The sequence below is a fragment of the Amblyomma maculatum genome, chromosome 1 (assembly GCF_055883805.1).
Source record: "Amblyomma maculatum isolate TAMU_Amacu chromosome 1, ASM5588380v1, whole genome shotgun sequence".
Taxonomy (NCBI): domain Eukaryota; kingdom Metazoa; phylum Arthropoda; class Arachnida; order Ixodida; family Ixodidae; genus Amblyomma; species Amblyomma maculatum.
This window is the reverse complement of record NC_139344.1, coordinates 425,772,421-425,880,014: the sequence shown is the minus strand read 5'-3', so window position 1 is coordinate 425,880,014 and position 107,594 is coordinate 425,772,421. Positions and strand designations below refer to the sequence as shown.

The 107,594-nt window shown below is 45.6% G+C and overlaps 2 protein-coding genes across 2 annotated transcripts; one reads left to right on the top strand and one right to left on the bottom strand.

Moving 5' to 3' along the window:
* Positions 1-5,761: 5,761 nt before the first annotated feature.
* LOC146209291 (uncharacterized) lies at positions 5,762-23,603 on the bottom strand. Its single transcript, XM_084599068.1, has 5 exons — positions 23,331-23,603; positions 15,348-15,559; positions 14,212-14,406; positions 8,938-9,088; positions 5,762-6,087 (listed from the first exon to the last, which is right to left on the bottom strand). The coding sequence occupies exons 1-5, from the start codon at positions 23,427-23,429 to the stop codon at positions 6,007-6,009; spliced, it is 738 nt and encodes a 245-aa protein (XP_084455194.1). The 5' UTR covers positions 23,430-23,603; the 3' UTR covers positions 5,762-6,006.
* Positions 23,604-24,120: 517 nt separating this feature from the next.
* On the top strand, positions 24,121-82,515 carry LOC146209290 (uncharacterized). Its single transcript, XM_084599056.1, has 12 exons — positions 24,121-24,589; positions 35,426-35,620; positions 38,835-39,088; positions 40,939-41,083; positions 46,100-46,229; positions 46,913-47,078; positions 47,672-47,820; positions 50,650-50,872; positions 55,457-55,718; positions 70,307-70,495; positions 72,723-72,846; positions 76,744-82,515. The coding sequence occupies exons 1-12, from the start codon at positions 24,297-24,299 to the stop codon at positions 76,996-76,998; spliced, it is 2,385 nt and encodes a 794-aa protein (XP_084455182.1). The 5' UTR covers positions 24,121-24,296; the 3' UTR covers positions 76,999-82,515.
* The last annotated feature ends 25,079 nt before the right edge of the window (positions 82,516-107,594 follow it).

The following is a 107,594-nucleotide window of genomic DNA, read 5'->3' as shown; positions in this document are numbered from 1 at the left end:
TGCTGATTCGCCATGCCTGATGCTCCGCTGCAAGTTCCTCCTGAGCGACTATATCCACCTGAATAAACACACCCCTACATGAGTTATTTCTCTGACTCACTCTGCGTGCTTCCATTTGGTGATGGAACTATGCAAAGAGTATGGGCATAATTTTACTGCTATGGGCTTAATTTATGATTATGCTGTCTGCGATTAATGATTTATTTATGGAAACTCAAAACAATATAAAAGTGAAACCGAAATTTTGCAGAACGCTCTTTAGTGCATCTTCAAGAATGCCATAGTGCCCTAGCACGAGGAGTGCAAACATCAACCCATTCATTAGATTTGAAAGATGACTTTCATTCATACTTACTCAGAAAAGGTGCCTGATCATAACGCTAGGGAAAAACTGTTTTTTTAGCGAGGTTATCAAAGCGCATATTGTGGCTTTTCATTCATTCTGTTTGCAGTAAAGTTGAGATGAACCGCTACAGGAGTCTGTTAGTCGAAGGCCTAATCGGTGAAAGTTTAAAATAAGCTCAAGTGGTAGCTCTCTATTGTTTGCTTTGCCACCGCTCCACTAACTTCTGAATGACATGACAGTACTACTAATGAAAAGATGCATAGTCCATATATCCGAGAACAGTCAACCAAGTTCAGCTGTATCTTTACCCAACTGATAAAATCTTGGTGGCCTCAACAGCCAACTCAAGCAACTATAATCTGGTTTGAATTACCACTCCCAACAGTTGCTTCTGTCTGAAATGATAAGCAAACGAGCAAGCTCATGTAAAAAAAAAAAGGAGACAGGTTAGTTGGTTCAAACCAATCAAGTTTAAAATGCCATTTACCAAGTTTAGCATATGTACTAGAAACATGATGCAAGAAGAATGTGTAAGTGCAGAGCATGTGATTTTCATTCCTAGGGTGTCGGCAAGTAATGTACCCATGCATTCTACACCTAATGCAGATACTGCTAAAACTCATGTAATGAAACCCAATTTTACATAGTTTCCGGTTTTAACAAATTTTCATTCCCGGCAGGTACCCGTAAGTTGAATGTTCCCCTTAATCAACCCTTGAACTTGAACTGAGCTTGATCTAAGAAGGTTTTTCTTGTAATGAACAAAAAAAGCGATTTTTTTCTAATTTTTCTCACATGTATCTAGCACTTTCTGTGCAGTATACCTCGGACACAAAAGACCAGATTACCCACGTTGTCTTTTCAATGTGGCTGAAAGAATTCAACGATATGTGCTGCCAGAAAAGGACTGTGTGCTTTCTGCTGGACAACTGCATGATGCATGACATTTCCTCCAATGCAACCTCCACCATGCAGCCCCAGTGGACAGTGTTCGGTGTGCTACAAGTGCAGTGTGACAGGCATGCGGCTCCTCAACTTGGAGCTGGAACAGGAGACAAAGACGGGCATTTTTGTCGGTTCTGCATCCAATTTCTGGGAACAACGATGAGGTGACAGCAGGCTTGAAGTTTTTTTGTGTTCAGGTCGATGCAGGTGAGGGCACAACAGAGGTCAAGATGATGAAGGCATCATCAAGCTTGTTTCCGGTGCACCAAGCAGTCTAAACAAATAAATGATGTAGAAGATTTCGAAGCACCTGTAACCCACTGTAATACAGGTGATGGATGGCATCAATCTCCTCGGGCTCATGACGAAACCAAGGACGCATTGAAACTGATGGATGCCGTCAATCTCTTGGCGGCCATGAAGGAACTGAGGACACAATGAAAGCACTTACGAGAAGTCCTTATACCCACTGGCGGTGAATTGTGAACAGGTGAAGAGTACGTGCTTTTTCATCACAAAATAAACCCACAGTTCTCTCCAGAACACTCAGATTGGTTCTTTTTCATGCAAATGCAATTCTGGCCCTTCTCATGGACTTTTCATAGATGCAAGCAAGTGCCAGTGGCAAATGTGCACCGCAGTAGCCTTTGATTGTCTCCGTGCTACAATGTCAGATTTGAAGGAGCAAAAAAAATCTCAATTTAACGAACTTCCTGGTTTGGCTCATCGCATCTTCAGTTTAACTATGCATCACAAATACGTCATCATTTCTCCCCTGCAGAAAGGTTGGTAAGTGAACGTCAAAGAGTTTTTGCCTCGGGGACTTCAGTTCAATTCAGGCGTTCAGTCGTGTCCGACTCTTCATGACCCTATGGACCATGTCACGCCACGCTTTCCGGTCTCTCACTATCTTCCTAACATCACATAACTTCATCTGCAGTGCCTCGAGGATGCCATCTAACCATCGCGTTCGCTGCCTACCCCTTCTCCGGCAACCCTCAACCTTTCCCAACATCAAATCTTTCTCCAGCGACTCCTCTCTTCTCATCAGATGACCAAAGTAGCTGAGCTTTAACTTTAAAATTTGACCCTCCAATGAGCAGTCAGTGTTTATGGTCGACAATATCGACTGATTTGATCTTCTGGCCGTCCAAGGAACTCTCAAGAGTCTCCGCCAGCACCACAATTCAAATGCGTCAATTCTTCGGCGGTCAGCCTTCTTCACAGTCCAACTCTCGCATCCATACATCACAACTGGAAAGACCATAGCACGAGTTATACGGATCTTGGTTGGCAGACTAATGTCTCTGCTCTTTACTAGGCGGTCAAGGCTAACCATTGCTCTCTTTCCCAGAAGCAGGCGTCTCCTAATTTCATGGCTGCAGTCTCCTTCCGAGGTAATCTTCGAGCCCAAGAAGAGAAAATCTGTCACAGCTTCCACTTCTTGTCCCTTGATGCTCCAGGACTTGATAGGGCAAGACGCCATGATCTTTGTCTTTTTAATGTTCAGTTTAAGCCCAAACTTGTCATTCTCTTCTTGTACGCGCATCAGAAGTCTCTTTAGTTCCACTTCACTTTCTGCCATTAAGTGGTATCATCCGCATATCTAAGGTTGTTGATACGTTTTCCAGCAATCTTCACTCCAGCTGAAGACTCGTCCAGACCGGCCTTCCTCATGATGCACTCTGCATATAGGTTAAATAGACAGGGCGACAATATGCAGCCTTGCCTCACTCCTTTCTGAATCGGAAACCAAACAGTAAGACCATGCCCAGTTCTGACTGTGGCCTCTTGCCCTTCATACAGGTTCCTGGGGAGACAGATGAGGTGAATTGGAACTCCCATCTCTTGGAGATGGGAGTTCCAATTCCAATCTAAGTCCAATCTCGGGGACTTAGATGTTTAAATTCAGTCAGAACATTGCAGGGATCTTTGTTGCTTACGAGAAAATTTTTGTACACAGTTTCAAGTATAGAAACTTTCAAGTGATCATATTGCAGACCCTTCACTGGGTCTGCAGTATGATCAAATAAATAAACAAATAAAAACAAAACAGCTTCCAGCCTCGCATATGCAGCTTAAACTTCAATTTTGGTATGGTAGGAAATCAGCCTGAACTGCCCAGCCATCCAAAGAAGAACATGTGGCAAGGATGAGCTGTTGAACTTGCAGAACCATCAGTAAAGTTCCACTTTCTTCTCACAGTAAACTGGCGAAAAAATGCATGGCTCTTCAAGTGCAGTGTCATCGAGCACTACTGTTCACAACTTGAGCAAAGTGGCCTTCCTGCTTTTCAAAATAACAAAAACGGCATAGTTGATGTTTTATGGAAAAAAAACTACATTTGCCCCTAGACCAGAAAGTATACCATCAATGCATAAAATGGCATAGCCTTCACATCACAGCACGCTCCATGTTGAACTCGTATGATGGCTCAGCTCGGCATGTGAGCTGCATCATTAAGCAGATGCTGCAGTAGTATGCAAATGAGCTCAAACATTTCTGTGAACACTAAACAGAGATATTCAGAGAACCTGTGAGAAGTGAATTCTTAATGTACCTTTTATTAGCTGCTGCTTCTCATCTAGTCAGCTTCCATTCCAGAATTATGAAGCAAGAAACGGGCTGTTGTGGTTTGCACACCTCAAATATTCATTACTACTCTGTTTCATACAACAGGTGCAACGCAGCGAAAGCTATGCAAGTAGTCCACAAGTAAGAAAAAGGGCGTATCAGTACGCGTTAGTTTTGTGGCTGAGTGGTTTCTGCAGAAACGGGCTCTATTCCGAGCATACACGTCTGCAATAACTTGCTTCGCGTGCCTGGACAACTTTGCATTACGGATCTTATAGAAAAAATCAGCTCCGAAGAGGCAGTCAAGGTCACTGCGTTGGACGGCATTTTCTCAAAAAATGATGTGCAGTGCAGAGGGCACAGCTGGCAGGGTTGTGGGGCAGCGAAAACGCGACACGAACGAAAATGACAGATAAAAATACAAATTCATCGAATCTGATCCTTTCTCTGCAAAAAAGGTGCTTTTTATGAAGTTGATGGCAAATGTAAGATGTATTAAGCTTGCAGACAAAGCAACTATTATTTCCTCTCGTCAAGAGCAGGCACTATTTTTCATCGTGGATGCGGAGAGCACTAACAAGAACTCTAGCTTTGGCAGCGTTGCACGCGATGTATGAAATGGAGTATAGTATGCTATATACTCTGTTATCCAGAATACATGCTCTCAGTGGAATTTAAAAGGCCTTACTTATTATCACAGGCAATTGTTTAGAAACTACTGCTGCTTGGACTTTACTATCTTGCTTGGATTCCATACTGATTGCACTTGGCCATAAATTTTGCTGTGGTATTCAAGAGGTTGAAGAAAAACTATTGGCCGACGGCTGTGGTCAGACCTGAAATAGCACTGCACACAACTTTCACAGATGTGTCTGCTCAGTGGGCGCAAGATGTCTCTCCCTGTAAGCCTAATCAAACTGCTTTCTGTTTTGAACGCCAAAAGGTAGCATCTTTTCCATGCTGTGTATTTGACAAAATGTAGCAGCAAATAAGACTCCTGGGTGTGAGTTTTGAGTGCAATCTATGCCACATGACTATTCGTTATCTCGCACAATTATGATTTGGAATAAGTTGACCTGAAGCAATAATGTGAGGAGAGTTTAACGCTGTATTCAGGATCGCATTAGCATGTCCCCATGTGAAAATCCTGCAAACCAGAAACAGAACCTCATTGCTTACTGTACTTGAATGCCACACTTCCTTGCAATTTCAATGAAGTTGTGCAGAAATGCAGTTAAGTCATAGCAACATGCTAGTTAGCTTTGTGTTATCATGTGCGTTGGCCATTTGTCAGTGTGCAAGGATTCGCGAGCAGGGGGGTCTCAGAACCACCAACAGCCCCCGTAACTTTAAGCCCTGCTCCTCTTCCACTTTCAACCTTTTCCCTTTCCCTTTTCTTTTGCTGACCTCCTCCCTCACTTTCCAGCCGCATCTCCCTCCTCCGCCTTTCATTCTTGCCCTTTTGTGGTGTGCATTCCTTCCTGCACTGTCGCCTTAACCTTCCGCTTTCACAGTAGTCACCCTTTGGCTTCTTCTCACAGTACCAACCTCACACTGAGCAATCTTTAACCTTTGTAATGACCTCTCACTTCCACGGTAGCAATCCTCTGGGACCTTCCCATGACAGCCCCATTCTGGTTGCTTATGCCACATAGTACAAGCCGTTAACCCACCTGCTGCTTCATCCTCTTCTCCACTCTTTAAATGGAAGGCAGGGATTTTCGTCCTTCCATTCTGCTCCCCGCTAACTGTGGTTGGTGACACGATATGCCAACGACTATGCCGATGACAAGGATGTAATGTACACTCCAGGGACCCTAAGAGCTGTACACTGAAAGGAACGGGAGCTTACCACAGGGAGTATGCAGTCTAACGGGAGTGAGTGACACTCGCAGCTTCTGGATGCGCAGTAATTTTTATTAGCAGCCCGCGCTAACCTTTGCTCTCGAGTGATGTATTCCTGGTGAGGCATTATTACGCCTGCACGACGGGTGACCGCTGGCGACCTCGTGCAAGGCAACGATGAGGCGAACAACGAGTATGAAAGCAGCGCTCCTCGTCCAATCACGTTTGTTGACGGTGTTACTGCGATGTGTAGCCATGGCTCGTGGCAACTTGCCTGGCCTTTTCTTGGTGGGTTGTCAGGGCCATGTTATCGGGACACGGTGCTTTTTCCTCGGGGGCCCATCACCTTCGCCATGGCTCCGATTTGTGGTGCTTGTCTGTGGCAACGAGAATGAAGAAAAAAGGCAATCAGGCGACCAGCCTCCAGAGCCTCCCTGTGTCCGATCAACTCTCTTTGGCAATCAATTCATCCAGGCTGTTAAAACTAGATACAACATACCATGTGACCAGCACATACTAAATAAAACACATAATAAATTAAATACTTTATGGCAGCGAGCAGGATTCAAACTACGCTGGCTGCTTGTTAAAAGAAAATAAACGCATTCTCATACGCTTGAGTAGCCTCATAAAAGCCATGCTACAATCATGACCTACTGCCCCAGACGTCATCATCATGATTATCAGCCGGACTATACCAACTGCAGAGCGAAGGCCTCTCCCATTTTCCTCCAATTAGTAACCCGGTGCTGTGCTAGCTGTATCCGAATCTGACTGATTACTCTTAGACACCATCGGTTATCCTCTCATCGAACTACATGTCCTACCTATGTCCATTTCTTCTTAATTTCGACTAAAACGTCAGTAACTTCAGTTATTTCTCTGACCCACTCTGTATGCTTCCTAGCTCAACGTTGCACTTACCATTTTCCGTTCTATAGTCCTCTGCGTTGTCCTCAAATTAAGTAGAACCCTTTTTGTTAACCTCCATGTTTCAGCCCCATAGGTCAGTAGTATCAGTAGGATGCAACTGTTATGCCCTTTCCTCTTGAGTGATACTGGTAAGCTGCTAGTCATAATGTCTGAGTATCTTCCAAATGCGCTCCATCCCAATCTCATTCTCCTAGTTATTTCCCTTTCGTGGTCCGGATCTACGGTCACTACCTGTCGTAAGTAGACACATCCGCCTATCACTTCCAAAGCTTCGCTACCTATTTGAAATTGCTGTTCCTTTCCCAGGCTGTTCAGCATTACCTTAGACTTCTGCATTTTAATTTTTAGGCCTACCTTTCTGCTTCTCCTGTCTAGGTCATTTATCATTAGTTGTTGTTGTTCCCCTGAGTTACTTAACAAGGCAACGTCATCAGCAAATTGCAAATCACTGAGATATTCTCCAGCGACTCTGATACCTAACTGCTCCCATTCCATGCCTTCGAATGCGCTCTCTAAGCAAGCTGTAAAAAGTGTCTCTTTGCCTAACACCTTTCTTAACTGGAATTTCATCACTTTCTTTATGCAGAACTGTGGTTGCTGTGCAGCCATTAACTATAGGTTTCAGTACTTTCACATATGGCTCACCTACACCCTGATCATTGCAATTCCTGCATGACCGCCGAGGTTTCAACAGAGTCCAATGCTTTCTCGTAATCAATGAATGCTATGTATAGGGGCTGGTTATATTCCAAGCGCTTTTCTATCACCTAGTTTATAGTGTGGATATGATCGATGGTAGAACCCTTTCCGAAATCCTGCTTGATCCTTTGATTGATTAAAGTCTAAGGTTGTTCTTATCATATTACCGATTACCCTGGTAAATACCTTGTACATAACTGATAGTAAGCTGATTGATCTGTAAATTTTCAAGTCTTTAGCGCCCTCTTTCTTATGAATTAAGACAATGTTAGCGTTCTATGATTCCGGTACCTCCGATGTCATCAGGCATTGCATATACAGGATGACCAGTTTTTCTAGCACGATATCCCCTCCGTCCTTCAACAAATCAGTAGTTACCTGATCCTCCCTAGCTGTTTTCCTCCTTTTCATAGCTTCTCTAAGGCTTTCCTAATTCCTAAAGTCGTCCTTTGTTACTGGCGGCATGCCTGATTGCTCTTCATTACAGCTAATTTCAATCTTGTCCTAACTACAATGGCTACGACTGTAGAGGTCCATATAGAACTCCTCGGCTACTTTGATTATTTTGTCCATGTTAGTAATGACAATGCCTGCCTTGTCCCTCAGTGCGTACATCGATTTTTGCCTATGCCTAATTTCTTCTTTACCGCTTTCAGGCTACAACGGTTCTTTAGAGCATGCTCAATTTTCCCCATGATATACTTCCTTATGTCAGCCACCTTGCGCCTATTGATTAGGCTTGATATCTCTGCCGATTCTATCCGGTCTGTAGGATTGGAGGCTTTCATACTTTAGCATTCCGTAATTAAATCTTTCATCTCCTTAGGCAGTTTACCGGTATCCTCCCTAGCAATTCTACCGCCTACTTCTACCACGCACTTAGTAATGATATCTCTGAAATTATTGTTCATTGCTTCTAGGCTAAGGTCGGCTTCCCCAGTTAGCACTGAGTATCTATTCTACAGCGAGTGCCTGAATTCTCCTACCTTTCCCCTTACCGGTAATTCGTTGATGGACTTCTTCCTCACTAATCTGTTCCACTCCCTCTTCAAATCCAGATTAATTCGAGACCATGCCATCCTGTGGTCACTACATTGCAGCTTTCTGATTACATCTACATCCTGCATAACGCCGGGGTAAGAACACAGTATGAAATCAATTTCATTCTTAGTCTCCCTGATAGGGCTTTTCTATGTCCACTTTTTTTTTTTTTTTTTGGTTCTTCCGTTTATTGAAAAGGTATTCATGATTCGTAAGCTACATTGTTTGCAAATTCAACTAGTAACTCCCCCCCTGCTTTTTCTTAATTCAATGCCATAGCTGCCCGTTGCGTGGTCTCCAGCTTACTTTCTACCTACCTTGGCATTGAAGTCGTGAATCAGTGCAGTATATAATGCGTTTTTACTTTCCCCATTGCTGATTCTACATCTTCATAAAAGCTTTCTACTCTCCTCACCTCACTAAGTCCTATGATATCCCATTTCATACCCTCTAAACTAGCCTCACTAGCTACGGTTTTAGAATTAATTATGGCCGATTGTTTTTTTCCATGACCCACAATGAGAGATTTGTTTTGCAGTCTGTAGGATGCTCACCTTGTCTGTTTTGGACTTTGGCTCGTCGTCCCAGGAACCCCAATTGTCACTATCATCTGCAGAAGTGCTGGCATTGTTATCCTGCCTGGAGGAAGATGTACTGGGTTGTGCCTGCCTACGGTCTTTCGTTGCTGCAGCTGGCATGCTGTGGCTGGGACACAAAATGCACAAGTGAGGGGCAGGCAGATAAAATGATAAACCTTGCACACCGAAGTCAATACAAAGGATACCCAAGATGCCACAGGAAATGCGTTGCTGCTCCTAGCGTCACAATGCATTGATTTATATCAGAGGAAATCAATCATTCTGCCACGAATTGACCCCCATAAGCCAATGCACTGTCACCAGCCACTGCACTGTCACCTCCACGTTCTCATCATGCAGTCGCTGCAAGAGCTGAAATAATGACAGTTAAGCAAAGTTTGGGACCATCTTCAGTTCGCAGCATTGCAATCCATTACTCCACCAGACAAACTTCCCGGCGAACAATAAGGCTACCCTAGTGCTTTTTACGATGCCCCGAAATCAACCTAGAGATTGTTCATGAGCAAGTCCAGCATATCAAGCATGTGCTCATGATAGCCTTAAGAAAACAATAATACTGCCCTGCGCTAGAAAAAGCAAACAAAGGGAAAAATGCACAGCGTGGCTAAAGCGATATCTTCTCATTCCACAGGCTATGAATTCACAAGTTTGGTTTGGTTTGTGGAGTTTAATGTCCCAAAGCGACTCAAGCTATAACAGATTCCGCAGTGGAGGGCTCCAGAAATTTCGACCCTCTGAGATTCTTGATGTGCACTGACATCGCACAGCACATGGGTGCCTTGCTATTTGCCTGCATCGAAAAGTGACCGCTGTGGTCTGGATTCAATCCCACATTCTTGGGCACAGTAGTCGAGTGCCCTAACCACTACACCACCTCAGCGGGGCGGTCACAAGTTTGGCGAATCATTATACATGATTGTATGCTACGAGAAGAGTCATAGTGCAAAACATAAAATTGCCACCACGTGTAGCATCTCTAATATCTAATTTGTCCCACCTTTACTGAATGTAAGCCGACTCCCCCCCCCTCTTTCCACACACACTCGCACTGGATTTTTAAATTTAAGAATTGTGGCACTGCACGAATCATCCTAGGATAAGCATAGAAAGGGAGGTAGGGCAGAAGGCAAACATACTGCTTTTATTTGGAGCTCCAATACAAACTTGCACCTCACACTAAACTGTCACACCTTTAAACAAGAAAGGAGTTGCAAAAATGAGCAGAGACTGAAGCCCATTGAAACCTGTAACTTCATGTAACCTGTTTTGTAACTTTTTGATGCAGCACGGCACACGCAGGTGGAACCCGGTTCTGCGGCTAGAAACATTTTTTTAACCTGTAGATTGTGCTGGGACCACACAAATATTGAATGACACCTAGCTGACTTGCTTTCAACTGAACCCTGCCTCAAACTCAGCAGCCAAACCTAGTACAAGATGATGTCAACAGGTACAAAATGGCTCTACAACAAAGATATGCGATACACAATTTGAAGTCTGCAAAAACAGTCGTAAGATAATGAAAGGACAGAAAGAAGTATGGTTCCATTCTACACGACAAGGTGTGACTAAGGCCTATTATGCAGCAGGTCTGAGACTCACTGCAAAATTCAAAGTCACAAATTGTGAGGTTTACTGTTCGAAGGACATCCGTGGGCTACTGGGATGCCATAGTGGAGGACTCCAGATAAGTTTAGACCCCCTGAGGTTCTTCAGTGTGCACTGACATAGCACAGCACACAAGTGCATTCTGCTTTCAATGCGACTACAAGACCCTGGCTCAATGTTGCCACTTTTGCATCCATAGAGCATGGTTCTACTGCACAACACCGTACAAGACTGTGCACTGATATTGTTTTTGTTTTTCCCACGTTGTGCTGCACAAAGAGGACACTGGCACGGTGGTTGCCATGACCACCACAGACAGTGAGAACCTCGTAGGTTGTGTAGCCAGCCGAGGGCACATGTGCGATAAACACAGCGACAGCTTATTAAGAAAATGCTTGGCCCCGTGCAATCGATGGTCATGAGTGGAAACAAGGGGGCGTGGGGCGGGTTATAAAAACACTGGATAAACAGCGCAAGAGGGCTTTTTCCTTTTCGACGGACTGGAGATACGTCGTGCAAGTGCGATGTGAGTGTGTGCTCGGGCAAGTGTGCCCTTCCTATGCCTTTCTGACTGCTGCCTGCATAGCTAGGCTTGCTTTTGCTCTTTATGCAAGCTGTAAGTGCTCGAATCTTTTTTACGTTGCGAAATAAACACCACATTTTCTTGTATGCGTGAGTTACATCACTTCATGGGCAGGCCTGTGGTTCCCGGACCCACATTTCCCTTAAGGCCTGGCCTTCAACCTTTTGATGTTAAGGGGGAAAGTGGGACTAAAATTCCAATTTTCATCAAAAAACGCGTTTTTAAATTTTTGTTTTGGATCATGCATGTATATATTTAATCTGTGCAACATAAAAAATTTTAATTAATCTTTTTTGCTAGATGAGGTGCACTCTGTTGATTTCAAAACGCAGCCACATAGCGGGTAAGAAATGAAACAAGGAGTGTATCCCCAAGCTAAAATGCTTGTCTTTCATGCTTTCTAACCAAAGACCTGCCGCCGAGAGTACAGCAGACAAATAAAAAGGCAAACAGAAAGAAAAGGCAAATTACAGGTCGTGGCAGCAGCGGATGGGCTGGTAATCTGAAATAGGAGCTTGGACTGACTAAAACACAGTATATAAACTTCGAACGCTGTTTCCACACCACTGGGAACGCGGCTAACCAAAATGTTTGACAAGCTGGTGATAAAATGTGGAGCCAGACGAAAAGGCACACCCAGCAACCAACCAAGGAAAGAATTTCACGAGCGCATACGAGAGCACTGGATAGGTGTAATGCTAAAAAAAAGGACGCAACTCGAGGCAATCACCACCAAGCAGAGTAGTGTTGAAAAGGACGGCCTAACATAAGCACCAAGCCACTTTCATTTATTAATTTAGGCCTTAAATTTGAGTAGCATGATCTGAAATTTTCTCAGTTTTGACTTTTTGTAAGAGCACCACCATTAGGAAAATTACCATTTCCTAACTCTTTCACCAAAGGCTGCTTTCAAGGTGGCTTCTAGACAAAGGTTTCGTTGGGAAGAAGATAAGGTACTTTCTGTCTTCCAAACTGTTACCTAAGAAGAAATATGAGACACATACTGAAAACAGAAAAGACGTGGTCTGACTTTTACAAAATTGTCATAAAGAGCCCTCAATTGGCCTTATGCTGCATAATGATCTACCTAGAAGTTAAGTAAGCAGAAACAGTTAGCGTGCCTTCATGAATTTGGAAGTGACAGTTTTCCTAAGCTATTTAAAGGAGCCAACAACCAAAAGGCAAACGTTAGGGCTTTTTTTTTTATGATTTGTTGTTGGTATTGACAAGAATTAGCCTTATGATGATTTTAGAGAGAAAGAATATTAAATTCAAAGTGGAAGGAAAAACAACGCACCAATGGTGGGAGTTTTCCTAAGCTGACACACTTAAGTGCTTATTATGATAGCTATAAATTTTTCTATTTGTGCTAAAGTGATGAAACTTAGAATATATTCTAATAGGAGGAAGACAAGCCATACAAGCCATACATTAAACCTTTATCGAAATTGATGCAACAGTTCAAAAGCTGACCTTTTAGCCCCACATCCCCCTTAAAACCTTTTGATATAAAAAACAACCCACCGCTGTGGTGCACTGGTCAGGGCACTCAAATTCTGCGCCCAAGGATGCGGGGTCAAATCCCGGCCATGCGTCCGCTTTTCAATGAAGACAAAAAGCAAGGTGCCTGTATAGTTTGCGATGACAGAGCCCATTGAAGAACCCCAGGTGTTTGAAATTTTTGGAGCACTCCACTACGGTGTCTCTCATAGCCCGAGTTGATTTGGCAAGTTAAACCCCATAAACCAAATCAAACCTTTTGCTCCAGGGTAACAGCCAGTATTTCCTCACCCTACGGCAGCTTGGTCAGGGGACTGTCAGCAACAGCTTTTTCTAGCATTGAAGCACAAACTACAGAGCTGTAATAATACCTCTTTTCGTACGCAGCAGAACACAGTCCCCACATTAGTTTTCTCCTAAGACATGGCATATTGTCCACATTAATAGGTTAAGTCAAATTTCTAAATTGTTTGACAGCTTTCAACATTGAAGCTCCGAGGAAAAAAACAGGTTTCTTGGATGCGAAAGTCTTTTTAGGCACGTCGAGGTACAACACACAGCCTTGTATAGAGCGCTGAAGCGTAGCTGAGATGTTCAAATAAAGCGGCAGTGGAAAAGTAAGTACTGAATTCCAACGACGATGCCTGCACTTAAGCGTAGCAAAACATGAGCTATAGCCATACAGGCAGAAATGCCTTGCTTAAAAAAGGAAGCAGCTGCAACAGGAATTTGCTTCATTTGCTTCGAACTACACTGCCTGAGCACTCTAGAAAGTGTGATTAATTCTATACACTGAATGTCTGCCCAGGCTGAGTGCGTTGCTTGAAGATGCACCGATTTACTGTAAGAATGAAACCTCGGCCAACTAATTCAGGCACATTGCCACTCATATTGGGTGCAATGATATTGTTACGGATTCCTTTTCTGCCAGGAGCAAATTTGTTTTCCTTTTTTTGTTTAATCTGCAGCATACCTTAACAGCAGTGTCAGTAAACGTAGCTAACATTTCGCCTCCTTCATGAAAGCAACGTGACACCTGTGATGTTCACAAAGTCTTAAAATCTACAGAAGACATGACATGGGGCACAGACAGTGTGAGGAATATAAATTTTGCCACAGATCCACAATAGATCAATAAGCATCTGTTACTCTGGTCTGTTAGGCTTTGGCTTGAGAAAAAAAAAAGAAAAAGCCAAAACTATTAGAATTACAGAAATGTTAAGAAATCCTATTTAGAGCAGTTGGCTTAATGACGATAAAAAAAAATATGCTTAGATGTTTTGAAGCGAAGAGCTGCACAAGCAGAATGTACTTTTAGGACAATATGTATTTCTTCGCTTGACGCATTTTCATGGACACTTTTCCATTCTGCTGCACTCCATGAAACTTGTGACAATTTTGCGCAACTTTGCTGGCTTTTAAGGCATGCTATCCATTTTATGCTTCACATCAGCGGCATTTACACTTACTTCGCACTGCTTTCTTTTTTTTTTTCCCTAATACTTTAATTTCCTTGCACCACACATATTTTGCCGTACTTGGAACGATGTGCTGCATCAGCCGATGATGTGCGCTCGTTTTTGGTGGTGCTCTCCTTCCGTCCATTCTCGCCACTTGCTTGGGGACGTTCCTGCAACCGCCTCCCTGTCTCTGCTGAAGCAGATTTTCCGTCTGGACTCTTGTTGGGAGGAGGTTCTCGCGCTCGGCTTGTGCTCGGTTCGCTGCAAGGCCCCCTGTACAAGTCAAAAGCTTCACAAGGTCATCACACGGAGATACACGCCAGCATATCTGCTTAATGGCACTCATGCTGTGAAGTGCAATGTTATCACCGCTACTTTAAGAAATTTTCCTGCTTCAAATGCTGGCTCATTAGTGGTGAAACTGCACAGAGAGTGTGTATAGTACTACACTAGCTTTCATCTCGTTGTAAGTTTTGACTACTATGCTTTCCCATTTCAGTCACGCATGATGCAGCACCATAATCATCTTCATCTCTGCCGACAACACATGGTGTCTCTCTTCATCGGAAGCCCAGCATTTCTAGCTTTTGGCACCTCAATCTTGGCATAGACAATTATGGGCTTGAATCATGTGTGACCGAACCAGGTAAGTATTGTTGTCAAACTTAAAACAAAACAAAAGTTACCGCATTATACAAACTTGATGTACTGCTTCAGTGTACACAAGCTGATGGTTGAGGAAGGAAAGATTTAAGTCGCTAAGATGCAAATGCACATCACGGTACTGCCTATAAAGAAATTGCCCTTCAACCAAGACACTGCAAATATTAGTTCAAGCTGGCTGGTGAACCCTGCGTCTCTCCAATGTTACCGGTGAGTGTGGCAGGCAAGTTACAGCAATTGCAGAACTCGACCATAACATGGCGTAACTTGGAGTATTGTCTAGTGGGTGTTGTTGCATTGCTAGGCTGGGGGATTCCGTCAGCTGTGGGGGAGGACTAAAGATAACCTAAGTCTGCTTTGCACGTGTGTGTAAATGATGTGATACCTACCAGTTTAGGATATACTACTACAGCTAGGGCCATAAAAACCGGGTTTCCCTGCTGATAATGCGCTTCGTGCACCAACCAGTAACACTGATTGGTAGTTCCACAAGTCTCAGTTCTAGAGAACAAGCAATACAAGCAAATCAGGGCATAACGATAACCACTGACCGTTGCTGTTTGGCAGATGGTGTATCTGTGGAAGCATCTGTGGAGGCCTTCCGCTTGCGGCGACTGTCAGCACGCTCCCTTAGGGCCGCCAGGGCGCGCCCTGTTCGGGTGTCCCGGTACTCGCGTTGGGGCAAGGGCAGCACTGTCTTCTCATACAGCTGCACGAGGGCCGCCTTGTCCAGTTCCTCAAGTCGCGGGTGCTTCACATACCGCTGCACAAATCAGCAACAAGACCACACAAATTTTTGCAGTTGCAGGCACTGCAGAATGTGCTCACTTTCGCCAAGTATGAGTGACAAAAAATGACTACAAATAAAAGAGACAATGTAATTAGATAAACAGCCTAGAGAGTAGCCCAGTTAAAGGAATCTCACCGAGCCTCTCACACAGCAAAAAAAAAAAAAAAAAAAAAAAAAAAAAAAAAAAAAAAAAAAACAGAAAAAAAAAGAAAAGCTGGGACAGTATATCTTACTAGGTATTAAATACAATCCATAAGCCATACTGCACACAAAATGTCAGCTCTCTTAAGGTTGCAAATTACTGAAAAATCATTATTGAGCAAAAGTGTATCGTGGGCATGTGTTTTCAAGGACCCTGGATGAACAAGGGCAAATGAAAGCCTACTACTGTTCATTAATGTTATTGCTTCCTACATCACGGTTACAAATGACGCCCCCTGCAGCTTATGTTTTGATGTGTATCAAAATCAAAAAGTCAGGAAAGGAATTCTGTAACAATATTTATGCGGGGCCTGCCGCCATAGACAACATTCACCAATGCAGCCTCTTAATAAATGTTTTTCATGGTGCATTAGCTGTAAAGGCTATCATGCGCCAAACCGTAGGGCAAAATGTCTGTGTGTCAGCAGCTAAAGGAAATAGTGGTTTATGAAAACTATTTCCTTTTAAATCCAGCAGTCAAACTGCACAATCAGAATGGTTTTATTTATTTTGATGTTCTCCACAAGGGCCCTCACAAAGCGGGCATTACACACACATGAACATTATGAGAAAGAAAAAAAAATCTTCCAGGTGAAGAGAAGGTTTTATATGGGGCTGTAGAAATTATAGGTATTTTGGCAACATATGCAAAAAAAAAAAAACAACTCAATTGTGGTTGAGTCATATTTCATGATGGAGACATTAAAAAGACAAACTGCACATCCTGCAGGCCCCAAAGGCAGCTCTACTCATGCAGCCAAACCCAGACTGGTCATAAAAAATTGCATGAGGCTTTTGCGAATGTGTATTTACTCACATCACTTCAATGTATTCATGTATTTCTGCATTGTCGAGAATGCACAAGAACACATACGCAATCGTTTTATGCAGCATTACTGAACCGTCCATTGTTACAAAAAGGCACCTGCAAAGGAATCCAAGCGTTCTCAGCATGAGTAGCTTGACTGTGGCTTTATTTTTTGTTTGTTTCAAGACTCATTTGCAAGAACCAAGCATAACTTCTTCAGAAACAATAAGAAACTGAACGGATCAAGTGATCAAAATGCACGGTCTAAAAGGTACGCTGCAAAAGTGCTAGCTCAATGTTCTATGTACTACTATGTTACGTTCAGTATATACTACAATGTTTACTTCAACAATCCATGCAGCCTCAAAAATACGAACAAGAATGTTCGTCAAAAAAGAAACTAAATTTTGCTATTTCAACACCCTGTCCCAAGTTGTAAAAAAAATAAAAATAATAAGGGAGAGTTTATATCCCAGACGTAGTCCTGCCCACTGAAAGTACAGATGACTAAACTTGCCATATCTGGTTTTCGAAAAATGGTTTCAAGATTGAGGTTAATTCAGGCCAAGAGTTTTTGCGGGGAATATAAACAAGAACTGTACGAAAGCTTCAGAGACTAACCATAGAAAATGAGTCAAGGTACCGCTTACGAGTGAATACCAAGTACGCAGCATAATTTTAGAACAAATAAGGCTGGACAAAGATTGTAGAGAAGGCCATTTGAAAAATACTACTAATAATAATAATCCAGAACGACATGATTTGAAAAACCTATGCTTTTTGTCATATCCTACAATTGCATATTATTTCTTGAGATTATGCTCAGCACGAATGCGGTAATCACAAATAGCATCTACCAAATCCGTCCCCATAAATTCTGCCAAGTTTATTCTCATGCTTATTCTCGGCAATCATGCAGGCTTTGCTGGGATCAAAGCCAATGTTTATGCTAACTCATCACAGTTGGAAGAAAATGCTCGTAATCAAAGCCACTACCTGTCAGAGAGGTGAAAGATGTTGAGTTTGCTTAACTCTAGTAGCCAGTGTAGTGTGTACTACTGGTCCAAAGGATTCCTATGTGCACTGTGAAATGAACCCTAAGCCTACCTCCCCCACTGGCACAGATAAACAGCACCAAGAAAGAAAGCCTAGCTGTTGAGGATTGCCCAGCCGGGTGGTGCAGTGGTAAGACGTCTGACTACTGTGCCGGAGTACCCGGGTTCGAATCCGACCGCGGCAGCTGCGTTTTGATGGAGGCGAAACGAAGAGGCATCCGTGTGCTGTGCGATGTCAGCACACGTTAAAGATCCCCAGGTGGTCGAAATTACTCCGTAGCCCTCCACTACGGCTCCTCTCTCTCTCTTTCCACTTTCACTGGCCAGTGTAGTGTGTACTACTGGTCCAAAGGATTTCGATGTGCACTATGAAATGAACCCCAAGCCTGCCTCCCCCACTGGCACAGGTAAACAGCACCAAAAAAGAAAACCTAGCTGTTGAGGAGGATTGCCCCACCGGGTGGTGCAGTGGTAAGATGCCCGACTACTGTGCCGGAGTACCCGGGTACGAATCCGACCGCGGTAGCTGCGTTTCGATGGAGGCGAAACGAAGAGGCATCCGTGTGCTGTGCGATGTCAGCGCATGTTAAAGATCCCCAGGTAGTCGAAATTACTCCGTAGCCCTCCACTACGGCTCCTCTCTCTCTTCCACTTTCACTCCCACCTTCCTCCCTTCCCTTACAGCACAGTTTAGGTGTCCACAGAAACAAGTGTGATAGATACTGCGTCTTTCCCTTCAATCAATCAATCAATCAATCAAAGTGATCTTTATTTGTAGGAAACGAAATACATAAAGAATATTTGGACCGATAGCCGCGGGGCTAGTAGACGGCTTCCTGTGAACCAATTAATATATGGATGTTGAGGAGAAAAGAAAGACTGGGGAAAAGCAAAGTGTGCATAAGTGAAGGTAATTACATACAAAAGCGTCAGCTAATGCACACCATAAAGGCTGCTCTGCCCAGCCTGAACAGAACAGCTTAGTGGTCACTGAAAGTAGCATAGTCGAATGTAGACTGGTTCCTGCCTTTATTAAACAGTGGTGCAGGGAACATTTCTGTCTACCAAATGCACACACACACCTGTGCACCTGTGTAGGGGAGTTATTTTTTGTATATCAGTTTGCACTTTGACTTAGTAGGTGATTTCTTTAATTTACTCTGTTACTTCTTTTTTCTTTTGCACCAATGAGATTTAACCGACAGGCTCATTTGGTGTGCACGTATCGCATTGCCTGTCCATATGTTCGACACCACAGACCAAGTCTGAAACCACCACGCAGGAACTACGCTTCCTGAGCCTTCACTGATGATGCATCATAAGTCCCATGTGAAGGGAAACTGCTACCATGCTCATTTACATGGTAGGAGGTACAACACTCGCAACACCAGAAAAAGCTAATTTGTTCCCCCATCATTGCACGAGTCGTTAGGTGAGTTAGTTCTGGCATGCCACAGCTATATTACAAGTGATCAAAATAAGAGCACAAGAAACACAACACAGCACCGAATGACAACTCAAGTTTTTTCCTAGCAGAGCAGCTGGTACAGGTGCGGACATAAGTAAGCGGAGCATGTTTTTTTGTTCAAATTAAAATCACGCCTTCTACACTGGAGATAAGACAACAATATTTGTCCTAGTGAAAAGGCACTGGCGTCTAGTACCGGATCACACATACCACAATTGCTAGTTTCAGTTATGCAATGCGTGAAAAATAATAGAAGGAAGAGGCGTGCTTCGTTTACTTTTGTCTGCAGGGGTATATATACCACACTAGTGACCAGCAAAATATGAATTACATGTACTATGTGTATATAAGTACATACCTATCATGATACGCATCAGAGAACTTTGGCCCGTGAAATCATGCTACTTCAAGGAATTTTCACTCTGACGGCAACAACAACAAAATTGTGCACTCACATGGTCATCATGCAGCCTGTTATTCCCAAAGATGCTGTTATCTGCTATGTTAACATGTCTGAACTCCAATCTATCACAACATGCTCTCCAGGCTTGTGTTTGCTGTCAGCCTTGGGAGGTCGAAGGTTCGAGCCAAAGGGGGGAGGGAAGATCCTATATTCAGCAGGCATTTTCTAAACGTTACAGTACTTGCAAAAGAAAAAGGGGACAAGGAGACATGGTTCTTCATGATCGAGGGAGGTGGGGCCTTCAATCCCCCACTCACATTCTTTGTAATTTTCTGCATAATCAACATTACCTAAAAAGGAACAAAAAAATAGGTGGGTGCTGAAGTTGTATTTTTGCCACCTGAGAAACTGCTAGTCTCTGCAAAATGTGCCATGCCAAAAACTCAGGAAAGTTACTGTGCCTGTTCTCTTGTCTGTTGGAAAGGCTTTATATTATGCAAAAAGATAGCACAGGACAGTGAGGAACATGGCAGGATAACCAGGCTCCAGGATAACCGTAGTTGTAACAAAAAAAATAAAAAATAAAGGTAGATGTTTTTGGAAGGGCATGACTGCACATGTTTAAGGGACGATGCAGGGCTAGAGGGCCAATTTTTGAACTTTTGCACCAATTTCGATAACGTTTCCAGGGATTGCTTATCTTCCTCCCCTTAGAACATATTCTAAGTTTCATCACCTTAGCACAAATAGAAAAAAAGTTGAAGATATAATAATGAGTAATTAAATGTGCCAGCTTTAGAAAACTATAATTTCGAAAATCATGAAGATGTACTAATCATTTGCGCTTAGATATCTTCTAGGGGGTTAATCGAGCGGGATAAGGCCAACTGTGGATTGTTTGTGACATTTGTGGAAAACTGTGCACACTTCAAAAGAGAACTTCACTGCTGCTTCTGTCATTATATGCCATATATCTGATAGTTTATTTTCCTTATAAAATAATTAGAAATCCAAAAAGTACTTTATCTTGTGCCAAACAAAATTTTAGTCCAGAAACCGCCTTGAAAGCAGCCTTTGACAGAAGAGTTTGGAAATGGTAGTTGTTGAGATCTGGCAAAAATGCAAGCTGAGAAAAGCGCGTTGAAAGGTTTCGGAACATGCTATTGAAATTTAGGGCCTAAATTAATCAATCAAAGTGGTCCGGTGCATAAAATGACCTGTCCTTTTCAACACGACACTGCTCTGTGGCAACTGCTTCGAGTTGTCCCTTTTCTTTTCCAGCTTTACAGTTGTCCAGCACCCTTTTCTGCGCTTGTGAAATGCTTCTTTGGTTGCTTGTTGGGTGTGCCCCTTCATCTAGGCTCCATATTCATGCTATCTCGACTACTGTTCCCAAGGATGCGGAATCGAATCCCGGCCTCGGCGGCCGCTTTTCGATGGAGGCGAAAGGCAAGGTGCCCGTGTGCTGTGCGACGTCAGTGCACATTAAATAAAGAACCCCAGGTGGTCGAAATTTTCGGAGTCCTCCACTACAATGTCTCTCATAGCCTGAGTCGCTTTAGGACGTTAAACACCACAAACCAAACACAACTATTCTATCTCCAGCTTGTCGAGCACTTAGGTTAGTCAGGCTCCCAGTGGTGCGAAAACAGCGTTTGAAGGTTATGTGTGCATTTTAGTCAATCCAAGCTTCTATTTCAGTTTACCAGCCAATCCGCTGTTGTCATGACCCAAAATTTGCCTTTTCCTGTTTTTCTTTTTAGCTGTCTGCTGTACTCCCAATAGCTGGTCCTTTTTGGCCAAAGGACATGAAAAATATGTATTCTAACTTGGGGATACACTTTGCGTTCAGTTTCTAGCCCGCTATGCGGCTGCATCCTGAAATCAGCGCTCATAAGTGCATTGGTGGTGAATGCACCCCCATCTCGCAAAAAAAAATTAATTTTCATCTTTCTACTAGACGGATGAGAACCAAACTTAATGACAAGTTTCTTTATACATGTACAATCCAAAACAACAAAAATTAAAAACAGGTTTTTTTGGTGAAAATTGTGATTTTAGCCCCGCATCCCCTCTTAAGTCCAGTGGTACTAGGGCATACTGCAGATGAGACAAGTGGTTCTAGCATGTTGATCCCCAGTGTGGATGCACATCGGCTGCCCTGGGCAATAAAAGTTTAGCTGCCAGTCAGCACTGTGTAAATCTTCTTCGCCATGATCCCTGTCTCTTACACTGTAGATAAAGGATGTTATTCTTTGCACATAGGAAGAGTCGAGAGTTCTGCCTGTGATGCCGTCACAGAGGTCAAAAACTACATTGTTTACCAAACCGCCAAGAACTGCTCGAAGCGTTAGACTCCCTACACCTCACAATGCAGGTACTTCTCGGCTACCAGCCAATCTCTGTGCCATCCCCAACATTATTTGTGCCCACTGTCCAATTCATGGATTCATAAGGTGGCCAGCCAGCACAAATGTCTTTCATCATGTGTTGTGGTTATCTTCACATGCTTGTACACACTTCTACCCTTTCTTCATTATTTTTTTTCTGCCCCTGTTGCACTCTCATCAGTGCCGGATAGCAAACCAAAGACCAATCTGGACAACCGTTCTGAACATCTATTTCGTTTTTGCGCCTATCCTTCCCCTTTTTGAGCCCATGCACCAAATACTATGTGGAATTTAGGCATGCACTCACTTTGTTACCTTAAGAACAGGGGCATGTGTGTTGCTCATTTCATAAGCATGCAAAATGGACAAACATGAATTGACAGGCAAAGTAGTGCAGGATTTGTGTACAAAGAAGACATGATGGGCACAGACTATCACCTGTCTTTAACAACAATGCACAAAATAAGAAAAAGAAACTATTCGCCTATCACCTCTTTCGTAAGCACTCATTTACATTTTTTTTTATATGGCCATTTTCCTTTTTTCGGCCTTTGTTTAAGTCATTAAGCACCTGTACGAAGAATACCAGTGATACGTCGCAACTACGCAAACATACAAAGACCTCTCAAATGCACTTGAAAGGACTTCTACGGAACAACTGGCTTCGAGGAATGGTGCGCCTCGCTGCAGCTTAGCTTTATTTATTTATTTATTTATTTGTTTGTTTGTTTATTTATTATCAATACCTCAAATGCCCCAGGAATGGGATATTCTTTACTACCTACGTTTATTTCCAGCAGGCGCATGCATTGACTTCAAAACGCAAACTGTGCAGTTAGATTTCCCAGTCTTTAGCTCGTACCACACTGCTCGAATGCTTAGAGAAGGTAGCCAAGTTCGTACGAGTGTTGCTGTTACTGCGTGGTCGGCCCATCGGCTTCCACCGTTCTAGGGATCGGAGATACGTAGCCTTTCATTTGCGTGAACCTCGGCGCTACGAAGTACAATGGAATCACAAAGTGTCTGCAGGTGCTTCCCAGCCATTATTTGCGGAAAAATTAACCTTGGACCTACACAGCGGTACGAAGGGTTCAAGGGGTATGTGATCAAGCTCCAGTGATCGGGAGGCCAACTCAGTTCGCAGCGGCGGACACACGTGCGATGAACAGGCGGCCAGTGGTTAGCTACGATCAGAGTTTTGAATGGCACAGCACAGAAGGATACTCTGATCGGGCCGGATGAAAAAACGACCACCATATCCTCGACAAATAAAACGGCAGGCCGCGATCACACACGTAGCGGTACTACACAATTCGTCCCGCGCAACGCCGGACACATCAGTTGGTAACTGCATGCGGCAGGTAGTAAAGAGTAAATTTTAACGGAATTGGGTTCATTAATAAGAATCAGAACTTTCACCTCTTTGAGTATCTTGACGATGGTTGAAGCCGACATGAGGTCAGGATTTAGTAAGGTAACATCTTCGGCCGCAGCCGACGACGCGCTGCCGGCCGCCATCGCGGATCGTGTGCCGCCGTTGCCAGGTGGAAATCGTTTGGCCTGTGGCTTGTAGCGGGAAAAATAGAACGTTTGAAAGACTTTTTTCTAAATTTTATATTGCTTGTGGGCCTGTACTACTTCTGAGCTTCCTTGCATGCAACACCAAAAACATTTGTTTAAACCAGAAAGTTTAAAAGTGCATGCAGTATGCGAGGCCTCGTTTCGAACATTTCATTTCGCTTCGTTATATGAGTGGTTTCGCTGTACAGATGTTTCGGTTTCTTTTTGAACGAGCCAGAAAATTGCTGTAGCTGTAGCAGATCATTCTTTCTTTCTTTTTTTTTTTTTTGAGCAAAAGATCAAAGAGCATATAAGAGCCTATTGCTTTTATGCTGTAGCGCAGGCAGGGAAAACGAATATCAGGTTGACGTGTTTCACGGATAGCGATCAACGTCGATCGCTATCGTTGAAGCGGGATGCTCGGTCGGTAAATTCGCGTCACATAAATTAGATACGCGGAGTATTCGCGCTGAAATCGTGCCTTCGAGTGCTTTATGGCCACGAACATCGAGAAGGCGGCTGACCAACCACTCGGGTGCAATACAAGGACATGCATCGAAATAATTCCGTATGCCTGTTTACATCGGGATGAGCTGTCTACCTGACCTCACCTGGCCGCGGCCGCGCCCTCTACCTTTGCAAGAGGGAGAGCGTAGAAAGGCACGCACATAACGGGAAGAGAAGGAGAGGAGCGAGGAACTTGCTTACGAACCCTCCTCCAATGCTCTCAGCCAACATGTCCGCGCCCAGACCCATGGCTACGTACGCGAGCGCTTCGTGATCGCCTGGGAAGGCAAAGCACGACGTCCCGCGGATATCAAAGCCATGGCTTTCGTCTGTGCCGCGGTCGTGAATTTTGTGTTGGCCTGCCTGTGTGTCTGCGTGCTCGCTCAGTTCAACTGGCACGTGCGGGACAACTTCGACGACATCCGGACGCGCATCGACAAAGTGACGGGTGAGAACTGCAGGGTGGTCGACGTAAACGAGCTCTTCCTGCCCAACGAAACCGTCACTCATGTGCCAAACATCCAGAGGCTCAACATCGATCCGGTCTTTCCGAACCGGACCAATTTGCTGCATATCCACAACATGGCTATTTCGCGGGCATTTTTCTTCAGGTAAGCGACGCTCGTCGAAGCTATGCAGCGCGTCACCGCTGGCGACGCCCTGTTTCGCAGGCACGCTCAACGGAAAAGCGGCATATCGACTCTCCGCATTCCGCGTAAACGTTCGCGCGCGCTTGCAGTTGCTGTGCGCTGACACATTGAAAATAGCTGCGGCTCGATTCTTGTCTTTCTTGAAAAATAATACATACAGCCTGGGTTATATGACGCGAGCGCTTTAAGCATTGTCGAATAGCAGCTTCCAAGCTGGTATATTTGCACAGTTTCGATCATGTATAATCTCACGTGGATACGCGAAACCCGTGCGATCCACGAAACCTGTGCAAGGTGGAGCACGTGCTTTCAGACGGTTTCAAACGCCGCTGTCGTCGCGTGCGAAGCCCCACAAAGCAGCATCGGTGCGTCGGGCGCGGGTAGCACAGATTTTGAAAAACCTGCGCTGCCGGCGCAAGCGACAACGGCGCAGTGGTGCCTCCTTCAAATCCGTTCCACTTTCTGCGGCCTCGCCGAAGCGATCATGCATGTCTTGCTACAATGTATGTTGCAAAGTCTTCTCTGTCTTGCAAAGATGTGTTGCATTACAGCTTGCGGCACTTCGGTTTGTTTTACTTGTGATAGCAGAGTTTTCGCTTGCTGTCCTAACTTTCGCGCTGTGGGTCGCTGCGCGGTGGGACAAGTGAGGCACTGTTGTAGTTGTGAGCGCATCAGTTGCAGCAATCAAAACTTTACTCGCTGTCGGGCTCTCTCGCATGCGAAAGCTCATCACCGATCGGTGTATTAGCGGTTCATCAATGGCACCTTGCCACCCTTTGCGCCTCTGAGGCATGATTTTCTGGCTGCCCTGTGAAGGTGAACCTGCTGTGTACTTTCAGTAATTACTAACATGAGAAGTTAGAGAAACAGCATGAGCTCTGATGACTGCTCAGCACAATCAAAAAAGAGACAAACTTAGGGAACTGGATCGACTGAAATTAACACAGCAGTCAGCTGTAAATTTTCACATGCCATCTTGTCCATTTTAGCTTTTTCTTACTGTCCACTAAGTGAGCACTGGATACATAATGCTGTTTGGTTCTTTACTGGTTGCTACACTTCTCGATAAGTTTGGGTTGATGCAGATCAGTAAGTATAGCAATGTTCAAAATTATTATTATTTTGTTTTATAGCATATAACCAGTAATGTGCAGAATTCATGCACTTGCAGTGTTTCATGCGAGGCAGCATGTCATCCTGATGTGGCATCAAAATTGATGTGGAAAGCTTGCTTTCAGGGTACATCAATCTCATATAGTCCTCGTAGACTGAAAAATAAAGCCCAGTTACTTAGTCGTTTGACAGTGTGGTCATAAAAGCTGCTACTTCTCGGGAAAAAAAAAGAAAGAAAATAAATAAACCTTGTGTTTGCCCTGTTGCATTGCTGATGTTGAACACTCCATCAGAGTAAACAAGGTGTCTGTTTCGTCACTAAAAAAGTGAACAAAAGATTGCTTTTCAGTAACGAACGAACCAGCTTGTGTCAGCCCTCTTCTTGTAGGGTGCTTTGTTGAAAGCCTGAAAGAATCTGTACCGGTACAATGAGTAGTGCATGCACCACCTGTAAGCATACCGAGTATAACTTAGATATTTTCTCAAACTCTAGCTGTCTATATCTCTTGTGAAAACATACGCACTGCCATTGTATACAGCCACCACTTCTTTGGCCTTTAAAACAGTGCAGGAATGTTCCTATCTAACAGCTCAGATCATTCAAGACATTTTTGATGTGCTGTGAAGGAAAAACAGCTGCTGGAATATCTGCACTGATTCCTAGTTAAAATGTAGATGCATTTATGGGCTTGTTACAAATGAGGATTGATAAGCAATACATAAAAGGGTTGAGCAAGCCGTGTCTCATCAAGAATTTGGAATTTGGGTCACCAATTCATGGCTAGTGCGGTACCTTAGGTGTTACAAGGGAGCATGTGAAGGTTCTCAATAAAGGTCTCACTCACATTCTAGCTCGAGTTTCTTCTTTTTATTGGCTTTGTGCATCATCTTGTGTTACTTAGTAGTGCATCATACGTCTCGCTATTTGATCTCATTCATCCAGAGAAAGGGAAAGCTGTAGCCATCACAGCTGCTAACAGAATTGCACTGTACATCTCTTCTCTCTCTTAACTATGGTGAGAAGAACATTTTCGTTTGCAGCTTGTTTGTCAGCTTACAGTTTTTCATGGTATTCAGCAGCCCACTTGTCATGGAAGCATTAAGTCAGAAAAGCTATTCCAGGTAATGTGAACTGTAGCCATTCTATATGGTTTCCTGTCCTTCGTTATGTAATGACCAATAGGCTATCAGAATTGATGATGGAGAGAAGTAAAATATTCATATGCACTGTCTGTTTTCTTTTCATCACTGTATTTTGTAGAAGCCTATTTGTATCATAATTTAAGCTGTCGATTTTTGCATTTGTACAGCTTGAAAATGTTTGTTTGTATATGCAGTCAATATTTATCGCTGTGATTAGCTTCAATATGAAGGAATTGACATTCACACACATTTAATGGAAGCATCAGACGCTTCCTCAAACAGGAGTTGAAAATCTGTTTTCATTGGAGCATTTGTAGTTTCAATAAATGGTTTTCTTTAGTTTTCATTAGGCCTTGTATATTTTCTCTTCTCACTAGCCACTATATTTTCCTTCTCTTCGCAGGTCAGGGAATTTTGAGTGAATATTCAAGGAAAACATGAATAATTCGGGGAATCTGCAGATAGTAGCTTGCTAGACACTGTATTTCATGTTATAGCAGTGGTCATCGACCAGTGGCCTTCATGAGTGTCTGAACTAAATTTCAGTTGATGAATGTTGTTCATCTAAATTATTTTAATTTTAAAGACTAGCTTGCCCAATGATAGGGCTATGCAACATCATCCGTAATCCAATGTACTGCTGCAGGGTTTCTGCGATTCGCTGCATTGAATTCACTGCTTTGGATCACCAGTACAACAAAAGAGTTTTTAAACCGTTTTACATTGTTGTGGCTCCCTTTCCTTCATTGGTATTTGTTGCATGCTGTACCAGATCACTAAATAGGATAAGATCCACTTCTTTAAGAAAGTGCATTAGTTGGGGATTTTATAACAGTCTTCCTTCCTAAATAGATGTGGCACCCTCTGGTGCACCACAAGATGGTGTCATACATTCATTTCCCTAGTAATTCACCCCATATAAGCCAAACCAGTGGAAACCTTGTACTCATTGTATGTGTACAAGCTTTGAGCTGTGAGTAGGAGGCAGTCTTGAGGAGCAATCGCCACACTTCCTGTGTTATAGCCGTAGTGTCTTTTCAGCCATATTTTTCTTGTATCCTTGTTGAAGCGCAGATCACCTTTCTCAACAGACTGCCGTAGCTGCGCATTTGTGAAAGCATGATGCTGATATGACTTACAGTGACAAATCGCTATCACTTTTCTTGGCCACAAGCTTGTTGTGCTCATGTATAGTATGGTCCATGTTAAAGGGAACAAGCCATGGTGTGGCCACTGCATTTCACAAAACGCTGCCATGAGAGGTAGTGAGAATCAGTTCCACAACTTCTATGTGCCACAGCTGGATGCACTTTGTGTGCATTTGCCTGGTGCTACTTGGTCTTGCCAGCTCACGCGGCAGCACTGTAAAGTGCAGCGGCCATACGACAGCGTGTTTCGTTTAACTGTAAAACATACTGTACATCTTCTCATCTCATTAAAGTGGACTCAGCAATGCTAACCTTATGGGCAATCAGCGACATACAGTTTTTTCTTTTTCTTTTTTTGTGATCACATCCTGCATGCAGCGAGCAAAGCAGTTGCGTTGACTTATCTAATTTTTCATTATCAGGCTAGCATTGTTTGAGGTAGCTGCGAAAGTTTTTTTGAAGCCGATGAGACATTTTCGATATATGTGTGGAACTAGTCACCTGACCTGGGTCAAGATAGAACTAGGACTCAAGAACTAGGTTTATGCAGTGGTTGAGCCTGTATTTCCACATTTGTTCTGTGCATTTCTCTATATCACCTGCAGAGTATAACCAATGCCTATATGTAGTCTTCATAGATCATGAGGAAGCATTTGATTCAGCCGAAACTTCGGCAGTCATGTGAGCATTGCAGAACCAAATTGCAGAAGAGCCATGTGTAAAAATAATGGAAGATATTTGTGCTAGCTGCACAGCTCTCATAGGTCTGGGTTGCACCATCTCTCCAGTGCTGCTCGCCACTGTTTACAAGAAATATTTATTCTAGTGGAAATCAAGAAGAAGAAATGGGCATGGGCAGGACATGTAGTGCGAAGAGAGAATAACCGATGGTTGCTTAGGGTAACAAACTGGATTTCGAGGGAAGGAAAGCGTAGCTGGGGCAGCAGAAAGTTAGGTGTGTGGATGAGGTTAAGAAATTCGCAGGGGTCAAGTGGATGCAGCTAGCACAGGACCGGGCTAATTGGGGAAACATGGGAGAGGCCTTCGCCCTGCGGTGGTATAGTCAGACTGATGATGATGATGAGGTTAAGAGTTAAAGAATATCCCAATAATCTACCATTTGAGGATAACATTAGCTTGCAAAGTAACTCAGGGAATAATTATAAACGATAATCTCTGGCCTAGACAGGGAAAGCAGAATGGTAGGTTTGAAAATGAATGCTGAAAACTGAGGTAACGTTCACCGGTCTCGGAAGGGGACAGTAATTTTTGATAGGTTGTAGGGCAGTGGAGGTAATAGGTGCCCATGCCCATTTCTTCTTGATTTCCACTAGCATGTCAGTAACTTGAGTTATTTCTCTGACCCACTCTGCACGTTTCCTATCTCCTAACGTTACACCTACCGTTTTTCGTTCCATAGCCCTCTTCATTCTCTTCAACTTAAGTAGAACCCTCTTTGTTAGCCTTCACGTTTCAGCTCCATAGATGAGTACGGGTAAAATGCAACTGTTGTATACTTTCCTCTTGAGCGATACCAGTAAGCTGCTAGTCATAATCTGCAAATGCTTGCCAAATGCGCTCCATCCCAATCTTATTCTCCTTGTCATTTCCCTTACATGGTCCGGATCTGCGATTACTACCTGTCCTAAGTAGTCATATTCGCCTACTACTTCCAGTGCTCCGCTACCTAATGTAAACTGCTGTTCCTTCCCTAGGCTATTGAACATTACCTTAGTCTTCTGCATATTGCTTTTCAAGCTTGCCTTTCTACTTTTCCTGTCTAGATCATCAATCATTCTTTGCAGTTCATATTCTGAGTTACTTAATAAGGCAATGTCATCAGCAAATCGCAGATTATGGAGGTATTCTCATCTACCCTTATCCCTAACTGCACCCACTCCAAGTCTCTGAATACTTCCTCTAAGCAAGCTGTGAATAGTACTAGGGAGATTGTGTCTCCATGCCTAATGCTTTTCTTTATAGTAATTTTGTTACTTTCTTTATGCAGAATTATGGTTGCTGTGCAGCCACTATATATATCTTCCAGCACTTTCATGTACGGGTCTACACCCTGATTTTGCAATGCCTGCAGGACCGCCAGGGTTTCTACTGAGTCAAATGCTTTTTCATAATCGATGAATGCTATGTATAAGGGCTGGCTATATTCCGAGCATTTTTCTGTCACCTGGTTGATGGTATGAATATGGTAAGGATAAGAGAGATCAAAGAAAAAAGAAATAATTGTGGAAAAAAAGGAAACACTTGTTAGTTGTTTTCTCCTGATGGGTTGAAATTGGCAAAAAAAAATAAATAAATAAATGGACATGGCCTGCAGGGTCCATGAATGTGGTACTGAGCAATTATTTCAGAGGAGATTTCAATTGTGATGGGCGGCTAAAAATATAAAAAAAGTGCACTTATTTTAGTATTGTGGGTCAGTTCTAAAATAACCTGGCGTTGAGCCATTATATGGTGCTTCTCCGTCAGTTGGTAAAAAAGGGATTATAAGACATAGGTTTCACAATTCTGTTCTACATGGCAATGTGGCTACACGTGCAGTACAGTACAAAAGGTTTCCTAAATAGCTGCTGTTCCCTCACATATCTGTATCGGAAAAATTCTCTCCCCAAAGACAGCATACAAATTACTCCCTTTGTGACCTTTACATTAGAACGTATAACAGAAGTGCACATATGTACACAGATGAAAGTTACACGGTGTCTAACCGTGTGTACAGGTGCACAGGTGCACAGGGGTAGTCGATGCCTGTGGTTGTCTTCAATAACAGCGCTAGTAGAAAGAAGGGGCGGGATAGAGCACAAGAGAATAGCAACGTAAAAGAAGGGAACCAGGGTCAGCTCAGCCTGCACTGCCATAATTGTGACAATAAATGTGAACATCAGCATCGGGATAAGCCATGTGTGCCAACTTTTAATCAATGCACAATTGAAAGTAAACATAAGGATCAGGGAGTTAGAGAAATAATCGAGGCACTGAAGATTGCGCGTGCGGCAGATAAGTGTGTGAGCATGTGTGAGGTTCTTTTCTTTAAATCTTCTGGCCACCTTGTTCTGTGGCTTATTCAGAGACAGCAATCTAAATAGATGACCAGACCGACCAATTTAACGACGAATAATTTTATGTACACACATGGATGAGAAGAGAGTAGGACGAGTAAATAGGACGAAGACTAAACGCAAAATTGTCTACAGTCACCAGTTCGTTGGGTAGGCAGGAACGTGAAGTCGGTGTAGATGCTCGCTCCGGTTGTTCAAGGTTTATATGGTCGCTCACATAGGGCCTCGGCAGGTCTAGTGGAAGGCTAGGCCACCAAATGGGGCCCAGTGGAAGCACGAGGTCTCGGGCTGTCATACCACAGCCAATGAGTCCGGTCTCCCCGATGTGCATAGGCTCAGCACGGCGCCGAACGCTCGTGCCTGTGACGAACTGCCTTTAAAGCAGCGGCGAGGAGCTGAAGCTGTGGTGCTCCCGGGCCCGATCGCCTGGGACAGCAGGAGGAACAGGACAGGACACGGCTGGCAGGCCCCAGGTCTGGGTTCCCGGGTCAGGCCTGGCAGAAGACGCACCGCTCCGAGCTCCTTGGACAGCCGATCGGCTCCGCTGCTCCCCTGTTCTCCCCTGCTCGTGCCTCGCGCTCCTCGAGCCAACCTCCACGTTTTCCTCTTCTTTCTCCAAGCGTGGTTTTCCTTCTTCGTCTTTTATCAAGTTCTCCCCACTCACACACGTTCTTCACAGCGTGCCATCAATCTTTTTGACCCAGGAGGAACTCAGATTTTTAGTTGGTTGAAATTGGGCTCCAGGTGCTATGCTGTACTATGCCCCTTCATGGATCACTGCCTTGTCGTTGCGGAGGGGCTTGCGAAACTCGGTGAAGTCGTGAGCACTGCTGTGTAGGGCCACCCAAGATAGACAGGTCACGACAGAAAGTTCTGACAAAATGTGATTCACTGGAGAAGGTAATGGCAACCCACTCCAGTATTTCCTGCCAAGAAAACCCTATGGCCAGTCACAATAGCATTAATGATATGGCGCCGGAAGATGAGCCCCCCAGGTTAGAAGGCGTCCACATGTTACTGGGGATGAACGAAGGGCGATTCCTAGTAGCTCCAGGACGAATGAAGCGGCTGGGCTAAAGCCAAAAAGACGCTCAGTTGTGGATGTGTTGGGAAGCGACCGGAAAGTCCGATGTTGCAAGGAGATATATCACATGGCAACATGGAATGTAAGATCTATGACGCAAGGTAAACTGGATGTCGTCAAGCGAGAAATGGACAGATTGAACATTGATATCTTGGGTATCAGCGAGCTCAAGTGGATCGGAATGGGAGAATTTAATTCCGGCGACCATTATGTCTTTTATTGTGGGCACGAATCCAGGAGAAGGAATGGGGTCGCTTTAATAGTAAAAAGAAGAATGGGCAAAGCAGTGCTAGGGTACAACCCCAAAAACGACCGAATGATTTCACTTCGGATCCAAGGTCACCCTTTCAACATAACAGTTGTCCAAGTCTATGCACCAACCACTACTGCTGAAGAAGCTGACGTTGAGAGATTTTATGCTGACCTGCAATGCCTTTTAGACTGCACTCCATCATCAGACGTCCTTTTTCTCATAGGAGACTGGAGTGCTAAGGTGGGGAGTGAAGAAATATCCGGAATTACAGGCAAGTTCGGTCTTGGTGAGCCAAATGAAGCTGGGCAGAGGCTAGTAGAATTTTGTCAAGAAAACAACCTGACCATAGCGAATACTCTTTTTCAACAGCACAAGAGGCGCCTGTACACATGGACTTCACTGGACGCTCTGTACAGAAATCAGATTGATTATATTCTTTGCCGGCAGAGATGGAGATGTGCTATGCAAGCAGTAAAAACAAGGCCTGGGGCCAATTGTGGGACCGATCATCAGATTCTTGCCAAATTTAAGCTTCGATTAAGGAAAACACAGAAAACTAGAAGGCCTTTCAGATATGATCTGGATCAAATTCCATCAGAATATGCTGTGGAAGTGAGAAATCGATTTCAAAAATGAGATCTACAAGACAGAGAGCCTGAAGAGATGTGGACTGATGTTCGTGATATAATACAAGAATTTGCTACTAAGGTAGTTCCAAAGCAAAAGAAATGCAACAAAGCAAACTGGTTATCTGAAGAGACTTTGTAAATAGCTGAGGAAAGGAGGATGGCAAAAGTTATGGGGAAAGAGAAAGATACAAGGTTCTCAATGCGGATTTTCAGAAAATAGCAAGAAGAGATAAGAATGCCTTCCCGAACATACAGTGCCAAGCAGTTGAGGACAACAGCCAATTGAGGAACACAAGAGCTCTGTATACAACAATCAAAAATATCAAAGGAAGCTTCTGCGCTAAGCTGGGCGTGATAAAGGACAAACGAGGCAGGGACCTCATTGAAGCCTCAGAGATAAAGAAGAGGTGGCAGGAATACACAGAAGAACTGTGCAAGAAGGACCCGGATGTGCAAACCCAACATAAGACTGTTGTGATTACTGATCTCGAGCCGGGCATCCTGAACTAGCTTTGCTAAGAACAAAGATAGCGGAATTGATGGCATTCCAGCTTAGTTGCTTCGAAACCTCAACCATGATGATGCTGTTAACGTTCTGTATACATTATGTCAGCAAATTTGGACAACCTTGCAGTGGCCACAGGTTTGTTTGGAGGAGGTCAGTTTACATCCCCATTCCAAGGAAAGGCAGTGCCAAAGATTGTTCCAACTACCACACGATCGCGCTTATTTCGCATGCTAGCAAGGTGATGTTGAAAATCCTCCAAGGTAGGCTGCAGCAGTATGTGAATCGGGAGCTTCCGGACGTGCAAGCTGGGTTTCGCAAGGGCAGAGGAACTAGAGACCAGATTGCCAGCCTTCGCTGGATCATGGAAAATGCATGACAGTTCCAGAAACCCATCTACTCCTGCTTTATTGATTATGCGAAAGCGTTTGACTGCGTAGATTACAAGTTCTCCAAGAGATGGGAGTTCCTATTCACCTCATCTGTCTCCTCAGGAACCTGTATGAAGGGCAAGAGGCCACAGTCAGAACTGGGCATGGTCTTACTGATTGGTTTCCGATTGAGAAAGGAGTGAGACAAGGCTGCGTACTGTCGCCCTGCCTATTTAACCTATATGCTGAGCGCATCATGAGGATGGCCGGTCTGGACGATGCTTCAGCTGGAGTGAAGATTGCTGGGAAACGTATCAACAACCTTAGATATGCGGATGATACCACTTTAATGGCAGAAAGTGAAGTGGAACTCAAGAGACTTCTGATGCGCGTACAAGAAGAGAGTGAGAAGTTTGGGCTTAAACTGAACATTAAGAAGACAAAGATCATGGCGTCTTGCCCTATCAAGTCCTGGAGCATCAAGGGACAAGAAGTGGAGGCTGTGATAGATTTTCTGTTCTTGGGCTCCAAGATTGCCCCGGAAGGAGACTGCAGCCATGAAATTAGGAGACGCCTGCTTCTGGGAAAGAGAGCCATGGCTAGCCTTGACCGCCTAGTAAAGAGCAGAGACATTACACTGCCAACAAAGATCCATATAACTCGTGCTATGGTCTTTCCAGTTGTGATGCATGGATGTGAGAGTTGGACTGTGAAGAAGGCTGACCGCCGAAGAATTGACGCGTTTGAATTGTGGTGCTCGCAGAGACTCTTGAGAGTTCCTAGGACGGCCAGAAGATCAAATCAGTCAATTTTGTGGACCATAAACCCTGACTGCTCATTGGAGGGTCAAATTCTAAAGTTAAAGCTCGGCTACTTTGGTCATCTGATGAGAAGAGAGGAGTCGCTGGAGAAAGATTTGGTGTTGGGAAAGGTTGAGGGTCACCGGAGAAGGGGTAGGCAGCGAACGCGATGGTGAGATCCTCGAGGCGCTGCAGATGAAGTTATGTGATGTTAGGAAGATAGTGAGAGACCGGAAAGCGTGGCATGATATGGTCCATAGGGTCACGAAGAGTCGGACACGACTGAACGACTGAACTGAACTGCTATGCCGTGGTGTCATGAGTGTCGTTTCCCTTTGCCAATTCCCCTTTTCTATGATTTCACTCTTGCTGGTGTATATATGCATGGCACGTTTGGTGAAATAAATAGTTGGAAGTCAATGCTCTATTTTCTTGTGCTCTCTCCCGTCTATTCTTTCTACCTGTGCTGTTATTGAAGTCATGATTAACCAACTAGCCCAACAAGCATCAATCTGTAGTTATGTCACCTTCCTTTGCTTTTGTCAATATGCACAGGCACTGTTTGCAAGTGCTCTTGTGCAAATTGTGTATGGTTAAAGAAATAAAAGTGTAAAACTGCGAGCATTAGCTCACCGCAGTTTCATGACTTTAGCCTTGCTTTCCTGCTGGTGCAGTTACATCCTGCAGAGAGCAGCTGACAATGATGAGCCTGGTTTCATGTACTACTTCATGTCGGTGATCTCGGATGTGGCAGCCAACCGTCTCATCAACAGCAGCGCCATCTACTACGCTCCCAACATGTCCTTCACACCCTCGTACAAGGGCTTCTTCAACAAGACTATGCCGCTTTTTGCACCCAGAGCTTACAGGTCAGTTTTCAGTTAGAATGGACTGCACATTGATCCTTGCTATTAGCCACACTGTCCAATTGGGTGCCTATGTTTGTTTACTGTCCAAGTAAAGGGGTATTAGTATTAGCCCTGATTTGAGCAGAGTGATAAGGAAAAGGCATTTTGCAAAATTACTGCGGAGTGTTAGTTGTTCTGTTGGTTTCCGTGGGATATTTGAATGCGTTTATTTTATTTATGTAAAATGTCTATTTCGATTAAATAACACAAAATTTTCTCCTTCCCCCAGGCAGTTCACTCACTCTAATCCTTTTTTTTTTTAATATATATATATATAAATAATGTATGGCCATTGGCATACTATCACAAATATAGTGCTGAACATTTGTGCCTGCTTGTGATTACTGTAGCACCTTGTGCCATGTCTGGGACCATAATTTGAACATCATGCGAGATTTTTCTTTTAGTTTTGCAGCAGCAGCAGCAGTTGTTGGTTGCTGTGATTACCATATTTTTAATAGCAGAGGGCCTAATGAAAGCAGCTGGTGCCACCTAATGAGTGTTGTGCATACATGGGAAAAAGCATGACAAGCTGAGTTGGAGGGGTATATTGCTTCAGTTATTATTATTATTGAGGTAATTATAGAGCTGGTATGGAAAGGGGTGCTGGGGGGGAAAGGTAGTGTATGGGTAGGCACCATATCAGGGAGAGCTGCCGTGCATTTCGGCCACAGTTCTCAAAGTGGCCAAATTCTTGCTTGCTATAGTAGCTGTTTGCTTAGGTACTCTGGTTTCCCATCTTGAATCCTGTGACCTCACCTTTTTGTTTTTGACCTTTTTGTCAGCTGTCATTGAAACTTCCTGTTGGGTGAGTTGGTAGTTCATCTTGATGTAGGGCTCTTAAGCGCAAACAAAGACAAGTACAACAGAGGCAATACACGCGCATAGTGCCTGTATGTGTCACCTCTCTTCTCCTTGCCTTTCCTGCATCAAGTTGTCAGCCATGACTCTTGTTTGCTTAGTGTCCATATTCCACAGTAAAACATCATTTAAACATTATCCGAGGAAATTTGTGATCCAAGCTGCCTCATTTAAAGAAAATGTTAGTGTTGAATGAGGTATAGAGGCATTTATTGACACTTTGTTTTCATAAAAATGTCACAAGATTTTTTGGCATGAGTTATATATACATCTCCCATGTTCTGTGATACTTCGCCCTGTTGCATCTAGTCACTGCTGGAAAGCAGCCACGGAGGGTGAGTGTCGCTGCTTTCCAGGTCTTTATTGTAGTATGCCCCGAGGTTCATCCCACTTCTATTTAATCACACGTGTAGTTGCTCTAAAAGTCTTATAAAACCATAATTTGTCAAAATTTTGAGCGCAGTGAGGAAATTATGTTATCTGGGTACATATTTACCGAGAGAAAGACAGTGCAACCCTATTAACTATTTGAGAAGTTTTTGCTACCTGTGATTTTGAGCACATTAACTGGGAAACTGTGTTAACCGGGAGCATATCAACAACATTCTACTGCATTTATGCAAATATGATGTCTGTTGTCATGGCATAAGAGAAAATTATTGGTGACTTAGTTGCTTGCGGTTCATTGATTATTGTTTAGTAACATTTCGGCTGCCATCGTTTGTATATGTTCCTTGCAACTGCATTTTGTCATGTTTTGTCTGCAGGTTTTTTTCTGTGCTTTGTGCTCTTGTTGGGTAGTGAACCATGACGTATGCTTTCTACAATGTGCTCCATTGTCAGTACGTAATGAACAAAGTAAACTGCATGTCGAGGTTGTATTAAAACACTTAGCTTTTAATGGTTAGAATATGCAATCATTCAGTTAGGACAGAAAAAAGAAACTGTAGTTGAAAACTTTAAAAAGCTTTTATCTTTTGTATGGAACTACTGCGTTTTGCAGTTATATGCATCCCATACAATGCTTCTTGCTACTAAACCATTCAATCTTTAAAACTCGAATCTTACACAAGAATGGCATTTGCTCATCAGTTGTTTTCAAGAACCCAACTTCTTTCAGAACAACTTCTGCAGAAGGTGTTCTTTAAATTATTTGAGGTACTTATCTGATTTGATCAGAAGTTGAATATTTGAATTGTCTGCAACGATGGCGAAGCAATGCAAGTCATTGTGCCAAAAGAGGCACCAGATGGGCATCTCGTTTTGTTTGCAGCAACAGTGCCATAGAGTTTCAGCAAAAGAAGCTAGACAAGAGAAGTTGTTTTGGGGAAGCTTTACCAACTGCTTTATAAATAATGTTGCACCACTTAGCAGCTTACTGAGGAGTTCGAGTTGAAGGAAGAAGTAGAGGGAGACGTGCGCAGACCGATCTTGTCTCTGAGGTCCTTGTAACCAGCTTTCATTCGTCAAGCCTTCATTTGTATTAAAACCATTTCATTCGCTACATTTGGTGGAGGGGCGGGGTTTTAGCCAAAACTTACTTTGGCTAAAGCTGCACTAAATGTAAGAAATTGTGTTTGCATATCGCAATGTTTTTGAGCTTGCAATGCAACGAGATTGGGCCACAGGTGCCATTAGTAAGACAGTGACTTGCTTTTCTTCAGCATCGCCGCAGGCGATGTCAGTATTCAAATTATCCTTAAAAACTTAGGCAGTTACCTCAAACAAGTGTGATATAAAGCAATACTGCTGTCTAAATGTCATTTCTGCGCGAAATTTCAGTTCAAAGGATTTGACGGTTTACTAGCTGCTGTGGCTCAAGGGCTAAGACGTTTGGTTATTGACTGAAACACCGAATCAATAGCTTTCCTAACCACACTGACCAAACTAACCTAACCTACCCATGGTAGCCGCATTTTGATAGAGACGAATTGCAAGAGGTATCAATCTGCTATGCAATGTCAGTGCTCGTTAAAGGTGTCCAGATAGTAGAAATTATTCCATGGCCCTCTGCTGAGACACCTCTTTCTCTTTTTCTTCTTTCACTCAATCAACTTTCTCTCTTCTCTCACAGTGTGGTTCAGGCCTCCATGGAGACGTGAGGCAGATACTTTCCTTCCTCAAAAACAGTTTTCCAATTTTAATTTGGTGGTTTAGCTGGAAGCAGCATTCTATTGGGGTGTGTATAATTTTGCAACCTGCAGTACTACCAACTCTGAGCCAATAGGCTGACTTCATGGTTCTCATTTCTTCTAGTGGTACCCGTTATGCCATATTCCTTGCATTTTTTTGTGGGGCTCCCTGTAAATTACAGGGCTGACGACTTCAATGACCCGTACCACCTGGAGGGCACGTCCACACTCAATACAATCAATGCGGTGGACCTAGGTGCCATTCCCGGTGACACACCCAGCCGCAACTACTCAAGCGACCAGTACCGCATTAACGAATGGTACAACCACTGGCTGCCTGACCTCACCAAGCGGCAGGACTCCAAGACCACATACACCATCCAGATCACTCATTTCAACGGCACCAATGAGACATTCGTGTGGCATGGACCGCCAGGCAAGGCAAAGTTTTACTTCCGTGGACGCCTCGTTAAGAAGCCATTGTAGTGTTTCACCATGATGGTACAGAGCGCCAGTGAAATGTGAGGGTTGCTGTCTTTGCACTTCAGTGAACAGAGCAGCATACAAAAGGATGTGTGTGATGAGGAACTGAAGAATTTTCCCGGTGATCAACGCGAACTGAAAGAAAATACGGAAATGCAAAGTTGTCTATACTCTGAGAAATGCTTGTTTGTAGGTTTTTAATGGGGTCTGAACCAAAAAGACTTATTAAACCTTGCGTATGGCAGATGATGGCCGAGCTGCCTATGTGCCATAAAACCAGACACAATGCATTCCTTGACTGCGAGGGAGCGAGCTGGTGGCTTGTGCTCATGAATATGGCTTCAGGAAACAATTGCATGCACAGACTTTGTTTTTCTTTTTTTTTTTCACAGTTTTATATAAGTGTGCTGTGTTGACATATGGGGCAGGGAGCATAATGTCATACCCACTTCAAAATCTTTTTCGTATACTCACGAGACCCACACTTTGCACTTTACCATCATGGTCGACTGCCTGCCGCTGCAGTTATTGCTGAGTCGCCTATTAATACTTGCTTAATTTCCTTCAGGAAAATGAAAGTCATGCGTGCGTTAAGGATGTTTCATTGATGTGACATTATGTAGTCTTTTCATTGGGCGTAACTTTATCCTGAGAAAACAAGGAAAGCACACAGTTTGAACCATGTGGAGGTGCGGTTATTACAAGCCGCATTTTATACTCGTGTTGAAAACTGAAGAAACTATGGAAGGAGTGTTTCCCACAATTTCATAGTTAAGACATCTCCCATTGCAGCCCAGTTTGCTCCTTGGAGAAAAAGCATTAGCTGATGCGTGCTGGAATAGTTTCGTTTTGGACCTGCGGCGCCTGAAATACAAGCTCGGAGCAGCAGATGCGCCTACCCTAAGTGCGTATCGAATGAAGATCGTGACTGGGCACGCACCTATGAAGTATTCTCCGCTCTCCGCGCCAGCAATCACGGAGTCTCCTCTTGCATCATAGTGTGCGTCATCCTACCCTACTACGTAGTAGGAGAAAGGAGTTTGACTTCGACTGGTGGGAACAAAAAAAAAAATCTCAACTTCTTATCGCAATATCTCAGCAGTAATTCGATTTTTTGCTGCCGGATGTGCAGCGACATCACGAAATGCTGTTTATTAGATTTTGATAGCATAATTGGGTGTCTTTAGTGTCCCTTTAATCCAGGCTCTTCAGAATTCGTAAGTCTCTGGATGAAACTCAAAGTGGAGCTATGGAAATGGGGGTCTTAGTGTGCACTAATTTATTTGCACAAATATGTATTCTCATTTTTGCACATGTGCTAAACAAATTTTTTTTATGTCTATTCTTGTGCTAACTCTAGCGATACCTGGGGTCATTTGCAGCAGTAGATGTATAGTATGTGATTAGTTGAGCTCTTTTGGTTTAACTTTGCATTGCCTTTTGTGTTTACAACCTCCAAAGTGTGCTTGGAGAGGCCTCTGGTAGCAGATGAGTCCTCCGCTTACCCATTTTCTAAAGCTTTTCCTAATATCCCACTATTGTTTGAAGCTGAACACAAAAGACACCTTCATTTGCTGTGTAGGTTGGGGATTCATGTTAGCAGCAATCCTGTGTTGCAAAGCATTGTTACTGGCTGTTCGGATTTTGTGTGCTGTGAGGGGTGTGCTTATTTAGTGTGAGCTTATTGGCCTGGTGGCAAGTCCTTTGCTGCAGTGGATGAGATGCTGCCTTAGTTTCCTATGTGTTGGGAAGGTGTACGTTTGAGTGAGCCTGTGACGTTGCTCTGTTTCTGTTCCCCTGTAGCTCCCTCGGACATTCCGGGCCCTGTCAAGTGGTCTCGACCATACTTTGACTGCGAGCGGTCCAACAAGTGGGTCTATGGTGCCACATCCCCAATACCGGACATCTTTCCACGTCACACCCAGTGGCGTCACATTGAGATCCCCAAGTGAGCACTCATTTTGTATGGCCTTTAAGGGGAAAGGCGAAGAACTATGAAAGACACTGAACATGCTTTCAAGTAATTATAATGGTCTCATGGCAGGAGAGAGAGATAAGTGAACAGCATGTAAGTTAAAAACAATACTGTTAAGTTGCTGGGCCGTTGTGGAGGAGGAGAGCACTCCAAAACAGCCGGCTCGCTTCTTCTGTTTGTCTTTTCTTTCTGGTTGTTAACTTTGTTGTCAGGGTTTTTTTTATGAGTCCGCGTCCGGGCGCCCGTTGAACTTGAAATACGCGAGGAAAGGTTATTTGACCGGGAGTTCGGGGCTGAGACCTTGGAAGGTTTTGGTCGGACCGTGAGACAGAATAGGCATCTCGGCGCCAGACGCGAGAATTATGACTGTCGAGGAAAACAACCTGCGCCGCATCTGCCGCTCGTACCACTTAAGGGGCCTGCAAATGTGCACGCTACAGTGACCTTTGGCCTGTGCGACCGGAAGAGTGTGCTGGTTGCTGTTGCAGCCGCGTGGGAAACCCAGGGTCGTCTTACGAGTAGCACACGTTGTTTCAGTTTCAAAAACAGATCCGTACAAGTCAGGCGTGCCGGCGACGCGGAGACTGCGGAGAGCGAACCGCGTCGTCGTTTAACCTGTCAGCTCAGACCAATAACGGGCGAAGGTTTATGACTTCTCTGCTCAGCGCATTACCGATGGGACGGCACCGACGCAACCGTAAGCGGTCAAAACACAACACGAAAACGGACGGTCGCTCGGGAAGCGCGCCGTTTACACACAAGCGGTCTCGTGTTTCTGGCTGCGCGGCGCGAGCCGGGGGTGCCGTTTCTAATGCGATGCCTTCGTAGAATTTGAGCGGAAAGGCGCGCACCGCGCCGTCGAACTGTCAACTCTCGCGGGAACATAAATATCCCCGCGGCGCTCTCGCCCAGCCGGCCAAGACGCGGGAGAACAGGAGGGCACATCCGGTGCTGTCGGTTGATGGAACATCGCCGCAGCAAACGGCGCCCGTGTTGATGAGGTGGTAGCAATAAATTCTCTTCTTTTTCACCGCTCTTCTTACGGCCAGCGGGGTCCGGACACTCCCCTCGTATTTCTTGCTGCCCTGTGTGCCCTTGCACGTGTATGCATGGCTGGTGAAAGTGAAAGTGGCGTTCACGTGTTTTTGCTAATTTGTCTTGCCTCGCCCCTGATTTTGAGAATCAGTGTGTCGTCTCCACAGGGGGAAAGGGCGAAGCCCTGTGTGCCCTCCCACGTGTATGCATTGCTGGTGAAAGTGAAAGTGGCGTTCACGTGTCTTTGCTAATTTGTTTGGTCCCGCCCCTGATTTTGAGAGTATCTGTGCATCGTCTCCACAGGGGGAAAGGGCGAAGCCCTGTGTGCCCTCTCACGTGTATGCATTGCTGGTGAAAGTGAAAGGGCGTTCATGTGTCTTTGCTAATATGTTTTGTCTCGCCCCTGATTTTGAGAGAGTATCTGTGCGTCGTCTCCACAGGGGGAAAGAGCGAACGATTGGTGGGAGGCACGCGGGGCTCGCGAAGGACCAATCTCGGAGATGCCGATGTTGCATTGGCTATTGGCATTGGCTATTTGAAATGTGGCTTTGTCATTCTGATTGGCTCGAAGAAGCTCTTTTCCTCCGATTGGCCACGGAGTCGGTAACCATGATGTTGAAAATGTATATTTAATACGGGTGTTTGGGGAGAAAAAGAACAAGACGGAGACGGACGGACAGACGGGTAGACAGACTGACTGCCGACTTACAACTGGTGGCAGGAGGTCGCGAACTGTGTTCGCAAAATCAAAATGTGTTTTTGACCCGTTCAATAAAGTGCCCGTAGCGCTCGAAAAGTTGTCCCGTCCGTTTCCTGCAACGTGTCCCCGGATCAACGGACCATCTGGAACACCACATCATCTATATATATATACTGAGAAATTTAACTAATACATACCATACTGTTCAATTCCTTGATTGAATATTTAGGGGAAACCTCAAGGTGGATTAGATTTGTAAGAAGGGAGTACTTACTCATTGGCATCCACCCAAACGCTGCCATACGGCTACAAAGGAAAGCTATACAACTTCCTCAGAAACTTCGTAGTTAAAGAAAAATTCGTCTTAGTCCAAGAATCGAAACCATGACCATCGCTTTTCCGGTACAGTCGCTCTACCAACTTAGCTAACCAGGCCGGTCAGTAGATCACATGGTAGGGTGAGAGTGAATCGATCAATAATTCTGAAGTGGAAACAGAGCTGGTCGAATATTTCTTGCTTTATTCTCTTCATGAATCAATTCCTCCCTTCTTTCTTTGAATGAAGCCATTCCTTTGTTCATTCTCTTCATGCATTACTACAGCAGAGCGTCATTAGTGTACAACTTTCACGGGACCATGTGAAACTGCCCTATAATCTATATGTTGTTGACGCATCTTGGGCATCGACGCATTTGTACAATAAATGCACCTGCTGCATTGAGCTCTCAAAATTCATATATTTTTCTCTCGAAACATTATAACAGGGTTCCTATTTTGGTTCGGCTGAAATTCATCCTGAGGCGTCAGTTTTAGGGACATTTCGAGGAGAGCAAGGTATATACACATGCGTGTCTGTTACTGTTGGTGCTAAATTTAGGTTGCATTTTTCTGCTTGTTAAATATATATGACATTACTGGGCATGGATCACCACAGGGTTTTCAATGACGACTGCTAATCAAATTTTTTTTTTCTCATCTGTTTCGGTTTCAACAGGCGAGGGATTGCTGTGACATTAAGAGTGGATTGTAAGCCATGAGGAAACTGTGATATAATCATTGCTCTTTCACTTGTGCTGATCCCTGCTCTTGAGGCAGGCTTGCATAGCATTGTAGTGATTTAAATGAAGGAGCGATTGTATCATAGGTTTAACACCCCCCCACCACTCCCTTCATGACCTAGACTAAGCTTTGACGTTACAGGCATTGCTCAGCTGTTGAAACCAGAACCGGAACATTTTTGGAAGCGACTACAGTTATTCATTATTTAAAGGGACAGTAAAGACACCCAAATATGCTATCAAAATCTAAGAAACGGCATTTTGTGACACTGTCGCCGCATATCCGGCAGCAAAAAATCAAAATATTGGTGAATTACTGGTGAGATATTGTGATATGAGGTTTTTTTTTCGTTCGCGCCGGTCGAATTCGAACTGTTTTCACCTATTACGTAGTAGGGTAGGATGATGTACACTATGATGCAAGAAGAGACTTCGTGATTGCTGGCGCGCGGGGAGCGGAGAATACTTCGCAGGGTCATGAGTCATGATCTCATTCGATGCGCACTTAGGGTAGGCGCATCTGCTGCTCCGAGCTCGTATTTCAGGCGCCAAGCAGGCCCAAACCAAACTATCCCTGCATGCACGAAGTGCCTGAGCCGGAACATAACCGAAACTGAAGTGGACGCCTGTAGTGCTGTGTTAGCTGAGAGACTAGCGGCATCTACCGATAAGCGGGCGAAATGAGTATATTTTTATATTTGCCTTGCAACATTTATGTTGTCTTTTCGCCATCGTTTGGGTGTGATAAAAGCGTGTTATCATATTCGAGACAAAACCAACTACCGCATTCAAACGGTCAACATATAATTCGCATTTGTCAGCCTCCGAGATCCCTTGCTCATCACGTGATTTGTAGTTGCGAGCCTCGGCCGTTTCGGCTGTGGCGGAGATACCTGTATCCCTGTTCCTCCTCTTTACTACCTTATAACAGCTCTGTTTTCAGTAAGAGTAGCTTTTTTTTTAACCAGGAACTGGCATTCTATCGATGCAAGCACACTTCATTTTTCTCTTTAGTGTCCCTTTAACGGTCGTAGGCAAACATCACATGGTGATTCATGTACTGAGATATCATTAATTTGAACCTCGGTAATTTGATTTTTCGGATCATTCAAACTGCACTAATTAGTCCGTTAAAGCTACATTGAAGTCTGTATAAAAAACCCATAATTCAAATGCTACTTGGCTCCGCCATGAATAATTCCATCTACCCATAGAAATGCTCCCACAATAGGGCAGCATATTTACAAGGCTATGCTGCTTTGACATAGGGAGAGAAAATAAAACAAGGTAAAACTGTGGAAGCATGGATAAAGCCAATCCGGCGCTATATGACTAACCAACACGGCAGCCTGTGGTGCTGGAGAGTAGGTATGGTGGCTGTTGCGGCGGCTGCCTGGTTTTTGTTCTGCTTGACTTCTGAGACTTGCTACTAAATGTGCATTAAATCAGCCTCTCTTAATTCAGATGTACATACAAATATTACTGTTGTCACGGCCCCAGTCAAAGCCCATGTAAGATACGGCTCTCTTGTCGGTTAGGGTCCATTTCATTAGGGCCCAACATATTAACCAGGAGAAAAATAGTGTAACTCAGGGGGAGATTTTTTACTGCCTGTGACTTTGAGTGCATGAAATGGAAAATCATATGAACTGGGAACAAATCAACAAAGTTCTGCTGTACTACTCGTAAGGCTAGTGCATTGCTTCTTGGGGCTAATCCTTATAGAATTTTCACGACTTGTCACTGTGTGCCTATGAATTGTATTAGAATGTCGGAAAACAGTCACTAAAGTGGTGGCCACTCAGGAATTGATGTAATCTACCTACACCTGCCCTGTCCTGTTCTAGTGCAGGGATTACTGGACTGGGTTTCAACGAAACCAGAAGCTGACTAAATGACCTCAATTCAGGGATGCCTTAGCTTCTACCTTTTCTGTACACAGTTTATTTTGGGACTGACTGCGGTACTGTTACTGCAGAGTTCTTCTGTAAGCAGCTAGTCATTAGCTGCATTCGAGTTGCATTTTTTGATGCGCTGTGTGTTGCCGGCTCTTATTAAGTGCATATGTCATGCCAGTAGTGATATAAGACAGAATGCACAGCTTTATAGCACTTTTTTAAGGCTGTTAGGATTCCCGCAGGACAGAACGATGAAAAGTGAACATGTTTACCATAATGTGATTACATCTCTACACAGGTATGTGGCGGTGGCTGTGCTGGAGTTGGACTTTGAACGGCTGGACATCAACCAGTGCCCCATTGGAGATGGCAACCCTCGGCCAAACTACTTTGCAGGGACATCTCGATGCAAGAACGACACCACCGAGGTCTGAGAGCTCGTCTTGTGCGGTACACGCATAGAAGTTGTAGCTATGATGTGCGAGGACGGCAGTTCTATTAATAAAAATGCTTGTAGGATGACCACAAGTGAGACAGAGTGTGGCAACACCTCTGAGTGGTCCCGCCACGATGGTGCAGTGGTTAGGGCGCTCAAATGCTGTGTCCAAGGATGCATCTGGAGTCGAATCCCGGTTGCGGCGGCCATTTTTTGATGGAGGTGAAAGGAAGGCACCAATGTGCTTTGCGATGTCAGTGCATGTTGAAAAACCCCAGGTGGTCGAAATTTCCGGAGCTCTCTAGTGCAGCATTTCTCACAGCCTGAGTGGTTTTGGGACGTTAAACCCCATAAACCAGCCAACCAGTCACATTGGTCTGTGTGTACCCACAAAGTCAGCATTCTTTGTTTTGCCGCTCTTGCAGCACATCCAAGCCTTCGAAGAAATAAAGTTTGAAAAATGTTGTCATGAAACTGCATGGAGGAACTGATTGTGAAGGCCTGAGAAAAGTTGGGGGCACTCGCAAACGCATTATAACTGGTTACACATGATGCCTCTGTCTGGTTCGTAAGTGCTTTTAAAGTCGCTTTGTTCGTTCGCCACTTGAGGTTTGCTAGGAAAAGTGAAGTGAGCCTTGTTAAATGTCGTGTCCTTCCCCTTTTCGACTGGTGCAGTGTGAGCCCGTGCACGGCTATGGCTTCCGTCGTGGTGGCTACCAGTGCAGGTGCCGGCCAGGCTTCCGGCGGCCCCGGATTGTACGGAACCCATACCATGGCGAGCTCATCGAGCGTGCCACCGAGCATGACTACCGCACAGGCTTCCAGTGCGAGAAGATTGGCTGTGAGTGGTGCTAACCCTGGTTTATGTTTTGCATGTGTTTGGCAGGTTGGTCCTGACACAGCATGCGGTTGTACACATGCAGGATTGTCCACATTGCTAACAAAGACCTTCGTTATTCTTATAGCACTGAGCGAGGTGGTATATTTACTTGTGTACTGAACGTGCCTTTTTATGATTAAGCATTTAGGAGAGCCTTGGTATGCATTTATTAGGGGGTTAAAATGCTAAATAAGGATTTTATGTATTGACAACCAAAATAGTGTATGCATTTGTCTTCCAGGTGGGCCCAGTCTTCAATTTAATATGGTACCTAGTTCTTGCAATAATCTGTGCTCTAGCCCATTGCTGTCCCAAGCACTCCACTAAGTGTGTGACTTGAGTGTTTTATTATAAAGAAAACAAACGAAGGCCCATGGTTTAAGCACCTGTCTTATTTTAATATTAAAGCTTCGGCTTGAACACCGGCCTTCTTCAGCTGAGGAGAGCTGTGTACGTCATTGTGACTTTTGAATTAAAGAGGGAATGGTGTAAATTATTACAAGTCAGTGCACACTTTGGAGCGTTTTCTTTATTTCATTTGCGTCCACCTGCAGATATGATGGTGCTGACCCAGAACCTCCTGCGCATTCCGGAGGAAGACCGTATCCGCTTCATTGGCATGCAGGCCAACCACATGGCCATCCTGAACATCAGTTCGGGTGCCAACAAGGACCCTCGTCTCATCTTCACCTACATGAAGTCGGTGGGTTGACGTATGGGGTCAGTCAGGACATTTGAAAAATGCACTGGGTTTTGTAATTTAAGGGGTCTGTGGCCTTGAGAACAACTCTGTGCAATCTTTGTTATCATTAAGAATCTCTTCTGCAACTCTTTCTCGTTATGCTGATGTGACAAAATATTCACACAGTAAAACGTTGCTACTTTGACCGCTGTCTACTACAGTAAAACCTCGTTAATTCGGATCTCACGGAAGTAAAAAAATTGTCCGAATTATCCGAATGCCGAATTATCGAATGAACAACAAAAACAGCACAAGAAAAAAGCTTTTATTCCTCACCTCTACTTCGTGAAGAAGTCTGTTATTGCAGTTTGTTTCTTCGCCGAAAACTGGGCGGCAAGAACAACTTTTCGAACATGTGCCAAACCCTCCAACGCAAGCGTGTTATGCGGGGCATCGAGGCAAAATTCTTCCAATACAGCGAGGGCATCCACAGCTTCTTTGGTCGTACGCCGTGCCGGAAGTTCTTCGCGGAGTCGTCTTGGTCATCATCGGACACCTCGCCAGTAGCACCGAGGGCATCAGCGATGATCTCTGTATCACTCAACTGACCGGCTATAATAACCCCGTCATCGATGCCGATATAGTCGCTGAGGTTTACTTCAGCAGGAAGCAAAGCAACGAGTGCCGTATCGTCATCATCGTCTGGCGCGGCAGCCTCCAGGCTTTCAGGCGGCTCCGGTTGCCCAAATCCGCAGTGTCTGAAGCAGTTGGCTATTACAGCTGCCGGCATGTTTGACTACACGTTTGCCAAAGTGTGGATTGCGCTCAGAAGCGTTACAGTGTAAGGCTGTTTTCGCTCCATGCAGAGCAGCATACGTTCCAAAACTTGTTTCCGGTATTTTTTTTTCACGTACTGTATGATCCCTTGATCCATCGGCTGTAGCGCGGCGGTCATATTCGGCGGCAGAAATACAAGTTTTATCGCTTGAAGCTCAGAAACGCTGCAGTGCGCAGAGCAGTTGTCCACCACTAGCAGCACCCTCCGTTTCTTGGCGCTGAACCGACGGTCGAGCTCTAGTAGCCACGAACGAAATATCTCGGAAGTCATCCATGCCTTCCTGTTCGCGTGGTAGTCGACTGGCAGGTGCTTGATGTTATAAAAACATCTTGGTTTGAGCGCCTTACCGATGACGAGAAGAGGAAGGCGCTCTGTGCCCGTCATGTTGGCCGCTAAAAGCACGGTAACACGTTCTTTACTCCTCTTCCCGCCGGTGCAAGGGTCCCCCTTAAACTTAATGGTCTTATCTGGCAGCGCATTAAAAAAGAGCGCTGTCTCGTCTGCGTTGAACACATCGTTGGGGTTAGAAGCTGCGATATGTTCTTGGAGGTCGACGCTCTGCCAGCCCTTGACTTCTTCGTTGACCGCACCTCTCTCCCGGCACACAGCCTTGAACACAAGGCCATGCCTTTCGTGCAAGCCAGCCCTCCGATGCTTTGAAAGAACAGATATTCATGCGGAGGGCATAGGCTTCTGCCTGCGCAGATTAACGGCCCACTTAATGGGAGCCTCGCGTCCCGTGCGGTGCCAATCCACCGCAACAATGCATCTTCCAGCTGAGGGTGGGCGGCGGTCCGCATACGTTTGCGAGCCGAATGGAACTTTTCATTCTGAAACGCTTCCATGATCTGCGCCTCATTCTTCACATACGTTCCTAGTGTGCTTCGCTTTATGTCGAATCGACACATCACCTCTTCACGGGAGGCGCCTTCTTTCAGTGCCTTCAGGATTTCCACCTGTTGCCCCAAGTCTTTGGCCACATACTTAGCCCGCTTAGCAGGAGTCCCCATCACGGCAAAGTGAAACACCACAAACGCGCGCGCGCACACACACACACACACACGTGCACCGCCCCAACCGAAACACGCACAGAAAATCACAAAATGGCTGCCTTGAGCAAGCACGCACACGGAGGGAAGAATGCGAAAGCGAGGGTCACTCGTGCTCGAGCATGCGCCGCATGTGCTCGAGAGAACTGATGGCAGTAGCGATGCGTGCTCTGAAAATGCTACCGTTGGTACGTTTTCGGTTTCGGAATAGAGTAGTTTCCGGCCAGGATCCTGTTTTCGGATGATGATAACAGCGATGCATGCTCCAAAAAGCCACTTCAGCACCGGCCACGGCCTGTCTCCAGTCTGAATTAGCTGGTGCGCACCGAATTTTGCTCCGAATTAACTAGGGTTTGCTACCATAGACTTGTGTACATTTTTGAAGGGAGGGTGTGAGCAGGCCGAATTATCCGAATTTCCGAATTAACGGGGGCCGGATTAGCAAGGTTTGACTTGGAAAACATGAGCTAGGCACAAGATCTTTTCCTATCAAATGCATATGCTATTCTGTTGTGAGAAAAATTTTTTTTTGTTTGTGTGGGTGGTAATTTGGTCATGCTTCGGCTATTTTGGACGGATGGTGGATCAGCTTGCATGTGCTCAGGGCACCAGAGACGGGGGGGTGGGAGTTGATGATCACAATGAGTGACTCGAAGTCTAGCCAAAGTGGCACCACTTTTCAGCTTATATGTAAAAGCTCTGTACTCATCTTTCAGTTGTGGGAAATGAAACAGTGCGAGGAAAAATATTCAGTTCTAGGTTATTTATTGGGCTTAGGCCAATTCCTTTGGTGATTCATGTATACCGATGTTTTGTACACTGTTCCAACAAAGAAAACATATAAAAATTTAGTGTCCTTGATTATCAATGTGTAGCACTGTGTGGTTAATTCTAGCTGGCATTTCATTTTGCTCTCTGTTCGCCTGTATGGGAGACTTCTTGCTGCTGCATGCATGTGTGCAGGTGACGGCGTCCAACTGTGGGCCGATTGGGCGTACGCAACCCGAGCTTCTGAGACTGCCGGGAGATGTGGCGCACGGCCGCGACTCGCAGCTGGAGAACGAGGCCCGCTCAGCCGTACGGCTGGCCAACTTCCTGTCGGGCTTCCTGCAGACGGTCGACCCCAAGGAACTGTTCGCTGAGTTCCGAGTGCCCGACCGCTCGCTCACACCAGACCAGATCATTGGTGAGAGAGACACGCCGCTTTTCCCTGCCTTTATTCTTTGTGTTATCACTAGGGTTGTGCGAATATAAAAATTTTCTAATACAAATATCGGGGGGAAAAAATGCCTCGAATTTCGAATCAAATACCTGATAAGAGAAAGAAATACATAAAAGTGAGAAATTGCAAACAGTGTTCACCTTTTTATTTCAGGTTTGACATCATGTTTCGGAATAACAATAAATTAGAATCGCGCAGAAGTGTATACCCAACTGACAAATCCAGTATAAAGTTTATAAGTAAAAGCTTGTTAATTCAAACTCAAAGGAGCCGAGAAAATTGTTTGAATTAAGTGGAGTTCGAATTAACAGTCGGGCACTGGAATGAGTGCCATCGTGGCCCACATGTTGACTCATACCACGAGTAAAGGGGGCTAGGCGCTACTGCACGTTTACGGAGGGTGATTTTGATAATTATTGCAATCGAGCCGCAACGGCGAATGAATGGGACTAATAAGTCAGTCATGCGCCACAAACAAGAGCCGGAATGCATTCGTGTGAGTAGCGAGCTTCAAAACATGTTTATTTACACGGGAAAATAATGGTAATGTGCGCTTGCTTGTGTTTCTTCTGCCGAGACTCCACAAGCATCGACTGCAGCTTGTCCAATAGTTCCAGCGCAGGATCCCAATTCTCATCGGCGGTGAAGTATCGTGCTGCGAAATCGAGTGCCGACATTACTTCACATGCACTAGGGGATGGCACTGGATCGTCGCCTTTGTCAGACTATCGCTTTCAGCCGTGTTCATCACCCGTGAGCCCTGTGGAACACATACAACCGCGATTATATCCTCATCACTCAAGGGCCCAGACGTCTCCACACTGTTGTCAACATCAACGTAGGCTTCAAAGGTGACACCCTGTGACAAAGCCGCTTAGCCATGGTCGAGCACGACGGAGTCATCAGACGAAGCCTCCACTGCCTCCGCGCTGCATGCTTCTGGGGCGTTACCGAAGGCACACTTGCGGAAACAGTTTTTGATAGTTTCCGGCTTGACAGTATTCCACGATGATGCCAGCATGTGGACAGCTGCAAGCAAATCAATGTCTTACAACTTGCCACTGCCCAAACAAAGAAGAAGTCTCTCTAGGAGGTGGCACCTGTAAAGCGTTTTTATGTTGGAGGTGGCGCCTGTAAAGCGTTTTTAAGTTCTGAATAACTCCAAGATTCATAGGCTGGAGCACAGAAGTCGTGTTTTTTGGCAAAAATACCAAGCAGATTGCTTTCAGTCCACTCACGGCACAATGAGCTGAACAGTTGTCCATGAACATGAGAACATTCCTGTTCTGTTAGTGAATTTCCTGTCTAGCTTGTGCAGCCAGTTGGTGAAAGTTTCCCGTGTCATCCATGACTTTTTGTTTGCGGTGTAATCAACAGGAAGCGTCTTGATTCCTTTAAAACAGCGAGGCTTCTCTGCCTTGCCGATCACCAGCAAGCGGCACCGTTCCGTGCCTGTGGCATTTACGCACATCATGACAGTGATTCTCTCTTCGCTTCTCTTTGCGCCAGCACAAGTGTCGCCTTTGTAAGTGGCGGTCTTGTTGGGGAGCAACTTGTGAAGTACAGCGCCGTCTCATCAGCATTAAATAGTACATCGCTGAGCGCATAATCAGCGAGGAGTTCCTTCAGTTCGCTGGAGACCCACTGTTACACGTTTCCTTGTCGACTTCGGCTGACTCCCCACAGATGTTCCTAAATGTCAGCCCGTGACGCGCCTTGAATCGTGACAGCCAGCCTTCCGATGCGCCGAACTTGCTGATGCCCATTTGGCTGGCAAAGACTGCAGCCTTCGCAGCAATTATAGGCCCGCTTAACGGAATGTTCCGGCTGCGAACTTCCTTTACCCATGCCATTATGGCACTCTCCGCTTCAGGATGGGCTGACGTCCGTAGCCTTTTGCGAGAGGGCTCCATAACGTCTTTACGAAAGGCAGCATTGATCGATTCCTTGTTCCTAGATACGTTGACAGTTTGCTCTTCTTGATGTCATACTTTTTTGCTATATCCGTTTTGGATAGGACACCATGTTTACCTCATTCAAAATCCCCATTTTCGTCTTGAGGTCCTTTGCCGTGTATTTACCGCGGTTTGCCATGGCTGTCACGATCAATGAGTTGTCGCTGGCGATGCAGTGAGGCAAAGAAAACGGTAAAACTTGATGTACCGCCGCGGCACGAACAAATGCACGACTCGGACAACTGCGTTGTGCACACAACGTGACCGAAGGACAAAGAAAAAGGCTTGTCAAAGGTGCACCCAGTGACCGTGGTGCAGCCAAAGCCTGCAGTGGCTTGCGCCGGACCGTTGGTGTGCTGGAACCTGGCGGCACCTGGCAGCGAACACCTGCTACGGCATGCATCGGGATGCTCGCTGTGCCTGTCAAGTGCACACCTCATCTCGCGCGCGCTGGCAGATTTGAAAGATTTTGTCATTTTGCGTCTTTAGTAATCTTTCTACGAGGAGCTATGTAAGCCATGGGCTCCAAATTCGAATTACCCGTTGTGGATACTGGCATGTTCGAATTATCAGGCGTTTTCTCCTATTGAAATACATAGGGCCGTGCTGGGACCCGAGAGTCGGTTCGAATTAACCGTAAGTTCGAATTAATGAGCTTTTACTGTACAGGGTTTTGTGTACCAGTTTTCGTACAGGAATGACGAGCATGAAACAAGATGGAGCTGTCAAATCACTGCTGAACACAGCAAGCTCAAGTTAATTATATTTTAGAGGGACATGAAAACATTTCTGAATTAACTGAAAGCTTGAATTACTAAATAGGGGTGAAAAAACTGTCAGAAACCATTTGCATCATAGTAATTTTATAGCGAAAGCCTTTATTGCCTCATCGTTGTCGTCAGCGGCTCTGATTGGTTGAGACGGGATGATGTTATTGAGGTCTCGACCAATCACAGAGTACCACCACATTATGCGCGAATGCGTGCCTTATATGGCCATAAGCCAATCAATTATTAATTACTAATTAATGAATGGTCAATAAATTACTAATTTACTTACATACTAATTAATAATAAATTATTTAAGTACTAATTAGTGCCATTTGTGTAATCAATCAGTTGTTCATTAATGCCGTGACCCGGTAAAATCAACCACAAAGCAGTAACCGTAGAACAACTGCGAAGATACAAGGAGTGCAATTTCGTCTCTGCCAAGCAGAATTCACTGAATAAATGCACTCGCAGAATGTGAGAGTAATCGCTCGCTTTACTCGTAGCAGCATTCATCGCTACATGCGCAACAGTCGCATAGCAGAGTGCAGCACTCAGGCTCTCACCTTTCATCACTTTAGTCGCCAAAGTTTCCTCGAATTTTTATCTGACAAACACCTGCTGAAGCCAAAGCATGAATAGCATTTCTTTCCTGGTTTTGTCAACTGCTTCTCTTTGTGCACGATGTCAAGAGGGCCGTCTTCACAAAATGACCCTGTCACATTTTGAGGATGCTTCACTGCAGAGTCCATGCAGCCAAGCTTTGCAGTGGAGTGCACAGTGTGGTGAAACTGTGGTCAATTCGAGACTTTTCGATGTATCCAGTAATTCCTGAACGTTCGAAAATACGAATTTCACTGTTTCAAATACGAATATGAATCGAATTAAAAATATATTTGATTGATATTTGAAATTTTGAATATCAGTTTTTCGAATACGAATAGGAATCAAATAACGAGCTCATTTGATTTGTATTCGAGATTTTGAATACTTGCAAACTTCTACCTCAGTGTCCCTTTAAAATGTGATGGGATGCTTGTGCAAGGCATCACGTCTCTTAGCTGCAGTCTGTCAACTAACACTCTGCGACTGAGATCAATTGCTCACCTGTCCTTGTAAGCAGCTGTTACTTTTTCTTACATTTTACACTTGACATTTGCTGACTTTGACTTTGCTGATTTTTTACTTTTAACTTCTTTTCCTTTTGGCTTTTAAACATGAGATGAGATTTCTCTAATCGATAGGCTTTATGATTCATGTGCAATACAGATCCATATTTTATGGTGATGCTTAAGGCCTTCCATGATAAGCAGTTCTTGACATGTAGTGCAGTTAATAGCAAGCTACAGTTCAGTCAGACGGGAACACAGAAATGAAAACTTGAGCTAGTGACCCTTTCTTTATGGAGCCTTGTGTGCATTCTTTTGTTACTCAAATTTGGTGGCACATGGCAGTGGTGCAGGGAATTCGTAGCAACATATAGTTTCATAGTATAGCATAGTACTGTAGCAACCAATGCATAAATTAGCAAGGTTGACCCAGCTGCTTCTCTTTGTGACACTGTCTATCAGAAACAAATAATTTGCTTTTGTCTTTTAAGATCTAATGCTGCTGAAACAGGCATAGGGCCCTTTGCATGCGGATAGCTTGTAGTCACTACAGGCACTCTTGATGGGCATGGTCAAGCTAGTTGGTAGCTCATGCAATTGGTGTTCAAATTGGATAAGGGATGCTGGGAAAAACACAGCCTGTCATCAACCTCCCGGCGTCCTTGTTTTTTGGGTTCACACTTCAGTGGGCTTTGCTATCTGTTCATGTTGCAGGCGAGGCCATGTCGCTTGTGGCCGGCAACCAGCGTATCCTGGGCTGTGGTGTCTACTTTGACCGGAAGCAGTTCCCTGGGCGGGCGCTGTACGCACCCTACGCCTATCGGCGCCACCGAAACGAGCGTCGCTTTTATGTTGACGACATGGCGCGCTTCCGCAGTGGCGCCTTTCTTCACGAGGACTTCTTTGCGACGCTGAAAACTCGCTGGGCAGCCAATACGGATGACCTGGTCACATACACCACCAAGATCCGCATCAGGTATGCAGTGCAGAACCCGCTTTCAGTCAAACTTGCTAGTTCATCAGTTTGACTTTTGGCACCTGTGCTCGAGGACAGTGCTCGAGGACAGCGCTCTTCTGTGACCTCTCCCTCTGAATGTGTTTAGGACTGGCACAAGAGACAAGAAAACCGACGGAACACGGCACTAACACCTTCACTTCACTTCACTTCACTTTATTTCCTTAAAGGCCTCTCTTGAAGGCATTACATAAGAGGTGGGTTTACAGACATGAGAAAATACAACTGAAGGTTCTATTGTTTCTTGCTCTTCCTCAGTCAGAAGAAGAGGAATAATAAATACCCACAGGTAACACTGGTATGGAAGCATACACAACACACACACAAAAACGAAATTGCAGTAAAGGCAATAAGTAAACATGGCAAGATAAACAGATTATCAGTTCCCCCAAAGTGACAGCTCTGTTCGTAGAAGGGCTAAGGAAGCAGTGCTGGCACACGCATTATTCTGCTTCAATATCTTGTGAGCCTTGATTATTTCCCGCGCGGTGTGGTACTAGTTTTTCGCAATCACAGGCAGTTGCATGGTACAGTGGCATGCATTATTTTTCTTCTTTCTTTGCCCATTCACAGTCCCGACAGTGAACTTCGAGTTGTCCAGATAGTACTTTTGAAACATTATAGCGGCATTCTTTCAGTCTCATTTTTACTGCGTCCAGTCCGCCCTTTATACTGCCCACCACAGGGAGGTACTTTTGAGGGATTTATAATCTCTGCTGATTTTACAGAGTGTACTTCTTGCTGTTGTCGCACTTTCTTCTTTTTTTTTGTGCGCATTGCATATATTTCCACAAGGCATCATGTGTGTACAGTCAAACCCACTTATAACAATACCGGTTTTAACAATGTATTGGATATAACAATAGGCAGCCACTGCACCACCAGGTTTCCCATGTGTTCTGTGGTAAAATAAACCACTTAGGTATTACAATGGTGTCATGTTATATTATCGGTTATACCAATCAGATAAGGTCACTGAAAGTCAACAGAGACGCGGAAACACGGCGGCCACAAAAGCATGCGCATATACAGAGATGCCAACAACACTGACACAGCGATAATAAAAAAAAAAAAAAATATGTGAAGAAAGGAAATTGGGGCAGAGCATGTCGGTCGGGTGCGGCGGGGAAGCTTGTATGCCGCGAATACACGGGTGAGGATGGAGCGCTTCCTCACGCGGCGGAGAAGGGAAGTTGTAAAGCTTTACTAGGCACAACCGTTCTGAGGAAAAGCTTTAGGCGCTCCCCCTCGAGACCACCCATGGCCTAGGCAACCCGCATCCGCTCTGCCTCTGCACGGTGGAGCAGTCCATTCTAAGGGTGCGCTGACCGTGGTGCACTGCACTATCCTTCCCTATTTCCTCTGTCCAGGCCCCTGATTCCCGGTAGCACATTTTGTGGCAGGTATGCAGCAGCGTTCGTGCACGTCTTTCTAGCATGGCTTTCCTTGGGTGCCATCATTGTTGCCACAATCTTGTTGGCCCTGGAGTTTCCGTGAACAGCAGTGGAGGATCCTCCTTCAGGAATCGGGACACAAACAGCGCAGAAGAGGAAACAAACGGCAATAACCGTTAGAAGTTAAGTGGAACATTGTATGTGAGCACAAGGACGGTGTAAAGATGCGCAACTTGGTGCGGAAGTATGGTCTGACGCAGCCAACAGCATCGGCAATCATCCGCAACACGCTCAAGTTTGAGAATGAAATCGATTCCAGTGCTGCTCATGGAATGGACGGCGGCTGAAAAAGGGATCGACATGGGGCCTACAAAGACTTAAAACAGACACTCTACCAGTGGTTCTTGAATGTCAGTGGAGCGAACCTGCCGATTAGTGGCCAGATTTTAGCGGAGAAGGCAAAACACTTAGCATACCTGCTGTGCTGCACCAATTTCACAGCGATGACCAAACTTTGATCTACAGTGAGCAACAGTGATGGTGACTTGTCGGGACTTGAGGAATTTTTACATGCCGACGATACAGCTGCGACAGATGAAGAGCTGACAGACGAGGTTATTGTCACAGCAGTCATTGGCGCGGAGGGCGGTGACAGTAGCGACGATGACGATGAACCGGAACCTGGGCAGGCTGCGTCTCACCAGGAGGCTTTGAGAATGATCGACTCCCTGCAGGACTTTGTTTTTGCTAGGAACCTTCCACTGCACTATGTTCAGCAGTTGGATGTCCTGCAGAAAGGTGTCAGCCAGATTGCCTTGAAACAGACAAGTTTCTTCCCGCTACAAAATAAAAAGTGTAAGCTACCTCGTCCTCATTAAATGTGTAGTTTGTAATCTTTGCTTTGTTTTTTCAGCCTAACTCGGTTATAACAATTATAGTCGAACCCGGATATATCGAACTCGAAGGGGATCGTGAAATAGTTCGATATATCGATAATTCGATATACAGAAATCGGCTTGAGACGCTACTTGTAATCGTGAAAAATGATACTGTATCTGCCACGTAGTCAACCCACTTGCATAATGAACCCACTCCCAACTTTTGCCTTCGGGAATTTGAAAACAAAAACAGAAGCATTCGGTGGCGCGTCCCTTCGTTTCGATCGTCGCATCCACAGCTCATTTATTGGCAGCGCATCAAGATGCAGCATAGCGATAATGTCACGGCGTGCTTATCTTTTGACTGTAGTTTTCATAGATCCTGGCAGAGTGCCTGCTTGATGACTTGATTGTAAAGCCTGGTTCGATTTATCGCGCCGCGCTTGAGGCAGGCGTAGTCCACTGCTACAAAATCGTTGGCAAACCTGATACAGTCGAACCTCGATATATCGAACAGCGCGGTGATTGCAAAATAGTTCGATATAGCCGGAATTCGATATACAAAATCGCGTAGAAAACGCGTCAAAAACTAGTACAAATCAATCAATGAACCAATCGTGGCACAGTGGCGCAATAAATACTCACTTGAAGTTTCAAACAAAGTATTTATTCCTTTGGCTTAAAGTACTGTAGCAGCGTAGCTTGCTTCAAATTGGCAACCGCGTGCTTAACCACGACGTTCTCAACGTAGTCTAAACGGTCCACAAGCGATAGTCCAGCGCCTTGGCCTTTATGTCACTCTCGTTTTTCAGCAGAGTGCTCAAAGTGCTCCTCGGTATGCTGAAAGCTTCGGCGACGCTTGACTTTTTTTCACCATTTTCAACGCGGCGGATCACTTCCAATTTCGCAGCAAATGTCAGGGTCGTCCGCTTCTTCGCGTTTGCAGCCATCACAGCACCGACCACGCCGTGACAGGCCTAGGCCACCTAGGCTGCCTAGGCCACACACGATAACGACTGGCGCAGCACAAGTGGCGGCGCCGAGACGCGGTTAGTCGTTGACAAACTAAATCAGGCTAGCCACCCTAGCCCGGCCAAGCCGCCGCGTGCATACGCCGCTACGTTCAAATGGCGCCCTCGGCGCGACCAATGTATGCAGCGATCGTGCGCAGCAGTCGGGAACGCCCATCGCGCCGCCGCTATCTTTGAGGGCGTTGAGGGAAAGCTCGCCTCCTTCAACAGAGTGCACATGGTTTGGGGTGGCAGAGTTCGATTTATCCATTTGGCAACCGACGCCGTTCGAAATAAAAAATTAAAAATGCATGCGATTTTCCGCGTGATATAGAAAGTGTTCGATATAATCAATAATTCGATATATCCGTGTTCAATATATCGAGGTTCGACTGTAGCTGCAAATGCCGTTTGAAGCAAACAATGCTTAAAGCCGTTATCATGATCGCAGCTGACCGCATGCTTTCGGTTATTCATAGATACAAGAATAAACAACTGTCGCAAAAAAAAAAAAATCTGCCGCTTCTTAATGTCCGCAGCTGCCATAGATTACGCTGCTACGCATGCTTGGCATGACGAGTAATGGCGCACAAGTAAGGACAACTCTCGCAAAACAAAAAAAAATTGCGGGATCCGCAGCCGCCACAGCATACGCCGATTGATTTATAGGAAGGAAAAGGCGGGCATCTTGCCACTGCACCACCCCGGTGGGGCACACCACAGCATACGCTACGTCGCACGCTCAGCATGACAGCAAGGATGAAAGACTCTCGCAAAAAAAAAAAATAATAAATAAAGAAAGAAATGGCCGCCGCCTCGCGTCTGCAGCCGCCGTAGCTTACGCATGTTCAAAAGCACGACAACACGAGCCGGGCAGAGTGTTCACAACACACACTGAAGAAGCGTCTGCCACGGCTTGAGCTGGCTTGTCCGCGCATGCGTAGTGCGTGCTGCTACGAACGAAGACCGGGAAAGACAGAGGAAGGGAAGAGATAAAGCTCAGCAGAAGAGTGGGCACACCCTTGCACTTCGCTCTATCGCATTTTCCCCTCTCCCCAACACCATGGCTGCATTGGTTCCCTCTCGTTCCTTCACGCACATGGCTTGCAAATGTCACGTGCTGGCGCATGGCAAACATGGCGGCAAACGATCACCGCAGATACCTCAGATGCACGCGCCTTTGGGAAAAGGGCGCGGTGCTGCCCTAGACCAGCCGTCGCCGAACTGTGCCCTCACATTTCTTCCACGCATGGCTTGAAAACGTCAAGCGGCCGAGGGTGATACGATCGTTTTTGGGGAAGGCACACTTCCAATGCGTGGTGCGGAGTTCAATATATCGAACGACCGGGGAAATTGAGTTCGATATACGGCGCAGCTTACCTATACATTTACATGGGATTTTCAAGGGTATATTTCGCGAGTTCGGTATAGTCAAAATTCGAATTACCCGAATTCGGTATATCCGGGTTCGACTGTATCAGTTATAACAGTGATATTATTATGCCCTTAGTCTAGTCGGTTCAGTACGCAAGGTACACACGGCCAGCGGAAACGACACAGGTGCCACAAGACAAAGGTCGAATGGGTGCGCACACTTCTTCCTCTTCCTTCTTTCTTCCTCCGTGCTCTGTTTGAGAACAAGTCCGTAACACTTCTCCCGTCGCAGGCGAAGCCCTCCGGGTGAGTCAGTCATCAGCACGAGGATGACAGGGTTTCAGACGCACGACGTGGGCAAGCTCAGTTCGTGAAGAACGTCGGCCACTTTTGGTAAGGCGCGCAATCCGATAGGTGAGGTCACTAATTGCCTCGAGGATAACATAGGGACCGATATAGTGCGCGAGCAGTTTCTAACTTAAGCCACGCTTCCTTAGTGGACGCCAAAGCCAGACCATCTCGCCAGGGAGGTAGGTGACGTGACGATGGTGGTCGTCGTAGCGGGATTTCGAGCGCTTTTGTGAGGCGAGAGTTCTCAGGCGGGCTATCCGGCGGGCTATCCGGCGGGCTTCTTCAGCCCGGCAAAGGATCTTGGCAATCCCAGGATCGTCGTCTGTGGAGAACGGGAGGATGGTGTCGAGGATGTGTCGAGGAGACCGGGCATAGAGGAGAAAGAATGGACTGTAACTTGTTGTTTCCTTTTGGGCGATATTGTATGCGTATGTTATAAATGGTAGCACAGAGTCCCAGTCCTTGTGGTCGGCGGCGACGTACAGGGTCGTCCACTTCTAGCTAGAACACGGTCACTGCTTTTAAAGCAACATTGTATCTGACACAGGCAGATATCGATGCTAAGCGATGCAAGCACACAGAGACACGGATGTGCTGCTTCACATGGCCAGCCACTTTAGATTACTGCATGGCCGGGTCGGATGCAATGACACCTTGAAAGCAGTGATCATGTTATAGCTAGAAGTGGACGAGGCTGTACATTGAAAGCATGTTGGTGAGTGTCCGGTTTGTTCGCTCGGCCATTTATTTGCGGACGATACAGGGTAGAATGTCAGAAATGCGTTTGGCACAAACGAAGGAATTCTTCGAAAACATCAGCGGTGAACTGACGCCCTCGGTCGCTGATCAACACTCGGGGAAGCCCATGGCGCAGTATAACAAAGTGCAGCAGGAAGAGGGAGACTTGGTGTGCAGTAGCCGATGGAAGGGCTGCCATCTCACAGTAACGAGTGTGGTAATCAGTGCAGATGACAATCCAGCGGTTGCAAGAATGAGACTTGGGAAAGGGTCCCAAGAGGTCTACCCCGACTTTCTCAAAAGGGGGATATTGGAGGCGTCACCGGATGAAGGAGACCAGGAAGAGTGCCGGCTGGGCGTTTGTGACGCACACTGAGCACACCTAGCCACATACTTCTCAGTGGTTTCACGCATCCGGGGCCAGTAGAAACGTTCTTGGATGCGATAGAGTGTCCGCGCAGATCCCAGGTGTCCCGAAGTGAGGTCGTCGTGCATAACGCGCAAAACAGAGGAGCGTAGGCTGACTGGCACCACCAGAAGGTAGCGGCGACCAGTGGGAGAATAGTCCTTTTTGTACAAAAGACCACTCCGTATACAATAGGGACTGGAAGCTGTAGGGCCCCCTGCAGCGGTAAAGAATGGTTGGAGATTCTCATCTTTTCTCTGCTCAGTGTGGAACGTACGGGTATCGGGGAATGGAGGTAAAACCGCAGTGATGTAATGATCAAAATTGTCGGTGTCACATTCCGTTGTGGGAAGCGGTAAACATGAGACAGTCCGCGTCAGCGTGCCGGCATCCACTCTTGTACGAAACTGTGTAATCAAACTCTTGTAGACGGATTGCCCACCGTGCAAGACGGCCAGATGGGTCACGGAGGTTTATCAGCCAGCACAGGGAATGATGATCAGTGACCACTCTGAAGGGCCGCCCGTATAGATAACAGTGAAACCGCTGAACGGCGAAAACTACCGCGAGGCATTCCAGCTCAGTGATTGTGTAATTGCGTTCAGGTTTGCTTAAGGAACGACTGGCGTAAGCAATAACATGTTCCTTGTCGCCGTAACGCTGAATCAGCACAGCACCAATGCCAACGCCACTGGCGTCCGTGTGCAGTTCCGTTTAAGCAGAAGGGTTGAAATGCCGGAAAATCGGATGTGATGTTAGTAAAAACTTGAGCTGGCAAAAAGAAGAGTCATACTCTGATGTCCACTCGAAGGGAGCGTCTTTGTGGAGAAGGCACGTAAGCGGGTTAGCGATGTCAGCAAAGCGGGGAATGAAGTGGCGGAAATATGAGCACAGTCCAAGGAAACTTCGGAGTTCCTCCACGTTCTGAGGTGTTGGAAACGATGCAACGGCTGTGGTCTTTTGAGGGTCAGATCTGACGCCTTCACTATCGACGAGGTGTTCTAGTACCAAAATCTGACACTCACCGAAGCGACACTTCTTCGAATTAAGTACTAGACCGGCGTTTTTGAAGCAATCCAGCACGAGAGCGAGGCGTTCATTGTGCTCATTGAATGTCCGGCCAAAAATGACGACATCATCGAGGTAGCACATACATATTTGCCATTTTAGTCCCCGTAGGATAGCGTCCATAAATCTCTCGAAAGTTGCAGGAGCATTGCAGAGCCCGAAAAGCATTACATTAAATTCAAACAGGCCATCGGGTGTGATAAAAGCCGTTATTTTCTTGTCGTCAGAGTGCATAGGGATCCGCCAATATCCCGATCGCAGATCGACGGATGAAAAATATGATGCCGAGAACAGACAATCTATGGCGTCATCGATCCGGGGAAGGGGATACACATCCTTCTTTGCTGCAGCATTCAGACGGCGATAGTCTACTCAAAAGCGCCATGTACCATCTTTCTTCTTCACCAGAATTACAGGGGCGGCCCAGTGACTGCATGACTCTTGAATAACACCCCTTTTCCAGCATATCCCGAACCTGCTCACTGATGACCTGGCGTTCTGTTGGTGACACTCTGTACGGCTTCTGTCGAATTGGGTGGGAGTAGCCTGTGTCAGTGCGATGCGGGTACGTGTCACGGGAGTGCACCATGAGCCGCTAGGCTCCGAAAAATCAAAGATGGAAGAATGCTTGACCAGTAAGGCCTCCAAAGCCTCACGCTGGTCCCTGGTTAGAGAGCGGCTGATCATTCGATGCAGTTGTGAGTCAGGGGCTGGAACGGCAGCACTTTCGCCAGGTGCATCAGTAACCAAAGCCACCGACAGGGCGTCGTCTCGGCTGCACGTCGCAATCTTCATATTCACAGACAAAACTACTGGTTGCGAAAAACAATTAATGGCCCACAGCCGTGAGCAGCCCTTGACCACCGACAGTAGGCAATGAGGAACCAGAATGTATTTCTTTGCACAGTTAAAATGAAGCGGTGCCACTGTAGCGTCGAAGGTGTCGGAAGCACGGCTGGGGCACAAAACTGGGACGCACACCATAGACAGGGCTGGCACATTGGTATCCTCTGTTACGCAGAACACATCCTCACACACATGTGGCTTCTCTAAGAGTCCAGAAGAAAGGGAACCATCAACGCAGAGTTCCGCAGAGCGGCAGTCGACCGTAGCGCCACACATTCTCAAAAAGTCAATACCTAGAATTATGTCATGTGTGCATCGCGAAAGCACTGCGAACTCTGCTGCGAATACCGTTCCACCCAGGAACACCAAAGCACTACACATTCCCAGAGGACACAACACCTCACCACCCGCGCCATGAAAATTCACATTTCTGTCCCAAGCAAACATAACTTTGCTTCCTAACCGCTTCTTAAACGATAAAGTCATTATTGAAATGGTTGCCCCGGTATCCACTAAAGCCATTGTCGCCACACCATCCACAAGCACATAGACCCTGTTCTTTAACATAACAACAGATGGAGGAATTTCTTCAGGCAGCGCACAGTCTCCAGAGACCTGACCTCCAGTGGCCGCGCTGACTAGTTTTCCGGCAAAGGCGATGCCGACTGCCGTCATGGCCGTGGTGACGGAAAGCGGCGCGCAGAAGAGAGTTAGTGGTGAGACACTTCGGTCGGAAGCAGGAGAGTGGCTGCGCGGTCCATTGGTCTGGGGATATTCATACGAAGATGGGGGCCATTGCCAATTAGAGTCGTAGAAACGGTTACGTGGCGGAGCATTTTGGACGGGCCGATCGTAACGGGGGAGTGGGCGGCTGCCGCAGTATCGAGCTGTGTGCCCCTCAATGCCGCAGCGGCGGCATACGGGGGTTGCGCGACGAAAACCTTGTTCCCTGGAGAGCTCTGAGGAGACAAGGTGCATTGGGTAGCAAAACTCATCTTCAGGTCTTTGGGTTGGATGCTGGAAATAGCGAGCAGGTGATGGTTGAGGATGGTACTCATAGTGCTGATCATAGTGCGACAAAAAGTTAGTCGGGCGCGAGTCGTAGCGAGGTGTGTGACCAGGGCTATCGAACCTTGGCGTTGGGCTGTTGGAGCAAGCGTCCGCGTGTGTCGTATTGACAGAATTCACAACGGGCATCGAAGGGAGCAAGGAGGGAGGCCCTTGAGAGCCGACAGCGTCAGAGGGCAAAGATGATGGAGACCGTACAGGGGGCTCATACTGCTGCAGTTCCTCGCGAACTATTTTCCGGATCGTCGACGACAAGTCCATGAAGTTGTCTTCAATGCTCGCCACAGATGGAACGTTGGCGAGCCGCCCAAATTTTGGCGTTCTGCGACGAGTCTTCAATGTCTCAAATGTGCGAACATGCCGAATTACATCACAGATGGCGTTCAGGTCACCTTTGGCAATTAGAAAATTATAAACATCATCTGTGATGCCCTTCAGAAGATGTCCTACTTTATCTTCCTCGGTCATATTAGCGCTTGCTGTTTTGCATAGCTTCAGGACCTCCTCTATGTAAGTTGTACATGTTTCCCCAGGTAGCTGAGCTCTGTGCGTAAGCGTGTATTCAGCTCGCTTCCTTCGTGCAAGGCAGTCGCCGAAGCACTGGCGCAATTCGGTAACGAAACGGTCCCAGGTGGTAAGAGAGTCTTCGTGGTTTTCGAACCAAACAAGAGCGTTATGTGTTATGAAGAAAACCACGTTTGCGAGCTTAGCGGCGGCATCCCATCAATTGTAGCGGCTCATCTGTTGGTAGTGGGTCAACCACTCGTCAGCGTCCTCTCCTGCCGCTCCGGCGAAAGTCCAAGGCTCCCGATAGTGATGTGAGGAACTGTTCGTTGCGCCCGCAGGCCGGTCTTCAGCTGGATCACCGCGTCACCACGGGCTGCTTGCGGGTCATTGGCTGATTACATGGCGCTGCTTTGCGATTCGAGGCCCGCAAGGCGACGACTCCGGCGAGGCTCCAGTTGTATCGGTGCTGTGTGTAGCGCCAGGGATCGTTACCCAGCACCTCCACCACAATGTTATGCCCTTAGCGTCGCGACTGAGACATTCTAGTCGGTTCAGTACGCTAAGTACACACGGCGAGCGGAAACGACACATGTGCCACAAGACAAAGGTCGAACGGGAGCGCACACTTTTTCTTCCTCTTCCTTCTTTCTTCCTCCATGCTCTGTTTGAGAACAAGTCTGTAACAATATTTTCATCGCACTTCAATATTGTTATAAGTGGGTTCGACTTATTATTCTTCTGATTAAAGAGGGAGGCTACCTTTGAATGCAAGCTTTTTTGTTTCTTAATATAATTGAATAAAATTTTCAGGGCAGACTCATGGCACAGCCATTTGAATAATTGCAAAGTTTCATGGAGCTGCGTACATTGGTACTCAAGTTACAGAAGTATATCAGAATGGTTCACATGGGTTCCTTGTACCATGCCTGGAGAACTTGCAAAATGTGTTGGCACTATGAAATTCATTATGAAGGTTCCTGAATAGGTACCTTAGGGCAAGACAGAGCCCTTTTTTTCAATTTCCTTGCTGAAAAATTGTAGCACAGCATTGAGGTTAGTGCCACTAATTGGACTTGCATTAGCCTAATTTTGATTGTTTATTATAAATTCCAGACTCAATATTTTGAAAAAATGAGCTTGTCTTGCCCTCAGAAATTTATTCAGGCACACATTAATAAAAACCAGGTGGGACTCCGATTAGCGGTTCCAGAGATACTGCGGGAATAAGCAACCATACCAAGAAAAAAATTTATCCTGAGAAAATGGCCCTTGAAGTTTAAAACAACATTTTCAAGTCTAAAGTTTGTTTTTCACAGCAGCAGGTTGTGCCCACCTCCTCGATTCCCTCGAAAAGTGCATTTCCATGCAAACAGTGGACGACTCGTTATCGCTTGCGATGACAGACGCGATAAGGGAGGCTGAGATCGCCGAAACTGATATGGTCGGTACAGCAGGCACGCTCCAAATGCTGTTTTACATTGACATGAAAGATACACAGTTAGAAGTGGCGGCGCAGTCGGTCTAGTAGTGGTGTAGCAGAGGCAGCTCTGCTGGAAGCGTCTCCGCGACCGTTGGCAACGCACTTCGCTAACTTCGCGATTCGGATGGCATTCACAGAACGACGACGTATGCAGTGTTTTGAACTTCTTAGCGCGCATCGTGACCGACCGTGCAACGATCCACAAGGTGCACAAAATCGTTCAAAACACGCCACCAGAATTCACAACGAGCGATGATAAAGGCCATCTAAAAAATGGTGAAACATGAAGCGATTCAGCGAGCGCACAAAGAACGCCAGCTCAGTAGGCAGCCGGAGCAGACGACGCGCCGGGGAGGGACCACTGAGTCAGCGCGCGCAGCAGCCATTAGCAGTTGCGTGATCCCCCGCGTTCTCATGGAGCGCGCGCTTGGACCAATCACAGCCCGAATTCGAGACGCAGGAAGCTCAATCACAAGCTCATCAGCCCCAATCACAAGCGAGCCATGCTTCTGCTACGCCACCGGCGAAGGCAACATGGAAAAGGGCAAGCATTCATAAACAAAATAAGACCAAGATAGCGGCGCTTGGTTCAGCAGAAGAGAAATGGTGCGCGCGCGAGGTTTGGGTACTTTTGCCGTTCGTTCGTGACTCTGGGGCTGGCGCGCCCAGTTGTATATTTTATTTAAAGCAGTTCCATGATGAACTAGGTGTTTATAATTATAGAAAAGGCAATTTATAACATATACAGCCAAGATAGATACTTTTTTGAAAAGCCAACTTTTTCGCGATTTTTCGACTTTCGAAGCCCCCTTAAGGAAGAAGAAGAAGAAGCAGTAGAATCTTTAGTTGTTGGTCAGTTATGGGTTCACTGGTCTTCTTGTTTCTTGTGTCTGCCTGTGTCTGCACTGTTTGACACAAGATACAATTTTAGGGTATTATAAGGAAATGTTGTAGTGTTGCTGAGAAAATCATAGGTGTAAGTTGCCCCGCATCGCCTGAGCCTGCTTTTATATCTACCAGAAATGTTCAAAGAAAATCAAAGTGAAGTGCATTGCTATGACAGATTGAAAATTATGCTATTACAGTTGCAGTCCACTTATTAACAATATTGAAGAAACTAGAAAGTCAAATCATTTTGACCAATTATCATTATATCTGAACCGGTGAAAGAAAAAACCAGCGATGAGTGAATCGGGTTGAACAACGTGAATACAGTCGAACCCGGTTATATCGAACCCGGATATATCGAATTTTAGTTATATCGAACTCACGGAATATCCCCTTGAAAATTCCATGTAAAAGTATAGGAAAGCCGCGTCATATATCGAACTCAATTTCACCGGTCGTTCGATACATCGAACTCCGCACCACGCACTGGAAAGTGTGCCTTCCCCAGAGACGATCGCATCACCCTTGGCTGTTTGCCGCGTGACATCTTCAAGCCATGCGCGGAAGGAATGAGAGGGGACAGTTCGGCGACGACTGGTCTGGGCCGCGCCACGCCCATTCCCCAAAGGCGCGCGCATCTGCAGTTATCGTTTCCAGTGCACCAATACATGACGTTTACAAGCCATGTGCGTGGGTGTGCCCATTCTTTTCCCGAGCTATCTCTATTCTTCAGCACGCGCTACGCATGCGCCAAGCCAGCTCACCCCGTTTTCAGAAAGACGTCGGACGCTTCCTCCAGCATGTGCTGCGAACCCTCTGCGCGCGGTGGCTCGCCGCGGCTATGGCACCTGCGGTCGTTAAAAAGCGGCATTTTTTGCGAGTCATCCTTGCTTATCGTTGTGCTGTAGGCACGGCGTCGCGTAAGATATGGCGGCTGCGGACGTTAAGAAGCAGCAGTTTTTTTTTTTTTTCTTTTTTTTTTTTTTTTTGGCGGGAGTCGTTTATCCTTGCATCTATGAATCAACGAAAGCCCGCGGTCAGCTGTTGCGATCATGACGCCTGCCCCAAGCGCGGCGTGATAAAACGAACCAGGCTTGTGCAATCAAGCCATCACGGGCACTCTGCCAAGTTCGCTCCCCTCCACCGCAGGAGCTATCAAAAGATAAACGCACCCCGACGTTATCGCTGCGCAGCATCTTGGCACGCTGCCAAGAAATGAGCCGTGGATAAGACGACTGAAACGGAGCGAAGCGCGCCATCGACATGCAAGCGAAAACGCTCGCGATTTCTGCCGCAGCGACACAGAAACCTTGTTTTGAGCTGCCACGGCGGCTCGAGCGGCGAAAGGGACGCAGTTCCAACAAATTTGAAAATGTTTGCTCTATCGCTGCCGCTCATCGCTGAAATCGCTCAATCGCTTGCGTGTGAGCGAGCTGACCTTAACTTTTTTTTTTTATTTTTCAAAATCTCGGGTGCAAAAGTGGAGGGTGGGTTCATTATGTGAGTGGGTTGATCACACTACAAATATGATATCGTTTTTTCGCATCGTAAGTGCCGTCACCAGCCGATTTTTGTATATCGAATTATCGATATATCGAACTATTTCGCAATCCTCTTCGAGTTCGATATATCCGGGTTCGACTGTAGTCCTAAAGAGCACTGAATACATACTTTATTAGAAAATAAATAAGATAGCGATCAAATATCTTTAGCATGCTTAAGAAAGTTGGAAATTTGTGCTTGCTTGAGCAGCAGCTGAAGCTTTACAATCGCTGTGAGCATTGATACCAGTAGCGCGTACGCTGGCAACAATCCTTTTTGCGTGCAAGAAATTGATCAGCTGCTCAATGAACTGCAAGACATTTCCAGCCTTTGATCGTTGTAAACGATACATCATAGTATCTGGTATCGTTATAAGTAGATTGCACTGTAGTAACTTTGCAGTGATGGATTCTGTGGACATGCCACTGAATGGTTAGTCGAATGCTTCAGACATCTTGATGCACATGCTTTGTGAGTCTGCCTTTTTTTAGGGCAGAATTGGGTAGTAGTGAAAAGAAAAAATTCTTCATTCAGGTCTAAATTTTCCATTGGTTGGTTTATGAGAACATTTTATCGAATGAAACCAGCAAGCATGCATTGTAGTAAGCCTACTCTGCCTTAGGCCAGTTGATCCATGTTCTTAAAGTAAAAAAATATATATATATACTGTAAGGAGGCCACATCAGTAGAATGCAAACTTACGACAGGATGGGCATTAAGTTGCATTAACATGTTATGACTGTTTCTTTAGCATGAACCAACTAGCCAAAAGTATATTCGATTAAGTATATTTTCTTTTAAATGTAGCTTATCTTGTCATACCAAGGACAGCACAAATTGTCAGACAAGAACAACAAAATAGGTGCCTTTAGTGTTTTAAACCTGCCTTTTGATTGTCCTTATTCTTTTTTCTTTGCTGTTTGTTCGAGATTGCCATGAATTCATAGAAACAAGTAGGTCACAATGAGGCACCTCACTGCATGCTTCTCCTGTTGGCAGGTACAACTCGACTGGCCACAACCCTATCAACTACGTCCACTACCCGCTGCAGTACCATGCCGCCGAGGTGGAGCATGGCTACTGGACCGACCCATACTTTGACTGCGGGGGCCTGCATGGTGACTGGGTCATGGTCTATGCATCGCCCTTCTTTGGCTGGGATAGCCTCCACGACCGCATTGAGTTCAAGTGAGCCACCACTACGGAGGAATACTGTTTATTCTTTACGTAATAAGCTGGCTCAAAATAATATGTATGAATGATGTTCCGCAAGTCTCTTGTCTGATGCATTTAAAGACAGACTTCACAAAAGCCATCGTGCATCATGTTTACATTTGCAGGAAGCAGCGAAGGCACCAATCATCATAGTTGCCCTTTACGGAGTGGCCTGCGCAGCAGAGTACTTGCACACAGAGCCAACTGCAGTGAAACTTTGCTTTGGCTACAATGCTGTTAATTTGATTACTTTAATTGGCAACTCCTGCAACTAGTCATAACAACGCTTTATGCTTCTGAGGAAAGCAGTTTTGTTACTACGGAAACGGCACCTACAAGCAGAACAGCAGAAAAGTATCAAAACAAAGGCATTTGTTTGGTCCTTTCCTACTGTCCCGTGTATAAGCGCCGTTTCTATTGTTTCCTTCTAACGTGGACCAACCATCCAAACTCTACCGTCCTAGCTTTGTTACAAGCATTTTAGAAGCTGTTTAGCAGACAATGATGCAAGCACGTGATGGCGTGTCCCAGAGTTGCCAACTTACCGATATGGTGTAGAAATGGGCTCTCGAGAGCTGTCCTTAGGCCAGGCTCATTATGGGTGAATGGATTTGGGACTGTGTGCAGTAATAAGCTGGAGGCTGAAATGTGTCTTGGAAATCCTAGGTTTGTTACAGTGGGCAAAATTTTTGCAATTTCCGCTGCGGTTACCATGCCGAAACTATGTATAGCCATCGGGGGCACTAACACGCATGGCAGGCAAGAACACATACATTGCATCCACTTCGAAGTGCTTATATTATGTTGAAAGTTTGTTAGGGTGTTAGAGAATCCAAACAAAGTTAATAAGCATATGCAGCGAGACCAGAAACAAATGTTAGGGCCAGAAACAAAAATCTAAACAAAGGTGGTTCCTGCCCATGCCGCTTGCTCCCAATCAAGCTCCCATTCAGACCTCGATATTTCCTTCAGGGCAGACACTTGCCTTAGCCAAAATGCACGAACCTCAGCCTCCAAGCGTATTCTCATCACCACAACACGTTCACTGGGTTTCCAAAATGTCGAAGACAGGCTCCCTTACAGGGGCTGTATTTTGCCATCCCCCAACCCAACCGTACTGCAACTACTGGAGAGGCAGATTTCGCCGTTGTGAGGCTGTCTTGTCGGGGTGCAGTTTTTTGCATGGAAGCATGTTATATATTTTTTTTTCCCTCAAAAGTTTATGTTAACTGAAGGACATGCGAAACAGTTCATCTTTGTTATGCAATATGGGAAACAAATCATTTGTCTCACACTGTTCATCTTTTCTGAGAAATCTTAGCCGGGTTCAGCGTAAGGATAATCTATTGTGTTTGCTATTACATGATGCTAACCTATTGACCTGGCTGATAGGCCTGTCTTGCTGTTACCCTTTAGCCGCTTTAAACACAGTGCTTCAAATTAACCTTCAACGATGTGCCCAGCTGCTAACTGATGAAGTTCAACCCACAATGTGTCTGCAGGTGATAAATTATAGGTTGGCAGTTGGAATCACATCATTTTGGTCTGTTTTATGTTTGAACAGGGTCTTTTTCTCAAGTGAATGGAACCCTTTTAAAAGCTCATGGTTGCAAAAACTCATTATTGCCTGTTTACTAAGCTACCTCAAAAGAGTTCCTTCTCGATGTTGTCCTTGCGGCCCCTGATGTACTATGCTTACTTTTCTTTAAACGAAAATCGGGCCGAGAAATAGCATGGAAATTATATTTGAATGCAGAATAAAAATCATGGTTGTGAACATTCCCAGCGTCACAAGATGGTGGTTGAGCATTTTTGCATTGGTAGTTGGCATAGTTATTTTGGAGATGTCAGGTCCATGCTACTTTGCCGTGCTCTTTACTGTCTGTATTCACCTGTAGCATGTTTGGCATCCTTGCTGCTGTTCAAGAATGTTGATGCCTTTACCGTATGTGGAGGTCTCTCACTATGGTGGCATGAGGGCCGATGTGCTATGGCATGTCGATAGCAAAGAACTGTCAACTGAATCGCAAGCAGAGCACAGTTTCAGACTTTTCCAAAGGTTCTGCTTTTTCTGTTTTCATAAACATCATATTTGGTTGCATTTTAGAACTGGGGTCACATCAGAGCTGGGCAGTTGCGGAATGCTGCTGCACCTGACCCCTGACGTGTTTACCCATCAGCTGTGTGTGTGTGTGTGCAGGGGTGTGGTGGCAGTGACTGTGATGGTGACAGAGCTGGACATCAACCAGTGCCCAGACTATGATGCGTACACAGAGGAGAACATCTTCCAGGACACACACAAGTGCGACCGCCGTTCTTCCAGGGTGAGTCGTGCATTCGGTTTGAAAGCCCAGAAGCATTTGGTGGCAAAAGTGAGACACAGGGCATATTGGCTTTGCGGTCGGGATTACTTTGCTTTAGTCACAAGAGCTCCGGGTAGCACTTTTGGTCCAGCTAACGGGACATCACAGACTTTGGCTCCACTACAGTCGGTGGCATTTAGGGCAGGGTTTTAGACGATTGCATCTAAATCGACTGAAATGAAATTTTGTTCAACAACCCTTGGAGTGATGTCGCTTGAAGTGCCTGTGGCACTGAAATCCAATTCTGTCTGCAGCAGTAAGGTAGTGCCTTTCTAAGGAAATACTTTAGGATGGACTAGAAAAAGAGGGGAAAACAATGGTGCCCTGCCTGCACCACCAATTGGCACAGTGGGCTACTTTTATATCACAGGTTAACCTTGTCGTTAGGGTTAGGAGGCCCAATAATCTGGCTGAAATTTCTGGAAAAAGTGAGCATGCATATTGTGGCTGGTGCATTCACAAAGGTCGAGTTAGTGTGCAAGTTGCAATGTTTAGCGTTTAGGGAATGTATAGGGTGATGCAGGCACCTCAGGGAAATATAACTTCAAATAGGATGTTTCACACATGTGAGGGTGATCCCTTGCTTAACACCTAACTCATGGGGACAGTCAGCAACCAGCACAACATTAAAGGGACACTAAAGAGAAAACTGAAGTGGGATTGCATCAATAGAATGCCAATTCCTGATTACAAAGAATCCACTCTTACTGAAAATACAGCTGTTATAGGGTAGTAAAGAGGAAGAACAGAAATATAGGTATCGCCACCACAGCCGAAACGCGCAACTACAAATCACGTGACGCGCTAGGGATCACGGAGGCTGACAAATGCGAATTACGTTACCCGTTTGAATGCGGTCATAGGTTTTGTCTCGAATATAATAACACGCTTTTATCATACGTAAACGACGGCGAAAAGACAACGTAAACGTTGCAAGGCAAATACAAAAATACACTTGGAGGCGCCACAGGCGCCCACTTCAGTTTCGGTTATGTTTCGGCTCAGGCATTTCGTGCGCACTCGGATAGTTTGTTTGGACCTGCAGTGCCTGAGTTACGAGCTTGGAGCAGCAGATGCGCCTTGATGGTTCCCATTTAAGCATTCGGGGGCACGAGTGAGCGAAATCCGCTGCCGCCGACACGCTCCTTCGTTCACACTTCTGCGCCAACATATCGCCGCCGTCGCTGCTTCGACTGCTACCTGACCGCTCGACTGCAGCTACGTACGCCACGAAAAGCATACATATGCTAAGTACCGAAGCAAAAACGCATTATCATTCAATTGTTCACTAAATCATGGCACATCTGACCAACATACTGCGTCAACAAAACCTTCAACGTGCTATTTGCAGGCGTCGTAAACAAAAGGGGCATACTTGCCGCTCATACCAAGGAGAGTGTCGATATATTGCGCTCGTTGCCCGGCGAAAAAAAGGGCCTCTGGTAAAATGTAAAAACTAAAAATGAAGCACCAGAGATACATCACAAAAGGTAAAAAAAGAATGATTTGTAGAAAAAAAAAAAAAAACGCCAGTAGTGGTAAGATTCGAACTTGCTACTGCTTGTTTCGTAACGTTTAGCGCTAACCGCTCGGCTACGCCGCGCCACAGGAAGCTTGGAAATATTTTTTGTTTTTATGTCATGGCCCCATTTACAATAAAGTGTTTCTGCTGCTGGTCTAAAAATTACAGCTTCTTGACCATCGGCGCATGCTGCCTGCTCTCACGTCTTGCAACTGATGTTCTGGATGCCTACGCGCACTATATTGTGCACTGGATCCATTTTAACATGTAGAATTTCACAGCGCTGGCAAATGTAGTGGCGCCGGCACTTCGGTCATGTTCTGCTACTGTGGACGTAATTTTCGCTGAACACGGAGCTGTAGCACAAACCTTGAAGGAAAAAAGTGCGACGAAGCTTCAAAACTGACAAGCGCAGCAGCGAGGACACTATTTTGCTGGTAACTAAATCTTATTTGTATGTAAACATGTCGGGAAGCGTCGCGATGACCGAGGGCTCGGTTTGTTTATATTCAGTGCAAGAAGGAGCGCAAAAGCTTGAGAAACATGTAAAGTATTGTGCATTACAAGTGCTCTATGTTCTTTTTTTTTCTTCCTTTATGGGCCCATCGCTCGGTAAATTACTCTCTTCATCATTTTATTTATTTCGGCTGTGGCCGTCATTGCGAGTACGCTGTTGCCATCACCGTGGTTGCCATGTTAGCCCTTGAGGGATGCGACACCGCGGGCCGCGCCGGCTCGCTAGCTATCACAGAGTCCCTGCTTACGTCATAGTGTGCGTCACTCAACTCCGACTACGTAGTCGGAGGGCACAGTTTGAATTCGACCGGCGGGAACAAGAAAAAACCTCAACTTCTTATCGCAATATCTCAGCAATTATTCAATTTTTTGCTGCCGGATATGCGGCGACAGTGTCAGCAAATGTAGTTTATTAGATTTTCATACCATCTTTGGATGTCTTTAGTGTCCCTTTAACTTTGGGACCAATTTTTGCCGTTGCAATGCTGGGCAGCAGTGTATTGGGTGCTGCTATGAGCAAGTTTCCTGTTTCTCTCTCTCTTTCTCTAACTGGTATCACTGAATCGGTAACCACTCTGGTACTACAATAGGATTAGCCTTAAACATTCCAGGAGGCTGAAATGGTCATGCCTTCACTAGTCCGAAATTAGTGAATAAGGCTTGCAAGGGTGAAGGAACGGGCTAGTTGGTAAATCATCTTGGAAAGCAGCACTGTGTTGTTGTTCTCTTTCTGTGTCTGTGTTTTGAAGTGCGCTATTTTGCTTTCCAAGGTGAATAAGGCTGTATCTTAAGATGAAAGTTGTGATCATCTCTAGTATGGTTTATGGAAATAAGTTGTGAAAGCATTATTTAATGCGGCGATAACATTTAGCAGAAACATTTGAATCATCTTGGGAACTGCCTGTAACAGCTGGTGTGTTCCATCACACATCTGTGTGAGATATTATTTTTATTTCGGCGGTCTTTTCCGCACACTTGGCTAAACATGTTGCTTGGGCACACTGCTTTCCAACAGCTTTTGATCATCATGTAGAGTTAGAGTTTGCCTTATTTTCTGGTGTATTGGCATCTAAGGTAGTAAGTTACACTCATGCAGCAAACCCTCTTCGAAAACATCAATCAGTGACCTGCTGCTAAAGGAATCGCTAATGGTAGTCGGAGACTCTGGAGGACATCACAGTATGTTAATCAGCTCGGTAACGCCTTCACTTCAGGACACGTGGTGCTTAGTCTGATAGTTTGCTTCCTTTATTAAATACTGGCATAAAGTCTAAAAAAACCTTGCTACTAGTAAGCACGCCTTGTGTGGCGCGACCGACATTCTATGACAGTAGCTCTTTTTTCAGGCGAGAACAGTGCAAGCGCCAGATTGCCCCGCTGCTAACAAAAGCTGCCGCAAACCGCTAACTTGCCACTCATTGCAAGTGCCTAATTTGCGCTGCTGCCCAAAGAGGGTGCCACGGATGTGTGAAGTTGTGCTTAGTGCACAGCACTGCTCAACTGTTCTCCCCTCCTTTCTCCTCTCACTTTTTTTTTGTTATGCTGACAGCAGAGAACTGGGTAGTATGCTCTTAACGGCTTTCTCGATAAGGTAGTTCTACACTCACTTGAGTAGTAAAGCCAAAACATATGCTGCATGCATGGCTGTATAGGCACAGGGGTAGGCAATTCAGATGGGCTTGAAAGTGTAGGAGGCAAAGAGGAAGCATTAGAAAAAGATACCCTCATTAGAATGCAGTGGCTTCTGTTGATGCTTTGCCTGTATGAGTAAAAGTCTTTCCTTTCTCTCTCTCTCTTTTTTTTTTCTTCCTCGTCGTCAGTGTGTGCCAATTCTGGGCCGTGGTTTCGACTCGGGCGGATACAAGTGCGAGTGTCTCCAGGGATTCGAGTACCCATTCAATGACCCCATCACATACTTTGACGGTCAGATTGTCGAGGCCGAGTTTGAGAAAGTCATCGAGGACAACCCCAGCAGGTACGACACACTCAAGTGCCGCATCGCTGGAGCACCGTCAATCTTCTCAAATGTGGCATTGGTTGGAACGCTACTGCTGTTACTACGAACTCTCCAATAAGTGAGCATGCAAACCCAGGATTTGTGGTTTCTGCACATATTGTTACCGGACAAAAGTGATGTCATCAGAAGGTGATCAGTGCTCTCACCTTGTAGTGTGAGCTTGTCCCTTTTTCTTTTTTTCTTTTTTTTTTTTTCAGAGGTGCCCTGTTTTCTCGCAGTTTTTTTTAAGTGGCTGCTTTTGTCTAAGGTTATTCACTGTGAAGACGAATTGGTTGGTGTTCTCCTCTGTCTTTAGAGAGTGCTGAGGTTGTGGTGATGAAGAGTAATTCGTCCTGTTTGTATACTAGTGATATACTTCGTGATATCAGGCAGTGTGCCCACACTTTTTCTTGATAGGCTGTACCACAGTGGTTTCCCTATTCGTAATTGAAAGCTGCGGACAGTGTCTTTTCACACGATACCATCCCTGGCAAAGTCCAACCCATGCAACTTTACCCTGTATGGACAGATGCAATGACAAGGCCATGTCCTCCCAAATCCCTCCTTTTGAAGGTGATGGAGTGGCAGAGGAAAGAGAAGTCAGTGGCAGCTTTTTTAAGACACTCGGCGGGGAGCCTTGCCTAGCAAGCGGGGTCTTATTTACAGCAGAGTTGTTGTTCCTTTGTCCATTGCCGCACACTTTTTGGGTATCCAGCACATCTGCACTTGTTGCCTGTGTTCAGTTTTTGCTGACGAGAGGGCTGTAATTCAAAAAAGCTGCAATGCATTCCAATAAGTTAAACTCTGCTGGTTCGAAATAAGGCCAGCTTTCCTTTCTATCCAGTCTTCTCCACAAATTACTCTCATTTTCTCTACTGTAGTGTTGGCGTTGTTTTACATTCTGGGCAGTTAGGTGGCCGCTGTGGTATTACAAGGTCGACGTGTCAGTGCAGACACGTGTGTGGAAAACAGAGGGGATCAATCCCTCAGTCTTGACACATGTCCAGAACACCTTGCTAAGGAGTGGGTTGGTACATTTTGAAAAGCTATTGCACTGCCGTCCATTTTTTAGGAAAACTTCTACCAGGTGCCTTTTTGATGACAGTTTTCATGGATTCAGCTGGAAGGCGACATGCCTGCCATTCCAAAAGGGTTTCCTGTAGTTGACACTTAGTTCTTTCTTGAGGACACCTGTGCCTCGAAATGCACATTCCTTCAAAAGTGGGACCAACTTGTGCCATTGGGGGTAATTTGCCTTTTAATTGTAGATTTTAGTTTTTGAACTTAGAGTTGTTACAACCCCTTTTTTATTTTGTTTACACGTAGCATTCCATTCCGTCCATTCATCATATGCATCCTCATACCTCATTAGCCGTGTCAGCTTTCTTAAACCGGGATGCTTTTCCTGTTAGAGTGACAATTCTCAGATGAGAAAGCAGGACGATTACAGCTTAAGGCTACAGGGAACACCACTATAAATATTTCCGTGACGAAGATTAGTCCGCTATTAAAGTTTTTCTTGATACCTAAATGGGGTAACCATCAGAATGAAATTATATGGTTAAGAATTCTGAAGCACTTTTTTTGTTTCGTGCAGTCACTCATAGCACTGCAAGCTGTGCCCATTGTTACCAACTGCTTTAATTTTTATCCTACTGTAGATGTCGGGAGAGCATTTTTAGAGCAGTTTACCTTATTGCATACCGTCTGCTATGGTTCAGTTTAACATTTAGTGCAAATACGTGAAATCAAACATTACCAGCTTCTTGTATGGAGCAGTTGTGGTGCTTTTTCAGTGTTGCCCTTTGCTGACATGATCTGTACTGGTCACGTCAATTTTATCCGTCCATTTTAAGTGACTGGTTTCTCGTCTTTTTTTATACCCAGTGTACATGAAAACTGGAGCCTTTTTGCATTAATGCATTGTATGTCACGCTCCTTTGATTATTTTCTCATTTAACTCAAGTTTTATGCGTCTTTTCTGCTAGAAGCTTGTGACAAACTCTGCCGGTGTAGGTTTCTGATGGATGGCTGGTTTTTCTTGCCGTCCTTTTACTTTTGTTATATAGAGTGGCTATTTTTATTAACCGGGTGGTGATATGCGTGTATATATTACCCAAGACTATTCCTAATGGAATGAATCTCAGGCACAGAATGTTGTCGTGCAATGTACCTTGCACTTTCTGTTTTACAATTTACTACGTTTGCACAGACAAGGAGGCACTGAAGTGAGCCGTGATTGTCTTTGTTGTATAAGTCTGCCTTGAGATCCCACACATGACATGAAGCAAAACTGGGGCTCCTGTTTGGCGACATTATCGTCCTCTTGCTTTTATTTGTTTTCTTCTGTTTGTAGTGCTCTTTCTCAAATCTTGGTACTCGACATCTTTGTCTCCTTTTTTTTTTTTTCTAATAGAAATCATGAATGCATTCATTGCTGTATACTTTGTTGCATCTAATACAAGCATTGCAACATAACTGGAGACCCAGCTTGTATGCTTGTTTTGTTTTTTTATACTAGTTGAAAGCTGTGCCTGCTGGTGTCATGGCCCTTTTCGTAGCCCTTTTCTTCTGGATTGCTTGCAGGTTCTTATCTGATGTGGGAAATTGTCATTCATGCCTTTATTGGAAGTATGAACTAACACCTTGATTATTTGGCAAAGGAAATGTCGGCACGCTTGTGCTACACATTGCTTATTGCAGTAAACTCTTGTTAATTCGTCCTTCAGGCAACCAGAGAAGATGTTTGGATTAACCGAAAGCTGGAATTATCGAATGGGCTTGATAAAACTGCCGAAAATTGTTTGAATCGCAGTAATTTTGTTTAATGATCACCTGTGTGATGGTTGTCTGCATTTGGGACGTAACTGAGGTGAGAACGATAGTTTTTCCCGGTTTCTTCAAGCGGCTTAATTTACGCACAATGTCAGAAATGTTAAAGTAGTACCTTTAAATCGTAGAGGCCTCCGCTACCCTTTTCGCAGTGTGGTGCTGTTGCAGTGGTGCCTCTTCACAAAATGTCCCCATCATGTTTTACGGATGCTTCGCCACAAATGCAGTGTGGTGAAGCGGTGAAGCATTGTGGAGAAGAACACTGTACGGTGAAAGTGCACGTGACTGGAAGGCAGTTTCAGTGTACTGAAAGCAGCATGTAAGTCCATGAGAGGCATACATGCATAGATCTCAGAACTGCGGGATGCCATCCCAAAGTAAAATAAAATAACAGTGACGGTTCAAGTAGCGTTTGATACAGCTCGCCTCTGATCGCAGCCACGGGATGACATGAAAGTACAGAATGCGAAACCGAAACTATTCTGCTGAACTATATTTCAGAAACGGGGATCATCCGATTGTCGTCGGGCCTTCCATAGCGTGCACGAAGTGCGCAAGCACCACTGTTTTATGCAGTTAAGGTTCGGGCAGGTCTTTTTCAGTGAGCACTGGATGTGTGGGTCTTAAATCGACGCGATACCCTGTCTGAATTTACCAGAGTGAGGCCGCCCATTCTTCGAAATACAAGTGTCGTAGATCATTCTTACATGGGCGTTAGCCGGGACCGTGCTTCTAGTTTGATAATAATAATGATAATTGGTTCACTGGAAAGGCAAGGCGCAGTACCTGTCAGGCTTGTTCTGTGGACACCTGGATTATCCAAATTTGGGAAATAAAAGGAGACAAATTAACGAGATTTTACTCTACTCATAATGGCTTCATGAGGATATTGTATATATATAGCATTCATGTAGAATTTAATTCAGCAGATGGCATTCATATGTGTGCAACAAACCAGAAAGTGCCCAGTATTTATACATGCAGCACAAACTAAACAGAGGTGAAGATTTCTTGACATATCATTATGGGCTTGAAATCAAGCTGAACCATGAATTTTGCTTTTAAACAGCATGTTTAATTTCCACAAAAACTAGGTGTTTAGTCATTGTGTTATGCTAATGCTGCCTTGGCTGCAATCTGTGTTATGTTTCTTTTAGGAAAAATGTCTATGTGTTTCTTAATGCTAAAAACTGCAGAGGCATGCAACGTTTAAGTTAAATAACCTATGAGTGCTTAACCATAGTCTGCAGGTAAAAACATTTTGCAGTCTTCTCTTTTTTTCTGTTTATACTCTGTTCTCTCTTATGTACCTGGATATGGCATTAGCATAATTTAAGGTGGTTCTTCTGTTGCATCCTTGCATTCTATGTAGGTCTTTGTAGATTGTTTCTAAGCTTGCAGAGAATGTAAGCCCAAAAGTGATGTTTGAAGCAAAGTGTATGTACTGAGAAGCTGGTGATTTTGCTTGTCATTGCTGTCATCTTCACTGATCTCCAATTTGACACAAGTGCCACAGTCATAGATCACTATCCGAGCTTTGGGTCTGTAATCTAGAAGCACCCTATCCGCAGCTGCTTTTTACCACTCCACCTGTTTCTCTGCTGGTTCAAGCAGTTGTGGGCATGGACTGGGTGGCGTTTGCTTACGATGCGGTTTCGTGCTGCTAACATGCACAATGAAAAACAGCCGAATCTCCAGAGTATGCGTGGTCTTAGCTGCAATCTGAATGCAGCGCGTGAAGAAGACGTGTTCGCTAAGACATGCACTCCAATCATTGTGGCTGCTGGCACCTCACCACAGTGCTGCATTGTGGTCGAGCATCAGCGCGCACCACTGATAAATTGTAGCAGTAAAACCTGCAAATCACAACCTTTTTCTTTTTCTATTTTAAACACTTTGAAATTGCAACTGCAATACCCTACAATTACATTTTTGTGAAAAGGGGATGGTAATTTTACCCTTATTACATCCTTTTGATACGATTAAATATCAGTGGAATACTTTCTGCCTAATCCCCTGCAGCAGACTCCTTAAAACGTTGGTCACAAAATTATGCATAAGACAACAATGGCTTGTTTAACATAAAATATACATAATGTAGTTAAAATTAGCAAAGAGAAATATATACTCCTTGAGGTTGTTACAGCTGTGCCTGCAGAAATATGAGTTCCACTGGAAGTCCTTTTTCCCATATTGGAGTTTTTGTAGCTCATTTGAGGAATGTGCATCAGTGTTTATTTATTATTTTTAGTTTAAGTTTAATCTACAGTTAATACACATATCTACATTCTTTTTTCTTTTTTTGCCTGATTACACGGAGAACATTTCATGCAGTTTCAGTCAGATTCTAGCCTGAAAAGTGACCCATCCCTACTGTGTGATTGGTTTTACCATCCCCATTACTTGTTATAAGGCAACAAGAAAAACCATTTGCGTTAGAAATAACAATGTCATAGTTTTGATGCTGCAGTTACATGTGGGCTGTGACACATGATCTGCAGTCAAGTGATGACTGTGTTGTGATGGAGCTTGCAGTTTCTACAGGCCACTTTTTGTCGGTTGCAACTTTTATACATCTTTGCATTGCCTGGTGTGCTTCGTATATTTAATTTAAGCTCTGCAGTGAAGTTGCATCAGAGCTCTTTAGTACCAAGTTCCAGTATCAAATTTCAAACAAGTTAAAAGTGAGCTGGACAAACTGACCTGGTGAAGCTTAAAAAAAAAAATATGCCAGAAAACATTTCTGCATTTAGGAGGAAGTGCACTGAAAGCTGCCTATTGTTAAATGAGAAACATGAAAGCTGCCTATATTTAATGAACAACAAGAAAGAAAGCTGTAAAACTTATAATTGCACAAACACAGTAAAATGTTGGATATTCGCTGATTGCTCCATCATCTGCAGGCAGATGAACTGCTTGGTAGGAAGTCACTGTTGACCGGTAAAAAATTTGCCTTACAGTTTTCTATCCACACTCTTCCACAAATAGGGCATAAGGCAGCTTTTGTCACAGGAGATGGCAGTATTGCAGCTGGCAGCAGTGATTAAAGACTTCAGATGCTGTGTGCACTTCTCACCAAGTGTCTCATAACATTGCACATATATTGTAAGCAAGATGCAAACTGCCAGTGGGGCGGTTGGATTGGATCGCTCAATGCAGCGAGCGTGCTCGCAATGGACCATTCTCTCATACATGTAGCACTGTGCATACCGGTGGTGTTATACGTTGAAGGAGTTGAATCTGTGTGTGCTTCTTGGCAGCCTGGGAACAAACAATTTTTTCTGTTCTTTCTTGTTTGTACCAACTGGCCTGTTCACCATGCACAAAAGAGTAGTCTGTAATGATGATTTGTATGAAAGAATAAACACCTTTTTTAATAAATATTTGTAGTCGTTTTCATTTTGTAGCTTTTTTTATTGGTGTATGGGGTAAGATGTGGTACTTAAAGAGCAACTCCGGCATTTTTTTTTTCATCATTTTGTGTTTTTGATTGAATTACATTCCTTGGCATGCTCTGACTCCAACACAAAAAACAATTTTTCGAAATTCCAGTTAGAATATTTTTAAAAAGAAAAACAGCAAACCGAAACTGCTTTCACAGCCAGAAACGATGTCCCAGTTGACGAAAGGGTGAAGTCACACTCACTATTAGGAAAACTTTCATACGTGCATTGCATGTCGGAAATAAAGTATGGAAATCATGACGCACTATATAAAATGTCTGAGGCAGCTCAATATAAGCCTCACAATTTCATAATCACGCGGGAAGTGGACAGTAACGCCGCCATAATGTGTGTGGCGTCAGAAACACAGTGTTGCCCGCAGGAATTGTCTCAACTGAAGCCATGAAAACTGCATATTTTAAAATTGTGTTGTGTGCGAATGGATTATGGCATGGCGCCCAAATTTTTTATAATGCGTCGGGACAGAGAGGAGAACCTATAGCACAATTTTTACCAGAATGTTTGAATGTCAAAAAACCTCCGGAGTAGCCCTTTAAGTGTCCTACTTAGTATACACTTTTACTAAACATGACCTGAAACGGTTAAGAAGTGGTAAGTCAAGACAGTGCCAGTTGTCAGTCGTATCTAGAGGGCCCACAGTTAGTAACCGGAGAATACCTACATTGACCCATGGGTGGATTTAAGGGGGAGCAGTTGCTCCTTCCAAAAAGTGAGAAATTGTGCCAAATTGAACTGTTCTGGGTCCCATTTTCTTTTAGGACTTGAAGGGGCTCACCTGACGAAACCATTGAGGCAATGAAGACTCCAAAAACATTCACCAGTGCACAATATTTTTTCGGCTCTTGTGCAACGGCACAGCACTTTCACAGACATACAGTCTTGTGTTCTGCACATGCGTGACTGTATAGTCGATCAACTTTCAGTTCTTTCCTCCAGGCTCGTCTGCAGTCGGAATTCATAACAGTCTGAATGAAACTGAAAAGGAGCAACGGAAATGGGTTACCCGCTGCGGTAGCTACTGGTTATGACACTCAGCTACTGATCCGGAGTCATCATCATCAACTGCTGGACTATACTCACTGCGCGCTCTCCCATATTCCTCAAATTAGACCCGTCCTGTGCTAGCTGCATCCACTTCATCTTTGTAAACCTCTTAACCTCATCCGCCCACCTAATTTTCTGCCACTCCCTGCTATGCTTTCCTTCCCTTGGAATTCAGTTTTTTACCCTAAACGACCATTGGTTATCCTCTCTTCACATTACATTTCCTGCCCATGCCCATTTCTTTTTCTTAATTTTGACTAGAATATCTAATTTGAGTTATTTTGCTGATCCACTCAGTAGCTTCTTATCTCTTAACGTTGCATCTACCATTTTTAGTTCATAGTTGTCGGCATTTTTCTCAGCTTAAGTAGATATGGAGTACCTGGGTTTGCACGCAACTGTGGTGGCCACATTTGAATGGAGGCAAGTGCTGTGCTGTACTGTGGGATGCCAGTGCATGTCAAAGATCCCCATGTGTTTGAAATGACTCCGAAGCCTTCCATTACGTTATGTTTTTCTCCTTTCAATCCCACCTTCCTTCTTTTCCTTACAGCACTGTTCAGATGTCCAGTGGTAGATATTGTGCCTTTCCTATAAACCAATTTACATTTTAGCAACGGAAACCACGAGTTTCTCGCCAGGGTGGTGCAGTAGTAAGATGCCCAACTAATGTGCCGGAGTACCTGGGTTCGATCTCGACCGCGGCGGCTGCGTTTCGATGGAGGCGAAAGAAGGGGTGATCCGTGTGCTGTGCGATATCAGCACACATTAAAGAATGTCGGCACATGATAGTCGAAATTTCGAAGTTACTCCGTAGCCCACTCAACACTGTCTTGATTGCCCCACTATGGCTCCTCTTTCTCTTTTCCACTTTCACTTCCCTCCTCCCTTCTCTTACGGCATGGTATAAGTGTCCACAGAAAGAAGTGTGACATGTACTGCGACTTCCCCTTCCTGTAAACCAATAATTATTAAACCGCAAGTTTTATTGTACTCTAATGCATAGGCACAAAAAATTAAATTGATTTATAAGAAAGGCGCAGTATCTGCCACATCTTGTCCATGGACACCTAAACCCAGCCGGAAGGGAAGGGAGGAAGTTGGGATTGAGAGAAGCGGTGCCATGCGAGGGTTCGAGAATAATTTCGGCCAGGATTCTTTAATGTGCACTGAGGCGGAGTGAGGTGGTGAAGGGTGGCAGTTCCTGGCCCTACGGGGCTGGGACGGTAGGTCAACGCCGCTTAAGACGGGGGCTAGCCAACCATCGAATTTTATCAGTTGTAGACCCTCATTGCACCCGCCACTCCTTTGGTGGTTGACGACGGCTGTTGTTGCGGCGCGCGTCTTTCTCTCCCTCTTCTTTTTCCTTTCTTCCCTATTTTCTCTTCTGTCCGAATGAGGCAGCGGAGGTGGCTCAGCTACAGAGCCAGTAGTAGGCCCGCGCATTTTCTTTTCCTTCTTCCTACACCCACAACAACAACGTGCACTGACATCCCAGAAAATACTGACGTCTTTGCGTTTTGTCTTTATCGAAATGCGGCCGCCGCAGTCGAATTAACCGGGAACTCTGATCTGGCAGCCGAGCTTCTGAACCATTGTCGTAATAGTAGTAAGCAATTTATTCGGGAAGTGAACAAGGGAGTTGCTTGCTGAATGCCTGAGTGGCAGTTTCTATTCCGTGATGCCATTGGAGACTGGGGTGAATAATTAATGGTGAGGCCTAAAGTAGAGCAAATTAGGTGTTTGATTTGTGAGATTTAACGTCCCAAAGCGACCGGGGCAATGGAAAGACTGTAGTAGAAGGCTTCGGAAATTTCAACCACCCGCACAGCACAGGACACCTTGCTTTTGCCTGCATTGAAAAAATTGTGGTTTAAGCATGGCTTGAACCTATTGATACGAGCGAAAGCTGTGAGGTTAGCCGCGATATTCCCATTATACCGCCTTTCAATCCCTGTCTTTTAAGGCGAAAGCCTTTCTAGGCTCACAACGGAATCACGTTCGCGAGAGTTGTGCGCGGAATCTGTGCGCTGATGTGTCACTTGCTAACCATGGATGTGTGAGGAGTGAAATAAGCTGTCAATCATCCTGATGACATCATTAGAAAAATAAGAATCCTGTCTCTACCTAGAACCAAACCTCCATCCCTCAGATCCCCAGTCGAGCGCTTTAACCAACTGCGCCACGCCCAGAATTGTTTTTTTTTTTATTGCATGGAAGTACTTCGGGATCGTGGAAAGCATATCACATTTTTCATTGTCTACCGTGAAGATGATAGTAACGATGACAATGCTGGTGCAATTAGGGATAATGACAATGATGACAAAAGCGATGATAATGACGGTGCATTTAGTTGACAATAATAATGAGAGCAAATGTGATGCACCGTGTGTGGCAGCAAAACGCTCCAGCTTTTGCATTACTGTAGATTTCACAGTGCTCTCGAATTTTTTTATAAAGAGGAGTAAAAAGGCGCAATATCTGTCACTAATTGTTTCTGTGTACGGCCTGAACCGCGCCATAAGGAAAGGGAGGAAGGGGATGGTGGAATTAACCCTCGTGGAGAGAGGTGGTGAAGGGTGGCTGTTCCTGGCCTTACGGGGCTGGGACAGTAGGTCAACGCCGCTTGCGGCTGTAGGAAGAAGGAAAAGGAAATGCACGGGCCTGCTACTGGCTCTGTACTGAGCCACCTCCGCTGTCTCGTGCATGGATGGATGGAAAAATTTTATTTTCGTCAGAGAGAATGTGTGGACGATTCCGTGTTAGACGGCCATCAACCCATGGCTGACGGCGACCTAGGTGGCCCACTCCACGGCCCTGGTCTGCACGACCGGGTCTGAGCTGGCCAAGACGGCCTCCCACTGCTCGAGGGAAGGATCACGCATAATATCCGCCGGTTGCGGTGCTATGCTGAAGCTCCATAATATGCGGTCATAGGTTGCCAATTCCTGACACCATTTGCACTCCGGCTGAATGTCCGGGTAAATTTTGCTCAACACGTATGGGTTGATAAAACATCTAGTCTGCAATCGTCACCATACGCATTCCTGTGCCTTCACCAATTGCTTGTCCGGGGGTGGGTAAATCCTCCGCTCAAGTTTGAAATGATTAGTAATGTCATGAAAGGATAGCAACCCATCTCCCGTGGACCTTCCCGGAACGTCCGGCTCACCTACTCGGCTGACGAAACCTCGAGCATTCATGTGAGCCGTCTCGTTCCCAGAGTGTGCAGGTACCCAGACAATTTCCGCCTCCGTATAGTCCCTCGCCCCGTGGCCCGATTCAGCAATCGCGCCGCTGTAACAGATATTTTGCCTCTCGCCAAATTTCGGATGGCTGTTTTTGAATCGCTGAAGATCAGGTCAGCATTACTACTAGTAATAGCTAGTGCTATCGCCACTTCCTCTGCAATTTCTGGGGAGCGGGTTTTGACTGATCCGGAGGCGTTCAAGTCTTCCAAAGCACCGTCGAGCGGCGCTGCTGCTCCTAGTGTTCCTGTATATGCTCCGTGCATTGTAATGTTCTTTCTGCCGGGGGATGCAAAACGTTTCCACGCAAAACTTGCGTAGTATTGTCATTACTTGTATTTTTACATCATTGATGTCACAGCTACGAGCTACTGCAACTGCTGACAGATCATGCTGTGCCAGCATGTTATGCGAATCACATGTGTTTTCGATGTTATGTTTTCCAGAAAAATGCACGATGCGCTTGGCATCGATGCCTGCGCCTTTATACAGCGCAAGGAAAAAGGATGCCTGTAAATAGAGCGCGATGTACATGGCAATAAAAAAAACGCGAACTGCTTCACATCGTCTACCCCGCCGTGATCACAGCCCCTGTACACCCAAGGAGTGGCTTTCCCGCAGAGCCCCCCTGTAGACGCAAGAGCGGCTTTCCCGTAGAGCTTGGAACATAATGGCAGACCTTCGCGCAACTCTGCTCACTGCGGGAGCATATACAGGAACACTAGCTGCTCCTGACAGGGAGCGCCATCTCTGACAGAAAAATAGAAACTGGGGATAAACGCGGCGGCACCACCTAGGCATCCCGTGCAAGTTTTCTCCTTTCGCTCGCTCGCTTCCGCGCGCGTGCAGACGTCTCGCGCTGCTTTTGTCGCGCGGACAGAAAAGCACGCACTGGACGCCGCCGGCTCAGCTCGATCGCTGCCTTCACGGCGTGCGCCGTGCGTGCGCTTTCTCTCGCACGAGCACGCGCCTTGACGCGCCCCCGCAGGCGCACCGCGACATTCCACCTGCATTCCGTCTTAATTGGGCGACCTGATGCGTATTTTCATGAAGGATAATTAAGTATAGGCGGGAAACTTTTTATTAACGTCTGCACTGTAGAGCAGATAACAGACGGGGGTGAGTAAATATAGATTGCGAATGCGTCCCACGTTAGCAAAAACGTAGGAAGTGCATCTCGAGGTAAGTCCGCTATGTAATTATATTGTCGTATATAATATGTGTATCATCAGTACTGTGGAATAAAGTGGCCCGCTCGTTGACCATCGTTTTGGCCTGTAGCATATGCGATCTATATACGGATTTGATTTTTATTATTATGGCGTTACCAAAGCAAATCTTGCAGTAGAATAAGTATATAGTCCGAATATAGTGCCTAGAATAATATACTGTAGTCCGAAGGAGGTGTTTCTTCAGAGACAAGAACGCTAGCAATCTTATAAGCACGTGCGTGCTCCGTGCGCTGCAAGTGACATTACCGGCTCGCTGGCTCGGAAGGCAGGTGAAATCCAAGCTTGTACTACATTGTGTTTTATTTCGGTTTTTATTAAATGGTTGTGCTTCATTTGTGATAATATTTGGTTTGCACTCACGAACCCTGTGACGCGAATGGGGTGCTCCGTGCGACTGTAGTGTCAGTCGAGCCATAGATAGGATCACTTTTGTACGGCACTTCCGACATATCTTCGTTGATAATAATAATAATAATTGGTTCACTTATTGGCCAATTTGCGAAAATCTGTAAAAGCGTCTCAGCAAGGCATGTTTTCCAACGCCGCTCCTACACAAAAAAAAAAAAAAAAGAAAGGCCTCGTTCCTAGATATTTTCTTGGTCAATCTAAAAATGAAAAGGCAGCTGTGGATACTTATAGGGCACATTCACACGTCAGTCTCGATCGCGGACGTCGCATCTGTTGATTTGGTTGCTTTCAGAGCATTCACAAAGCAGGGAGAGAGCACAGAAAATCGGCAAAACTAGACACGCGGCGAGCGAAGAGCAGGATAATCTTCCACCCTGTTTACTTTTTATGCATGGCGTTAAACCACCACTTTTTGTGACGCCTCTCCACGACCGGCTTTATCACTTGGCGACCTGTTCATCCCGCCGCCTCCTACGTATCCTACGGCAGCGCGTGTCCGCGAAAATATCACGTGATTCCTCAGTAGGGACGGCACGCCGCGTCAGGTGGCGCCACAACTTCCCCTCATTTTAGGGTGCCTCGATGCGCGCGCCCCCGCTTAGGGTGAGGTCACCCTTTGAATCACTCGACGCCGCCTCAAACTGTTTTCGCGCGCTCCCTCCGCCATTGTGTTGCCCGCGCCGACCTCGCCGCTCTGCTGTCGTGCGGGCGTCACTGCTAAGTGCCTGCGTTCGCGCGGCTTTCATCGCCGTGCAATGCCTGGATGTTGTGTTCCTCAATGCTCCAACCATGCGAGAAATGGTTGGAGGATGTTTCATTTTCCCAGAGACCCGAAAAGAAGGCTTCTGTGGCTGGTCCGGATCAAGCGTGACAAGTGGCAACCGACGAGCTCCTCATGTGTCTGTAGTGTAAGTGCCGCATGTTGGTTCAGTGCTGTTTTTGTTGCGATTTACCGCTTTTGCGTTTAGCCAGCTAAGTGTAGTACAAGATTTGTATTGGTCAGATGTCATTTTCGCACTATTCGTCTTGCTCGGCGTAAATAAAAAGGCATGCTTCCGCGCCGAACCGGTCATTGTCTGCTGCTTGCCTGTTTGCATCCGAAATTGCATGACACAATGTTTAAGCTCGTGAATGCGTACCAAACGTGCTTTCGCCGCTTCTGTTCATTAAAAAATAATTGCCTTTACGAGGCGCTTGTCAGAGAACCGCGGCCGGCACGAATCAAGGCACAGAGCACGACCACAAGCGAGGGCACATAAGCTGTGGCAATTACTCTGCATCTGGGTCGTCTAGGAGCCAACATGAATTCATTTACTTACGATTTTTTGAGTTTTTGACACGTATGCTGCGTTGGGTAGCTTGCGCTGCCTGTTAGCCCTATGTTTCGCCCAACGACACCGCACTAATTCAGTGAATGAGATAAACAGTATATGTTGTTATGTGCAGATTAAGGAGCTCATTCGATTGATTCGACTGATATATTTGGACTACGCTGTTGTCTTGCGTGCTGTTGTTTTCATTCTCGAGCAGGCAATGTGGGGCTAATTCCAATAACACATTCATCTGCAGGCTCATTTCGAAGACAAGAGCTTCGAACAAAACCGCGCGGACGGTTGGAAAAAACTCAAGCCCAATGCTGTCCCAACGGTGTTCCCATTCAAAGGTCAGATACCTCCTAACCTTGGTGTTTGCTACCATGTTGCTTATCGCCTCGTCGTCTACATTTGAAAATTTTACGTGATGAAGTGGTTGATTTGCATACGTGTTAAATTTTCTGCCGCGTCTTCTATGGACCCTTTTCAAAACTTTGGAGGTCAGCTTCTTGGCACAGCAAAATTCCTTCACCTTGGCCGCCAAACCAGCTTTGGAGTCAGAAAAATGTAGAATGCTGCAAACATATATAGTCTGAACAATGCGGCGTTCCTTTCCTTCACACGATACGCTGTCGGGATAAAGGGATTAGAACCAGTTTTGCCTAGCCACTCCTTTTTTTGAAGGAGGGTGAAAAACAGCTGCACCTGACGTTTAGGATGGGCCGCCATGGTGAAGAGTCCTTTGCAATGCAGAAAAGCTTACTTCGGAGTTTTGCAAAAGGACCACTATTTTAAATATGTAATGTGCTATTTTTCCTTATTTATATGCTTCCAGAACTTCCTAAAGAGCGAAGACCACCGAGGGACCGAAGTGTGCACATGCCTGCATTATTTAGTGATGACGCTGCCGCACAAGGTTCTTCACCAGAAGTGACAAACGTCCTTCCCTTAAATACGCAAGAAGATCCTCCAGCAGATTCATCGTCAGACGGAGTGATAAATGGGACATTGGTGGCTACAGAAAAAAGCAATGCTAGTGAGCAATTTACTTCGACCACCACGGATGTACGGCCTCAAGAAACTGCAGTGGCTCGTGCGACCCAACCCTTTGATTCTGGGGCAGCAGAGCTTTGGAAGATAGCAGATCTCACAGCAGCCAATAATAAGCTGAAACAACACCACAGAGAATCTAAGAACACTGTAAAAAAACTACAGAAGCAGAATCGTAAGCTGCAGAAAGAGGCAGCTAATTTCTCACGAAATACGAAGTTTTTAAAAGAAGACCAAATTCGTGCCCTTTCTCGGAACAACAATCGTGGCAATTCATGGTCAGCGCAAACAGTAAAGCAAGGCCTAAAAATTAAATTTGCGTGTGGAACCACTGGGTATGAAACGCTCAGAAAGATTGGCTACCCTCTCCCATCAAGCAGAACGTTAGCAAGAAGAATTGAGATCCTGAAGTTTCTGCCAGGTATCCTGCATGAAGTGATCGACGTAATGAGGTCCAAAGCAGAGGGAATGGAGGATGTGGAAAAAGACTGCGTTCTCTTTCTAGATGAAATGGAAATAGCACCCGGATTTGAACTCGACCGTGGAGAAGACGTGCTTTTGGGAGGAACGACCTTGCCCTCGAAGCCTGAAGAGGCAGCCAACCATGCTTTGGTCTTTATGCTAGGTGGGTTAAACCAAAGATGGAAGCAAGTGATAGCCTATGAATTTACTGGTAGGCACGTGGACGGCTCTGTACTCAAGACATATGTCCTGGAAATAGTTCAGATATGCAGCCAGATTTCTCTAAGAGTACGGGTAGTCACCTGTGACATGGGTGCAGCAAACCGCGCTATGTGGAGAGAATTTGGCTTTTCGAGTCACCGCCATTCAACAACTTCGTGCTCAATACCCCACCCAACCCTAGATGGGAAGGAACTTTTTTTCATCTCTGACCCAGCACATGTCCTTAAGAACCTGAAAGGACAGCTTCTAAGCTCTAAAGTTTTCACACTGAGTGATGATACAGTAAGCGAGAACGGATTGCCTTCCTCGAAGGTGAAACTAGAGCATGTACAGGCCGTCTTGGATTATGATGCTGCCAATGAACTTAAGGTAGCACCAAATTTATCAGAAAACCACATTAGTGGTGGACACTTCACCAAGATGAAAGTTGGAGTCGCTGTCCAGCTCTTCCGCGAAGCCCCGCCAGCTATTCGGTTCCTAATAAAAGAAGGAGTGATTGAGCCAGAGGCCGAAACAACAGCGTGGTTTATGGACCTCGTTTCTAGGTGGTACGCCCTTATGTCTGCGCGTCATCCCACCATGGCGCTAAGCCGCAGAAACATGACTAAATATCATGCCGCCTTAGACACACTGCGTATGGCAATAGACACGATCAGAGAACTCAAAATGGGCACTGGATCTCAGTGGAAGCCATCGCAAGCAGGGGTCCTAATTGCAACAACGGCTGTCCTTCGCCTTCAAGATGTGCTTCTTGGCAGTGAAGGGTATGAATTCCTTCTCACGAGCAGGCTGTTGCAAGACTGCCTAGAAAACCTTTTTTCTGTGGTGCGGCTCATGAAGCCAGTGCCCACTGCGTACGACTTGAAGTGCGCACTTCGACTCATCAGCGTCAGCCACTTTCTTCACACTCCTAGGTCGACAAGTTACGAGCTTGACGACCGGGAATACCTTGTCGATCTGCTTGCACACGCCAAGAAGGAAGGTATAGAAAACGAAATCGATGAAATCAATGATTCGGAAATCCTGTTCATTGAAGAGCTCACGTCAACCGAGTGCCGTATCTTGTTTTACCTTGGCGGTTTTATTTTGAAAGGAATTCTAAAATGCATAACTTGTGCGCAGTGCAAGGCTGCTCTCCTTGGCAACCCTGACGATGAGTATGCTTCCCTCACTGCACTCAAGGAGTACGTCAGGGATGGACAAAACCTCGTATATCCTAGCAGGGATGTAATGAAAACATTGAAAAACTATGAAGAGCATTTTACCGCCGTCAATTCATGGTGTACCGGCACATTTTTCACCATGAAGTCGCCACTTCGTTCTTTGATCGCATATCTTGAACAGATAGACAAGCCCCTTGTGAAGACTTGCATGGCTCACAAAGAGCGAATAAGAAAAATGTTGACTGCTGCGTATGCCAGAGTGAGGCTCCGAATTCATCTTCGCCAAATTCCGAGCCCTCATTCTAGTGGCCACGGAAGCAAAACTTGTGCTGGAGTCAGCCTTGCGTAACCAAGCCGGAATATGAAATTCCGCGAAAGTTTTGCTTCGAAACCTGAATTCTGCATCTATGTATATATGCAATCACAACTGTTTCGTCAATTACAGTCATCTATTTAACATAGATGTCTACTTTGAAAAAGTGCAATAATGGTCGCGTTCCCATAAGCAGAAATATTGGTAACTTTATTGTGTGTTTTCATAACCACTGAATAAACGATTTCATGTTTGCTTGGGTAACAGTTTTTGTTTTCATCCAGGTATACCAAGACGAACAGGCGAGTGCTTATGTTTTATTACCGTTGCTGATAATCGTTTTTTTTTTTCAGAACGTGCGAAACCAAGACGCTGTGTCATTGACCGCGTCTGCTCAGTTTTCTTACCCATCCATTGCAGTCACCTGTATTGGGACATTCATAGCTACAAATTTAATAAAGAACGCCAAAGAAGCTTGGGCAGAAATCACCCGATGTGTTCCAGCAGTTCTAATAAACTTAGTAGTTTGAAATTAACTGCAAAACAAGTGAACAGAATTAAATGCTTTCAATTGAGGGAGATGTGATCTAAAATAAATGTTCAACCCCCCCCCCCCCCCCCCTCCTCCACGCAGTGGATTGTGGCATTTTTCAAGCGTTTTGTTCTCGACATTAAACATGCGCAGGAATGATAACACCAACAGGGCTGCCAATGCCCGTGGTGGTATGCAGAATACGCCTTGTCATAACCGTCATCGAGATTTAACTGAAAAGCGACTCAAAACTTTTTATTTCATGATCCTCTGCTTAGTAACGGTTCCTTTCATCGGAATCTATCGCAAACCTCGGTAAATAAACGTTTTCAGGATTTTTTTTTCCTTCTGCTTCTCTAGGAGTATGGTCGCTTCACTCGAGTAAGCGACCTGACGACGCAAATTTATGTTGGGACGGGTTGCTGTTTCCACGCACCAAAGGGTTCAGTGCATAAGAGATAGGTTTTGAACTCTAGCGATAGATTCTAGGAGAGCTTCACTGACATATTTGGCGCATATCTTGCATACCCGCTTTCATTGTTACTGTCGACGCCTTGATGTTGGCTGCTTGTCCTGTTTTTAAAAGCACAAGGCAGGCTCTCCAACAAAATTAAGTATTATATTCTCATGTAAAACAAAAGCGCACCAGAATATTCCTTATTTTTCTTACTTTAAGCGCCCGCGGCAAGCCAGAAGCAAGCAGACCTCCCCCCACGAGAACGAAACCTGTATGCCGCGGGCGCGAGAATGGCGGCCGCCGTAGCAGACGACGCAGCTGTCCTCACCCCACCCTACCCTCATTTCGGCGCGCGCCGTCGCTGCCTCTATAGTATGGATAACTATAGTCCGGCTGTGTTTCGCTTGATAACTGCTGCTGAGCAAAATCACTTGGCATTATAGGCATATATTAGCTTTTTGTGGTCATGCATAAATGCTACGAGCGTGTGCTGCCAGCTTAGAGGCCTGTCCTGGGCTCGCTGGCACCCGAGAACATGCGTTTGCGAGAGCCAGCATCTCGCGCTCGTAGTTTTTTTTTCTTTTTTCTTTTTTTTTTTAACGCGAGCTTGTTATAAGGCATATTATAGAAACTCGTGTAAATTATTTTCCGTGAGGAACCGGAGCAGGCTCCCGCTTTTAGCGTTGTCGGTGAGCTCGTATAACTAGCTGTTCCCATAAACAATATATGATATTGATGTTTTCCAGAGCTGCAGTTATTTCATTCTTGAACTAGCTGAGAAAGCAGCTGTACTGGTAGGTGCGGCTGCAGTGCTATTTGCTTAGCCATTTTTTTCCTGCACAGCCGCAAAACTGAATTCTGCTCGTGCTATGCAACATCGCAGCTGCGGTGACGCCACGCCGTTTTCCGCCTATTTAAAACAAAATGCGCACCATGCATGCACCTCCTATTTTGTAATCAGGAGGGTTAACTGGACTGTTAGTCGTTAACGAAATTTACAAAAAAAATTATAATAAGCGATAGCCAGACTGGATTTTGTGCGCTAAACATGTGATTTTTTTATGCCAGCGCGGGAAAGTTCCTGCACTTTAAATACCTTCCGTGATTTTGGCTTAGCATTGATGAATTTCCGTTGTGCATGCTGTTCTGCAAGGTCGGAGGTGAAATTCCCCCCCAAAAATGGCCTCATGATTTTCTGGATAAGCAGCCTGAAGCGCCATTCTGTGAGGCTCAGCTGTGTCCTTGGTGCATTTTTTGGTGCACCACGAAAATTAAATGCTATTTGCCGTAATAAAATTTCCGGCTCGTATTCTGCCACCACGCAAAAAAAAAAAAGAAAAAAAAAAACTGAGAGCACTGCAGAATCTACCGAGGAGAAATGCGAAAGCCTGAGTTTGCTGCTGCAGCACACATACAGTACATCGCGCGCCCCTTGTCGAACACAACCAGCGTTCCGTTGAACGCATCAAATTTCGCCGGCGTTCTATAATTGCTTTACAGGAAGGGAGTTGCTTTACAGGGAAGTTCTATAATTGTCTTATAATTGCTTGTCCCCGTTCTATCCCTGCACTATTTTTTTTAGACTTGTTACCAACAAGCCCAAACTAGGCGCAGTATCTGTCGTACGGGGAACCGCGCTGACGCATTTCGTGGACAGCACAGGCTTACGCAATTCTCCAGTGCAGATTCTACGGTGTTCTCGGAAAGCATGGAGACAGGAATTTTATTTTTCTGATAATATCTTCAGGATGATCGACAAGTGACACATCAGCGCACAACTCTCGCGCACTGGATTTCATTCAATGAGCTATAGAAGGGCTTTCGCCTTAATAGGCAAAAACACATTGCGAAGGCGCACATGCATACACGAGGGATAAACACAACAGCAGCACAACACGCGACCGACGATAGCGTGGGCTTGAATGAGGGCGCTCACCCGCGCGCGCATCGGGGCAGCCTAGGGGGGGGGGGGGGGGGGGGGGTAGGTGGATGGATGGATGGATGGAATATAGGAGCGTCCCCTTTGAAACGGGTGGTAGCAGTAGCTATCATGCTCATTTTTCTCCATATATCTTAATTATTGATTTAGAATGGTTAACTAAACCATCATTCTATTTATTAAATTTTGCTCCTACATTACTAACATTATGTCACTTCTCTGCTTTTAAGCCACCAATCTTCCAGCCGTTTTTCGCTAGTTTCCACCGCCGGTTTATTCACCCGGCCACTGTTATCTCTAAACCCCAGAGCTTCAGGAACAGTGATTGCGCCTGCATCAACTTCCGGATGGATACCATTGCATTCGAGTATAATATGGTCAATTGTTTCACTGGAGTTTCCACATACAGCACATGCGTCATCTCCATTGTTAAACTTCTTTCTGTAGCTGCATGTTCTAAGGCACCCTGATCTAGCTTCAAAAAATAGGGCACTGCCTCTTGAGTTATCAAAGAAATCTTCCTTCCTGATCTGCATTTTCCACTTTCGGTATAATTCCACACTCTGTTTTTTTTTTTTCCATCGAATTTATCCAATTTTTACATTCTGTGTTTTTCACCTGTTGCTTATGGCTCTTTATTTCTCCATCCTTGTTACTAGCATACTTACTAGTTAGTTTCCTAGTTCTTTTCCTCCATTGTGAGTCAACGCTTTTTAGGTACAGGTATTTAAATACCTTAGCTGCCCATCTGTTACTGTCCAATTTCCTTAGGCGTTCCTCATATAATATTTTACTCTGAGCTTCCCGTACTTCGAAAGATGCCCAGCCCATATCTCCCTGTACCGCCTCATTTGTAGTTTTGCCGTGGGCACCTAGTGCTAATCGTCCAACGGATCTCTGATTTATTTCTAATGTCGACTGTACCTTTGATTTTAGGCACAAAACCGCATTTCCGAAAGTAAGTCCGGGCACCATAATTCCTTTCCAAATACCCCTCAATACCTCATGCCTATTGTATCCCCACAATGCCTTATGCTTCATTATCCCGGCATTGCTTCGCCCTTTGGCCTTAAGTGATTGCTCATGCTTTCCAATGTATGCCAATCCTTCGTTTACCCATACCCCCAAATATTTATATTCTGCTACTCTAGGTATTTCAAGGCCTTGAATTTTAAGACCCTGATCAGTTGAGCCGTTGAAAATCATCAGACCCGACTTAACTGCGCTGAAACTGAAGCCTAGAGCGTCCCCTTCGTCTCCGCAATACTTAACTAGAGTTTGCAATTCTTCCAGACTCTCAGCTAGCAGCACAATATCGTCTGCATACATCAAACCGGGGAGGCGCTGCTCTACCGCCTTTCCACCTAATCTGTATGACAGGCTAAAACCTAGGTTACTGTCTTGTATCCTCCGTTCCAGATTTATCATATAAAGCATGAACAGCACCGGTGATAGAGGACAGCCTTGTCTTAATCCTTTGCATACTTTGACATCTTCCGTACTTCTTATCCCTTTCCACGTAATTTCTACTTTGTTATCCCGGTATAATTCCTGTAGGAACTCTATCATCTCATAACCGATACCTTCTTCTTTTAATATGTTCCACAGGAGTTCCCTGCTTACGTTGTCGTACGCTCCGTTTATGTCCAGGAAGGCCAAATGCAAAGGTCTTTTTTCCACTCTAGATATTTCGATGCATTCGGTAAGCACGAACAGGCAATCATCTAAGCGCCTACCATTTCTAAAGCCGTTCTCAAGTTCTCCGAGTATCTTGTTGCTTTCAACCCATGCTTGCACCTTTAATTTCACCGCCTGCATGGCTAACCTGTACATTACAGATGTTATGGTAATCGGCCTGTGGGATTTTATGTGCATCCTTTCTCCTTTCCCTTTATAAATCAAATTCATTTTACTCTGCCGCCAGCTGTCCGGAATTTGCTTATTCGCTATGACTGTTTCCAAAGCTTTTAACAACGTTTCCTTACTTTTTGGACCGAGTTCATTAATCAGCTTGATCGGAATTCCATCTATTCCTGTAGATGTGTTTTTAGGAATATTTTTTTTCTGCCTTTTTCCACTTTAGATGGGTCAGTTCTAAGCTGCTTTGTATTCTACTACCTTGTGTTGCTTCCTGATTTGCGGAGATTACCCTATCGTCGTTCTTAAATGACTCGGCTATAACTGATGTAATGTAGTTCACTGCGTTGTCTCCCTTTAAACAATTTCCCTCGTTATCTTGAATCCGATCTTGCTTTCTTTGATTCTTCTTCCCTAGCCAGCTTATATGGTTCCAGAATTTTCTTGCTCCGCCTCTAGAGGCATCGTGTATATCAGCCATCCAGCGATCGGTGGACACTGTCTTATTTTACTTTGGACGAGGGCCTGCACTTGAAGTTTCTTTTGTCGATATGATTCCCATTTTTGGTCGATTTCTTCCTGAGAAGCCTTTGCTTTCTTTGCCATTCGGTGTTCCCTTGAAGCAGCCCGTCGTTGTTCAATAGCTTCCCTGATTTCCTTATTCCACCAGCTCCGTGGCTTCCTCTTTCCATTCCAGCGGTTTGCTACTTTAACCTCCTGAATTTGACTCCTTATGAGTAGTTCTACCTGTTCATAATCCCAGTCTTCCATGGGGCTTTTCTCTATTGCTTCCTCTATGTCTGCTGCTATCTGCGCTATTTGATCGTCGTTTAATTTTGCGTTTACGTTTTGTCTAAGTTCCATTTCTCTTTTCATCAAGGGCCCCATCTGCAGACTAATACGTTTATGATCACTTCCCAGACTACACTCTCCTTCTTCGTCTATTTCCATTTTTGTGACCTTGCTATAAATTTCCTGCGACATTAGACAATAGTCAATGGTCGTCTGCCTGTTGCGGAATTCCCACGTGATTTGGCCTTCACATTTTGTTTCTCTATTTACTATAACTAGATCGTGTCGCTCGCAGAAATCTAGCATTAGCTTCCCGTTACAATCCGTGTATCCATCCAGATCGTCGATGTGGCCGTTCATGTCCTCCAGCAGAATAATATTGGCCCCGTTTCCAAACTGGCTTATATCGTCACTGAGACATTCAACAAGATCCCTGTTTTCTTGCCTGCATTGATGTCCTGTTCCTAAATAAACTACCCCTAGCCATGTCCTTATGCCGGCAATGGTTCCTGAAACCCAGATATGTTCTTTACAAGATGATTTAATTCTTTGCCAATTTGTTCCCTGGTGTATCAACATACCTACCCCTCCACCCTTTCTTTCCGTTCTCGTTCTGTTGCACCCTCCCAGACGTAACCTTCTATAAACGGCGGATCTTCTAGATCCCTGAGACGAGTCTCGCAAAGAGCGTACACACCTATTTTGTCATCCTTCAACTGCTGTTCTATCTCTAGCCATTTCGCTCTTTTTCTACCTCCTTGCATGTTTATGTAGCTGATCTGAGTGTTAAATTTCTTTTTTGTACTTTTCTTTCTCGACCTACTCTTTGCCATTTTGGGGGGTTCAGCCTCCATTATTACACTTTCTTCTGCTTCACTTCTAACTACCTCTGTGCACGGAGTCCTCGCGGACCCCCTAAAAAAGCTACAGCCCTGCCTGCCAAGCGCCAGCCGATCTCTGCTCCTACCCTTCTGTTAAAATGAATGCCATCTCGCTGAAAAGCCCTACCAAAACCTGCTTTATGTACCTCCCTGTTTACCTCAACCACTTCGAAACGCTTCTCCAGGCTTAACTTTCTTATGTCCTGATTAACTGTCACCGCACGTCCTTTTCCATCTTTCCGTTCAATCCTAGCACCTCTAGTACTGTGCATACAACTATCTGCGTCTGCTGTGCTATCTCCCTGATCTCGTCAACTCCCTTAGCTAAACTTTCCACCACTCCTGCAGCGTCACCATTTAGGACATCGTTTAGACCCGTGGGGGGTAAGTTGTGGCGCCACGGAGGGCAGCGGCGCTCGGGTGAACTAAACAAGCAAGAACAAATCGGGGGCTATGGAGGCGGCGGCGATGAGCAGGTCGCCATGTAATAAAGCCGGTCGTGCGCCTCTCCAAGCAGTCTTTGTCAACTGTCAACATTTCTGAGTTTACGAAGAAAGGGGAAATTGGCTCTTCATTTCCACAAAGAGCGCTAGACTTCTCAGAACGCTGTCATGCGGTTGGAGAACAGGTCTTGCGGACACGCTTTCAAAGGAACCTGCAAAGTTTCACACGTGAGCCTCGTCTTTGGGTGCTTCGCCTACTATTGTGGCTTCCCATGACACAATGCTACTTAATACATCCGTTTCGCATCAGCGGAAGCGTTTTTGTATCGCCAAGTAACCGCCAGGAACAACGCGATCGCCGCGCGTATGCACAGGCAGCTAGCGGAGCGTCTGCTCCGGCGAAGCCCCATCGTTTCACATTTCGCCACCACGCCAGGAATGCCGCGCTGCCGTCGCGCGGCGAAACTTGAGCTTGTGCCCCGTTGTATTTCTTGTACTTAGCATATGTAAAGCTTTGACTCTTGCCTTCCTGCGGTCCTCGTGATGTACTGGATGCATGTTCTTGGGCAAAGGTTTTCTGTACAAGCCCTTGTGCATTTCCCGCCTAATCTGAATTTTAGTGTCACCAGGTGGAGCGTCAACTCCGTCCAATGCCGATCCTTTCCAATATGTCCCTTCCTGCTTTTGTTTTTGAAAGCCTACCGAGCTGCATCACCAAGTGCGCCTCCCGTAGTTCTTCTAGGGTGTTTCGCACCCCTAATCTCAGCAGCCTTTCGGTAGACGCATTGTGAGGCAATCCAAGGGCCGCTTTATACGCCTGCCTAATCATATCCTCCGCCTTGCCTTTTTCCGTCGCGTCCAACTTCAAACAAGGCGTCGCATACACTATTCTACTGAGCACAAAGCCTGCACCAGCTTACACAAGTCCTTTTCCTTAACACCTCTCTTACGATTGGCGATTCTCCTGATCCTCACGGTAGCATTGACCGTATTTTTAAGCCTTTTCAAGGACTCGCTATTCTTCCTGTTAGTCTGCAGATACATACCCAGGATCCTGATCGTTTGGACCTCAGCGACCGGTACTCCCCTCACTTTGACCTCTAAATACGGTGGCGGCACATAGTGCCTCGCATGCATCCCTCTTGGTTTTTCCCTCAGCACAAAAAGCTCGGACTTGGGCTGAGAGCACGAGAGTTCTGCTTCCCCTGCTAGCTCCTCCACAATATCCACCGCGTGCTGTAGAGTTTCTTACAAATATCACTGCCTCTTGTTACCCAAAGAGTAATGTCATCCGCATAAAATGTATGTTTAAGTCCCGATATCCCTTGCAGCCTGGGTGGTACCTTGATCAAGGCGAGATTAAATAGGAACGGCGATAATACCGACCCTTGCGGTGTCCCCCTGCCCCCCAATGGGAAGGGATCCGATTTCATTTCTCCGACTAGAATATCCGCAGTCCTACCCTCCAGAAACGATCTGATGTACCGGAAGGTTCTACCCCCCGGTCTTATGTCCGATAGGTTCCTCAATATTGCCTCATGGGTAACATTGTCAAAGGCCTTAGTTAGGTCGAGCCCCAAGATAGCCTTGGTGCCCGTGCCGTACCCAGAATCAACCACGTCTTTTTTGAGCTGTATCATGTCATCCTGCGTTGATAAATTAGCCCTGAAGCCAATCATTGTTCCAGGTATCAACTCCTTGTCCTCTACATAACCCTGAAGCCTGTTCAGGACCACATGCTCCATCAATTTGGCTAAACACGACGTTAGCGAGATAGGACGCAGATTTTCAATGCAGAGCTTCTTCCCTGCTTTAGGAATAAATGTAATCCTAGCATGCTTCCACTCTGGCGGAATCTCCCCGGCCACCCAAAATTTATTCATCAAATTCGTGAGTGCCCCCACTGACTTGAAATCCAGGTTCCTCAGCATTTCAGAAGAGGAAATAGAGAATAAATAATGAGTTGACAGGGTCACCTGTCAACTCATTATGCAGAGTAACATGAGGAAGGAAACGATTGGCCTGAATTTTTCGCCAGGCCCTGCATTCTGAGGGTATTAGGGACTTATCTGGTGGTGAATAGATCCTTCTGTTTAGTCTGGGAGTCTCTGAGAGCTCCTTGTAGGTGATGAGGGGGTCTTTGTCTCCGAGTAGCGGGGTCTCTATGGCCGCTCGGGTGTATACATCTCGAGCGAGGCGATGAGCAGCCTCATTGCTTGGTGGACCCTCGTGAGCTGGAACCCAGATGACTGAAACCTTCCGGTTTAGCGGGTGCTTTCTCAGCAGACTGGCCGCCTGCTTGGAAATTATAAAGGCCTTTGCCGAAGTTTCTAACAGCCGCCTTATTATCTGAAAGGATAGTTCTGGCTTTAGTGCCTGTGCATGCTAGCGCTATCGCAGCCTCTTCAGCTATTAAAGCGTTACGCGTATTAATGGATCCAGTTACTTTCTCGGAGTGGTTCCCATCTACCACTGCTATAACCGCGGTCCCTTTTAGGCCGCAGGCAGCATCGCAATAGGCTGATTCCTCAGGGGGGTCATTTATTAGTTTGCTTTAAATAAATTTTGCTCTATGCTGTCTTCGTTCCTTGTCATGAATCGGGTGCATATTCTTAGGGATCGGTGCAATTTTGAATAGTTTTCGCGTCTCAAGCTCCAGGAGTTCAGCGACATAGGGAGGCTCACCTGACTGAAGCTGTAGTTCTTGCAGTATTGTTCGGCCCTCTACAGTGGAGTTGAGCCGCCAAATCTGGGCCTCCCTGACCGCTTTAGCAATCTCTTCCCAGGTATTATGCATTCCCATAGCTAGAAGCTTCTCTGTCGACGAGCTGGGGGGATGCCTAAAGCCCTTTTGAATGGCGTTCTGATCATTTTGTCTAACTTCTCTACTTCACCAGGATTGAGACTGAGAAAGAGGGTGGCATAAGCTATCCTGCTGATTAAGAAGGCACGAAGCAGTTTTATTAGGCAGTGTTCTCTGAGGCCTTTGTTCCTTAGAGAGATTCGTCTGAATATCCCCGTTACCTGGTCGACATACGTCTGAAGCTTTTTCAGGATGGTGGTGTTTTTCCTGTTCTGCTGTAGGAAATACCCCAGGATCCTAATGGTGCTGACTCTCGGTACCTTGCTCCCTCCCACGTATACATACACTGGTTTGTGTAGGTGCGGTAGGTGGGATTCTCTGGTTAGTTGTGATTTGCTGCACATTGAGGAAAGTTCAGATTTGTGAGGAGAGCAAGATAGTCCTCTATCTAGGGCGTAGGTTTCAACTATATACGCCGCTTCCTGCAGCCTATGCGATATATTGGCGCTGGAGCCTCCATCGGTCCAGATTGTTATATCGTCTGCATAGATGCTATGTTTGATGCCTTCTATCTTATTAAGATGGGACGAGAGATCTATCATTGAAAAGTTGAAGAGTACCGGGGAGAGGACAGATCCCTGTGGCGTTCCTCTGCCCCCGGTACTGATGGGCTCGGACCTAAGTCCCACGAAGCTAACTTCAGTTTTCCTGCAGGTGAGGAAATCTTTGACATAGTTGAAGCACTTGCTTCCCATTCCAGCCGAGTTTAGGCCTTCGAGAACCGCTCTGTGCTCAACATTATCAAATGCCTTCGTGAGATCAAGTCCCAGGATGGCTCTATATGATGCATCGTTCTGGGGAGCGTCCATGATGTGCTTTAATCTGAGCATGACATCCTGTGCGCTTAATCCCGGCCTGTACCCTACCATCTCCACTGGCCAGAGTTCCTTGGTTTCCATATGCCTAGAGATTCTGATTTGGACCACTTTTTCCATAAGCAAAAATAAAGCAAGAAACATGCGGTAGGCGGTGCGCTAATTTTCTCGCGAAAAGTACGGCTTCATGCGCACGACATGAACAACCTCGGATTTCTGCTGGCGACGAGTAGAAGAAAAGCCATCCGGAAGCACTTCGTACGTGACGTCGCTCAGCTGACGGAGCACTTTGTGTGGGCCGAAGTACTGCTTCAGAAGTTTTTGGATAGCGCTTGTCCGTGTCTTACTTCCTTCCGTCCTTCGTGTACTTTCGCGCTATTTTCCATCATGATCACTTTTTCCATGAGCTTTCCCAGACAAGAGGTGAGATATATGGGCCTCATGTTGGATAGTTCAAGTTTCTTGCCCGGTTTAGGAATAAGGACCAATCTGGAGATTTTCAGCTCCTCTGGGGTATCGGCCCCTTCCCAAATTTTATTCATTATTTCACAAATGAAGTGTAAAGAGTCTTCGTCCAGATTTTTAAGCATAGTGTTTGTGATATTGTCTGGCCCTGGAGCAGATTTCTTTTTGAGATCCTGCAGGACCGCCCTAATTTCTGCTAATTCAATTGAAGCATCTATGGCCTTATTCTCGGGCCCGGTAAAGCAGGGTAGAGGGGGGCCGGGATCCTGACATGTATATGTTGTCCTGATTGCATCTAGCAGCTCATCGTTTCCCCCTTGGAACTTATGCTTGATCTTAATCTGGTCTAGTCTGGTCCGTCTCTTAGTGTTATTGGGATCGATGAGGTAGCGGAGGATAGCCCAGGTCTTGGGAAGGCTCATGTTGAAGTTCATCTCATCACACACCTCGGCCCAGCTCCTTTCGAACAGCTTGGCTGCATAAAGCTCAATTTCCTTATTGAGGTTAGCAACCCCTCTTCTGAGATTTCTGTCCCATTTTTAGTTTCCATCTTCCCTCCAATTCTGTCTTGGATTTAAGGAGATGTAGGCGGTGTTTGTCTAATTTTGGGACTTGGAGATTCGTTGCCTGTTCTTCCGTGGCCTCCTTTATATGCCGATTAAATTCTTGTTGCCAGTCAGTCAGAGAATGACCAGGACGTATTACCTGCAGCCCCTCTGATGGACCGAAATTTATCCCAATCTTTTATTTTGGCTCGTAACACGGTATCCAGAAGATTAAATCGCAGCCGAATATCTATAACCATATTGTCACGTAGCCGTTTAGGCCCGTAACCAGAAGGTTGGGTTTTAAGGGGGGGTTGACCTAGCAGGCGCAGAAGAGCAGGTCCGGAGCACCGAGAGACGGCAGCTAACTTCAGCTTCCTCTTCTCGAACGCCACGGGGCCACTTCTTTGAGTTCGCGCACGAGACTCTCGATGAGCAGCCGCCTAGCGGCTGCTGTTGCACACGCTACATTACCCCCCTCTCTAAAAAAAATAAATGTGAGTTTGATGGATTCGAAAGCAGAGAGGAAAAAAAAAATAAAACAAGAAACATGCGGTAGGCGGTGTGCTAATTTTCTCGCGAAAAGTACGGCTTCATGCGCACGACATGAACAACCTCGGATGTCTGCTGGCGACGAGTAGAAGAAAAGCCGTCCGGAAGCACTTCGTACGTGACGTCGCTCAGCTGACGGAGCACTTTGTATGGGCCAAAGTACTGCTTCAGAAGTTTTTCGGATAGTCCCCGACGTCGAATCGGAGTCCAGAGCCACACTCCGTCGCCCGGTTCGAAAGTCACTACGCGGTGGCGGTGGTCGCAACGCTGGGCGTCTCGACCTTGCTGGTTCCGGATGCGTGCCCTCGCCAGCTGTCGCGCTTGTTCTGCGCGTTGAGTGAACTCCTCGGCGCCAACTTCGAGGTCACGGCCGTCATGGGGCAACATGGCTTCGAGCATTGTCGAAACTTCGCGGCCATACAATAAGGAGAACGGCGTCATTTGCGTTGTTTCCTGCTGCGCCGTGTTGTACGCGAACGTGACGTACGGGAGGACGTCATCCCAAGACCGATGTTCAACATCCACGTACATGGACATCATGTCGGTGAGAGTTTTGCTCAGACGTTTTGTCAAGCCATTAGTTTGCGGATGGTAGGTTGTTGACCTGCGATGGGTAGTGCCGCTTAGCTGCATGACAGATTCCAGTAGCTTGGCAGTGAAAGCAGTGCCTCGGTCCGTTATTATAACTGTCGGGGCGCCGTGCCTCAGGGCGATGCGTTCGATGAAAAATTTCGCTGCCTCGATTGCCGTACCACGCTGGAGGGCCTTCGTTTCAGCGTAACGCGTGAGGTAATCTGTAGCGACAATTATCCACCTGTTGCCCAAATCAGAAATGGGAAAAGGACCCAACAGATCCATGCCAACTTGTTCGAATGGGTATCTTGGCACTTGAACAGAATGCAGTAAACCGGCCGGTTTCACAGGCGGTGTTTTCCGTCGCTGGTAATCATGGCATGTTCTCACGTAATGTCGTACTGCGGCCGCAAGGTTTGGCCAGTAATAACTCTTTTTAATTTGGGCCAGAGTTCGAGCATACCCCAGGTGACCCGCGGTCGGCTCGTCATGACATGCCTCTAAGATTTCTTCGCGAAGAGACTCTGGTACGACAAGGAGGTAATCTCTTCCCGTCGGAGCGAAGTTGATCTTGTGTAAAACATTGTTTCGCATGCAAAACGATGAATGCGTTCTGGCGAAGAGACGGGGAACTACTGTAGTGCGCGCTTCCAGAAAATCGATAAGTGGTGCGAGAGCCGGGTCGTCACGTTGCTGCTGCGAAACAGTGAGTGCGTCGACGGCTGCGATAAGGGGGAAGTCTAGTTCTTCATCTTCCCGCGCAGCCTCGACAGGTGAACGGGACAAGCAGTCGTCGTCGTTGTGCTGACGTCCAGACTTATACACGATGGTCATGTCGAACTCCTGTAGCCGTAAACTCCATCGTGCAAGGCGTCCGGAGGGGTCTCGCAAGTTCGTTAACCAGCACATAGAATGCTGGTCACTCACAACCCGAAAGTGCCGGCCATAAAGATAGGGTCGAAATTTCATCACTGCCCATACAACAGCCAGACATTCTTTTTCGGCGGTGGAATAGTTCGATTCGGCACGGGACAAAGTCCGGTTGGCGTATGCGATAACTCGCTCGGCACCGTCTTGCCACTTAGCCGCTCGCGCGCTCAGGGCTAAAATCATTTACTTCGGCGGCGCGCTGTCAAGTCCTGACAATCTGTAGTTACGTGCGTGCTATGCATGCCGAGCGAGTAAACAAATAAAAATATGAAACCGGTGC

Excerpts from the sequence above, each read along its gene's own strand:
- LOC146209290 (XM_084599056.1), top strand. The coding sequence starts at position 24,297 with ATGGCTTTCGTCTGTGCCGCGGTCGTGAATTTTGTGTTGGCCTGCCTG. Across the intron at positions 35,621-38,834 it reads TTTGCACCCAGAGCTTACAG|GGCTGACGACTTCAATGACC; the intron begins GTCAGTTTTCAG and ends TGTAAATTACAG. Across the intron at positions 47,821-50,649 it reads TCTTCACCTACATGAAGTCG|GTGACGGCGTCCAACTGTGG; the intron begins GTGGGTTGACGT and ends GCATGTGTGCAG.
- LOC146209291 (XM_084599068.1), bottom strand. The coding sequence starts at position 23,429 with ATGGCGGCCGGCAGCGCGTCGTCGGCTGCGGCCGAAGATGTTACCTTA. Across the intron at positions 15,560-23,330 it reads TCGTCAAGATACTCAAAGAG|CGGTATGTGAAGCACCCGCG; the intron begins GTGAAAGTTCTG and ends TGATTTGTGCAG. Across the intron at positions 9,089-14,211 it reads GATGCAGCACATCGTTCCAA|CCACAGCATGCCAGCTGCAG; the intron begins GTACGGCAAAAT and ends TTTGTGTCCCAG.